General features: G+C 33.3%; 8 protein-coding genes, 1 long non-coding RNA gene and 4 other non-coding genes across 21 annotated transcripts; 5 read left to right on the forward strand and 8 right to left on the reverse strand.

The window, feature by feature from the left end:
• Positions 1 to 8,520: 8,520 nt before the first annotated feature.
• On the reverse strand, positions 8,521 to 9,896 carry LOC109151076. Its single transcript, XM_019298986.1, has 3 exons — positions 9,780 to 9,896; positions 9,412 to 9,597; positions 8,521 to 8,821 (listed from the first exon to the last, which is right to left on the reverse strand). The coding sequence occupies exons 1-3, from the start codon at positions 9,835 to 9,837 to the stop codon at positions 8,691 to 8,693; spliced, it is 375 nt and encodes a 124-aa protein (XP_019154531.1). The 5' UTR covers positions 9,838 to 9,896; the 3' UTR covers positions 8,521 to 8,690.
• A 4,763-nt stretch (positions 9,897 to 14,659) lies between these two features.
• LOC109151360 lies at positions 14,660 to 25,498 on the reverse strand. Of its 6 annotated transcripts, XM_019299341.1 has the most exons (20): positions 25,356 to 25,498; positions 25,129 to 25,197; positions 24,370 to 24,461; positions 23,417 to 23,564; positions 23,198 to 23,318; positions 22,649 to 22,737; positions 22,084 to 22,243; positions 21,869 to 22,010; positions 21,487 to 21,580; positions 18,567 to 18,707; positions 18,263 to 18,363; positions 18,032 to 18,145; positions 17,513 to 17,736; positions 17,089 to 17,147; positions 16,826 to 17,011; positions 16,621 to 16,744; positions 16,458 to 16,516; positions 16,171 to 16,313; positions 15,853 to 16,053; positions 14,660 to 15,184 (listed from the first exon to the last, which is right to left on the reverse strand). In XM_019299341.1, the coding sequence occupies exons 4-20, from the start codon at positions 23,487 to 23,489 to the stop codon at positions 14,879 to 14,881; spliced, it is 2,337 nt and encodes a 778-aa protein (XP_019154886.1). In that variant the 5' UTR covers positions 23,490 to 23,564; positions 24,370 to 24,461; positions 25,129 to 25,197; positions 25,356 to 25,498; the 3' UTR covers positions 14,660 to 14,878. The 6 variants fall into 6 exon arrangements, with proteins under 6 accessions (XP_019154886.1, XP_019154884.1, XP_019154888.1 ...); XM_019299339.1 differs by lacking the exon at positions 25,129 to 25,197; XM_019299343.1 differs by lacking the exons at positions 24,370 to 24,461; positions 25,129 to 25,197.
• Positions 25,499 to 29,791: 4,293 nt separating this feature from the next.
• On the reverse strand, positions 29,792 to 30,417 carry LOC109151219. The gene is made up of 2 exons (XM_019299140.1): positions 30,384 to 30,417; positions 29,792 to 30,246 (listed from the first exon to the last, which is right to left on the reverse strand). The coding sequence occupies exons 1-2, from the start codon at positions 30,415 to 30,417 to the stop codon at positions 29,792 to 29,794; spliced, it is 489 nt and encodes a 162-aa protein (XP_019154685.1).
• Positions 30,418 to 35,043: 4,626 nt separating this feature from the next.
• Positions 35,044 to 35,991, forward strand: LOC109151361 (40S ribosomal protein S27-2). Its single transcript, XM_019299346.1, has 4 exons — positions 35,044 to 35,151; positions 35,247 to 35,348; positions 35,487 to 35,515; positions 35,639 to 35,991. Exons 1-4 carry the CDS (start codon positions 35,149 to 35,151, stop codon positions 35,763 to 35,765), a joined length of 261 nt encoding a protein of 86 aa, XP_019154891.1. The 5' UTR covers positions 35,044 to 35,148; the 3' UTR covers positions 35,766 to 35,991.
• Positions 35,992 to 50,596: 14,605 nt separating this feature from the next.
• TRNAD-GUC lies at positions 50,597 to 50,668 on the reverse strand. Its single transcript has one exon. It is a non-coding gene; the product is annotated as a tRNA-Asp (tRNA).
• An 86-nt stretch (positions 50,669 to 50,754) lies between these two features.
• On the reverse strand, positions 50,755 to 50,826 carry TRNAD-GUC. The gene has a single exon. It is a non-coding gene; the product is annotated as a tRNA-Asp (tRNA).
• Positions 50,827 to 61,472: 10,646 nt separating this feature from the next.
• TRNAF-GAA lies at positions 61,473 to 61,545 on the reverse strand. The gene has a single exon. It is a non-coding gene; the product is annotated as a tRNA-Phe (tRNA).
• A 9,313-nt stretch (positions 61,546 to 70,858) lies between these two features.
• LOC109151321 (probable LRR receptor-like serine/threonine-protein kinase At5g10290) lies at positions 70,859 to 80,001 on the forward strand. Of its 2 annotated transcripts, XM_019299280.1 has the most exons (13): positions 70,859 to 71,014; positions 74,831 to 74,991; positions 75,838 to 75,970; positions 76,112 to 76,183; positions 76,506 to 76,649; positions 76,743 to 76,814; positions 76,970 to 77,035; positions 77,164 to 77,228; positions 77,512 to 77,655; positions 77,793 to 78,134; positions 78,339 to 78,733; positions 79,457 to 79,796; positions 79,901 to 80,001. In XM_019299280.1, exons 2-12 carry the CDS (start codon positions 74,925 to 74,927, stop codon positions 79,769 to 79,771), a joined length of 1,815 nt encoding a protein of 604 aa, XP_019154825.1. In that variant the 5' UTR covers positions 70,859 to 71,014; positions 74,831 to 74,924; the 3' UTR covers positions 79,772 to 79,796; positions 79,901 to 80,001. The 2 variants fall into 2 exon arrangements, with proteins under 2 accessions (XP_019154825.1, XP_019154824.1); XM_019299279.1 differs by having other exon boundaries at positions 79,457 to 79,953.
• Positions 80,002 to 89,693: 9,692 nt separating this feature from the next.
• LOC109151247 lies at positions 89,694 to 91,509 on the forward strand. The gene is made up of 4 exons (XR_002049271.1): positions 89,694 to 89,785; positions 89,936 to 90,077; positions 90,587 to 90,885; positions 90,977 to 91,509. It is a non-coding gene; the product is annotated as an uncharacterized LOC109151247 (long non-coding RNA).
• Positions 91,510 to 94,897: 3,388 nt separating this feature from the next.
• LOC109151121 (phospho-2-dehydro-3-deoxyheptonate aldolase 2, chloroplastic-like) lies at positions 94,898 to 99,208 on the forward strand. The gene is made up of 4 exons (XM_019299041.1): positions 94,898 to 95,579; positions 96,088 to 96,365; positions 97,387 to 97,909; positions 98,820 to 99,208. The coding sequence occupies exons 1-4, from the start codon at positions 95,130 to 95,132 to the stop codon at positions 99,066 to 99,068; spliced, it is 1,500 nt and encodes a 499-aa protein (XP_019154586.1). The 5' UTR covers positions 94,898 to 95,129; the 3' UTR covers positions 99,069 to 99,208.
• Positions 99,209 to 105,375: 6,167 nt separating this feature from the next.
• Positions 105,376 to 105,447, reverse strand: TRNAW-CCA. Its single transcript has one exon. It is a non-coding gene; the product is annotated as a tRNA-Trp (tRNA).
• A 2,378-nt stretch (positions 105,448 to 107,825) lies between these two features.
• Positions 107,826 to 111,468, forward strand: LOC109151395 (UDP-galactose transporter 2-like). Of its 2 annotated transcripts, none has more exons than XM_019299407.1 (6): positions 107,826 to 108,130; positions 108,722 to 108,963; positions 109,632 to 109,816; positions 109,904 to 110,104; positions 110,321 to 110,482; positions 110,893 to 111,468. In XM_019299407.1, the coding sequence occupies exons 2-6, from the start codon at positions 108,834 to 108,836 to the stop codon at positions 111,211 to 111,213; spliced, it is 999 nt and encodes a 332-aa protein (XP_019154952.1). In that variant the 5' UTR covers positions 107,826 to 108,130; positions 108,722 to 108,833; the 3' UTR covers positions 111,214 to 111,468. The 2 variants fall into 2 exon arrangements, with proteins under 2 accessions (XP_019154952.1, XP_019154953.1); XM_019299408.1 differs by lacking the exon at positions 107,826 to 108,130 and adding an exon at positions 108,220 to 108,239.
• Positions 111,469 to 113,521: 2,053 nt separating this feature from the next.
• LOC109151291 (protein GIGANTEA-like) lies at positions 113,522 to 129,224 on the reverse strand. Of its 2 annotated transcripts, none has more exons than XM_019299223.1 (15): positions 129,017 to 129,224; positions 128,021 to 128,111; positions 125,821 to 125,892; positions 125,661 to 125,715; positions 125,393 to 125,535; positions 124,963 to 125,234; positions 122,686 to 122,741; positions 121,871 to 122,111; positions 121,586 to 121,736; positions 118,474 to 118,683; positions 116,872 to 118,401; positions 115,662 to 115,730; positions 115,094 to 115,312; positions 114,853 to 114,945; positions 113,522 to 114,163 (listed from the first exon to the last, which is right to left on the reverse strand). In XM_019299223.1, the coding sequence occupies exons 2-15, from the start codon at positions 128,105 to 128,107 to the stop codon at positions 113,861 to 113,863; spliced, it is 3,501 nt and encodes a 1,166-aa protein (XP_019154768.1). In that variant the 5' UTR covers positions 128,108 to 128,111; positions 129,017 to 129,224; the 3' UTR covers positions 113,522 to 113,860. The 2 variants fall into 2 exon arrangements, with proteins under 2 accessions (XP_019154768.1, XP_019154767.1); XM_019299222.1 differs by having other exon boundaries at positions 128,021 to 128,264; positions 129,017 to 129,038.
• Between the last annotated feature and the right edge of the window lie 5,033 nt (positions 129,225 to 134,257).

Raw genomic sequence — 134,257 nt, forward strand, 5'->3', positions numbered from 1 at the left:
TTAGTTGTGTAAATGTGGTTACCCATCGTTTTCCTTGTTCAAAGACCATGTTTTTTTCCTCCATTTTTCCTTTTTAGTTTGTTCTCTTTCCGCCGACAACAATGTTTCTCCGTCATCCTATTAGGGGAGGGCAATATATGTCACGTTTTGAAAATTGAGGGACAACATTTACACCACTAATAATTCTCAATTAGCAAATTTGAGAGAGGCATAAATTACAATTTTTCCTATATGTGTCTACAGTTAACTGATTATGTTTCCGTAAATAAATTGAAAGTACATAATCTGTTAATTGCAGACACATAATATATTGTTAACATATTATGTGTTTATAATTAACATATTATGTGTCTATGACTTTATAGACACACAATTTATTTACTGAAGGTACATAATATATTACATGCACACACGTAATTTGACAAATATTTCGGATTAGGACCCACAATGTAAAATAGACACTGATACGTGATATAATTTGCCACAATACTAATTTTTAAAGTAAAATTTATTGTCATATAATTATGTTTAACTTTTTCCATCTCTTTAATATTTTAATATTTTACATATTTTTTATAATTTATAATTAATTAATTTGATGACAAATTGATAAAATAACATGTTGTCCTTTAGTCTTTAGATAAGGTGTACTGGATTCACACTCACCGATCTCTTTAGCAGCCAACAAGTGGGGTGTGCACTCACCAATCTCTTTAGCATCCAACAAGTGGGGTGTGCATATATATTTAAGATTTTCTTTTAATTTCTTTTTCGACTGGCAATAAGATAATATATATGTATTATATATTTTTATTTTAATAATTAATTAATTATTTTGATTCCAATTCTTATTTACGTACTATCAAACAAAATGATTCATTCTACTCAAACATATATTATCATTACTAAATATTTCATTCCAATTTCGATATTTGAACTAAACACAACCTATATAAGTGATGGACAAAAATTGCTTTTGTTTTTGTTGCCATGAAAGACATTCTTTTTCGAGGCCACTTAGCTTATTGTATATTATATTATTGGCTTTCTTCAAGCAATAAAGACTATAAGTTGGCCATTGGTTGGAAGCCGTTGTAGTTGAAAAGTTAGGATGTTTTTAATATAGAATTGACGGTCAAAACTAAGGATGGAAATCTTAAGAGACGTACTGTTTTGTATTATTAATGGGTTCAAGTCGATAATCATACTAGAAAATAATATCTTGGTATATATGCGTGTTGATGAGAAATATAAAGCAGCAGCAGCGTGTTATATCAGAGAATAAAGATCAATCAAGTTGATGGTCGCAATTTATTGTGTGAACTGGTTCAAATAGTTATGTGGACTATAAATGCAATATACATTTTTAATATATTAAAAGTACGTTATTTATGTACTAAATGTACGTTATTTGATAATATATAAAAAAAAAATTATATACTTTCAAATAATGTGTTTTACGTATACAAATAATGTACTTTAAATATATTTAAAATGTACTTTTTATTTATGGTTTATACAAATGTGTAGACCATGGTCTACAGAATAATGATTGGTTGATCGAGCTACTTGAATCATTGAGCTTTGTGAGTTGGACATGACATAATGCTAGAAAAATATGTGGCCCAAACCACTTCTACAACATAACTTCCACGTACTGCATATATGCATCGCAAATTATGTTGTGAAAACGTGTTCACCAGGCGCATGGTGAACACAGGGATAGATTTATAATTTTTATACTGTAGATTCATAATTTTTTTTTTTTGAAAACGTAGATTCAAAATTTTATTTTTCATTTGTTGTTACAGATATTATGAATCTACAATATGGAAATTATGAATATAATCTACAGTCAAGGACGGAGCTAGGAATTCCGTTGGGGGGGGGGGGGGGGGGGGGGGCGAAGAAGCAGGGACTGATCCAAAAAAAAATCCAGTGAAGGCGAAATGTTAAATAAAAAGATATAATTTGAAAAAAAAAAAATTATAAGAAATATAGGTATAAATATTGCTGAATATGAGCAAAAAATAAAACCCATCGAAACTTTATAAAAATATTCATAACAAAATATGAAACATAATTAATTTGATAAAATAATAAAATAATTTGAATAAAAAACACATTATAAATTACACATCTTATTATTAATATAAAGAATGTTATATATGTGTATTAAAAAAAAAAAAAAAAAAAAAAAAAAAAAAAAAAAAAAACTTGATTGTGTTGAAGTCAAAAAAATTGTGTAAATATGTTGATGCCAAGATTTGAACCCATAACCTTTATAATAATTATAACCAAACATATGTTTTACCAACTAATCTAACTCACTTCTTATTAACATTCATCTGTTTTTTATACTAATACTAAAACTTGTACTAAAGGTTAAGTATGGGATGGGAGTAGGGTGAGGGGGGCAGCCCCCCCCCCCCCCCCCCTTTGGCTCCGTCCTTGTCTACAGTATAAATATAGAAATTATAAATTTACAGTACATAAATTATGAATCTACAATATAAAAATTATGAATCTACAGTATAAAAATTATGAATCTACAGCTTAGAAATTATGAATCTATCCGTTAACAACAAATGAAAAACAAAATTATGAATCTACGTTTTCAAAAAAAAAATATTACGAATCTACAGTATAAAAATTACAGATCTACTCATGTGTTTATCATGGCATGGTGAACACGTTTCCACAACATAATTATTGTATATGCATATCCTATATTCGCATGTTTTGCTATTTTTCCTCTTTGATTATAGTATAAATAGGACCTTTGTAATTGTTTCTTAATTACATCATCAATTCATTTCTTCTATTTTAAGATTTTTTTTATATTTATTATATTATATATCTTGTACTCCGTAATATTTATTACATTGCTAGTTAATTACTATTGTAATTTGACCTATCAACTAGCTCAGTTCTCGCGTGATTTTTGCACGGTACTGCTTCGTAATTATATGTATATGAGTATATAGAATAGATAAGTAAAAGCTAAGGGAGATGAAGAACACAATGTATAGAACACAATTTCATAAGGCCATCTTTTTATTAAGCCTTCACCCTCAATTTATAGGGATCATTACAACCTTTCACATACTCATCATAATTCATGTAATAAGTAAAGGCTAAGGAAAGGTCTCAAGTTTAATGGCCATAATAATAACATATTTATAACACTTCCACTTGGCCATTAAATAACTATACTCATGCCTCGTTAAAAACCTCGATAGAAAATTAAACCCAGTGGAAAAAATCTAGACGAGGAAAAGAGTACACCAAGTATGTCAAATCATGTGTTGCACCGGTTGCCTCATTCAAAACCTTAGCCTAAGAAAACTCAGTGGGAAAAAACTTAGCTAATGAAAAGAGTACAACCATAAACCTTCCGGGCATAATCTTCAAGATTTCAAGGGTCTTTAGGACTATCCACTCAAGTGCACCAACATCGGTTGCCTCATTAAAAACCTTAGCGTAAGAAAACCCTGTGGGGAAAAACTTAGCTAAGGGAAAAAGAGTACAACCATATGCTTTCGGAGCATAATCTTCAGGATTTCAAAAGCCTTCTAGATTGTCCATTCCAGTGCAGTTAGGGGTTGTCGCTCCTCCTGAAGATAACAATCTTCTAAGCCCACGCATCCCAATTTTATGAACATATTACTCAAAAGTGGATGTAGGCAGAAATTTAGTGAGCATATCTGCAAGATTGTTCATTGGGACAAACTTTCTCAACAAGAATTTTATCACTCTTCTGGAGTTCATGTGTGTAGAAGGACTTAGGTGCAATATGTTTTGTAAGGTTCCCCTTAACAAACCTATTACTTGCTTGTGCAACACAATCTTATTTGTCCTCATATGGGACATTGGGAGGGTAAAATATAGCATAACCAGTTTGGGACTTGTTATCATAGGGATCAAATAAAACAGCCAGTACCCAAGTAGCCCATCAAAACCACATATATATTGGTTTCTCACATAAACGTCAAAATCTTTATATCTGGAAAATGCTGGAGGATATGTTAAACACAATTCTAATATTTCATTGTAGAGGGAGCACTAAACGTTGCTAGCAATTTCATCGCAAATTCAATATCAGGCCTAATGCGACTATAGAACTTCTAGTTCTATAATAGTGCTCCAATAACAATGAAGTAATGGACTTCCAGTCCCTAAATATCTTCATCATCATCTTCGAGTCTAAATGGTCCTTTATCTACTTCAAGAGATTATTGGACAACTGTTTGTGTGATAAGTAAATAATACTTATCCATATAAACCATCTTCAAGACATTTTTCAAGTAGGCTAACTGGTGTATAAAACTTCTTCAAGGAGAAGCTCGATCTTCAAGTTGAGACAATACTTGGATTTCCAAGTCTTTTATTTCAAAACCCCGTCTTTCGGCATGAGCTGATATCACCAAGCGCTCTATATGTTTCAATGATATTTAAACCATCAATATCGACTGAGATGATAAATAACTCCATTAGAAATTCGTTAACGAACACATAATGGTACATATTATTTGCATATTCCTTCTTCGGCAGGAAAACACTCAGTCAATAATATTCAAGTCATACAAAGACTTTAGTAGTTTAATGATACACGTTGCGATTTTCACTTTCCTCATTTCGAAAGTGTTGAATCCATCGGGGATTTACATCAAAAGTTAATTAGACATCTAAATTTTTTAAATTATAATTAAACACTCAAACATGTTATTTTTGATTAAATAAGTCAAATTTATCGATAACCAATAAATTACCGGTAAAATTACACTATTGTCTATATTTTTTGTCGTTGACAGGAGAAATTTTACCAAGAAACATCACCATCAACCAAATGGTAGCCTTCTCCCGCGAAAGCGACCTTCACTAGTCGCCTTCGCCGGAGAAGGCGACAAGAAAAAGGTCGCCCTTCTCCGAAGACGACGACCATAAATGGTCATTCTCAGAGAAGGTGATCAAAAATTCTACAAGAGAAGATGATTAGAAGTGGTTGTGGTTGGAGATTCGTCGAATATTTTGTTGCAATAAAAGTGACTGCCTATAACAGATTTGTAATTAGTTGATGAATTTATTTGTATGAAAATAACATATTTAAACTTTTAATTGTATTTTTTAAAAGTTTAAATGTCTAATTGATTTTTGATGTAAAATTTAGAGATTTATATGATCCTTTTCCCTTTTATTTATAATAATGTTTTGAATTTGATTTAAGTTAATAAATTTCTCTTTCTATCTTTATTAGAAAGATAAAAAAGAAAAAAAAAATATGAAATATATAGAGCCATTGATGACAGGTGTCCGCCATTATCGTCGTTTTCCATACCGAAGTACGAAACCAACACGCAAGCTCTACACGTAGCCGCCAGTGTCCACCAAAAAATATTATTTTTGGCACTTAACCTTATCCATAAACTTCATATTTCTATTAAATGTATAGAATTCCTTTTTTTTTTTTTTTTTTTTTGAGTTGTCGTAAGAAACATTGTACAAACAGTTATTTAAAAAATATTTCGCAATTAAATTTATTATAGTGATGAGATCAGAAACTGTCGAGGTTGGATCAAAGTTGAGATTTAAAAAAAAAAAATGTATTTCGTATGTACTTGGTGGAGTCGGTGCACTGGAAAAGATGAACTCCTGTACTCACTTCACATGCATTCTTTGCATTTGCTGCAGTAACATGCACCCAACTTTCATCGGAAAATACTATGGCGGTGTTTGGTAAAATAATTAGCCTATCAACTAATTTTAATTTATTTGACTATTATTAATTGTTTGATTTGGTTAAAAAATTAATATAAGTATTTGATTAATTAGCTTTTTGTAATTTTAAAATGTTAAAATTTAAAAGCTACTCAAAACAGTTTTTTTTCAATTAACTTTTAAAAAAAAAAAGAAATTATACCAAACAGCTATCAACTAACAGCTAATTTATCAAACACTTTTCTACAATCAGCTAATATTATCTTATATCCTCTAATTAACACAATCAGCTAACAACTGACATCTATCAACTAACAGTCATTCACTAAATAGGGTCTAAATGTACTTTTATTTTTTACTCTAACTTTTATTCTCGCATACAAAATTTCGATATAGATACTTTTATTAGTGTCCATTATATCATAGGGTAAAATTTAAAGAATATAATTATTTAAGAGTCCGTAGAGTAGAATTCAACTTTCCCCATCACATTAATTGATTCTTACATTGTTTATGGGAAAACGACAGAACAGTCGGTGGTGGGGTTGGGTTTCCGTTGGACTGTAATGGTTGGGTCAAAATTGCCAGCAAAATGATGCCTCACTAATAATTATACCTTGATGTATACTTGATTGTTACACTTAATTATTATTACTCTGCATTATTTTAAAACATTTAATTTTCATCTTAAAATATACACTGCGTATAAGAAATCTTCATTTCCTCTGATCAATTTTATCGCACCCTCACCCTGTCGTTAGAACAAAATTTACAGATTGACTTTTGAATCATTGAACTAAGTCTCGCAGACCAAAAGTCACGCGCTTTACCACTGAGCTAAGACGACTTCTTTAACACTTAATTTTAATTGTTCGTATAAATATATTTAATATAATTATTTGTAGTTTAAATTTATAATTTACCCTATTTGATAGCTTGAAAAGTTCAAACTTTATTGAAGGTGTGAAAATTATTTTCTTGTTTAGTATAATATTTGATTTAGTAAAGTTCGGATTAATAGGAATACAATTACATGATATCAAGGGAAATAAATCCTACCTCTATAATTGAGATTTTTTTTCTCATGTGACTGAAAATCAACCAAATTTATTCAATTACGTATTTATCGTTTTCGGCGTCATGTTAAAAGTTTCTCATCAATATAAGAAATTTATCTCTTCCATCATTATTTATTTAAAAAAATTTACATACATATACCTAGTCAATATTCTTGACTAGTTTTGTATCTAAAATTCTAAAATATAATCCTCAATAACGTAAAATGATGCTTGTTTATTCTTTTTTAATTGCATTTATTATATTTTGATAGAATTTTCATGTGTTGTTTGTGCTCAGATTCATTGCATCCATGTACGTGTGTGTATATATATAAATTGTCAATTATTTATTATATATATTTTTAATATTTGTATATAGTAAGGATGTATTAGAGATTTAAGAAAAAAAATCATATAAAGTTTAAACAAATCAAACAATTTAATTAATTTTCAAGATAATCTAATTCTTATATTTTCAAGGTAACACCAAACATATTAATTAATTTCCGGTCCAAAGTTATTTCTATTAACTAAATTCTTTGGAATATTTTTCACAGAATTTAAATGATGGAAAAGTACCAAACGCGCTCCCTAACAGAACTAAGTGTTTGAACGGATGCGCTCATGTGAGAATGAATGCTTAGGAGAGCAATGAAATCGCGAATAGTTATGCTGTGCAACCGAATGTACCATGCACATGGTGCGTACGGTTCAAAACGACGTCGTTTTGATTAAAAACGCGCGTCCCACTTTAAAAAAAAAAAATCAGGTTCGACTCTCAGCAATAGCATTATTGTGGATATATAGTTATGAAATTGTGGATATATAGTTATGAAATTGTGGTTATATAGTTATGAATTTATGGATATTTAGTTCATTCATTGTGGATATTTAGTTCAATCATATATTGTGGATATTTAGTTCATTCATTGTGGATTTTTACTTCATTCATTCATTCATTGTGAATTTTTACTTCATTCATTCATTCATTGTGGATTTTTACTTCATTCATTCATTCATTGTGGATTTTTACTTCATTCATTCAATGTGGATATATAGTTATGAAATTGTGGATATATAGTTATGAAATTGTGGTTATATAGTTATGAATTTCTGGATATATAAAAATGTTATTGCCGGGAATCGAACCTGATTTTTTCTTTAAGTGGGACGCGCGTTTTTTTTTAACCAAAACGACGCCGTTTTGCAACCGTATGCACCTTGCAAGGTGCATTCAGTTGCACAGCATAATTTGCGTGAAATCGCAATCCCCATTTGTCTAGATCTAACAGATCAGATGTAATTTTTTTAAAAAACAAATGCGGTGATATTTTGTAAATAACTCAAAGTTTGGTACAAGTAACATGTGTTAAAAGTACAAGTAACGGGTGATAGTCTGCAAGTAAAATCACTTAAAAGTGTAACCATTTTTATTTAATAGTGCAAGTAATTTATCTTTTTACATTGGTACATCCAATGATAATGTTATGTGCACTTAATATTATTGTTCAGTATATATTATATTGTTACACTTCGAATACATGCATTTTACTTGCATTTAGATGCACTCTATAAAACTGTTACTTGCACTTTTAATACAATTTACTTACACTCCAAAAGTTTAAATTATTTACAAAAAAATCACCACGTTTTTTCTTTAAAAAAATAAAATTGAATTGTTAATTATAACTTTAATAATACATCATATCATTAATAAAATGAAAGGCAGGGAGAATTCTTTGAGTTGGATTAAGGATTAAAGTTAAAAGGATTTTATTATGAGACGATTTTACATATAAGCACGTAGAGGTGCAAACGCTCTCTTAAAGGCCAAAATAAAATTAAAGCAATTCGTCTCCTGAGGTGATTATTGTGGCGGTGGGGAAATATAGTAACAGATGAGATGAGATGAGATCAAGCACAATAGCCGTCTAAAATAATTTTCTCACAACCGGCCGTTGCTGGACAGTCCCGACAATCTGCGTCAGTTTCACACTTCCCACAACCAAGGATCGCCTTGCTCTTCTTCGTTTCCGATGCCAGAACTGCACAAAACCACATTGCTCTTAATCACAATTGCATTTAACTCACTAATTTAGTAGATAATACTTAAAAAAAAGAGACTGTCACTCTGAAAGTGTTTTTAAATCAAGTCGAAAGTCTTGTTCCTACCACTTTTAGTATTCGAAAAAATCTTTGTTGCTATTTCCGTCCACTTTTTTATTTTCGACTTGATTTAAGATCACTTTCAGGTGGTTGAAAATTTTGTAATTTCCAATAGTAATTGGACATCGTCATTTCTTGTCTGTTGAGTTACTGAATTTTCATAATTTACATTCTCTCATATGCTCTTTAGAGAAAAAAAGAACCCACAATCAAAATAATTCTAACTAAGATGACTAAAGATACAAACTTGACCATAAGAGTTCGAATCCTAAACAACTAGACTAATAATTTACTTCTTTGTTGTCCTTTACCAACTAAAGTCACACAGCAGAACTATATAGTGCATACTAGTAGATTTCTCATTTCATCCAAGGTAGTACACAATCATATCATACCAAAAGAGATTACTTTATAAAAAAAGAAAGTGAAAAACAGAAAGTAAAATTAGAATTAACCAAGCAAGAATTACCCAGAGTGGAACCAAATCCAACACAATGACCCATTTCAGATCCAGAGATTTTGTTGATGCAGAAATTGGTAGAGTAAACGCTGTTGGCTTTGCAGTCATCATGGGACTTGCAAAGTTGTCCAGTCATGAACAACTGCTTCTTGTTTGGTCCTACAGATATTTGTGCCATCAAACTTGATGGCAACACTGCAACGTGTATATATAAAGCTCACTTAGCTTATTATTGTTGAGACAAAATTATGTGTATTACAAATACTGGCAGTATATATACTAGATATGCAATTATGCATCTGTATGCGTTTGTACTATAGAGAGAGAAAGAGGGAGAGATAAAGAGAAGCAAAGAGTGAGAGAGAGAGAGAACTGACAAGATGCAACCATGAAAAGCAATAGGAAGCAAGCTGGCTTGATTGAAACTCTCTCCATTATCTCTTGTTGTTTACCTTGAATCTAGTACTTTGTAGCTATGAATCATTTGCAGACTGTAATATATATAGAGAGGGAGCCATAATAAACAATTATACAATTATACAATTATCAATGGGAAAATGACATTTTTCTTTAATTATTCATGTATCTACTTCAATTATTTTAAAAACTAGAACAATCAAATAATAATATTCACTACCAAGCACCTTGTATTGCAACTGGATTGGACTCCCATATGGGATGCTGTAAGTTTGAGCCTCAGTCGAAGCGTTATTGATTCTTTGTGCTTCAGTAGTTTGAGAAAGTAGTAATGACTTTTTGTACTTATAAATTTAAAATAAAATATATTAATATGGATGTCATTCAAAAGATCTTTTTTTTAAGGATCATTCAAAAGATCTTAATTAGAACTTTTTAATGATATATTTTTCATACGTTAGTTGTATTTTTACAAAAAGAAAAAGAGACAAATAAACTCAAGTTAAAATTAACATAAAATTATCATATGAAGGAAAGGTGTAATTAATTTTAATTTTAAATGACATTTTTGTCTAAATAATTGATATTACAAAAATGTCCCTAAATTTTGATGGGAAAAACCTTTCCATGCACTTCTATTATTATTATTATTATTATTATTATTATTATTATTATTATTGATATATATATATATATGTGTGTGTGTGTGTGTGTGTGTGTGTGTGTGATTTTTCTCCTTATAAGTTAAATGAAAATTTGTACCCTTAAAATAAGGGCAAAATAGGTTTTAGGGCAAATTACACTACTGAAAATCAAGTAATTTTCGACATGTGGGTTGAACAGGAAGAAGCTAGTCAATACAGAGGCAGGATTTGTTGGTGCGAGGAGGCCAATCACAATTTGAGAAAGAATAATAAAATACATTAATATCCATTTAACATATTCTAAAATCATCATTATATTACAAATTTACTAAAATTTAGAATGTCTCTCTTGCATATCACGAAAATCATCTATAATTGAATCTATACTAAATTGTTTTGCAATTTGTTTTTCAATGTATACTAACAAACAATCATTAAGAAATTCATCTTCCATCTTGTTACTAAGACCATCTCCAACCATTGTACCAAATTCTGCACCAAAAAAAAATATTCTCAGCATATTCTTACACCAAATTTTTTCCATCTCCAACCCATTACACCAAATTCTGTACCAAATTTTATTCCTACACCCCTCATGAAGTTTATATTTATACTTTTATTCTTTTAACAAAACTAATAGTTGTAATTTAATAAATTAGACTTTAATTATATTTTATGTAATTTTATTTTTAATTAAATTATATTTAATATTAGTTTTGTTTTAATCGTCTTCTTGATAAGATATTTGAAATGATATAATTTAATTTTAATAATATACAATAAGGCGTGATTGGCTTAAAAATACACAATTACAAATTCATACAAAGAGAGCTCGTCAACCACTTAGAGGAGAAGAATCAAGCAGTCAGTTTACTCAATATTTTAATCATTTCGGAGGAAATGATGCTGGCCTAGGAGATTATTGAATTAAGTATGTTTAGAGTAGTTTTAATTAAGTTTTATGTGTTTGTTTTAAATTAAGTATGTTTAAAGTAGTGTTAATTAGACTTTATGTGTGTGCTTTAAATTAAGTATGTAATTTGCTTTAATTTTGTTATAATTGAGCTTTATGTGTTTTCATTTTTAATTAATCTATGTTCAATATTAGACTTGTTTTAATCGTCTTGATGAGATCTTTCAAATGATATAATTTATTTTTAATAATATAAAATTTATATTTAACAATATAAATTTTATATTTAACAATTTAACAAAATATACAAATATATTAAAACAAAAACAAAACAAAAAAGGAATTAAAAGAAAAGGAGAGGTCAAAAAAAAAAAAAAGAGAGAGAGATTTGGCGCAAGGTGAACAGTGCTGCGCCAAATATGGCGCAGCACTGTTCACCTAGCGCCATTTTTTTTAGTGAAATGGCGAGAAGATTGAAGCTGAAAAACGCCAAATTTTCCTCCAATTTGGTGCTTTGGCGCACGGTTGGAGATGGTCTAAGTGTAGTCTTTACTATATTCATGGCAGAAAAAGATCGTTCTGTAGTAGCTGTAGATATTGTAAGTGTGAGAATGAGAGTTACTACTCTGAACACATAAGGATATATGTTTGATTTTCTAGTTTTCACCAACCATTGACATAGATCAGAAATACTTTCTAGTGTTCTGAAATTAGGAAGTTGTTGCACATGTTCAAAATGTTCAAGTTGCGTTCTTAATTGTAAAATCTCATAATCTTCAAAGTCTCGAGGGTAAAACTTCTGACCACTTTGGTCGGGAAATTTGGACCAGCCCGACTATTCTCTTGGCCATTTTTTTCGACGGCTTTAGAAAAGTGTTCGCTATTTCTGACCACTTTTTTCAATAGTCGGAAATAGTGAGGAGAATTTTTCTGGATACTCAAATTGGTCGGAAAAGAGGTTGGAACAGGCGTTTCCGACCTAATTAAGGCGATTTCTGACCACTTTTTTCAGCAATGTCTCTACCAACTTGCAAACGCCATTAATTATGAATGATGTACACATCTCTTTCAGATCTAATGATGAACTGAGAATAATTAACTACATTGCTTTATCATCAAACCTATTGCTCAACTCTTTCAACTGAGAATCAATCACGGCATTAAAAATATCAAATTTGTAATGATGCTCAATTGTTAACTCATATTGTTGATGCCTAGTTATGTTCTACGTACAACATCTGGTAGCTCTATGGGTCCATAATGAATGATTCCATGGGGACCAGGGGCGGAGGCACATTGTTAGTGTAGGGGGCTTTGCCACCCCCCCCCCCCCCCCCCCCCCCCAAAAAAAAAAAAAATTAGTAATACTAATATCGGTGGAGCTGTGGAAGATTTAGAATTAACTGGGCGTCTTGGGCCCTTGGCCCCTCTTCCTCAAAAAAACATTAATAGTATATTATTATTTTTTTAGCCTTCTTCACCAAAGTATCAATCGTTATGTCGTGGAACCGTGTCCATCTTGCAAGGTAGACACGGTTCTATGTTCATAATTACTGAATTATATGTTCATAATTATAAACTTTATATTCATCATTATTGAACTTTATATTCACAATTACAGAACTCTATGTTCATAATTACTGAATTATATGTTCATAATTATAAAGCTATATTTCATAATTTTTGAACTTCATATTCACAATTATTGAATCTATATATTCATAATTACAAAATTATGTGTTCATAATTATGTTCACAACTATATGTTCATAATTTTTGAACTATATATTCATAATAATGAACAGTTTTACTATTGATTGCAATGCATCTTGTGTCATCTACTAAGTTGCTTATTCAAAATTTAAGAGATAGTGGATGTGATGAATTAATTGCAAGTGTGAAGTCTTTTTGTGAAACTGTCAACATAATTGTGCCGAATTTTGATACTCAATATATTGCAAGAAGAGGAGGTCTAGGCATCAACAAGATGAATTAACAATTGGGCATCATTGCAAATTTGATACTTTTAATGCGGTAATTCATTCTCAGTTACAAGAGTTGAGCAATAGGTTTGATGATAAAAATTATTCTCAGTTCATCGTTAGATCCAAAAGAGATGCGTATATCATTCAGAATTGATGACGTTTGCAAGTTAGTAGAGAAGTTTTACCATCAAGTTAGGAGTTAATTATTTTCAGTTCATCGTTATTCTCTCTCAAATTAATATTGGCCCCCTCTGCACCAACAAATCCTGGCTCCGCCCTTGATGGGGACCGAGGCCCTAGGAAGTGGCATTGCCAAACCCTTCTACCAACTAGTTAATTCAATTGTGAAAACGATGAAGCTAGGAATGCAAATCATTTTCGACAATAGTATGGTTGTTGTTGTCCCCTTGATACTACAAAACGGCCTTGTGATTGTTTTTACTAATGTTTTTGCGATTGTTCAAGAAGATATATCATATATATGAAGCTCATAGCCAAAAACCCAATATTTCAATTCCAGTATATGGTGTCTATGATGATAGCATGTGCTCTATAGTCTTTTTTTTTTTTTTTTTTCTTTTCAGGTGACGCGGAGATTCGAACTCATGACCTTTGACATAGAATTGACTCTTATATCAAATTAAAACATGTGTTTCATCTTAACTAAAAGTTTGAGCTGATAGTTAATGGAATTGCACATTTATGTTTATATATTATATGCTCAACAATCAACATATGTTAAGTAAGTAGGAGCTCTTTGATTCCTATCTAATCAAGCATGTTTCGAATTCTTGACACATAAAGAGCTCTATTTATATTGGTGACCTATGACATCATGATGGCAAGCCTCCAATGTAGCACTCTTTTGGTGAAGTGGTAGCGAAATTGATCTCTACTAGTGACAATGCCCAACCCTTGGGATCAATTTCCCAACTAATAAAGCTACCTTATAACTCTATCATACATAAATTCATATAAACCTATAATCTCACATTTGTATTAATTAAGTAGAGTATAATGACTAGTAGAATTGAGAGGCTAACTAGTTCTTATCCTTCAATTTATTGGGGAGGATGATAAAATTGACGAAAGAAAATTTGCATAAATGTTCTTTTAGTTTCAGGTTAAAATCCTCACGAAATTAGACAAATTTATTATCTAATTTACTAAAATTGCAACAACTTTACAAATTTAAAGGGTGAGATTTGCAACTTTATTTACAATTTTTGACAATAGAAGACCAAGAGAATCATATTCAAACAAATTAACCAAAATTGCATTTTTCACAATATAAAATCTGAATCAATGAATCGAATGTATTCAATGTATAATACTATAATTTCAATCAGCAGACAGCAGTTCTCTGAAAATTCTCTTTTTCAATAAAACTCCAACTATACCATAAAACTTCTTGAAGTATGAGAGGTAAGATCAAAGTCCACTACAATAAACCAAAATTTTTACAACAATATAGAAATACAAGGATGATAAAAGTAATATATTTTGCCTGTAAGAAACTATGGGTTCAAAAGAGAAACACTAACATCTATAGAAGAATCAGTTATGATAATTTCTTTGGAATTATCTTCTGATGTTGGGTGGTTTGGGCACTCAAACTTGAGCCTCACTTGTAAAGGTCGAGTTACAATGAGGCCTTCCAAATCTCTTTTTGATGCCAACAGATATGAAACGAGCAAATCTTTGCTTACCCTTCTAGTGGGGTCCAAACTATCCGCTATCTTGGCAGCCTTCTGCTCCCGACTATCCATGCCGGAATCTGCAGTCTTCCTCAGTTTCAAATACAGCGCAGCAGAGATAATGACCTAAAAGGAAACATTATTAGATAATTATATGGATGGTACTGTTTGTTTATGAAGTGGTTTCAATCATCTTCCAATCGAAAATGACCAAATACCAATTTTGGTCGACAGTTTTGGTCCACATATTTAATTTCTACCAATTTTCATCCATGACTATTGTTTTAGTGCCAAAATTCATAACACCGGTCACCCATCCGTTTAAGATATGCCGAAATATGACATTATTAAGGGTATTTTCGCCATTTCCAAATTAAGATCCCAATTTGAGCATTAATATAAGGATTTAAGGCCTAACATCAATCCCAATTCACAATTCTTCTCCTCAAATTAAGATAGGATGCGGAGAACTGCGAATTGGGATCGAATCTGAGCGCTTAAATCTCATTATTCATGCTCAAATTGGGATCTTAAGTTGAAAATGACGAAAATACCCTTAATAATTTTAGATTTCGGTATGTCTTAAACGAATAAGTGACCAGCGTGATGAATTTTGGCAATAAAACAATAGTCGTGGATGAAAATTGGTACTAAAACAATAGTCGTGGATGAAAATTGGTGGGAGTTAAACATATGGACTAAAACTGTCATTTTGCTAATACTCGTGGGACCAAAATTGGTATTTGCTCAATCGAAAATGGAGGAAACATGCATTATGGTTGTGGGACCACTACCTCACTTGTACCAGGACTGGTGTTGATGCAGCAATCAGTGAGAACTTTCCCTTCTGGCACAACTTCCGAAGGACTTGAGCTAAGCAGTTCTACGCTCGATTCAGTTGAGCTGTGTACTTCTTTGTTTGATTCTACTTCCAATTCCGATTCCCAGAAGGTTCGGTGGTCAAGTTCATCGTACCATTGTTGGGCAGCGCATACCTGTGCATATGACCATTAATCATTATCTACATAGAGCTAACAAAAACCTCAATAAGAGAGGTATATCGAATTAATGCACGAAAATGATAATACAGAGATTATCTGAGAATATGAAACCTTTTCAGAAGTGGAAACTTTCTCTGCTTCAGAGACTACTGTTGCTGCTCCTCTAACTTGGCGCCATATGCAACTTTCATTCAAGGGCTCCACCAGCTCAAATGACTTGGGTATGTCGATACTCAATTTTATGTCAACTTTACCTAAATATACAGCCAAAGTATAAGCCTAAAACTGATACATCAAAGTGGAAATTATGAGCATGATATCAAGAAGCGCATTAATGTTACAGTAGAAAAAATGTGAGTTGTAATAACATAAAAAGAGAAATCATAGGAAGTAAAAACCTGGCAGCAAGTTAAAAAGTTCAGCATGATCAACATGAAGTCCTGATAGTGCATCTTTACTGCAATTCAACATACAAATTTTAAAAACAGATATGCAATAGAATAATAAGATAATCATACAAGGGAAAGGAAAAAAAAAAAAGGCCAAGGATGCTAAACTTACGTAGCATATACTCGCTCCATAGGAAATGAGAACCAATAAGGAAGGCCAAGGATGCTAAAATTTGAGAACTGGAAGGGTGATAAAGTCCCAGATTTGCTATTGAACTTTAATACCTCCTGACCAACTTCAAAGACAACCTTATCAAACAACCAATCTACCATATGCAAATAACAAACTCATATTCACTTAGAATCCTTGTTTCTACCTGTATTACAAATGATTATATCATCTTGAAAAGTAGCAATGGAAGATATGAGATCAGCATATGGAATTCCCTCCAATGAGCAATCAGTATGCGTTAGCTGCTTCAACAAATCATTTGGTATTTGTTTAAGAATATTTGACTTCTCCAGAATAAGATGCCCACATTTCTCCAATATATTCGAGAATCCTTCAGTGTATAGAAAGTAGTTGATGATATAGTAACAAGCAACAAGAAATAAAGTGCCTTGGCAGTGGCTTCCATACCTTCCACAATTTCTTGGAGAGCCCCTGAGGCCAAGTCCAGGATCCATAAGGTCTGCAAGCTACAAATAAATTAATAAATGATAGTTAGCAAAATGATCCCAGTTTTATAAGCTATACTGTCACTCAACAACCTAGCAGGTCACTCATCCTTTCTTGAGTCAAAGAGGGTAAAGATCTCATGTTTATACTGTTTTTTTCCCAGGCACTCAACACAACCAAAACAACTCCTTCTCACAACTTGAATGATTTCAGAAAGAGGATGTAATGAAAAAGTAATTAGCAAGGTTAGCTTGAAAGACCCACACGCAAAGTGTTAAATAGGTGAAATAGTCCCACAAAATTACTGATATAGTGTTTTGTTTAAGTTCTAGGGAAGCTAATGGGAATGAAGCTCTGAGACCATGGTAAAGATGCTAGGTCTTACTTGCGATTAAGAACAAAGAGATCATTTTGGCATTTTGAAATATGCCAAGGGAATAGCAATGTTTTTGGAGGAAATTCATCAGATTTAGCCTCTATATCCTTCCTGCTCCAAAGCTTGCCAAAAATCCAGCTCCATAAACTATTGGAATCCTTATTTGAGTTCGTTGCTGGATACAATGTATCTAGAATTCTCCTCTCCATATCAGCTCTCCTGATGGCATGGTTCTTTCACACCAAGAGTAGAGTTTAGCAAAAATAAATACTGAATACTAGTATGAGAACTGAAGTCAAAAGAAAATTGAACAAGGGGCAAAACAGGAAGGAAAAAGGAAAAAGGTAAAGAGATATAAATATGTGTATTCATGACAACAAAAACATAACTGCACCTTTGCAGTAAAAGATTTAGTAGACATAAATAAGGGCAGTTAAGACCAGAAGATTGACCTGACATGCCAAATACTGAACTAGCACTCTTTTGTTGATAGAAAATAAAAACTCTGAAGAGCTTTCATGCATGTACCTCTGAGTCAGCAATGTACAAGCAATTGTCAGCAGCATGATAAAACGAAGCTGCAGGGCGCATTAACTTCGCATTTTCAAAGTCTCCATCTTCAAAACCAGGAGAGGAACCAATCTGAATTAAATAACAATATTTCTATTAGACTATTTCTCTTATTCAGTTATGATAATTTTGTAACATTTATTGATTAATAATAATATAGTTTAACAAGTCTGCAAGTGAAATGCATACAGAGTCTAGAATTTCTCCATTAGCATCAAATACAATGATCCGATGGTGATTACTGTCAGAAACGAAAACGCGATTTCCTTTCTCATCAACTGAAACACAACCTACAAGGAGAGCAATACAAAAGATTTTTTCTTTTCCTTTTGTTCAAGTAAAAGACAATATTAAGACAGATTACACCAAGCCTAAATAGATAATAAATTATTTGTAGTTTACGTTGTAGTTGTCAATGTTTTAGCCATTAGATCCCTATGGTTCTTCATGCCATTGGGGAAACGAAATTACAGGGACCCAGAGAAATCTATACCTGGAAAATAAAGAAATAAATTTCGCAAGGGAAAGCAGAGATATGGCTCCTTGAATACTTCAAGTGGTTTTTCCCAAGGACTATTCATATTATGCATGAAATTAGCGGTCTTCCTATCCTGAACTTTCAAATCCTTGATGACTGTTGAAGTGAAGCAAAAAAAAAAAAAAAAAAAAGAGAGAGAAAAGAGAGCTTATCAATACAATCATATAGATGGAAAGAAAAGAGGGTTTATCAATACAATTATATAGATGGAAAGAAAAGAGGGTTTATCAATACAATCATATAGATGGAAAGAATCATTGGAATTCATTGAAACGCAATACTAAACAAGGCAAAGTGGGACAGTGATGCTTTCTAGGGTTGTGGACTTGTGGTTACTCTCACAGGAATACATCAGTAATCCAAAGACGTTTCAATGAGTCCTATTTTATTACTATTAGACAGTTTAGTAAGTTAGAGATTATTAGAAAGTTATTTAGTTTATTAGTTCAGTTTTACTCATACAATGAGTTTCAGAATCTTTGTATTTTAGTAATTGAATTAGTTTGGGAATCCTTGTATTGCCCTATCAATGGAAAAACTAGTAATAATAACACCAAGCCAAAATATAACCTCCTCTTGGAAATCAGGGTGTTTTGGATATCAAGCAAACCAAACTTTATTTTTCAGCAATTGTTCTTTTCATCGTGTGACGTGAGACCATAACATTGGCTCTATTGCCAGCGATCACTCTTCACATATGACGGTTTCCAAAGAGGACTTTCACGACCTTTTCGAGACAGTTAAGGAGCTAAAATAGGTCATCACAACCTACATCCAAAATCAAGACACCACCCCCATAGTCCCATACTCCCATCCACCTTCATCCTCCGCCATCCAACCAACCACGGGTGATGCCACACCTCGCACTATTGATGCTTTTGTTTTGCAGTCCTCAGTATACCCAAATGGAATTTTCCTACTTTCTCGGGGGCATGGAGGACCCTCTCATCTGGCTCCATCGCTGAGAATCATACTTTTGCAATGCCGACACACAGATTCATGCCAAAGTTGAATTGGCAACCTTCAATGTGACTAGGGAAACTCAACTTTGGTACTACCAAATCTTGTGGGACAAACCACAGATAACATGGGGAATTTTAAAGACTACTATCAATTGTGTTTTGGTCTTCCTTGAAGCAATTATCCCTTGGGGAAATTAGTGAATCTGAAGCAACGATCTCGGGACGTTGATAAATACATCTCAGACTTCCAACGATTACTTGCCTAAGCAGATTCAGTAAGAGTAGATCAACAAGTTGATTTGTTCATAGCAGGATTAGATGTGCTTTGCATTGACATGGAGTTGTACCTCGCCTCATTTATAATTATAACTAAAAGAAAGTTTTACGTAATATATGCATGATGCATCAGAATAATATGTAAATAAATAAATACTCCATAATCAATACCATATTTAGCTCCTCAAGCACAGTGGTATTTCCACAATTAATACAACTTGACAAAACAAAATTAGCAACTACAGTGATATTTCCACATTTTATCCTCACATAAGGTGATCAGTTAAATATAACAGTAAACTACACATACCACAAAACTCGAGGGTAAATATGACATTTCACAAGAATTACAACTACTTTTGATCTCTCAACTATAGTGATATTTCCACATTTAATCTTGGACTATCAATTTGATTAGATTTGTTCCAATGGTTTGCATTTTTGTCAAATCCGGACAGAAAATGTCAAATGTCACCCATGAGTCTAGAGAAGGCTAGAAGCCTAGAATAACAATGAACCATCTTTCTGCTTCTATAGTGAAATCTAAGAGGTCATTCATACAATCACCACTGATGTGATAGAGACTAGAGCAAAAGCCACCATCTCTGTTGAGAAATACTATGAGTGCCCATTCCACATTGCAACGGATCTGGAAGTCCCGTGTAGTAAGCTATTTCCCATAGTCCGAACACAATATTCCAGTGTGCCAAAGATGATTCCTATTTCAGTGACCTCTCAGTTTCCACCATGGAAGCACAATAGTGCTTCATAATTTTCATGGCCAAAGTTTGCAATATGTAAAAAATGGATTTTAAGTTCTTAGGATATTAATAGATCTTTCACTTCGCAAAGCCTATAAGATATCTATAGAACTAACATATACATATCCATATGTTTAGAAGTAGGGGTGACCCAAAATCTGAGAAAGAATTACAAATTTAAATCCAGCACCTGAATCCAAAGTTACAAAATGATTTGATTCATCCTGGAACTAAAATTCAGCAAAACCCCAAAATATATGCATATATGTACACATCACACAGACTTCCTACTGACTCTCTTGGTTCTTGGTTCCTGGTTCCATAACCTACTATCTTGTTACAGCTATTTAATGTCAAAATTACTTCTAGAAGTAATATTTTATAATCTCTTTATCATACTACTACTGAAAAGATCATTGGATAATAAAATCTGACTATTGTCAATATTTCAGGTTTCTCACTGGGTGAGATACAAAAAGATCCATAAATTAATGTATAAGACTATAAGTTCCCAGAATTAGGTAGATTGGCTCTTCTGAGCTGTACTAATATTTTATATCTGAATGGTTCTACATTTTTCTGTTGTAGCTTATCAGTTTATGTACTTAAACTGTCAGTTTCTTTCTATCAAACCACCAAATTCAGATTTCATCAACCTGAAACAAAAATTCCTCAAACCAATGAACTTAATTTTTGGTTCGGCTTTTGGATTTGCCAAAATTTTCAGGCAACTAAAATATTTCTTAATTAGTTTTAAACTGATGTCTACCCTACTAGTAAAATACCATAGCATCTTGTTTGATGGACCAACTAGATTAAAATAGTGAAAACTTGTTTGAATATATAGCAAGGTAAAAATAAACAATTTTGGCATACCATCGTCAAGAATCATGGAATCCACTTCCTTCCCTTGGTAGATTATAGGACTCTTAAGGCCCCTGAAAATGATGCAACATGTCCCACCGGTAATCTAAAATTGGAATATAAAAAATTGAATAAAATGGAAGTTAAAAAGGACATCAAATACTTATCTAAATTAAGCAGATGAAAGATTCAAGACAATCTTAAAAAGAACAACTAATCTTGAGTATAAGTTGACATGGATCAAACCAATTCTACAACCTCACTAGTATTGACTCACAATATTATAAAGTATGGTCTTTTAACGGAAAATTATATCCAAAATCCCTCCTTTGAAATATCACATGTTGATTATGTGTTTGCAATTTTTGGCTCAAAGTGATGATATGCAACAAACCTTAGGAAAATTCTTGTTAGACAACAAAATAGGAAAGGTTATGTATTCCTTCATCACTCTTCGGAGCAAATGTGTGTAATCATCTTTAGAGAGAAGGGGAGATGTGCTATATTGATATCCCATTACTGGAAGGAAAGGATACCTGCAATTTCAAAAGGCTCAAATCAATTGAGAATATTATTAAAGAAGCCAATACAAAGTCAAGGGCATATTACCTCTGCTGAAGTAATTTGACTTTATCAAGCATGATAAAAAGGTCATGCTGTGACAAAGAGGAACCTTGAAAGAATTCAGCTACAAGAACTAAAGTAATGCCTTCTTTCTTAAAGAAATTCTTTTTCAACGCAATTCCGTTTAACCAACAATGAGAAGGGCCTGTACATTCGAGTAGAAGTGTAAAAAAGAAAGTTGTGGAAGATGGGGTGATCTGGCTTGTACACTCTATTGATTGTCAAATTCAGAATAGATAAAACTTTTTCAAGATTCAGTAACCATGAAAGCAATATCAACTATTTCAAAAAGTGGCAATGTCATTAAGGTATACTGAAAGATTCTCAGATACATCATGCACAATTATCACATGAGGGGTCTTGATCATAACAATGGCTCTCATAACTCAGTCCACAATGATGCAGCCTGGTTAATGGCAATATGAACACATAGCACAACTTGTGAAAGGGCCTATATAATTGCTGAAAAGAGATATCTAATGATGCAACTTTATCAAATATACGCTTAATACATTATTGTTGGGAATCGTGTTCAGAGAATTTATTTCACCTTCATGCTTGTTAATAGTAGATTGGATGAAGGACAATAAATCATGTTGCGGAAGAGACTCTTGTTTTGATTTTGATATAGTTGAATACCTGAAAGAGAGACAAGTTAGAAATGCAACAGCATCAAAAACAAAAGATGACTAAAATGCAATGCATTCTATCTACATATAGGAATTACTTCTATATACTTTGAAAACTGCAAGCAATTATTGTGTCAGAGATGTGTAAAGATAAACCAAACAGAAGAATTGGATCATAGAATTGAATATCTTAGACAAATAAAGGAATCTCTGCTCCAACTTTTCGAGAGAAAAGGTACTAGTTAGTACACATATATAGCCATGAGAGGATGGATCCCTGTAAGCCAAAAAATTCTCATTTCTTCTCCAATTCAAACTGAAACACTATTGATTCCTGGACATTACTATCTTTCTCCACTAAATGAACACGAGTACACGACTCATATAGAATCAAAATTAATGGCCATGGCATCATAAAACAATAAGGAAAAAATGAAATTCTAGAAGCAGTAAAAATGAAAAAATTTTACCTACGATAATCACAGCTTTTGTAATCATGTTTTTCAATGCTTCCAATGGATTTCTGAAGTGATGAGCTCAAACACAATGGAACTAAACTTCCAGCTCCTCCAAGAAGCTGATAACTTTTCCCTGATATGAATGAACAGTTCCATTGGAAAAATAACAAAAAATGTTTATTTATTAAAGATTGGAAATAATGTTCATCAAAATTTAGCATTGGTGTTTACCTGCATGATTTAGAGGTAAGAGTCTATGAATTTCTTTCAAGCAATGAAGTCTTAGAGCCACTGGTATTCCCATTTTATTAATATGGGTTTAACACCAAAATAGCTCCTTTAAAAAAGAAAAAGGGCCCCTATTAAGAACTGGATCTTGCTGTATTAAGAGATAAGAGAAAAGAAAGATTAATATGCTGCCTCAGAAAGACAATACATCTATCAGCATCATAGGTTACACAAGAATGTCAATTGAAGAAACAAGTTGGCATAACAAAAATCCAGCAGCTGCACCATGTTTCAGATATGAGTTCCAAAATTGAGAACCATAAAGGACCATGCATGATAAAACAGTTTCAAAGTGCAAATCATACACATCTTTTGACAGAAAAGTACCATAAAAATCCAAAAATTATCCAAATGAAATTAAAACAGGCAAAATTTAAAAGTTAAAACAGATCTGAGCATGTTGAAATAAAATCTACACTTCAAATAATGTGTCCTCAAAAAGCTTTTTTTATATTTAAAATACAAAAAGTACAAAAATACATGTTTAATTGTACTGATAATTCAAGCAAAACTGTTTGAAAAACATGTTTGGTTGACAAAGGCCTCGGCCACAAATTATTGGATTCTATTTTGCTTGCTTTTCTGTGTTTTTGTCCTGATTAGGGGTGGGCATTTCGGTCTTCCATTCGGTTTTTTTCAATTCCGGTACGGTTTCGGTTTGTTCAGTTTTGAAAAAACGAAACCATTTGGTTTAACATTGTAGTTCGATTCAGTTTCGGTTCGGACTTCAGTTTGGTTTGCGAATACCAACAAGATTTTAATTCATATCTCAAGTCAATAATTTTCTATTATATATGTTCTTATAACAATAGTCAATAGAGGCAGCTTATTTATCCTACATTCCTACTCATTAATTGAATCATCCTACCAAGACAATAATTTCAATGAACCACTACCTATTGAGTCTGCAAATAACTTTGTAAGCATTGAGTTTCCATATGGACCACTGTCCTTCTTTGAAGTCAATGAATTTAAAACATCTCTTAATCTGCATGTTCAGCATCAAAGTAGTGAGTGCATAGCCAAGAATAGACAGCAGGTTGAATAAATGAATGTTTTCCACTAAAGATGTAGTGGAAAATAGTCAAATACTACATTTTGCACATTGAGTGGAAATTTTCAGACTCATTGGTTAAGAGTTTAAATCAATTATTCAGCTTTTGACAAGCAATATACATAACAGGAAAAAATGGATAATCCAATTGAGCAACTAAAATTGTAAAACTTTGTGGTCAATAACTAGTGCTAATAATTAATTAATAGTCAATAGTAGTCCAATCAAAAGCAGAATGCAGGATATCCCACTGGGTTTCTTGAATCATTTTTTGAATAATGGCAATGAGCATTCTGAACTCTGAAGCTTCTCCTTGTGATAAAATCAGTAAATCTCATATGCATAGAGGTAGCAACACATACTTTCAGTATGAAACTAAAATTGCAAAGCAGCAATTCTAATTTGTTTTTAAAGATGTATAGTGCAAAATTTCCAACAAAACAAAGCAGTTGATTATCTCACAATAAAGGGAACAGCCTTAAAGGACATTGCAAATCCAATGGATGATAAACTGGTTTTTAAGTTAAAACTTACTAATATAATATAAATAATTGTACACCAACATCCAAAGATACACATATAAAGCAATATTTCAAAGTACATTGTATGGAGAACAGAATCAACACTTCAACTGTTCAATCATCAATGTTCAACAGAATCATCACTTCAACTGTTCAAGCCAAAAAAAAAAAAAAAAAAAAAAAAAAATCAAAAATCAAGTTCAAGGCTTCAAGCAATCAAGCCAGAAATCAAGGTTCAAATGTTCAACGGTACAACCAGAAATCAATGTTCAAGCCATAAATCAAGGAGAGGAGACCGGAGGAGTACCTTGGCTTCGTGGACAGGAGAGGAGATGGAGGACTGGTCTCTGGTCCGGCAAGGCGAGGCATGAGATGGAAGGCTGTTCTTTGGTCTCTAGTCCGGCGAGGCGGCGACGAGCAAGATTATTACTCCTAGACCCTCCATCCCATTTTGTTTGTTTGTATAATTAAATTAGGGAAAATGGCCACTTCAGTCCCGAGTTATAATGATAGTGATGACTTATGATCGTATTTATTTTTAGTCTCTCAGTTATAAGTGAAGTGGTGCATTTGGTTTGGATAAAATTGACGAAAAATTTTAAAAATATTTAAAAGTGTAGGTATAAAGTAAAAAATTCACATTTTATTCACTTTCTTATATTGAAACCACTTTTACAACATATTTAAACTTTCCACCATTCTATTTCAAGGTTTATTTAATTCCAAAAGCAATTCAATAATCTTCGTATGACTTGTTAGTAACTTGAGTCTCGTATGAGGAACATGTGACTCAGTACAAACAACAGAACACTTGATCATTGCCTTCAAGCATGTAAAACACACCATCATAAAAGTTTCTGATTTCACTTACTAAATATAATGGTAATCAAACCATAACTTTTGAAATACAAGAAGATATCTGATAATTGCATAATTGTTCATATTTATACCCCATGTCTATCCCATATTTAGGCTTGTTTTGCTTATAAAGTGTCACAATGTTGTTCAAAATGATCTTTATTTTGCTCATTTGATCCATTATGCACAATTCATTATCTTTGAGTAGAAATGAAGGATTTTAGATCATGTTGGATGCATTTGGAGTCAAGGGGAGCCAAGGTGAAGCTAAGGAGATGGATGCAACACTTCCAAAGGAGCCAAAGAGCTAGTGATTTTTCAATGGTGTTGATCATATGGACAAATTAAACCAAGGCAAAAGTGGAACAAGTGTCAACAAGCTGAAATTCTCGCACGGATTGGCCACTGTTCTGTTTTCAGGCCATATCTCGGTCTAAAAGTATCCAAATTAAGTGATTCTTGTTCCATTGGAAAGAATACTCAAAGGGCTACAATTCTTATAAAATACATCAAAGCCTAAAAAGGAAGCCACATGTGTCAAAATTGTCCTTGAAGTTGAAGTTTCAAACTTACAATCCAAAACTGGCCACTGTTTGGATTTTGGATCATATCTCGGCCTAGGAATGCCCACATGAAGTAATTCTTGCTCCATTGGAAAGAATACTCGAAGGGATACAACTTTCATGAATACCATAGTTTCAAATTCTGACATTTTGAAGGACAAAAAATACGGCCAAGTGCATGGCCGTGTATGTGGCCGTGTAATTTCTGTGCAAATTCCAGTGTGCACTGCCTTTTTGGACACGGCTAGGGACATGGCCATGTCGCTGGCCGTGTCACCTACGCTCTGCTTTATTTATGCATGAATTTTGTCATTTTTAACTTGGTTTTGACTCTTGTTAGAACCCTAGACACTCTCATTTACTTCCCTTCATATTTTTAGGTTAGATTAGGTTTAGATTTATGTTTCTTAACACTTTTGAAGCTTGTAATCTTGGATTTGGAGCTTGGATTTCAACATTTCAAGATTGTTCTTCCATTTTCAATACATAAGTTTTTATTCCTTTTATCTCTTTATTTTGCAAGATTTATGTTTATTACTTGTGTTCTTGTGTTCTTTATGCTATTTAATCATGAGTAGGTAGTTTATGGACTTGAGTTAGGGTTGTATTATCTATCTTGATGCTTGATTTGTGATTTGTGCAAAAAGGGGAAGAACTCTAACCTAGGGTTCTTGAGTTTATGAAGAATTTGTGTTTGTATATTGTTAATGCTTGGTGTACAACATTCATTGGCATGTTTTTGAGGATTCTTGGCCTCAATGAGAGTTGGATCAAGATTTCAAGACACTCCTTGCATAAACCCGATTTTTCCTATGAAAATTGGGGAAATTAGGGCTTTTAGATGTTTTGTGTTCTTAAAGAACTTAGAGTTGATTCACCACGAAAGTGGGCAATTCCTTGTTCTAATCATTGTTAATTTGCTCACGTGAGTGACTTATAGACTAGGATTCATACGTGCATCCCCTTTATTCCTTGGTTGTATGATTTTCCCCAATCCTTAGGTTGTGCTATGCATCTAGAAGATAATGTTCCCTAACTTGAGTCATATTCCTTTATTTTGTGTTTATCTTTGTGTATATATGTTAGTTTTACCATTTTCTTAAACTTTTAGTTTGCTTAGTTTCTTGTTGATTTCCTTATGCTAGTGCCTAGTTTATTGTGATTGCATATTGTGTGTCATATCCCACAATCCCCTGAGGACGACATTACACAACTGTACACTCACACCATCACTCATTTTTGCTACATATCAATATCAAAGTTCTCAGATATTTTTATGACGAATTCACCAAGGAAGTAACTTGAGATTTTTATTACATAAAATACTTATGTAAGCTCTGCAGTAACTTAATCAAGAATCGTATATCCTAACAATATATGAAAATTATTATATATATATATATATATATATATATATATATATATATATATATATATATATATATATATATATATATATATATATATATATATACCCATCACCTCCTCTGTCTTCTTAAAAACCAGAATAATTAATGAGGAACATAAGACTCAGTTATGAAAATTATAAAAACTTTTGTAACTTCTAAAACGATTATTGACTGTTGCATATGAAAAAAAAAAATTACACACTAAAAATCTCAATTTATTCCGTTGGTGAATTTATCATAAAAGCAACATGAGAAATTTGACATCATTTTGTAAATCAAAAGTTCTGGTTTGATTACCTTTGTTGCTTAGTAAAGAAAATTGAAATTTAAAAATTAATAGAATAGTGTGTTTCACACGTCTTAAGACAATGATCAAGTGTTTATTTGTTTGTGCTAAGTCTTAAGTTTGTTATACGAGAGTCAGGTTCTTAACAAGTCATATTAAAGTTAATAAAATGCTTTTAGAATTGAACAATCTTGAAATAAGAGGCTAAGAAGTGAAAAATAATGTCGTAAAAGTAGTTTTGATATAAGAAGGATAATAAAATGTGAAGGGACTAAAAATATATACGGTCATAACTCAGGGACTGAGTTGAAACTTGGGTATACCTCAAGGACCAAAGATGCAATTTTCCCATTAGATTATTATCTTATTTTTAATTCAATATTTTATAACTATTTTCACACGCGTTTGCGCGAATGATTTAATGCCCAATGTTTATAATTAAATAAATATTTCTTTAAAAAATTAAATATTTGAAAGTATATCAATGCAAGATTATATATTAGAAATTCATACATAAGTAATTTAATGTCAAATTTGTTTATTTAAATATGTAACTCATAGTATATGAATACAATGTAATATAGGAGATTCATTATAATTGTTACTAAACTTTTTTTAAATAGTAGTCAAGTATTTTTGTTGCAAAGGGTTATAATATATTTAATGAATGCACATATATACAAGATCAATGAATGAATCAACGGTACCCGTCTTTTTGGTGTTTTACTACGTATTCATTTAGGAATTTATATAAAGTAGTAAAAACTTTAAAATTTTAATTAATTATAATGTAACCCAAAGATATTGGACGATTGGTAAACAAGACAGTTTCGCTGGCTCACTGCTTGCCATCTACGGATGGACAATCTTAATTTTTAAATTGGAGCCTTAATGCTCCTTTTATAGGAGCCTCAATGCTACCATGCCATTTTTCACACCGATGTGGAAAAAGTGGAAAAACTAAGAGGAGCCGAACGTTCGGCTTCCCATATATCTTATTTTTAAAAATTTTATTTCTTTTATTAAATTATTATTTTTTAAACAATTATTAGTATTATTATTGGGGTTCGAACCTAAAACATTTCTTATTGAAATCAATGAGTAAGTTAACGGTGAACTAACAGAAATTAATGGAGAAGATAATATTTAACGAGAAAGTTAACAAATAATCAAATAATTAAGGATAAATTAGGAAATCACAAGGAAAATTAAAATATGATCAATCTGAACCATTCATTTGATTAAAAAATTTGGCAGTCATTTTTCTACCCATTATAGACCTAGGCTCTTAGTATAGTAGAAGTAGATACTGTTTAATATCTACTAGGAAAATACTATGCTCTCATTTTTTACTCCCACAACCATAATTTTGATATAGAAAGTATTGGGACTTACATGAAAAAAGTAGCTTGTCAATGTCTGTCATATCGTGATTAAAATTTAAGGAGTAAGATTTAGGAGTTCATGTAGTAGAACTTTATCTACTAATCTACAAATCTACATGGTTTTGTCCAAAACCTCAAAACAATGTATGTGCGTCATTAGTGCTTCGTCCTATATTATCAATTTGCTTTTGATTATCAGCAAGGTCACAGCCTTACGATATATTGGACTTGAAATCTTCATTCTAAGAGAACAGTATAGCAAATTTGGAATGCGTCGTACTACCTCCCGGCAAGAATAAAGATGTTTTTCCACTCGAAGCAACGTTCATAACAATATTACTGCGATTCCTTATCTTTGCCGATAACGTTCTCCACACGAACGTCTTGCCTGTTCCTTCATAATCATACACAAAGAATAATCCACCTCCATTGAAATCTATATCATTCATCACAGAGTCGTAGACATTCATTTGCTTGGCGGTCAATTGTGTTACTAACGATTCATGCGCTGTTTTCAACGATTCCTTGTCATACACCAATTCTTCGCCTAACAACATGTTTCCAATCAAACTCATGCTACTTTCTTCAGGATTTGGCATTTCTGAAAAGTGCTTCAGCCTCTTCTCCCACAAAGATAACAACTTCTCCAACTCCACAATAGCAAAATGTTTCTTATCCGAATTCGATAACACCAACTCTTAAAAAGGAAAAAAAAAAAACAAAGAAATCGACAAATTAGTTTATTTAGAAATAATGATAAGCAAATAACAAAGTCGAATAAATATATGGGAGCTCGATATACCTAGATTATGTATGAGATGTCTACGTTGAAACCATGCATCCTCGACAAGAAATTTCCAAACGGCATTCCACACTACCTCTGGCCTACCTAGATTATATTTCTTTTAATTTTTTTATAATAAATTTTTTTTTTTTATAAATAAAACATTATAGACATCTAATTCTAAATTAATTAAATGCATATGTATTATTTTTTGTTGTAGTTGTTAGAAAAAATAGCATAAAATGACATTTTAAGTAGCTATTTTGTGGTACAAATATCAATGGGGTCCACTTTCAATTTGGATCGAGTCAAAGTGGATTCGGGTTCTTCGTATTGAGACGAAGAGATTGATATAATGGGTGAATAATATAATAGAGGGTAAATAAGGAAAATCATTAAAAAAAATACTAAAATCAAAATAATATGAACCATTCATTTTAAGAAACAAATACTACCGACATTTTTTTGTTCCAGTTAAAGGCCTAACATTATTGTCTCTTATTAGATTTGTAGATAGAAATAATATGAACCATTCATTTTAATAAACAACTGACATTTTTTTGTTCTAGTTATAAGGGCCTACCATTATTGGCTCTTATTAGATTTGTATGTGTTGTATACTAGTTTTTTACGCGCATTGCGCGATTGGGATAATGCCCAATGTTTTTCCTAAATAAGTATTTTAAAGTATATCAAAGCAAGATTATATTAGAATTGTTAATGCATAGATAATTGAATGTTGAATTTTCCTATTTGATTTTACAAATGCAAGATAATATAGTCAAGATTGATTATAATTGTCAATAAAATAATTATATGGGTATGGTTGAAACCAAATACGGGACATAAGGAAGAGCAAATAAAAATTAAAGCATAAAATATTAAATATATACTAATATTGTTTGAAGAGATTTTGTGGTTAGAGTTCTATTAATACTTTAATATTAGAATTAGATTAATGTTGTAGTTATAATTCTATATTATACTTTAATATTAGAATTAGACTAACGATGAATTAATGTACTTAATGGAAAAAATAATGGATCGGATAATCATATAATTAAGGATAAATTAGGAAATCTAACGGATCAGATGATCATATAATTAAGGATAAATTAGGAAATCTCAATAAAAAATTAAAATTTGAACAATCTGAACTATTTATTTGATTTAATAATTTGACGGTCATTTTTTCTTCCCAATGTTTATAATTAAATAAATATTTGAAAGTATATCAATGCAAAATTATATATGAGAAGTTCAACATGAGTAATTTAATGTCTAATTTGTTTATTTAAATATTTTATTCATAGTATATGAATAAAATATAATATAGGAGATTCATTATAATTGTTACTGAACTTTTTTTAAATAGTAACCAAGTATTTTTGTTGCAAAGGGTTCTAATATATTTAATGAATGCACATATATACAAGATCAATGAATGAATCAACGATACCAGTCCTTTAGGTGTTTTTCTAAGTGTTTATTTAGTTCAACCATTATTGTTGAATAAATTATTATGGATAAAAAAATTCCTAATTTAAGGAATTTAGATGTAGTAAAAATTTAAAATTTTTAATTATAATGTAACCCAAAGATATTGGACGATTGATAAATATGATGTAACCCAAAGATCAAAATGCTAAAGAAAGTGTTTTAGTTATTCAACAGTTTGAAGCAACAATTTGTTCCAAACCCGTGAAAATAAAAAAATTACAATTTACAATATTTTCACTTAGGGTTTTTTTAGAATGATTTCCCTAAAACACGTCTATATTTAAAAAAAAATTATTATTAAAATTATTATTATTATTATTATTATTATTATTATTATTATTAAACTTATTAAAATTATGATTATTATTATTATTATTATTATCATTGTTATTATTATTATCATTATTATTATTATTATACCCTTGCTCATTTTAAATGTTAATTTAAACAGCTAATTTTTTCAAATATCTTTTTACCAACCGTTAATATAATTCGCTGGTCAAATCTGCTAACGCTAACCGCTAACTGCTGATTGCCAAACAAGGACATTGCGAGGTAGTTTTTCAATTCAATTTGTTGTGTGATTTGAATACTCTCTTTGTCAACAAATCTCTCATTCCCCTCCAGTAGTTAATATGATTGACTCTATTAATTTAAATTTTTTAAAATTTTTTCATGGTATTAATAAAATACTTGATAAATAAATATATAGCATTATTTTGTATTATAACTTTGATATTTAATTAAAAAATAGTGCACAAAAAAGATAATAGACAATGTAGTGAATATAATCAATTGATGAATTTGAATGTAAATAATTTTTACATTGGAGAAAAATAAAGACAATATAACTAATGAAATTATTTCTCTTAATTAATTTGTTGATAATGAATAATTTTTTTTGTAGGGACAATGTAGCGAATAGCGAATATAATCAATTGATGAATTTGAATTTTGAATGTAACGAATTTTTATATTGGAGGAAAATAAAGATGATATAACTAATGAAATTATTTCTCTTATTTAATTTATTGATAATAAATAATTTTTTTGAATAAAGGCATTGTATAGTAGACACATAATTCTAAATTAAAGAAATACATATGTATTTTTTTTGTGGTAACTACTAAATTATTATTTAATAATATCTACTATACTAATAAGAGCCCAAGAGAGTTAGGCCTATAATGGGTAGAAAAAATGGCGGTCAAATTTTTAAATTAAATTAATGGCTCAGATTGATTAGATTTTAATTTTACATTGAGATTTCCTAATTTATCCTTAATGAATATGATTATCCGTTAACTTTTCCGTTAAATATTATCTTTTCCGTTAGTTTCTGTCAATTCACTGTTAACTTACTCATTGATTTTAATAAGAAAGGTCTCAGGTTCGAATCCCATCCCAATCAAATTAAAGTTGACATAATTAGTACTCTATTTTACTCTTATTAAATTATTAATAAATTAAATTAATAATTTAGTAGCTACAACAAAAAAAATGCATATGCATTTCTTTAATTTAGAATTATGTGTGTACAATGTCTTTATTCAAAAAAAAATTATTCATTATCAATAAATTAAATAAGAGAAATAATTTCATTAGTTATATTGTCTTTAAATTAAAGTGAGAACTAACTCGTAATGTCCTTGTTTGACAATCGGCAGTTAGTGGTTAGCGTTAGTGGATTATATTAGCGAATTTGACTAATAAATTATATCAATGGTTGGTAAAAAGATATTTGAAAAAATTAGTTGTTTAGATTAACATGTAAAATGACTTAAGGATATACATATATTTAATAATAATAATAATAATAATAATAATAATAATAATAATAATAATAATAATAATAATAATAATAATAATAATAATAATAATTGTTTTAAAAATAAATAAAAAAATAGAATTAAGCCAATCATATTAACTACTTGGGGGCATTCAAAAAAAAAATATTAACTACTTGGGGGGATTTATTGACAAAAAAGAGTATTTAAATCACACAACAAATTGAAGTGGGAAACTATCTCGCAATGTCCTTGTTTGACAATCAGCAGCTCTTCAATATTAGTATATATTTAATATTTTATGCCATAATTTTTATTTGCTATCCCTTATGTCCCGTATTTAGTTTCAACCATACCTATACAATTATTTTATTGACAATTATAATCAATCTTGACTATATTATCTTGCATTTGTAAACTTAGAATTGCATATTTAAATACGCAAATTTAACATTCGATTATCTATGCATGAACAATTTCAATATAATCTTGCATTGATATACTTTAAAATACTTATTAAAAAAAAATTGGGCATTATCTCAATCGCAACTAGTAATATAATAAGAGTAAAATAGAGTACTAATTATGCGAACTTTGATTGAGATGAGGTTCGAACCTAAGATCTTTCTTATTGAAATCAATAAGTTAACGGTGAACTAATAGAAATTAACAGAAAAGATAATATTTAACAAAAAAGTTAACGGATAATCATATTCATTAATGATAAATTAGGAAATCTCAAAGAAAAATTAAAATCTGATCAATCTGAGCCATTCATTTGATTAAAAAATTTGACCGTCATTTTTTCTACCCATTATAGGCCTAACTCTCTTGGGCTCTTATTAGTATATAATAATAGATAATAGATGTATTGTAGATATAGAATATATAGATTAGTCAATATTCATAATATAGACATATTATTTTATATTCAATTGACTCATAATTTAAATTATGAAAAGAATATACATTGATATTTTGTAATTACGTCCATAATGCAATATGGAAAGAATCAATGGACACAGTAATACATAATTGAAATTATTAACTCATAATTAAAATTATGGAAAGAATATACATTGATATTTTGTACTTACGTCCATATTGCAACACAAAATATTATGAATTATACATAGACTAATTATATACACACGGATATTACATAAATGCTCTTAAGTTTTGAGGAAAAACTTGGCTAGGAGGATTTTACTTTTAATTAATTATTATATATAGAATAATATAGATATAGATATATTAATATTAATTAATTAATTAATTAATAGATAGATTTTAAAATGCTAGTATGTGTAATGTGTGTATAACTGATCCAATTAAAATTTGGGCTTTATCTACTGATTTTGATGAAGATCCAACCCAATACTTTTAACATTAAGCCCAATATGCTCCACCCAAAGTCCCAAACCCTAGCTTTATAAATTCTAGTTTCAATGTTTAACGCAGCTGTTCAGGCATTCTTCCGAGTCTCCATCTCTTCTTTCGTTTCAGAGTTCCGGTTTTCTTTCACGAAATGGTGAATTTTCTCGCAACTTGATTGGTTTTGTTTTGTTCTGGCATTTGATTTATGTATAATCATACTAATTTATATGAATGTGTGGATAATTGCAGGTTCTCCCAAACGATATCGATTTGTTGAACCCTCCTGCTGAGCTCGAGAAGAAAAAGCACAAACTCAAGCGCCTCGTGCAGTCTCCCAATTCTTTCTTCATGGTATGTTCTCTCTTACTGTAGGATTGGTTCTCTGTTTTGTTAGCTTAAGTTTGTTCAGTATTGTTAAATGTTTGCTTTGCTTTGTTTGTGTTTTGATTTTGATTTGATTTTCCTTTTGTGATTGTGGTTTTCTTGTAGGATGTCAAGTGTCAAGGTTGCTTCAATATGTGAGTAATATGATTATGATTTTTTGTTGTTGTATTATTGTATGAAATCATTCTTGAAATTTTATAGTTTAGTTACTTTAATGGTGATTACAAAATGAAATTGAATTGATCCGATATGTACAGAACCACTGTGTTTAGCCACTCTCAGACTGTTGTGGTGTGCGGGAACTGCCAGACAGTATTGTGCCAGCCGACTGGTGGGCGTGCCAGACTCACGGAGGGATGCTCTTTCAGGAGGAAGGGTGACTAAAGGCTTGATATTGTCTCTTTTTTTGTTTGAAGTTTGATATATTCCTAAAATTTTGAATTTTAATGTGTAGTTTATGTTGAGACTTGAGTTTTAGATAAACGCTGTTATAAAATTATGTGTTTGACAAATTATGTTTTTGAATGATAGATTCTGTTTCGTCTAGCAATGTGTGGCTCTATTTTATTTGGAGTTAATATATATTGTGATTGCCATTATGTCTCTGTAATTGTTGATGCATTTATGAAATTCTGGCCAAAGCTATGTTGATTCTTGTGTGAAATTATTCAATCTTTATGAAATTCTGGCCAAAGCTATGTTGATTCTTGAGTGAAATTATTCAATCTGTCTTTCTATATACTGCAAAAGATGCTGTTGAACTTTGGTCATTACAAATATCTTGAGATTTGCAGCTTATTCTTGAGTTCTGTTTTCATTCTATCTTTCAAGACAAGAACATGGTCTCTGCTCCCGAATATAAAATGCACATTAACTCACTACTCTTGACCGCTATGTCAAGAACGTGTGTTCCTCGTAATATGCACATGCAGTCACCGGTTTTGAGTACACATTGCTACTTACAATGTATGTTTTGTTGCATTTTTTGTCATGGCTCTATTATAATTTGTTTGAAGATGATGCATGCTGTTGATATGAATGATTTTTAATTGCCATTTGTGATAATTATTAGAAAATGCAGATGTTGTCAGGTAGGCACTCTGATTTCTCATATCTGTGCCGCCATCAATTTGAGCAATGCTTTGCTATCTTTAGTTTTTGGGATGATGAGCGAAACTTTAGGACCCTTTCGAGTGCGAGTACCTGCCTTGTGACCTTAGCAGGCAAAGGATCACAAGAAAGTAAATCACCCTAGGTTACCTATAATTGACTGGATCAAACTAGGGTCCAAGATTTGAACTTGTGACCTTGCTTGTCATCTTGGTTAGGGTTACCCTCATCTTTAGTTTTCTTTCCCCTACAAATTGTGTCATCTGCATATAGCTTTGGAGCAGCCAGGCTCACCCTGCTCTTACTGGACAAACTTAGCATTCTTTGTGGAACAAAACAATAAATTTCACTGATATGTTCGTTCACCTTGTCTACTATCATGTTTATTGAAAAGCCTTTACTAGCATCTTCTTGCTTCCACTTTCTTATTTGGCTCTTTATTTGTTTTCTTCTTTGATCTTTATGTGTTTTGTTCCTCTGTTCTTTTTTGATGCCTTAAATGGAGAAATCTTGTGAAACTAACTATTATATTTTGTGAAATTCCCTCCCACTTCCTCCAATCTTGTAAAGCTATTAATAAAACTAATATTCTATCTTGTAACTCATTACTTAATTAAGTCTAGCAAGTCATTAAAGCAACTTAGCTATTTACTTGCCAGTCATTAATGCTTCACTGTTTCAATAGAACCCAAAAAATGCCTAAAATTACATATGGCCAATTTATCAAATAGGCGTTCAAATTATACTCAACAATAATTTGTTTCCTAAGCTGCAGCAAGTTGAAACATAAATTGCAGAGTTAAAGTCAGACAGTAATACAAATCTAATTACACCCAACAGATACACCTAATTGATTGGATTCCTTACTCTAGCAGATGCAAATTGTTTAGCAACAGTCTATTTACAAAAGATTCAAAACCAAAATACCTTATTATTTTTATTTTTATTTTTGTTATTTATACAATACAGTGTGAAGTGTATTTTTATTTTTGTTATTTATAGTGTGATTTTATTATTTTATATGTTTGTAACCGTATTAAACAAAATGCCTAGTTCAACTCTAAGAATGCAAGCTAAGATCAACTAGGTCTTTATTAAGAACTGTTAGGAGTTTGATTAAGAACTGTTCTTCCTCCTTTTTCTCACACTAAACAATACTTTATTCACTTCATTTTGTTGCTTGTTTTTCGCAAAAGACATAGTGGTTAAGCCTGTTCATTGAAAAAAAGATTTAAGAACAATTGAATTCACGTGAAAACAAGATTCAAGAACAATTGAAAAATTGGTATATACCCTGAGAGATCAGGTTACTCACCCTGTCAATATTTGTGTGAGGTGTGGATGCTTTTTGATCGTATTTTTTGGGATTTTTGATCATCTTCTTGGGCATATTCTTAGTTATTGTGTTAGGTGTGTAGATTTTTAGATTTTCTTATATGCTTTTAAGGTTGTTGTAGATTTTTTTATGCTTTTAAGGTTGTTGATGCCAATCACTCTATCCTACTAGAGTATAATGTTTCAGTACAGAAGAATGAAAAGAAAGAGACAAGAAAACAGAGGAAAAGAAATAATAGATGATGTTTATGTGTGCTTATAGTCACCTGAAGTCATAATTTTTGAGGTTTTTTTTTAGTGGCTATAGGATTTAATGAGTTTTGTTGGTGAAGTACTCCATACTGGTCTATGTTGTATTCTCCGTCACTCTGTAGAATTGTGTCAAAAACTTATCGGAAAAATTATTGTGAACTGTAGATCTACACTGTTAGCCGCACATCAATTCTCTCATGATCATAAAATGCTTACGAAGGCTAGGAGAGAATGAGGATGTAATCCTTATGCTAAAGTAAAACAATCAAACACCTCTCCCCGATGCAGAGATTTTGAAAGACAAGAAAGTGATGGTAAAAGAGAAAGTGATAGTAAATGATTGAAGAAACTGGAAATCTTCCAAGGTAGAGTAAGTAAGAGAGTGTTAGGCATATACAAGTTTTTGTAATTCGAATGAAAATAGTTCTAATATTACATTATTTTAGTTTTAGATTTAGGATTTTGATTGTAAATAGTTTTGAATTAAGAAAGTGAAACCTAGTGCTATAATCACATTATTAATACTTTTTTCTTTTGTATCTAATTATTGTCACTAATTAAACTAACACATTGACAAGTTTAATAATATTTATGGGGTAACTAATCAAATTATAAAAAATTGTGTTTGGTAAAATAAAAAATTTGGTTTTACTTAATGACTCAACTAATGTTTTAAATTCGAATGGAAATATATGCTATAAATTTTGACGAGAAGTGTATTTTAATTTGAAAAATTGTACCTTCAAATTTACTTGTATTTAATCAAATCATAAGTGTCAAAAGGATTTTAGAAGCAGCAAAGTTTTTAGGAAATTACTTATAAGCAACGAAGATTTTGGAAGCAAAAAAAGATTTTTGAAGATTTTCTATAATAAGCAAGAAAGGTTATGAGAATATTTTGAAAGTCATCCACTAGCAATAAAGATTTGAAGCAGTTGAGTTTTCAAAAAATTAGAAGCAACAAAGGATTTTGAATTTGAAAACAAGTTTACATGCAACAAAGTTTTTGAGAAGAAATTATGTTGAAAACATAAATTTCAAATTTGAAACACAAGTTATAAAGAGTACAAATTTGGAAGGAGAACAAGTTATAAGAAGTACAAATTTAAAGCACAAGTTATAAAGAACACAAATTTGGAGCACAAATTATGAGTAAAGTTTTAAGAGCATGAATTGCAAAAACAAGGAATTAGCAGCAAGGGTTTGAAGCAGAAGTGAGTATACAATTGAAACTCTACCATATTCAAATTCTTACACAAGTTTCAAGAATGATACACATCAAATGGAAAAAGTTTTAAAAGTTAATAAAGCATGTTTTCTAAACCAAGTAGCAGGATCAAAATTTCAATACATCAAATCAAGCTACAACGGTCAAGATCATAGATAAAAAATTGTTATTCCAACGGAGACAATTTATATAAGGGCATGAAGACTTGAAGGGAAAAAAAAAGAGAGGAGACATAACAGAGCAGAAGTGATGCAACTATTCAAAAAAAAAAAAATCATTCTAAGTTCAAAGATATTCATATCATTCTTCATATGTATATTGCGTAAAAAAGGAGACTAATCTTTTAAGTCTCAAACGTTGGAAAGAAAATTCTTTCTTCCTTGTATCACAAATTCTCTACTAAGGGTAGATAGAGGAGAGGAACAAGGAGTTGTGAAATTCTAAGATTAGTGCTGGCTTTGCGACCAAAGCACTAAGTCTTATTCATTATTGTATCTTGTACCAAAGTGGTAGATATAGTGATCAATTCTTTCTGGAGATAGGAGTAGAAAGATTACATACACATTCGAACAACTATAAAAATTCTTGGCCATTATTTTACTTTGAGCTTTACTTTTTTGCATGCTTTTAACTTTCACAATCATTTTAAGTTTTCAAGCACGTACTATACATCACATAAAATTATTCCGTTGTGCATAAACTAAGGCTTGAACCCACACCCTTCCATATGGGAGTACAACCCGAATACTATTAGACCACAAGGTCTTGACACTTTTTTTTTTTTTTTTTTTTTTTTTTTTTTTTTTTTTTTTTTTTTTTTTTTTTTTTGTATCTAGCTTACTTAGAGTTAAATTTGAAAAAGTTTAAAAAGTCTATTCAACTCTAGGCTTTTTACCACCCAACCGAGATCAACAAGGACGGAGCCAAAGGGGGAAGTGAGGGGGGGGGGGGGGGGGGGCAGCTGTCCCCCTCACCCCACCCCCACTCCATATATAATCTTTGTATGTATATATGTATATATAGTACAAGATTTAGTAGTAGTATAAAAAACTATTAAATGTCAACAAGAAATGAGTTAGATTAGTCGGTAGAACACATGTTTGGCAATAGTAAAGGTTAAGGATTTTGAATCCTTGGCATTAACATAGTTTTATAGTTTTTTTTTTTTTTTTTTTTTTTTTTTTTTTTTTTGACTCTTCCCCTATAGCTTCAACACAGTCACATTTTTAATAGTTTTTTTAATATTTAATACACACACAAAACATTTATAATGTGTTTTCTATTCAAATTATTTTATCAAATTAATTATGTTTCATATTTTGTTAAGGATTTCGTATCCTTGGCATCAACATAGTTTTATAGTTTTTTTTGCCTCCTCTCCTATGGCTTCAACACAGTCACCTTTTTAATAGCTTTTTAAATATTTAATACACACACACACACTTATAATGTATTTTCTATTCAAATTATTTTATCAAATTAATTATGTTTTATATTTTGTTATGATATTTTTATAAAGTTTCGATGTGTTTTATTTTTCGCCCATATCCAACAATATTTACAACTATATTTCTTAGGTAATTTATTTATTTATTTTTTAAATTATCTTTTTGTTTTAATGTTTCGCCTTTATTGGAAAAAATTTCTGAATCCGTCCCTACTTCTTCTCCCCCTTCAATCGAATTTCTGGCTCCGTTCCTGGAGATCAATATAATATTATTATAGCTTTAATTTCTTATATAGATATATAAAAATAGACAATGACTCAATTCTAAAATTAATAGAAAATCAATGTGATTGTCACTTTCTTAATATATATATCCTTTTAAAAGTAGTTCCATAAGAATTCTTGGCTGCAACTTTCTGCCTGTCTCAACCACCTCACACATTGGGAAGTTCCTCATCACGTACCTTAGCTTGGAGATGCTGCAAAACATAATTGCTAAGATAGATGTACATCAATTCTCATCTTAATCCTCCTCTGATCTATTTTGATCTTGGATTTGCATCTTCTTCTATCATTTCTCAATTGATCAGTGAAGCATGGCAATTGTACGTGCCTAATAATATAATGCCACACCATCATATCCGTGTAATGCAAACGGTTGATCCATTCATCAACCTCGGTGGCTCTCTTCGTCTTCCAACTATATATTACGGAGTATGATTTTTCACATTTGGTCATCGTCTTTTAATTTGGACGAATTAATTAAATCCTTTTTCACCAATAATCCTTCGGTCACATCATCGTGACGTTAATTTGATGTCAAGTTAAGGGGTATATTTATCTTTTCGTAGCGTCTCCTCAATCCTCCCCGTCTGCAAAAATGAAAGGTTAATATTAATTAGCTTTCTTCAATAATATTCTTGTTAAACGAGTTAAACCAGCAAGTTACTCAATGTTTTACATGTTTTTGATTTGGTAAAAAAAGGTCACCGGAATTAATTCATAACGTATTGTTACATAGTTGAGTTTGCATTACAGAAGATGAGTTTACTAGTATTAAATTTTTTGAATGGGTATGAAATTATTGAATCGTTTGGTATTGGCATCACAGATGGGAAGAATATTCAATATTTATGGGAGAGAATGGAGGGGCAGAAATCAATCTTCAGTGTGTCACGATCATCGATAATCGGACGGTCCGGCGTGACGGTAGAGTTGTACCACACTCAAAGCGAAAAGTACCAGATCGAAGGGTGCTTTAATTTGCGCAACTAAAGATGGAAATGAAGATGATCAAGACACACAACCTAAGAAAAAATGAGGATACCCCTTAATTTCAAGTCAAATTAACATTGACTTAATAGAAGAACCTTTGGTGGAAAAATTTTAATAGTCAAGATTTAATTCGTCCAAATTAAAAGATAAGGATCAAATGTAAAAAATCATGATATATAATCGGAGGACTTTTGTTGGAGTGGAGAAGATTGAGAAATCTTGGAATGCAGAGTGAGTGAGGGAGCGCATATATAAGTTTTGGTAATTCGAATCCAATTTGAAGGGAAAAGGGTTCAGAAAGTGTCAAAGTTTGTAAGTGATAAATGATAATGCATGATCATCTAGCATTGTAATTAAGAAAATAATGGTAAAAATTATTTTAGTTTTGAAATTAAGAAAGTGAAGTAATATAAACCTAGTGCTAATCAAATTACTAATCTAAATTCTCACTATATATATATATATATATATATATATATATATATATATATTCATATACTTATTATTTTAACAGTTATATTGGCCCGTCGCTAACTGGTCAAAAGTTATAAAACAAACATTATTAGTATTAGTATTACTATTATTAGTTTTATAAATTATGTTTTATAAGGATATATGTTAAGTATTTTTTACTAGAAGTTCGTAATATTATTGTTAGTATTTTTTTTTTACTTGAAGTTTTTTTTTTTTTTTAATACTATTTTGTACTATTTCATATAAATAGTTTTGTTTGAAAATACTATTTAATATCATTTAGGTTATTGACATATAACGCCCAACTCTAATATTGATAGCAATAATGAAATTGAGAAGGTTGTTGGGGGAGAAGAATAAGTAGTTGAGGAATTTGAAGCAGAGTTTTATGAAACCATTGAACATTTATTGGCGACATATGATTGAAGCAAAGAATGAGAGAACCCTCTCATTTTCATCTCTAACTTTCCTTTCACGTGGTAAACTCCTTTGGTAAGTTTCTGGTAGATCCACCAACGTGGAACTTGCCTTTCATGGACGATGTGGCCGGAGCGTCGCCGTCAGCCACCCAACCGGTGGTGGAAGGTGAGGCACGAAGGGTCGTCCACACAGGTAAGAGAGTGAAGATCATTAAGCGTTCTTTTGCGGAAACTGCAGCAACCCACCCCATGCTAGACGACGATCCCATGGCGGAAGTGACAGATGATGACTGGCTGGGTGAAGGCTTTGTGGTAGAACCGGACAAAGAAATGGAGGATATGAGGGATGGAATCCCAATTGCCAAATTTCCCAAAGCCTTCCGAGAAGAACTGGTGAAACCTTGATCAAGGCTCTTATAATCAAGTATCTAGGGAAGCCGTCGGCCTTCCCGCTTCTGAAACAAAGATTGATCAAACTGTGGAACATTAACGAGAAGGTGGAGATGATAGACATCAGCTTCAGTCACTACATCATCCGCTTTAACGTAGCTGCTGAATACAGGCACGTCCTCCACGATGGTCCATGGAAACTGTTTGGTTGCTATGTGATCCCTCAGAGATGGAGGCCAAACTTTGATCCCCAGACTGCTAAGATGGAGAAGATGACTGTGTGGGTTCGTCTACCGGGATTATCAGCGGAATACTACCGCAATGATGCAGTCAAGAATATCTTGATTCATGTGGGAAATCCGATCAAGCTAGACAGATGCACATCGGGCGTGGATCGTGGGCTCGATGATATGGGTTCTCGATCGAGTCCAGAAGGTAGAGTTTGAAGGTCTGCACACCATATGCTTCACATGTGGTGAAGTAGGCCATGTCTCTAATCTTTGCAAGGTTAACAAACCACCGGAGTAGAATACCCCGGCCACCAACCCCGCGTCGGAGATGAATGTCGATGATATGGGTACGACGAACGAAGGGGAACCTCCGATGGCGGCTCCGATTAAGAAGTATGGCCCTTGGATGATCGTGTCTTATAAGGACAATAAATCCAGAAAGGATAATCGTAACTCAGTAAAACTGACGATACCTAAAGCCAAAACTAAAGAGACGACAAAGAAAGGCAAAAGGGTAGTGGTTGACGCTGAACCGGAGTCCAGCAAAATGGCATCCACGCGGGGGAAAACCAAACCGGCATCTCCACCGGTTAACAAGGTAAGTCCACCAGACCTTACTGCTTTGAAGGTCAGTAATGGTTTTTCTGTTTTGCAGGAAATTGGTGACTTGCATGATGCACCTATTTTTCTGGAAGGGGTATCTAAAGGGAAGCAGAAACCCACGAGAAAACCTCATAAAAATAAAATAGGCAAAGTCTCAAACACGGTCGACGAACCAAGGCATTCGTCAGCCGTGACCGGGAACCAGACAGCTCAACATCCTACCGCGAGCTCTAATGGTGACTTTGTCTTTGGAAGGATACAGCAACTCACGTCTAACGCCAACAGTTTGGTGAAGTCGAAGAAAGGGGGGCAGGTCACCGTGGCCAATTCGGAGACGCTCAAGGAAGGCGATATCCTAACTTCCTTGCCCCCCTCAACCATCTCAATGATGACCGTTTCTTGGAATTGTCGGGGTGTTGGGAGCAAGGAGACGATCCGCCATGCTAAAGTGGTCATTGACAAACAAAACGTGGGGGCTTTCTGTTTTCTTGAAACCAAGACGAACAAAGCTGACAATCTTCTCAAAGCGCTCAGTAAGTGGGGCTTTAATTATTCTTTCATGGTTAACCCGCTTGGTTTTGCAGGCGGTCTTTTACTAGTTTGGAACAAAAATCTTCTCAACTTAGAGGTGGTTGGAAGTAACTCCCAGACGATTCATTGCAAAATGTCGGAGGGAGGGACCTCTTTCACATACCATTCCTTCGCGTATGTCAGGCCAAATCTGAGGGTTAAGGAGCTTTTCTGGAAGGACTGTAAAACCTTTGGTGATTCCTTGCTGGGCCGTGGATCATACAGGAGGACTTCAATGATATTGGGAATATGAATGAGCACTGGGGGAGGAGTGATCATGTTAATATCCATAACATGAACAGGTTCTGCGAAGCTTTTGAGAGTTGTGGTCTCATTCAGGTGAACTCCATAGGGCCGTCTTTCACTTGGTGTAGACATATTGGGGGTCGGATGGTCACCAGAAGGAAACTCGACCGCATCTTCTGGAATATAGAAGCCCAAGAGGCGTTCCCGGAAGCTAAGGCCAAAGTCCTTCCTAGAACTCACTCAGACCACCACCCCATCGCGTTCATTAGCAACGCGGGTCGGGCCCCGGAAAGAAACAATCGACCCTACCGCTTCGAAGCAGCTTGGCTTACCCACGATGATTACAAAGACATTTGGAAAAAAGCCTGGAATAACAGGGTTGGTAATGTGGTGGATGCTATCTAAGAAGTTACTAGGCTTAGCAAACAATGGAATGAAGAGGTGTTTGGAAACATTTTCAAACGAAAGCGGCATCTTCAAGCCAGATTACAGGGCATCCATTACTTGGCTTGGTACCACTCCCGGGGTCTCCAAGTTCTAGAAAAGAAACTAAAGGAAGATCTTAACAAAACCCTGGCCCAAGAAGAACTGCTTTGGTTCCAAAAATCCAGGAAATCCTGGATTAAAGACGGGGATAAAAATACCCCCTTCTACCACCGGTCCACTATCATTCGACGAAGCAGAGGAAGGATTAGATCCCTCAAGATTAACGACGAATAGAATTCCGATGGTAAGACTCTCAAAGACCATGTCCTACATTTCTTTTCTAATATTTTTTGCAGAGCAAACCAAGAGGAGACCTTACCGGCGACCCATTACGGTAAGAGGCTCGATCCGGGAGAAGCCGAGAATTTAGTCGTCCAGCTGAGTTAGATGAAGTGAAAGCGGAAGTCTTCGGTATGAAAAGGATGGGAAGTCCGGGCCTTGACGGCATCCAGGCAGCGTTCTATCAAGACTTCTGGCATGAGGTAGGATGCTCTATAACAAATATGGTGAACGAGGCCCTTATCTCGGCCACGGTCCCGGCCAGCTTGTTGGAAGATTTCATCACGTTGATTCCTAAAAACGATAATCCGGAAACCGCTGCGAATTTCCGTCCTATCACGCTCCTCAATGTCATGTTCAAAATTGTGTCGAAAGTTATTGTCAACAGATTAAGACCACTTATGGACAAGTTGATCGGCCCTCACCAGAACAGTTTTTTATCGAGAAGATCTACTTTAGACAACATCATTCTTACCTAAGAGATTGTCCACAACATCAACCAAAGAAAAGGTATAAAGGGTGCTCTTGTGATGAAAGTTGATCTCCATAAAGCCTATGATAGCATAAACTGGACATTCTTGGAAATGGTGCTCGTGGATTTTGGGTTCCCGAGTCGCCTAATCAAGCTTATTCTCTTCACGCTCAAAGAAAGTGATATCAAGGTTCTATGGAATGGGGAAAAGTTTCCTCCATTCCAACCAGGGAGGGGCCTAAGGCAAGGGGACCCTTTAGCTTCCTACTTGTTTAACTTAGCCATGGAAAAGTTGTCTTACATGGTGCAGCATGAGGTCAACAGGAAACATTGGAAACCCATACACATCTCAAGAGGAGGAGTTGGGGTCTCGCATATGTTCTTTGCAGACGACCTTATGCTCTTTGGAGAGGCATCCGAGGAACAAATTCACACTACCATGGACTGCTTACACGATTTCTCCCGGTGGTCAGGTTTACACATTAATCTCTCTAAATCCTTGATTTTCTGTTCTTCTAACACGCCTTGCAGGGTCAAAAGGAGGTTGGGATCCATCTCGGGTATTCCGGTTACTGAAAGCCTAGGGAAGTACCTCGACATGCCCATCCTACAAAAGAGAGTTACCAAGAGGAATTTTTCCTATATTTTGGATAATATGAGGAAAAAACTGACGAAATGGAAAGCCGAAATGTTAACTGTCGCTGGCAGACATGTTCTAGTTCAGTCCGCCCTCGCCATTATCCCGGTCTACTCGATGCAAACCATGGCCCTCCCCGCAGGTACGTGCAACGAAATTGACAAAATTTGCAGGGATTTCTTGTGGGGCTCCAACGATACAAAAAGGAAAATTCACCCGGTCAATTGGAAGGAGGTTTGTACACTACGAGCAGCGGGGGGTCTGGGCCTCAGAATGGCGGTGGACTTCAACTTGGCCCTCCTAGCGAAGCTAGCTTGGCAATTGATCAACAACTCAAACAAGCTGTGGGTCACAGCTCTGAAGCATAAATACGTCCACAACGATAATTTCTTCACCTCGGGCGTTCCGAAGAAAGCATCGTGGAGCTGGCGGAGTATTATCTAGGGGAGAACCATTATCGAAACCGGGGCAAGATGGTGAGTAAGGAATGGGGAATCCCTAGACTTCTGGTCAGATTGGTGGACTAATGACAAACCTTTGGGGCTGGAATCATCGATAGACATACCGGAAAGTTCCTACAACAAGCGGGTAGCCGACTTCATAACAGAGGATAGAAACTGGGATTTGGAGGCTTTGGAAGAAGCTCTGCCTGCAAACCTCATCAACAAAGTGCGCGCCATTCCTCTTCCAGTCAATGAAACCACGTCAGACAGACTCACCTGGCCAGGCTCCACTTCAGGTACATTCACCGTTAAATCTGCTTATAATTTGATTGCAGGTACTAAGACGGAGGACAACACATGGGAATGGATCTGGAAAGCGAAATGTGCTGAGAAAATAAAGACAAAGACGGAATCTCCAGGAGGACGCCAACTGCCTGAGATGCGAGAATGAGGAAGAAACGACAAACCACATCCTCTGCGAGTGCGACTTCGCTTCTTAGTGCTGGGATCACGTCCAGAACATGGGAGGGGTGGCCTCACACATGTTTGCACCGTTCTGCCATTGGTTCGAGAATAATGCTCAAAGCGCGAAGTTGATGCCGGATGGCATTCCTTGGAGTACAATGTTCATTTATACCCTTTGGCTTATTTGGAAAGCGAGAAATGACTTCATCTTCAACAATAAGACAGGTGAGCCGCACCAGGTGGCTATTCTGGCTCACAAGTTGGCGAAGGAAGCCAAAGAGAACCTCACGTTGCATGGGGAAACGTCGAATGGCCTTGGAAATGGATCACGTGGTTGCCACCGCAACAAGGATGGTGGAAACTTAATACGGACGGAGCAAGGAAACGCAACCCTGATATGGCTAGTGCAGGGGGTCTAATTCGAGACGAGAGAGGTATTTGGGTTAAGGGTTTTGCTATCAAGATTGGTACTACTGATAGCTTCTCGGCTGAACTGTGAGGCCTAAGGGAGGGTCTTCAGATTAGTCTGAGAATGGGGCTCGATAAGGTTTGGGTGGAGTGGACTCGGCGGTCACTATAGCTATCATGAACAGAAGAGAGCGGTCCGAGACCATGGTGGCTTTAGTCAAAGACTGCCTCGACCTTGCATCTATGTTTCATAACATATGGTTCACCCACATCGAAAGGGAAGGTAATAAATGTGCAGACTGGCTAGCGAACTTGACCGAGCTATTGTCGGCTGACTTATGTAACCCACCCTACTTAAGGGTTAGATAAAGCTCTCGTTGAGGGCTTCAATTTCACAAAAAAAAAAAAGAGTTAATGCCATTTTTGGTTCTAGACTTATTAGGGCATTGACACTTTTCATCCTCTATAATAAAAATTGTCAATTTGTAGCCACGCTTATTGGTCGTTGGACACTTTTAGTCATCCGTTACAAGTGCCGTTATTTGACCGTGAAATTGAAGGGTATTGATGTCTTTTTATGTCTTCTTCTCCAAATCTTGACAATATCCAACCAAAGCTCCTATTCTTATCCATCCCGTTCAATCTCACAAGTACGTGAACTATTTCATTCAGGGCAGCACAGAGATCCATTGCATCGAATGGTGGAGCTTCACCTCCTCATTCGACGTGGGCCCCAAATCCCCGGGGTCGCCGTCGCCGCCAATCACCAGCCTGATGAACCCCGCGACGAACTCCGTAACATCGCCGCCGTCGGAGAATGGCGAACAAGGTTTCCAAAGACTCGAAGAACCCTATTCGAAGTAAATATTTAACTAATTCGAAGTGTTTCGTATGAAATTTGAAGCAATTGCTATCTGATTTGAAGACCCACACCAATCAACCGAGTCCCACTTAAGCATTTCATCGAACACCTTTCTCCCATACTCAACCCCACCGCTACAGCAACAATATATATGAACCAGAGTGTTCAAAACATTTCTATCATCACCGAACCCCAACTTCACCACTAATCCATGCACCGTTTCGCCTAGCCTCAAGTCTCCAATGCCAGCACATGCCTTAAGAACAAAAGGGTAGGTAAACTTATTAGGCAAAACACCATGATGAAACCAGAGGTGATTGGTTCAATTGTGTCCAGATCTCCCTTCTTTGGTTCCAAAGTGGTGGCGTAAACGGTGCTGATGGCCGCTGCTGCTCGTGGACGAGGGAGAGAAAGACAGAGCGAAGACCAAAGGTGTTGGATCTCTTTCTGATTTGTTTCTGACAATCACAATATGCCCATGCCCATCGTCGCTGCTCGCCGGAATAACATCATCATCAATCTCGCCGGTTAAGCTTATTCACTTATGCTACTCTCGCTTCCACAGCACGCCAACCGACTGTTGCTCTTCACCGCTTCAATTGGATCTCCTTATTGCTGCCGTTGTTCACAGTCGCAACCGCCACATCTGCCACCGACTGCCATCGCCAGAGAACACCTCCACTTCCACTACTACCACCGCCGCAACCGCTACAGCTGCTATCTTCAAACGCCTTGGAACATGTTCTTCTTGTCGACAACAACTTAATGAAGGAATGAAAGGATTAGAAGAATGATTAGAAAGCTGCAACTGCACAAATCGAAAAAAAAAAGATTAGAAGAAGGAGTCATAAAAAGACAGAATTGCCCTTCATTTTCACAGTCAACAGACAATTGAAATGACGGAGGATTAAAAGTGTCCAACGATCAATAAGTGTGGCTACAAATTGGCAATTTTTATTATGAAGGACGAAAACTATCCAACGCCTAATAAGTCTATGACCAAAAATGACATTAACTCAAAAAAAAAAAAAATTTTTTTGAACATTTATTGGCAACATTAATTGTATTATTAGTTCAACAAACATTTTTATTGGTTATATCATTTAGTAAAATTTGAATGATATTGTCTTTATGTATAATAATACACTCTATTTTTGTGGCAATCAATTTTTTCATTTTTATTTTTGCAATGCATTAATTTATTTATGATTTATAAAAAAATATATTATATATTATAAAAGTTTTTGTAAGAAAATTATAAATAATGTATTAATAAAAATTATAAAATGTTTGTAAGGGTATAATCAATTTAGAATTTTAATGACTTTTGCAGAGTTTTTTAAAGTTTATAAATATTTTCATACAAACTTTTATAAAATCATACAAAATATTTTATGAAACTCATCTAAAATATATCAAAGTTTATAAATATTTGCATACAAACTTTTATAAAATCATACAAAATTTATGAAAGTTTAAAATATTTTATGAAACTCATCTAAAATATATCACTTAAAAGTCTTTGACCAATCAAGAGAAGCGCTGAAATGGAATACATAAAATCTACAGAAGCAAGCCGAAAAACGCCGTTGCCGGGGATCGAACCCGGGTCACCCGCGTGACAGGCGGGAATACTCACCACTATACTACAACGACATTGTCGATTATGTGAACTTCAGAATTCTTATTATTTAAACGGAATGCCAGGCGCTAAACAACATGAAGTGGCAAAACTTTTAACGCGCCGTTGCCGGGGATCGAACCCGGGTCACCCGCGTGACAGGCGGGAATACTTACCACTATACTACAACGACATTATTGTTGATGTAAACTCCATAATTTATCTAGTTGAGGGGCTAAACAGCACAATCAGAACGTCTTGGCTATGGATTTGCAAAGTGGCTACCAGGCTTCACCTTTGCTTTTGAACAAATACACATACTAGGTCAAATTACCTATGAGGTCCCTGTATTATAGTCAATAAAATTTATAATTTTGTTGGAACTACATACACCATAAATCGGATATAGAGGTACAAAACGTGAATAGAAAAATAGTAGTATTATTGCACGGGGCGCTAGATCTAAAAGAGTGCATACAAAGTCTGAGCTACTAGAAATCGAAACTTGGTGTATGAGTTGAAGGTTAGGAACCTATATCACTAGCCCAGGGGGGATTAAGTGATTCTAAGGGATGATTTCTAAAAGGAGACAAGACACCCTATTTATATTGTTGAAGAACTCACGGATGGTTGACAAATGTAAAGCATCAGGCAACCTTCATTCTTGGTCACACATGTGTCCTCCACTACTTTGCTTCAAGCGCACTTCCCATGCATAAGTGGAGTATATCCCGCCCTTTAGTAAACAAGATCTTGAGTGGCTTGGCGGCTGTGTTGTTAATCCATAAGTTATAGGTTTGAATTTTGTTGGCTATACTTTTTTTAATATTTCGTTCAATGTTTCCTTCACACCTCATCAATAAAAATGGACACCCTACTTGGGTCAACACTTTCCCAATAAAATGCTTTCCCCTCTCCCTCCCCCCGGGATCCCATGTCCTCATAAAAACTAATAATACAACATTTATTACCACATCTTGTTTGTATCAATTTGTAATCGCATATATACACCGCTATGGATTAATTAAAGTTGTTTCATATATATTTCATTCAATTCATTTAAAAATGAGTTCTCATTAATTAGTTATGTCTCAACACAAACTTCACATTTGTGATTAACATTAATTTGGAATGTATGAATATGGTCAATGTTAACTAATATACACACAAAATAAAATTAACATGACCTAGTTGTAGGTAATGAATAGGAATTTATAATTTTATAAAAATAATCCCAACCGCAAATTAGTACGAAACTAGTAGGTTCGAATTTATGTATACAAAATAAATAAAAACGAAAAGAGGATTTTATAAATTAGAATAAACACCCAAAGATCAAGAAAAGGAGGAAAAAAAAAAGGAGAAATTCGAGTCGTGTGTACTCATACTCTCCTTAAAATCGATTCACTACCTCCCGATGGTGCTAGGTGTGTTGGGTTGCACTAGTGCCAATGTACCATTCTTCCTAGTTAGATCTAACCATGATTACCTTAGTCACCACAGTTGAGATGATGATTTTGTACTCATTCTGATTACCTTCTACAACGTTGACTTGAGAAGTCTTGTTCTTATTCTTTGGAACCTTGCAATCAAATAACTTGTGGCGCATTTTGCCACAAATGAAGCAAAAATATTTTTCCTAAATCCTATTTTATAGAATTCCAAAATATTTATTTTCACTTTTCCAAATTTTTTCGAAAATGGTGTATTAATTAAATATTTTAACTCGAGTTTTTAAATCAATTCAACACCAAGAAATATCCTATTTTGAAAATCCTAAGTTTCGGGTACATTTATGTACCAAGTTTTGACCCAAAAAGTCAATCTGAGTGAAACCTAAGAGGAACCTGTGAAACCTGAACCAAGTGTTTTAATTAGAAACTATCTTTTAGAAAATCTATTTTTGACCCCAAGTTGTCTAAAATCATTTTTTAAGACCATGGTCTATGTTATAAGATGGACCCTGAAGACCTCTATAAGCCAAGCAATTGTCTGAGATTTTTGTGAGCAAGTCAGATTACCCTTCTACCCTTCAACCAATCATTTTCAACCTAGGGTTTTGAACCCTATTTAAACAACACTATTCTATTGATTTCTCTGATCCCCTCTTTTGCCTCTCCACTCCCAAACTCTCAGCCTTGTAGAAGAAGAAGAACACAGTAAGTGATTTTGGCTTTCATCTCATCCATCCATTTTCATCTCATCTCCTAGGTTATCCATCTTTACCTTCAATCTCTAAGTTCTTTCCCTTAAGCTTTGTGTATATCTTTGTTGTTTGAGGATAATAGGTGGTGCAGGAAGTAATATCTGAGTTAGAGAGGAAAGGGGGATCCACACAAGAGGAGGCAACACACAAGGTATAAATCACGGATTCCCAAACTAAGTTTTGCTCTGTTAAATGCTAGAATTGTGAGATAGATGTTGAGAAATGCTAGATAATATTTGTTGATGAGCTATTTGTGTGTTGTTGATGATCTATGATTGATTTATTGAGGTCTGAATGTGTATATTATTGATCTGAGATGTTTTCAGGTGAAGAAGAGGGCTCTGGTGCACACTGTCTGTGCACCAGAAGACCTCACGGATCTAGCCAACGGACCTAGGCAAGGCCCGCTGGCTAGACCCGTGGAGAGACGGACCGTGAGAATAGATCCTAGGAGGATCCGTTGCCCAGGGCCGCTGCTTAGCGGGGCTTCACAAGCCCCGTCACCAAGCTACGCCAGGCCAAAGTTTATAATGGCGGGGCCCTCTGTGGCTCAGCTATGTGTTGTTCGGATCATGATTCGTGGGCCCTTGAGGCTCGGACACTCGAGCTCGTTACAACGCGCTAGTAGAAGTTATTTTCGTCTGATTTGGAGTTACAAAGCATGTTTAACAGTTAGAAGATTTGAAGAATGAATGCTCTGTGTTGTTCTGTGAACTTGAGTCAGTGAAGAAATTTTGTAGCATTTGAGTTTATAAATTGTTGAGAAGCATGTTTAATACTTAATAGTATTTGATGAGAAGATTTGCTAAGTTGTTGAGATTTTGGAATGAAACAATGCATATTTTCCATATTTACAGTGAATGAGTTTTAGCACATTTCAAGGTTTATGCATTAAAGGCTCTAAGTTAAGCCTAAGTTCTATTTCAAAAACCTATATCTATTTTGGAAAATCACTACCTTTTTGCATTAAGAAGATTGCATGATAAATTTATTTCTAAAATGTGAGAAAGAGAAGTTGTTTGAGATTTATGTGCATTGAGAAGCTTGCATATTATAGAGTTTATTTGCATGAGAAAAGAAATTGCATGAGATATATATGTATCTATTTATGTGAGGCAAACGTTGTTTTTGGAGGACCGTTAGGACTATGTCCCTTCGGAAGAAAAGAGAAAGAAAGAAATTATGAAGAAGGAAAGAAACGGTCACAGATGATCGACAGATATTTTAGAAGTAACTTGGTCGATATTTCCGAGTTGCTAGGTTGGATACTACCCGCCGGGCTTGGAATCCTGGTTAGGGAGTGTGCACACTGAAAGTACGATACCTGATTCCACAGAGAAAGAAAGAAAGAAAGAAAGAAAGATTAAGAACCACGAGTACTGATTATGTGGGCGAGTTGAGTATTAAGACAGCTAGATTGCCGAGCCCGGATAGGTCCATTCACGATTCGTGAAGTTCCTACCTCCCCCACGAGTTTGAGGTTCCGTTGATACGGATGTGGCGGTTGCAAGAGATGCACCGTTGGCTAGGACTTCGCTACGGCGGAGTACCTGCCTCGCATAAAGAGAAAGATTGAGAAAGAAGAGAAAAGAGAATCATGAGAAAGATTGAGAAAGAAGAGAGAAAGCATGTAAGAAAGAAGAGAAAAGCGAGTTAAGTGACTCAACAAAAAGAAAGAAAGAAAGCAAGAAAGAAGAAAGAAGAGAAAGGTGAGTTAACAGAAACCTCCACAGAAAATGTTCTTTTTATATAAAGAGCGAGAGTATATCTATATTTAAAGCATTATGTCATATCTTGTTGCATGACTTAGCATGAGTTGCATTTAGAGCATTTTGAGAAGTACAGTTTTCATTGTTATTTAAGAGTTGGCATGATAGCATGATCTTGTTTGTTGAGTTTTAAGTTATCTCTTATCTATCAGTTGAGTATGAGTATTGCATAATGAACTATGTTTAGAGATAACTGTTTGAAGCATGAGAATGTGTTAAAGTTGAGTATTTGAGGAAAGCATGATTATATGAAGTATAGGTTGCAAGCATATAGAAGTGTTTATGAGTATATACTGTGATTGTTGATTAAGTGTTGTAAGTGGTTATATTCATACTTGAGATTGCGTGTGAATGCCAAATGTTTTTCAAATCTATATCTATATTACTTTACAGGGTTGAGTGGTTTTATACTTAGCATTAATTTGCTAACGAGTTTATTTTCCTACTTGTTTTTATAACCCCTTTCAGGTGGACCCAGTATTTGAGAGCGCACGTGGTAGTTAGTGCGTAGTTTGAAGTGGTAGATACTAGAGTAGTTTCTACCTTATTTAAACTGTTGTTAGTTGTTGTTTAAACTGATCTTTTGTGGTGCGTGGACACTGGTGTTTGTTCCCCAAGTTTATGATGTTTGTAGAGCTTGACTTTAGTTGGTTAACTATTTTTGTAGCATGTGCAGTCACCGTGAGTGATGGCTGTGGCGGTAACACCCTTAGTGATCTTTTGAATGATTTTAGTTATCTAACCCTTGTTTATTTATCTTGTTTAAGCGTAATTATTTGGTATTTAGATTTTAGAAAAAGGGGGTGTTACATGTGTATGGCAATATGGCATTGCTTAAATATTTATGCACACGATACTATCTTTTGGTGGTAAATAATTTTGATATTTAAGTATTTTCATTTTGAATTTAGATAGTGTGTACATTACTTTTTTTATGATATAAGATGTATTGATAACAGGTAAAACAAAATTATAGCAAGATCAAAATAAAAAAAAATAATTTATATAAATTTAGATTTTCCTGTCAATCTGATTACAAATTCCGGCCAACCTGTTGGTCACAATTTTCGTCCAACGGTTCAAAGTTGGACGGAAATTTTCATTTTAAAATGTGGGTTACCATCCGGATTTTCCGTCCAACGGGTCAAAGTTAGTCATAATTATTGATCAACCTGTTGGTCGAAATTTCTGTCCAACAGGTCAAAGTTGGACGAAAGTTTCCATCCTAAAATAGTGGATTGCCATCCAGAATTTCCATCCAACGGGTCAAAGTTGGACGGAAATTCCCATCCTAAAAATGGTGGGTTACCATCCGAATTTTTTGTCCAACTTTGACCTGTTGGACGTAAATTCCGACCGACATTTGATGTTGGACGGAATTATCGGTCATTTTTTTGAGGTCTCATTTTAGACGGAAACCCGTTTTCCGATCAATAACCCCCATTTTCCGTCCAACTTTAAGTTGGACGGAAATAGCAGGATTTTCAGCCGTGAGTAGATGGAGTATGGGTTATCACACATAAAAGATGATTTGTTTTGATGGTTTCAATTGTCTTGGTTTAGGTGTGGTACTTTTGAGTAAGAAAGGGAAAACATTTCTAATTTGAAATCTATACCTAGCTAGCATATATAACACAATCCATTGGAAATATCCTAGGTGGCAAATGGGTTATCATAGATAAATCATTGGGTATGGAGCAGCCTTAAATCTTCAGGTCAACTATTCCACCCAAAAAAGGTGTCTACAATTCGGCGATGAGATTAGTCATTGTGTCCGACGGTGAAAATCCTAGATACACCAAAAAAATAGATAAATGATTTTTTGATCATTTATAGTTGTTTGAACTAGTTGTTATAGTTTTGAGTTAGAAGGGTAAACCATTTTCAAATTGAATTTTATACCTAGCTAGTGTATATAACACAATTCGCCGAAAATACGTTTGGTGGTAGATTGGTGATCTTGGATAAATGATCCATTTTTATGGTTTAAAGTTGTTAAGTTTAGGTGTGGTATCTTTGAGTAAGAAGGTAAAACCATTTTAAAATCAATTTTATTCCAAGATAACACATTGATAGCCGATTCCCCCCCCCCCCCCCCTCTCCCCCCCCCCCTCAGTTAGGCAAGTGCACCTACCGTTTTTTAATATAGAAAGTTGTTTTTTAGTATAGAAAGTTGAGTAACGAGTGTTGTATCCCACAGAGACTACGAATACTAGTATAAGTTGCTTGATACTAGTACTCGTAGTCTCTGTGGGATACAACACTCGTTACTCAACTTTCTATACTAAAAAAACACTTTCTATATATATATATATATATATATATATATATATATAGCCTAAATATTGGTGAGGGATCAAATAAAAATGAAAATGAAAGACTAATCAATACCCAAGCCAAACAAAGAAAATCAAGCAAAATTGGGGAAGACAACCAATAATTATAGAGTAAAATCCACTTTTGGTCCTACATTTATTGTTCAATTGGACACATTTTGCCCGATTTTATTAAATTTGTCACATTTTGTCCAGACTTTTTAAAAGGTGGACACTTTTGGTCCACGGTCTAAATGCTCTTCAATCTCACAGAAGCTTAACGTCAATTTAGACGTTGGACCAAAAGTGTCCACCTTTTAAAAAGTCTGGACAAAATGTGACAAATTTAATAAAAGTGGGCAAAATGTATCCAATGCACAATAAGTGTAAGACCAAAAGTGAATTTTACTCATAATTATAGGTTACTTGAATCTATGAATTCCCCTTGGACATCATTAGTCATAATACATAAACAGTAACAACAATTGTATATTAATGATACCGCGAGGCCTCCTAATTTATGTTAATATTTTTCTCAAGAGTATTAACAACGTAACTAATTTCCATGTTGATTAATCAGAATCTCTTTTGAATCAAAAACCTCAAAGATTGCATTAAAGATTTGTGAGTTCTATTGAATGATTTGACTGGAACACTAAGTATTGATGTCATCCTTTCTCTAGGTTGCAATCCACTCATTCCAATGATGTGGGATCTACACATACAAAGTATATTGATAAGTATTTATTTGTTCATATTTTTTCCTCTTTCCAGTTTTCATGAGAATAGGACTAAATTGTGTTATTTTGCAAGGAGTTTGGGTAGGAAAGCTTTGGAGCCAAAGAGGAGAAAATTAAGAGAATTTTGGAGCAAAAACAAGCCTTGAAGACTACCTCTAGCTGTGTCACACCACACCACCACGCAGTAGCGCATTACGTGAAGCGCCATTTCTAGTATGCAAAGCTCTGCTGGTCATGCCATCTCCCATGCCGTGAAGCACCACGTGAAGCCGATGTCCAGTGTTCAATTATCTGCTGACCACGAGCTCCATCATGCAACTGGAAGACTCGTGGCACTGCCTTCACCATGTCGTAATCTGCTATGTGGCATCAATCTCTAGTAGCTAATGCATTCTTTTCAAGCACAAAGCCACACAGTAATGCCCCCATGAAGATTGTTCCAGCTGATAATTGCATATTGTCATGCATAGTGTCATGCCATGACACCGGGCGTGACACCCTCTTCCAGTGCACCTCTCTTTCTGTCGTCACAAGGCTCGTTACCTCATGACAAGCCTCGCGACATGGAACCTCTGAGTATATGCAAATCTCTTTCTCATCTCCGTGGATTTTGTCCCCAACTCAAATCCTAAGTGGATGAGTTTGTTTTCTCTCGTTTTTTCTATTATCAATCTAGAATATATTAGGCTAGATTTAAGGTTCTTTATTGCCTTTGGAGTTTGTATTGAAGATTCAACTCTTGGATTCTAAGATTTCATCTTCATTTGTCACTATAGAAGTTTTCTTTCCTTATCTCTTTTCTTATGCAATGTTTATGATTTACATTTGTGTTCTCCCTTTATTTATGCTTATAATGTGTGAGTAATTAGCTTTTGGACTTGAGTTAGGGTTGGATGGTCTACCTTGATGATTTATTTGTGATTATTGAATAATGGGTAGAATTCTAACCTAGGGTTCTTGAGTTTATGAAGAATTTGTGTTTGTATCTTGTTAATGTTTGGTGTACAACATTCATTAGCATGTTTTTGGAGGAATTTTGGCTACCACGTAAGTTGAGTCAAGATTCTGAGTCACTCCTTGCATAAATCTTATTTCTTCCTATGAAAATAGGAGAAATTGAGGGCTTTAGATGCTTTGTGTGCTTGATGAACTTGGAATTGATTCACCACGAGAGTGGGGCAATTCCTTGTTTATTTGCTCATGGAAGTGTCTTTAGACTAGGATACCTCAGTGCATCCCCTCGATTCCTTGGTTATTTGTTATTCTGAATCCCATAGGTTGTTGACGCATCTAGTAGATAATGCTCTCTAGCTTGTGTCCCATTTATTTATTTCATGTTTATATCTTGTTAATATGTGTTTGTGCTATCTTGTTTAATTATCATATCGTTGCCTTAAACTTGTTGTTTGCTTAGCTTCTTGTTAATTTCCATATGCTAGTGCCTAGTTGATTGTGATTGCATATTACGTGTCATAACCCCCAATCCCGAGAAAATGACAAAACACCCAAGCTTCCCCTAGCTACACATAAAAAATTGACGACGTTGCCAAGGATTGGAAATTTTGTAGTTCAATGCAGATAGTAGTTCGATCATATCTCTTTCATATGAAGTCAAATTGAGGTGATTTAAGTGTCCCTGGAAAGCTACGAAAGCCCTCTACAACTTTTATGTTCAAATATTTCAAATACCCTGCCCATAACATGAAGAAAAATGTGGAAAGAAATCACTACGCGTGACAGTTTTCTAGAATCTATTTGAGCAACGTTTTTAACTCTTTTGGAGGAATTTTTCAACCCTAGACTTCAGGAAACATTCCAAGACACATTTGGGGGCTTCAATCTCTCTTTGAAAGACATCTTTACATCTTGGGGAAGTTTGGAATCAATATTTCTTCACCGATTAAAGGGTTTTTTTTTTTTGTTTTTTTTTTCTATATTCTTCGTTTCTTTTATCATTTCTTTAATTTCTTTTGTGTTTGCCTCCATATTAAGAGGCTAAACGCTTTAGTACTTGGATTTATGCTGAACCCTAAATTGAGACCATGTTCTTAATTGTTTCTTGCTAATTTATGAAGGTTTATCCTTAGATCGAATTGTGTTTCTTGATTGTTCTTGAATCAATAATTCCATGCTTATTAGATTGTTGATTGGTGCATGATATTTGAGATAGCGATATCCTTAGTTCATGTAGATCCCACACAATTGGAAGAAGTGAAATGCAACCATAGAGATAGGATTATACCAATCCTCTGTGTTTGAGTCAAATCGTTCAGTAGAACTCACAAATCTTTAATTCAATCCTTAAGGAAGATTTTGGTTCAAAAGGGATTTTGGTTAATCAACCTAGGATTAGTTGTTAATACTCTTGAAAAGATGTTAGCATAAATTAGGAGGTCTCGTGGTTTTAGGTATAAATAATTATTATTAGCATGTTTAATTATGGTCAATGATGGATATCATAGGGAATCCATAGATCCAAGTACCCTTTTCTCATTAATTGATTTTCTCAAACTTGCTTGGCTTTTTCCCTTGCCCTAACTTTTCATCTATTGCTTTATTTATTTATTTTCCATTTTTCCAAAACTCTATTACACATTTTACCAAATGCTACATAATAAAACAACTTATAGTCCCTGTGGAATACGACACTCGCTACTCAATCCTCTATACTAAAAAACGATAGGTGCACTTGCCTAATCGATTTTATATAGTTACAATTCGAGTATCATGTAACAACAACAATTAGAAAAAGTTTTTACTGTATTCTATATATGTTTATTGTCCAAACAAAGAAATTTTTTGAGTATGACACCAAAAAAGATTTCAAAGATTAAATTTTTAGATTTATGCGTAAATATTATACTGAAAAAATTTAGAATAAATGCATTAAATTTTTTTATTAAAATTAAATTGTGTTAATGATTGAGAAATAAAACATGAGGAGTAAAATATAATAAAAAAATAATAATTTAGACATACATTTGCAGTAACGAATAGAAAATCAAATGGTCTAAAGTGGTGAATATTCTTATTACAAATAATAAGAATGTCATTACAAAATTACAATTTTATCCTTTTGATTTTAAGTTTTATAAAACTTCTATTAATTAAGTTTTAAGAGTTTCATCTAGTTCCTAAAAAAAAAAAAGAGTTTCATCTAGTAATGGTTTTAAAAAGCCACTAACTCGCTAAGATAACAATTAATGAATAAAAAGTGAATTTGGAAGAACCAAAAATGCCATTTTTATCTAAGTTTTAATAGTTCGATCCATTTATGTGTTTAAAAAAAACCAACAAAGTAATAAATGAAAGATGAAAAGTTGCGAGAAAAATTCAATGATTGAATCAACAATTATTAAATAATTTAAGAACTAAAAATGTCAATTTTTATTTTTTATTTTTAATTTTGATATATCTTCACTCCTTGATGTTACAATATAAAAATAAATTTAATTACTTTTAGACTCGTAATATAAGTTTTACTTAACCTGACAAGATAAAAGCGAATGTTCATTATGAATTATATTGATGACCAATATAAGACTAGTACAAAAATATTCAAATAGTTTTCTCCATCATAATTCCGTATCAAGAATTTGAGTTGTACAAAGGCAAAAAATAAAAAATGGCGGTAGTTTGAGAATAGGAAGATGACAGATATTTGTATGTTTTTACAAATTATGTTAAGACTATAGTGTTTGTAAACGATAATTGTTGATTCCTTCTTATGTAAACGCTAATTGTTAATTCCAAAAAAGTTTAAGAATTTGCAATGGTTGCGCGTCGAAACAACAAACAAAGACTTTTCTTGCGGTGATCGTGGATCGAACACGAGACCTTCAGATCTTCAGTCTGACGCTCTCCCAACTGAGCTATCCCCGCATTTTGACTGTTATTCGGTTTTAATATTTATTTTCTATTGTACATTTGAACATTCGAAATAAAAAAAACTAGGATAATTACACATTTACACTGATAAAAGAATGTGAAACAAAACTCATTTGTTGTTATTTATTATATAGTTATAGTTATTAATATGCAAATAAGTTTGATGGTTTTGTTGGAACCGGGTCCACCATAAACTCGGTATGAAAGTATAGAATAGGGGTAGGAAAATAGTAGTATTGTAGGGGTAGGAAAATAGTAGTATTGTTGCTCAGGGCGCTAAACCTAAAAGAGTGTGTACAAAGGCTAAAGTATCAATCCAAAATGGCGGCCCAAATAACATAGACAATGGCTCGAAGAATGGGCCAAGAATAATTATATGTTTTCAATTTATTTACAAGTACATAATCTTTTAACAATCATTATTCCCCATGGACCATTTTGTGTGAACTATAAATAAAAAGTACATTTTTAATATATTAAAAATACATTATTTGTTTACATAAAGTGTATTATTTAAAAGTACATAACTTTTTTTTATATATATTATCAAATAATGTACATTTAGTACATAAATAATGTACTTTTAGTATATACTAAAAGTATCATGATCTACACACCTATGTAGATCATAATCCACACAATAATTTTGTCATCGCCTAACTACATACACATAATTTGAATATTATTTTAAACCATCATTCACAATACAATATCAACCTAGTCTATGGTATAATTTGCCTAACTTTTGTGATTAATAACATGCATCATTGAAAGGGATGCAAATAGCAATATGGCGTGGCACAAGCACAACCATGCTAGATTTTTATTCTATTTTTTGAGAAGATTTTTATTCTATTTTATTTTATTTATTTCTCAAAGCTTTGCAAAAATATACTCGTAACATTTGTCCCCCAAAACAGCTTTTGTGTCCTTATTTTGACTTTTTGTTATTTTAAATATTATTATTATATTATGTTTTGGGTGAGTTGGAATTGTGAAAATAAAAAATAATACAAATTGCAATTTCATAATATCAAACATGATCCACTTGTAAAGAATTATTTCAAAAAGAAAAATGTTATTTTCCCCTTTAGAATATTTCTGCTCAAATTTTCTTTTTATGATGTGACTTTTATTTATTGAATATTTTAAATTGTCTAATTTATTAATTAAAAAATAAATTTAATTACTAATTAAATGATATCACAAGAGGAGAAATATATAAGGGATATGTATTTATGTAGATATGTAGCTTTGCTCTTTCAAAATACGGATAGCCTAAAATATTTTCGAGATTTTAGGCAGCAAAATGGGACATTTCTACTACCATTCCATTTTTGTTATCAAAGTCAAAAGATATTTAATCATTGAAAATTGGTTCACGGCTAACTACTGGCTACTGCTGCCTTCAATTGACTAGTCATCCTATTTTTTATCTTTCACCCATTGGATCCATAACCCCACTCACTACAGAATGCAAAGATTAAATAGTGACTTAAATTTTATTCAAAAAGTTAATTAGGTATTTTAATTTTAAAAGGTGTAACTAAATTTATTAATATGTTATTTTGATGTATTAATGCTTAAAAATTGATTAGTAGTCAGTAATAACTGATTAATAGAGTTACGATAACGCTCCAATTATTTTCGACGATATTTCGACTAATTCCGGAGACTAATACCAGCGATTGCCGAACAGTCACCGGTCACCTTCTCTGGTATGAGAAGGCGACCGAGTTGGTCTCCTTCTTTTGCTAGAGAAGGTGATCGACAACTGTTTGGCAGTCGATGGGAGTTAGTTCCCATAGTTGGTCGGAGTGTCGCCGGAGTTGACATGAGTGTCACCGGAACTCTAGTGACTAGCTATTACATATCATTAATCGGATTTTGAGCTTTTATGCACTAAAATAACATGTTGAAGGGTTTAATTACATTTTTAAAAGTTCAGAAGCCTAATTGATTTTTCTAATAAAGTTTAGGAGTCTATTTGACCATTTTATCTTACGAAATTACAAATTTACAACACAATTATTTCATAAGCAATACTAAACTATATTATATTATAGTCAAATCCTGCTCTAATTAGTTTTTTTTTTTTTTTAATATGTTACAATTTTTTAAAATTTTCAATAAAATCAAGACAGGTAAAGTGTGTAAAACTTATTGTGAATAAACTAATATGGTGTTTGGTTCACGAAATGAAAATATATGTAGCTTTCGGTTAGGGAAATTTATATCTTATTATTAGGTTTGATACCTTTTGTTTGCCTATTATTGAATTTAAATCTTTTAATAATCATAAAACTCATTACCCTTCTCATTTCTTACTTTTAATTTGAACAATAGAATAAAAAATGAAGAAAAAAAAGGTCATTGTACCATGCACATAATATGAGCTAGACTTTAGGAATCATATCCGCGAGTGCTTCCTGATCAAGAACCATTGTCCCTCAATCTCTATGCTACTCAAGATTCGTTAACCAGTCGACACACTTGTTCCCTTCCCTTAGCATGTGAGAGAATCTCACAGGGCCAACCCCGCCGGCTCCCGCCCAATCAAGCTTTTGCAGTCCAGAACCACGACCTCATCATCGTTATGCCCCTCCCCTTCATCTGTCAAGACTCTAATGACTGCCTTCGAGTCCATCTCAATCACCAAGTTACCAAAACCTCTATCCTTGACCAACCATAACCCTTCTCTAAACTTCTAATAGTATTTTATACATGTTACGGAAAATGTTGAGAACAAAATCATAATGGTTGTCTGTTTATTAAATGTTTAGATGATGATACATTGCTCTGAGAGGAAGATAATATCACAATTGTTTTTTTTTTTTTTTTCAAATTGTAATGTCTTGCGTGATGTAGTCAATAGTCATGCTGCAGCAATCACGTTTGGCATTGAATTGAATTATAATAAGTAAAAATGTGCGATAATAATGCCGGGGGATCCTTTCAAATTGGATCATAGAATACTCAATACTAGAAGGTGATAGACCCACCGCCAGCACATTTGACCACACCCTATATTTCATTAATATCTCTGCTGACTTTTCTTGACCTTATCATAATCATCATCATCATCCTCCATTTTTAAATAATCTCTTTTTCCCCAATATTTAATTTCATTTTTAGAGTATCAACCTAACTTTATTTTAATTACTAATAGTTTACAAGGCGGTTTTTTAAAATTTGATAAATAAATTATATTTACTGTAATTTTTTTTTGATATGTACTAACTCTATTAGATTATAGTGACATAGAGTCAATAACGCCACTAAGGCTCAATCTCATGACCTCTCACATAAGAGAGGTCACTACATGTCATCTAAGCACAAAGTGTTTGTCTTTTGATATGTACTTTAAATTACTCAGAATGGAATCAATCAATTTACAAATAATTAATAAATATAGATTTTTATAGTCTTTATAGACAAGTTATGTTAAGAGGTGAATTGAAATTAGGAGGAAAATTTTAAAGTAATATGTGTGTATATAAAATTAGAATAAGTATATAGAGTAATAGTTAAACGCCTTGTGGTCGAGCAGTATAGTTGTGACCCCTCAAATGAGAGGTCTAAGGTTCGTACCTCAGTGTGCCCGAAGAAGAAGACACGCTATAATCAAATGAGAGAGGTCAAACTTCAATTTTAGGTTTAAAAATAGAGGGGTAATTTTGTCTCAAAGTTATTTTTTTTTTTCCTAAAATCCATGAAATTGAAATACCAAGGGGGGTTCCATGAAAATAAGGGAATTTCAATTCCCTCAAACCAAACTACTAATGAATTTGTTTGTCTTTAGAATTATGTGGGAATGAAATTGTAATTCCCTACAACCAAACGCCTCGTCAAGGGGAGAAGATTACCAGACAATTACATGTTTGGCAAGCATAAAGCTGAAAATCTAGTAGCTAATTTTTGAAATAAAACTGCAGGAGTATATTAATGAACTAGCAAAGAAATAGAGTCAGGAGGGACAGAGTCTCTAGATACAAAATTTAAAGAACAACGCAAAAACAAAGACATAGACGCCCTACATTGGTCAACAATCATCCCAACATAGGAACGAATGGTCAAATTCCTTGAGCGAACACAACTACTCAATTCCCAATAGTCAGTGAGGAGATCTACGGATAACACATTTTGGTCCTTGAGCCATGATAGAACTTCCTTACAAGTCAATGATTCTGCCATGAGCGGTGAGAAGCAACTCGAGAGCTTACCATTGCATGCCGCCACGAAAGCGCCACTGTGAGATAGCAAAACAGCCCCGAATGCGGCTTCTCTCGTGAGCGACTTGTACCCTGCATCGAAGAAGCAACGCAGCCGAAACGCAGGCATCGATTTGGCGATAGCGGTTGGCGGTGATGGAGCTTGCAAATGAACTTGGCGATAAGCCTACAACGAGGAAATAGCCGCACTCCATGTATTCTTGGGCCGAGGCAACGTAAGCTCCCACACGATACGATTTCTTGCGCGCCAAAGGTGATAGAGGACGGCAACCACCAGTCCCATTTGCCCCTTTGTCATAGAAAACATCACATTCTTGAGCCATATTGTAACATCCCGTGTTACGGCCTCTAACCCAAACTAATTATTTAATTACTTACCCTTAAAAGAGAATTCAATTCCCTTAATTAATTAAGAAGGGTCCACCATTGATCATGGACCCTTATCCCTAAACCAAACCCTTAGTCCTATAAGGAATAGAAAAAGTAAATCCCTACCATTCAGACCGAAGTTAGGACTCTTAGATATATATAAGGACATAGGAGGCACCTAGAATTCACACCACAATAGATTCCACCACACAAGAATTCCCAAGAATTCCCCTATCACCAAACGTAGGAGAAATCACGAAGAGGAGATCTTAGAGAAAGAACCTTAGTAGCCAAGGATTCTAATTAAGGCTAAGAGGTAACCCATGTCTCAACAAAACCTATTTTCCTTGCTATAATCTTCTTCTTTGGCTCCTTTGATATGCAATTCGATGCTTGTGTCTTGATAAGGCTTTTATGATGATTATGAGATAATCTTGATGTTTATGAGATGATCTTGATATTTATGTGTTGATCTTGATGCTTATGTGATAATCTTGAGGTTCTTAATTTTAAGATAAATTATGATCTTGTGCTTTAAATATGACTAGAGCCCTAGGGTTAAATCGTGGATTTTGTATTGTGATATTCTTGATATGTTTGGGCAGGATTTTGCATCATCGGGTATTGAGTCTTGGCATGTTTAGAAGTCGTGTTAGGATGTATTTAATGTGATTCTTGGTTTTAATCCATTACTTGATTACGTGGCGTCGTCGTTTGTGTTTAAATGTGTTTAGACATGGTTTCGGGTTTCACGAGCGATCCCGGGACCGAATTATTACATGAGAGTCAGTGGGGGGTAGGTGGGGGCAGGGGTACCCACCACCTACCCGCTGCCCCATGAGGCCGCCTGGCAGCGGGCAGCCGGCGGGCAGGCGTCTGCCCGCCGGGCACCCGTTGCCTCGTGATGTGCTGCCGTCGGGTGGCACAATACAAAATCCCGCCGGCCACCCGCTGGAATTCTAGTGTGGAATGTGGTGGTTTTTCCCGTTTGATGTTTCCCCGTGTCCCGTGGTGTCCCATTGGACCCCGTTTGTCGCATTTAAGTCTAGTTTGATGTATCGGGTACCATTCGTAGGATAAAAGAGTCTTGTGTATTGCATGCTAGTCGAATTGGTATCCCGTTGGCCTAGGATGAAGATGCATGAACCCTTAGGCGTATCTCTAGTAATGTGGTTGACCACGCATAAGTTATATATGTATGATTTCCCCAATTCCCCCTCCTTATGTGTTAATGTGGGTTGCATGTGCTTGGCTATGTGTTATTTGTGCATGATACCCCAATTGGTTGCGATCAATTGGCTATACAGGCAGTTGGATGGGTTGAGAACCATCGGCTGTTAACCCGGCCGGTTGCGATCGGACGGGTATATAAATATATATAGGGCTGTGGTCCATAATCTGGTTGCGATCAGATATACATACTTTTCGGGCTACGGTCCACCGTTTGGTTGCGATCAAACGTTATAAATGAGCTGCGATTCATCGATTGGTTGCGATCAATCCCCTTGTGCTTCGGTACAAGGCAGGGTGCTTCGGGCCGTGTTAGAGCTATATGCGCTAACCCTCATGTATGGCATGCGATTGGTCCTGCGGCACCACCAAATGTGTTTATGTGTTTGAGATAATGATTGAATACTGATACTATTGATATGAAATAGTCTTGTGACCTTAGGGTGTATGCTAGTATCTTTATGTGCATGGTTATATCTGATGAATGCGTCTACCCTTGCTTGATTTAGTCTATTCTCGATTTTAAATTAGAGTTTCATAAGTATATATGTATTCCGGCTTTAAAATGGTTTTTCTTATATATATCTACCTATATTGTATTTAACGCGTTGGAGTGGGTTACCAGCATTATTCGCTGAACAGATATATTTGGCTTTCAGGCACAGATGAGTAGCTCCGGAGCGCGCTAGTTGGACCCATGGCTTAGCTAGTTTAGTTCTTTTATCGGCCTGCATGCCATGATGATGTACTTGGCATTGATTTGAGGATTTCTGCTGTTTAGATAGTTTAGCCTGTGCATCTGAGTTCTCCAGCTCAGATGTGGCATAGCACCCCAACAATTATGTTTAGTTATGCTCTGTTTGGGATTTAATGATAGAATTGCCTTTATTTCATAAGCGTTAAAAAGTTTTAAAATTTAGGAGTGTTACACATATAGCAAAAGTATCTCCAGTAATATTTGTGATGGGCAAAGAAGACTCATGCCAAACAAGTCTAGCATAATCACATGAAACAAGTGCATGCATAACATTTTCAGGATCATGACCACACATAGGGCACAAGGGATTCACTTCAACTCTCTTTAAAAGCAAATTTATAGTAGTATGGAGGATATGACTCAGAGCTCTCCATAAGAAAGTCCTCCATTTTAATAAGCTAACTAATTGAAATTAAAGTGTTTTGTAAAATTAATTGTTGAATTAGCTTATAAGTGTAAAAAGACATAAAATGATAAATTAAGATATTATGCTTTTGTTTAATGAAGGGTATATAGTGTCATTTTTGTATATTAATAAAGATTAAAAAAAAAAAAAAGGTTAACAGTCATAAACTTATTTTGAAACACTACTTGAGGTAGCAGTTTCAAAATAATCTATTATTTTAAACTCCGATTCCCATGTTTTACTAAATAGAGCTTATAGCTTATTTGTAACTTAAAATAAGTTATAAGTTATAAAATAAGCTCTATCAAATACATCTTACATCAATCTGAGTACAAATAACTTTTGAGCAAATACCAATTTTAGTCCCTCGAGTATTAGCAAAATGACAGTTTTGGTCCACATATTTAATTTATACCAATTTTCATCCATGACTATTGTTTTAGTACCAATTTTCATCCACGACTATTATTTTAGTGCCAAAATTCATCACGCCGGTCACACATTCGTTTAAGACATGCCGAAATATGAAATTATTGAGGGTATTTTCATCCTTTTCAAATTAAAATCTCAATTTGAGCATGAATAAAGCGATTTAAGCCCTAAGATTTATCCCAATTCACAATTCTCCTCCTCAAATTAAGGTAGGATGAGGAGAATAACTACTATTTGGAATCGATCTTATGGCTTAAATCACTTTATTCATGCTCAAATTGGAATCTTAAATTGAAAATGACGAAAATGACCTTAAAAATTTTAGATTTCGACATGTCTTAAATGGAGGAGTGGTCGGCGTGATGAATTTTGGTACTAAAATAATAGTTGTGGATGAAAATTGGTACTAAAACAATAGTCGTGGATGAAAATTAGTAGAAATTAAACATGTGGACTAAAATCGTCATTTTTTTAATACTCATGGGACCAAAATTGATATTTGCTCAATAACTTTTGCTAGAGCATGAGCCAATTGATTTGCTAATTTATATTAGGTGTGATGGTGGTAGGATTTAATATTGAAGGCATCAAATAATGGGCAATGACAATTATTATTGTGCGTTGAATGGAATTTCGCCAACCACTTTTACTATATTATATGTAATTTATGCCAACATCTTAATACCGTGAGCATTCATGTTGTTTCGGCTCCTTGTTTTTTTTTTCTTTTTTTCTTTTTTAATAACGAGAAAAATTAACAATCAGTATTTGAATGTGTGTACATGATTTTAAGAAAAGATAAGGATAATAGTTCATCCTTTGAATTTACAGACATGTTAGTAGCTTACTTATATTTTTAAAAACATAATACTCCGTAGATAATTTATCAGTAACCAATGAAAAAAAAAGTTTTATTTTCTAGACTACAAAGTACCAAGTGAAGACTATATATGTAGTCTTTTGATCTTGGATTAAATAAAAAAAACACTCTTTGAATTTCATCAAATATTGTAATATGGTTCAATTTTTTTGTATTTCAAGTATTCAACTACGAATTGCCCACTAACAAAAAGTATTATCAAATGTAATGACATGAGCACCTCAACACTTTTTATATTTCAACTACCAACTGCCACCAACAAAAATATTACTCCGAATATAGATATGATAACTATATATAGATAAGAAAAGAAAAAATATTTTTTGAATTTTCAACGACATGATAACTATATATAGATAAGAAAAAAAATATTTTTTGAACTTTTAGAAACCTGAGTGTGTTTGGAAACTCGTGAAATGATTTTTGAAAATTATTTTCTAAGTTTCTAGTGTTTGGATGTGTCTGGAAAATCAAGTCAATGGAAATAAAAATGTTTTCTTGAAAATGATTTAATTTTCAAAAAATAGTTTTTAAAAGTCATTTTTCTCCTTTCCAAGTCAGACTCTTAATCTCATATTTTCATCCGGAAAATGCTATATATACTCTCATTTTCTTCTCATACACACAAAATCTTGATGTAGACACTTGTATTGGAACTCACTTAAAAAAGAATAGCTTATCAGATCCTCTCATATTAGAGAATAAAATTGAGGGAGTAAGATTTGGAACTTGGAAGTAGTAGAAATCTTTTCATCCCATCTTCCTAGAAACACTTTAACCTCGGCATTTTCCCAAATGGGTCCAAAATCACTTTCGTCTCCAACAGGCAACAGTCAAACCCGTACTAACTGTAAAAAACACGAAATGATGATTGCTCAATCTCAGGCCAATATATCGCGAGAAAAACGGGCACCGGTGGGGGCCAACCTCCAGTCTTTGACCAGCCACCACTGGACAGAATGGCTTCTAGGCGTAGGGGGTAGCGGACTGTCTGTTCTCTGTAATTCAATAATTGCAGAGAAATAAAAGCTTCTTTTAAGTTTCCCATGAACACAAATCCAATATTTACAGCGGATCAATTATAGGAGAAGGCACAGAGCTCAGAAGCTTCCTTTTAGATTTGCTGCTTTCATTCCCACTATACAAATTTCTTTAAGGTACTGCTTCTTCTTCTTCTTCTTCTTCTTCTTCCTCATCAATATTCAATTTTTAGTTCTGGAATCACTAAAAGCTCATACTGGATACGTGGTCTTGTATAAATGTATTAATTGAAGTGGGGGCTTTAGTATGCGAGGGCTGAGCTAAAATCTAATCTTGATTTGATTGGATGTAGAGGTTTTGATTTTTTTCTTTTTAAGGGTTAATGGGTTGAAAGCTGAGTTGGGTTTGCTCGGATTTGTGCTTTTGCTATGTATTTGGTGTTTTCTTGTAATAAGTCAGGAGGTTGATTGTAACAGTGACACTAATGAATTTTGAATCTTTAATTTGAGAGGAAATCTTGTTATTAAGTAGTATACTTAGTTATTGTCTATGCTAGTTCTTTATTAATGGGAAACTTGTCAAATGAGCCTACTGCTTTACCTCACAAAAGCTATATTCATGGTGATTTCTTGATTCTAACAGTTCACTGATGTCTGTGTATTGGCTTAGCACATAGGATAGCATTTCAAAAAGTAAAAGTCTTTCTTAATGTGATATTGTGATGTAAAAAGGAGTTAAAGCCTTTAAGATTAATACACCTGGAGAAATTTATATGCGTTTCAAATGACATCCTTGTTGATTAATTGGATGTTCACAATTTGAGGATGTAAACCAGCTGACCCGTGATCGAATTGAAGAAGTGATGCCAACCTTGTTATGATCAATTCTTGGTGGTTTAGAAAGTTCTTCTTCAAGAATTTAATCAACATTGTATATTGGTAGCTAACCAACATATTGTGGGTTGTCTGTAACCTCTTCCAATTGCTTAAACAAATGAATCAATAGTTGATTTCAACAAATTCACCTAATGAGACAAGTTTAACTAAACAGAAAAATATAAAGAAGTCACAAACTATGGTTAATTACAACAAATACTATTATACAAATCCAAAATTACCTACTGAAATGTCAAAAGTGGTTAGCCTTAGTTGCCTCCATATGTGCCACTGCCTACCATGTGCTTTGAGAGACAGAGAGAGATTTGAGATGGCATATATATACGTTTGTGGGGTGGGGGGTTCTACCCCAGGTTATCTTTGTCGAATATCTCCACCCTTGTGTTATGTTCCTGGGCAAACGCACACGTCACAGGGCGATTAGGATTATTGGGGGTTGTTTGTAGGTTGTCTATGTTGAGAGATAAATTAAAGGGATTAGGGAACAAGGATAATAGGAATGTTTTGAGAGTTTTCCCACCTCTGATTTTAACTTAACTTCTTTCTTGCTTGTCCCTTTTATTAGAATGAAAATCCCCTTTATATAATAGGGTTACAAAGACTAAATAAAACATAACAAGGAAAGGAGAATCATTAAAGCTTACCATAATTATTCGCTATCTCTTAAGGGAAATAAATCAATTTTAATAGTAAGGATAATAAATCAATTCTAAAAATAAAGATATTTTAGAATCAATTTTCTTAATCATATCACCTTGTTTGTTGTATAAAAAGTTTTGAGATGTCAAGGGGTATAAGCTATACATTTTTTTTTCCACTTAAATATTGTGGTGTAAATTTTATGTATTTAGTTATTTTTTAGAAAATGTCTTTCTCCCATTTCTAATATAAGTTTTGGTACTAGGCAAATTCTCCTATGAGACCGTCTCACACTCCCACGGGTCTCAATCCGTGAGACGGGTCGGGTCATGAGAATTTGGGTCTTATGTATATAAGCTTAGTAATGTTATGTTATTACTTTATTCCTTGCAGAATGTGTATTAGATTTATGCTATAAAGTACTACATTTATATTATAAAGTATTATATACAAGGCTTAAAGTATTGATTATGGCCCTGTTTGGTAAAATAGTCAGCCTATCAGCCAATTTTGGCTTATTTGACCACTATTAATTGTTTGATTTAGTTAAAAAATCGATATAAATGTTTGGTTAATTAGCTTTTTGTAACTCCAAAATGCTAAAATTCAAAAAGCTGCTCAAAACAACTTTTTCAATTAGCTTTTTGAGAATAGTTATACCCTTTAATTAATCCAATCAGCTAACAGTCATTTACCAAACAGGGCCTATATCTGCAATTTTGTTATGTTATTACTCCCTCTGTCCCATTTTGCTTGTCATGTTTACTATTCATTGGTCAAACCAACTGTTTCTTCATTGTTTATTTTCTTTAGTAATTTTTAATTATTTTTAAATTTGATTTCTTTTTCTTTGGGTTTAATAGTACTTTTAATGTAGTTTCTAAATATATAAGTTTTATATACTAATACTAAACTTAATATTATGAAAAATTGAATTAAAATTAATTTCAGTCAAGCCTCGTGAACTGAACTAGACAAATAAAATGGGATGGAGGGAGTAATTTATTTCTTGCAAACTATCTATTACAATCTTGTTATAAAGTATTACATTTATGCTATAAAGTATTATATATAAGGCTTAAGTAATGATTATATCTACAAAGTATATATTATATATAAGGCTTAAAGTAATGATTGTATCTGCAATTCTGCTATGTTATTACTTCATGCAAATTGTCTATTAGGTTTTGTTTTAAAGTACTACTTCCTCCGTCCAATTTTATGTGTCTGGTTCGGTTAACAAAGTTTGTCTGAAATTATTTTTAGTTCAATTTTTAATAATATTAAGTTTAATATTAGTATATAAAATTTATATATTTAGAAACTATATTAAAAGTATTATTAAACACATAAAATCAAATTGAAAGATAAATTAAAAAATACCAAAGAAAATAAGCAAAGAAGAAATAATTGGTTTGACTAATGAGTAATGACTAGTAAATATGACAGGTAAAATGGGACAAATAGAGTACATTTATGCTATAAAGTATTATATATAAGGCTTAAAGTTTTGATTGTGAAGTACTACATTTATGATATAAAGTATTATATATAAGACAAAGTATTTATATCTGCAATTCTGTTATGACCCATTTTTAGTAAATCCGATCCATCTCACGGATTGAGACCCATGAAACGGTCTCACAAGAGACTAGCTCTTGATACTATTAAAACATATTGCAGACTAAAAGTTTAAATTGTTAATAAGGATATAGATTTATTATTTTATGTTTATCCTCAATATATGTATGTATCAATATCCCATGCAATACATGAGATGAAATACAAGCATCTCAAACAACTAAGTTCTTAAAATGCAAACTAGAAAACAAAAAGAGTACCATAACCTGAGGGTTGTGTTTGAATTTAATGGATCTTTTAAAAAATATTTTTGCCGTTTCCAGTGTCCAACTATGTTATCTTTGCTTCTTAGTCGTGCGCATGCTGGGATTTAGGGGACTATTTTCAATTCATTTACTTTTTCCTTTCTTTTTTTGGTTTGCGGGGGAGGGGTGGGGGGGGGGGGGGGGGAGGGGGTGTTTTTTATGCTTATCCTGCATGGAATTTGAAAATTAAGCACATAAATATGCAGTGGTAATATATGTGCCAGCTAGTACTATTTTGCAGATGGGAATTTGGTTGATAAACATTAACATAGCTAGTTTTCTTGTCCTTTACCCATGTGGAATGCATATCAATTTACTGAATCTGCCCTTTTTCTTGAGCGTTAACATGCCATCTTATTCATACTAATTAATTTGACTGAGAACTTATCTTTTGTGACAACTTATGGCATACCTAATCTCATTGTTTCTTTTGCGGAATGCATGGCAATGAATTGTTAATCTTCCTTTTTTCTTGGGCAGTACTTTGCCATCTTGTACATTTTCATCCACTTTTCCAATTTCTTATATTTTGTGACAAATTTCCCATGCATCATTGATATATTTTTTGCAGTTTGTGTTCATTCATGCACTTTGGAAGATGGTGTCCTATGTTGCTTCAATAACTGGAAATTAGTATTAAAGCATCAAAAGCTGCTTCTTCAGAAATGGAGTTGCTCTATTCGGCACTAATTTTGGCATGTTTTTTCACTTTAGTGTCACCTGATGCCCAAGGTATCATGCTATTTTGATCTATTTTTTATGTGATCCGTTTAAGAAGTTGGTTCAAAATTTTATGTCCTGATTAGCCCAACTAATGTAGGGAACTTGCAAGTTCTGGTATTGTTACTCCATATCTCACTGATTCACTTTGATACCTTCTGATCTGGTATAAAATTGTTGCCTTTGTTTCTTGTTCTATGCCCTGTTGATAAACAAAGGGCTATGTCTGTCTATAGGGTTGTGTCTTTTATGAATAAGTGCTTAAATTAACAGTTATGTGTCTGTATATATATGTACTATGTTTCTTCATTAGAAACATAGAATTACAGTAATATATTGTAATCTTTCAGTATTATATACATTTTTTCATTCCTTTATTCTTCATCTCAGTTTTCACCTAACTGGCTGGTGGTTGTTATTCTCCACACGCTAGGCCTTTGGATCTTTCAAATTCAGCATGCCCCACATGCTGACATGCACCTTGCAAAATGAAATCCAGTCAAGTCTAGATTTCACCTGATAAATGCAATAGTATCACTAATATGCATAGAGAAAATTTATAATTTAGGTTTATTAATCTATCAGTGATATTAGTGATACTATTGCATTCAGTTTTCTATCTCAGTTGTACCTATTATTAATTAGAAGAAAATTGATGTACCATAGCCACACATCCAGGGACATAGGCTGCTATATGTGCAAATTGTTTTTTTATTATTATTATTATTTTTTTTGTGTGTGTTCTTGTTTGATTATCAAATAGTTCAAGGAGATAATTAATGAATTTATATTCATAAAAGAAAACAACAAAATCTACTTGTAGTGCTTTTTACACTATTGGTTCGCCCTTTATTTTAGGAGATGCACTGTATGCATTGAAGGGGTCACTAAATGCATCAAGTGGTCAGCTCCCAGATTGGAATGAGAATCAAGTTAATCCGTGCACTTGGTCCAAAATTACATGTGATGATAGTTACAATGTCATCATGGTGTAAGTGACATTGTGATACTAATATACTATACTTCTTTTATTTATGTTCATACACATGTTAATAACTTTATATAATCTCTTCCATCTTAAAATGTTTGTTCCATATATGTTAAACTGACAAACTTTCATGGTGGTTTGCAGGTCATTGTCTAATATGAGATTTTCTGGCACTTTATCTCCAAAAATAGGAGCTTTGAAGACACTGAATACACTGTATGTGCTTGGAACCAAAAGTGTTTAATTGCATGCAACGTAATTTGGTTTCTTGTGCATTTTATTGACCTCGTGTCCCTCGTACTATTTATGTTATTACATAGAAATTTGTTTATGGCATTTCCAATCCTGGGCATGCTGCTGTTTAGTATCAGCAAATCTTTCGTGTGGGGTTCTGATCCGGTGTTATAAATACCCGACTACTTAAAAAATGAATTTATCTTGTTGATTAGTTAACCTTGTGAAAATCTTAATTCTTACTTTCCTTTGAGTATCAGTTCCCTATCGAGTGGTTTATAGATCACATCTATTTATTATGTAGTTCATTGCAAGGAAATGGCATAACTGGTAAGATTCCTGAAGAAGTTGGAAATTTGACAAACTTGACAATGTTGGACCTGGACCATAACCAATTATCTGGAGAAATACCACCTTCCCTTGGCAATCTCAAGAAGCTCCAGTTCTTGTAAGCAATACTATATATACATCCTTTAAGCTTTTACATGCATTAATGCTATTTCTTGTATGGACACTTAACTGTATGTGTTCCTACAAGCAGGTTCTTGAGTCAGAACAATCTCACTGGGACAATCCCCCAATCTCTTTCAAGCCTCCCAAGTTTAATTAACCTGTGAGTTATTTATCTTGTTTGACATTTAATTACAATGAGAATCATTTGTTGTAATGAGCAACTGTACGTTTATTACATAAGAATTCTTGAATTACTTATGAACCAACCTGTAATGGGCAATTGTTTACTTGGCTTTCTTGAGATGGTTTTTGCAGGCAGCTCGATTCAAATGGTCTTACTGGCCAAATACCTGAGCGTTTATTTGAAGTCCCCAAATACAAGTACGCCATTATAATCATTTTTTTGGGATAGTTAAATAATTAAAATCTGCTTGTCAACATGAACTTAGCCAGCCTCTTCTTTTCATGTTCTTAATGCTCATATTGAAAACTTGGTTTCTTTGTTCTAGTTTTACAGGTAACCATTTGAACTGTGGCTTCAATTCCAGCCATCAATGTGAATCTGACAGTGGAGGTAATTAAAATTGTAATGCATTTATATTTCCAGATAAGTAGCTTTATGGACGTCCATACTATAGAAATTAGCTCTGGTATCCCTATACAAAAAAAGCATTGTGTACAGTTCTGATTCTTGTAGAGGAAACCTATACATTGAAAGGAGGCGAACCTATACATTACATTACATTACTTGTAAATCTATATTTCTCTTGTTAAAGCTTCAAGCATATAGAAGGAAAACATTCATTCATATGCACAGTGTCTGTCCTTTCTGTGATGATCTTGCTTTATCTTGGCAGGTGCTCCAAGTAAATCAAAGACTGGAATGGTTGTTGGTATTGTTGTTGGATTTTCGGGTTTTGTTCTTATTGTAGGTTTGCTGCTATTTTTCTTCAGAGGCCGACATAAAGGCTACAGGCGCGAGGTCTTCGTAGATGTTGCAGGTTTGTGTCAATTCTGTCTTGTTCATTGAATTAGCGTAGCATCTTTTTATTCTTGATTTGAAAAATTGATCAGTATTATAAACTTTGATAAAATTTCCTTCCTTTTTTCCTGATGGTTTCTGGGTTTGAATGTTCAGGAGAAGTTGACCGGCGAATTGAATTTGGTCAATTAAAAAGATTTTTATGGACAGAATTGCAAATTGCTACAGACAACTTCAGTGAAAAGAATGTCCTTGGACAGGGAGGTTTTGGGAAGGTTTACAAAGGAGTGTTCCCTGATAATACAAAGATTGCTGTTAAACGATTAACGGACTATGAGAGTCCCGGTGGAGATGCTGCATTCCACCGTGAAGTTGAGATGATAAGTGTGGCTGTTCACAGGAATCTCTTACGGCTTATTGGCTTTTGTACCACACCAACAGAGCGCCTTCTGGTATACCCCTTTATGCAGAATTTAAGTGTTGCCTATCGTTTACGAGGTATTATTCTTATTTATTCATATTAATTATAAATTGTTTGTTATCTGTTATTCATTGACAGTTTTGTTATCCTAGATTTTGATTACTAGTTAGATATTTGAACTAACAATCTCTAAGAAAATGATGGTTACGTTATTCATGAAGTAAATGGGAAAACATATATTTCATTTGATCTGATAAGCTCTGATCTGGATACAATTTCAGAACTTAAACCTGGGGAGGCTGTTCTGGATTGGCCTACAAGAAAGCGTGTGGCATTGGGTACCGCACGTGGACTTGAGTACTTGCATGAACATTGTAATCCAAAAATTATTCACCGTGATGTTAAGGCTGCGAATGTGTTATTAGATGAAGATTTTGAAGCTGTTGTTGGTGATTTTGGGTTGGCGAAGTTGGTAGATGTTAGAAAAACCAATGTTACCACTCAAGTACGCGGTACAATGGGCCATATAGCTCCTGAATACTTGTCTACCGGGAAATCATCAGAAAAGACGGATGTTTTTGGCTATGGAATCATGCTTCTAGAGCTTGTAACTGGTCAACGTGCAATAGACTTCTCTCGCCTTGAAGAAGAAGACGACGTGTTATTGCTTGATCATGTAAGTTGGCAATGTTATTCACTCTTTCCGTCTTTCGTTTCTTGTTGCAAGACAAAAGAATTGTGCTTTTACTCAACCATACTTGGCGTGATTTATTGAGAAACCGGAAGGGAAATAGGCCGCACACACATCTTAGTTTAAATATGTAATAATTGTTGTATTGACACTTAGTTGTACCTACCGGTTGGTTCTATCCAATCCTCTATCCATATTGCCTGCTTTCAGAAATGAACTTAGAGGGGTAATCCCAGTTAAGGATATAGACTTGTAACTATAAGGTCACGAGTTTGAATCTCAGCCTTCTTGGTTTGAGCCAGTCAGCTATGGGCAATCTAGGCTGGTTTACCTCCTTGTGGTCCTTTGCCGGCTAGGGTTACAAGGCAGGGCGGTCAGCTATGGGCAATTTAAGCTGGTTTACCTCCTTGTGGTCTTTGCTGGCTAGGGTTACAAGGCAGGGCGGTCAGCTATGGGCAATCTAGGCTGGTTTACCTCCTTGTGGTCCTTTGCCGGTTAGGGTTACAAGGCAGTGCGATCAGCTATGGGTAATCTAGGCTGGTTTACCTTCTTGTAGTCCTTTGCCGGTTAGGGTTACAAGGCAGGATTTACCCAGTACACACTCTTGGGTAGTGGCTTAGTTTGTATAACTAGTGTTATCTGTCTCTTCTTCTTCTTCTTCTTCTTCTAGTAACAGTTGATGAAATACATGCATTTTTCATCTCACAGGTCAAGAAACTGCAAAGAGAGAAGAGGCTACATGCAATTGTAGACCGCAACCTAAACAAGAACTACAACATCCTAGAAGTAGAGATGATGATTCAGGTTGCGCTGCTGTGCACCCAGGCATCACCTGAAGAACGTCCGGCAATGTCAGTGGTAGTAAGAATGTTGGAAGGGGAGGGGCTTGCTGAGAGGTGGGAAGAGTGGCAACATGTTGAGGTAACCCGTAGGCAAGAATATGAGCGGCTGCAGAGACGATTTGATTGGGGCGAAGATTCGATATATAACCAGGATGCCATTGAGTTGTCTGGTGGAAGATGACATTGGGAGAAAACTCCAACCAAGTGTACAATTCCTTGTATTAAGTTTTGCCATTGTAGTGTATTTTCAATTAAATAGTGTGTAGTAGTTGTTTCTTACCTTCTTCACTCATGTTAATCTTGTTACAAGGTGGAACCGTCCACTCAGCCGCCCCCACCCAGGCTGACAGTTTGTGGAGGTATGGAGGTACAAATCATGGTGGGGTAAATTATGGTGATTCAACTGACTAACAGAGGTTAGACTTTAATTCACTGCTCACAAGGAACTTCTTTCATTTTGAGAGGTTACTCTCACACTGTCGCTGGTGAGACTCGATCCTTGATTTCATGTGACAAATTTCATCTCTGCAACCAGTTGATCCAGTTGTTTGGTCGGCATGTATGGATTTTTGTTCACGAGTGAATGCCCTGGAATTGAAAATCTTTGTATATCACTTATAGTGTATTTTTCAATTAAATAGTGTGTAGTTGTTTCTTAACATTTTTTTTTTTTTTGGTGGTTGGTAATCTGCAATACCCATTTTCTCTTTACACTATTTCACTGTCAAATGTCAATTCTTTCTGTGCCCAATTTTGGTGTTGAGTATAGAAATGATCTCTGTTGTTTCAATATCTGTATGATTTTATTATGAAATCCATGATTAGTTCAAGAGCCCAAACTTTAGTTAGGGGGTGTATTCAATCACGACTTTCATAGACTTTTAAAGACTTCATGAACTTTAAAAGTTTAGAGGTATTCAATTCAAATTTTTAGGGAGTCTTTAAAAGTCAGGAGGTATTCAATCAAGAATTCAATTCAAATTTTTAGGGAGTCTTTAAAAGTCAGGAGGTATTCAATCAAGATTTTTAAAGAGTCTTTAAAAGTCGGGTGGTATTCGATTAAAACTTTTAAAGAGTCTTTAAAAGTCATGCGGTATTCAAAAAGTTATGAACTTTTATAGACTTTTTAATTTTAGGACTTTTGTAGACTTTTTCTTCTCAAATATTAATAGTTGAAATCCAACCATCAAACCCAAGATTTCAAAATTTTCTTTCTACCAACGAATGTTTTCTCTCTCTATTTAACATCTATTATTTTTATATCCCTATTTAAACTTTATAAACCTTACACCTAAATTCAATAAATTATTTTTTCTTCATTATCCTATATTTTTTCATACCTGAACTCTACTAATTTTTTCTCTCTTCTAAACTTTACCATCTTCCTCTCAAAATTAGAATAATATTATTTTTACTTCATTATTGCTTGTTTATTTTGATTTTTTTTTTCTATCAACTTTCCCCCCTAACTTCTAAACTTTTTCTATGAATTTTCTACCATAACTTCTAAACTTTATCTAATTCTTCCTAAATACATGAACAAAAATAAAATTTTCATATATCAACGTCAAATTTTTACTATATGATTCATAATATACATATAAATACTTATAAATTTTGATTTTTATTCTTTTTATGTTTATATTCGTAATATTTTTTTTTCTTTTTTAACAACATGTTAGTACGAATAGCGAACTACTATTTGCAACAACAATTTGGGGCTGCAAACAGTAATAATATATAAGTAATTAGCATATAAGTCTCACCATGCTATGGATAAAAGTAATAATGTTGAGAATGTTGATGTGAGTGACAAAAACTATATAATAAGAAGAATTTTATGATATATTATAACATGTTTGTTAAAAAAATTATAAATGATAAGAATCGAAATCATTGAAAGTTTGTAATGGTGTATTCAATTTAGAATTTCAATGACTTTTGTAGACTTTTTTAACTAAAAAAAGTTGATAAAAGTTTATGAATGTTTTTTGTATAGACTTTTAAAGAGTCTTGCAATGTTTTAAAAAGTTTGAATGACTCTATGAAAGTCAATCAAAGTTTATTAAAATCTATCATTTTAATTAAAAGCCTTTAAAAGTCTACAAAAATCATGATTGAATACACCCCCTTAGTCCTGCGGAACGATGCGAGTTGGTTCATAAAAGTGGGAATCAAACTTATTTTATTTTCTTTTTCTTTTCCGATAGAAATATAGAATATATGCTCAGAGTAATAATAATAATAATAATAATAATAATAATAATAATAATAATAATAATAATAATAATAATAAACCGACAATAATTTGTTACAAAAACAATAGATACGTGATCATCGCGATCACATGACCAGAATTTTGAAAATTTAATATTGAGAAAATTATAATTTATTTCCCTCCATAATATGTCAATTATCAATGTCATTCATGAATTATTAATGGTGTAAATGTTGTCACTCAAATTTTAAAACGGTACATATATTACACCTCTCGTAGTGTAATACATCTGGTGTCTTCTGAGTATAGTGGTTTTGACAAGTTTAGCCCAAAACTTTCAAGTCTTTGCAAGAGGACCACGACTAGTTGAATTTCAAAAGTTGAAGGACTATGTGTGGTTAACTTGGACCACAAATGGTAATAATTTAAAAGTCGAAGGACCACACGTGGACAACTTACAAGTTTAGGACTAAATGTAGCAAAATCACTATACTCAGAGGACCCCAAAAGGCATTAACTCATATCTAGATTAATTACCAAAATAATTATTAAACAATTATTATTAGGCAATTATATTAATACTAGTTTTTTACGCGCATTGCGCGATTGGGATAATGCCCAATGTTTTTTTTTTTAAATAAGTACTTTAAAGTATATTAATGCAGGATTATATTGAAATTGTTCATGCATAGATAATTGAAGGTTGAATTTGCGTATTTAAATAGGTAATTCTTCTCCAAAAGGTTGAGTCCCCAACCCCAAGGGCTCCCCACACTCCGACCTGACAGAGCATTGTGAGAAGTTGTAAATCACGGTGACTCAATGGTTCAGCAGACAGGGCCAAATGCTGATACGCACAAGGAAGCTGCCCACTTTGGACATAATTCCCGCACTGCCGCCGCCGAGGTTTAAACCTTGGTCTCTTCTCCCAAATACTACCCACTAAACCATTGAGCTAAGCCCGTGCGGGTTAAATATGTAATTCTAAGTTTACAAATGCAAGATAATATAGTCAAGATTGATTATAATTGTCAATAAAATAATTGTATAGGTATGGTTGAAACCAAATATGGGACATAAGGGAGAACAAATAAAAATTAGGACATAAAATATTAAATATATACTAATATTGTTTGAGGAGATTCTGACATTAGGATTTGTGGTTAAGTTCTATTAAGACTTTAATATTAGAATTAGATTAATGGTGTAGTTATAATTCTATATTAGACTTTAATATTAGAATTAGACTAACGGTGAATTAACGGAAAAGTTAAATGGATAATCATATAATTAAGGATAAATTATAAAATCTTAAAAGAAAAAAATTGAAACCTGAACAATATGAACCATTCATTGATTTAATAATTTGGCGGTCATTTTTTTCTACCCAATGTTAATAATTAAATAAATTCGCTGGTCAAATCCGTTAGTATAATCCGCTAACGCTAACCGCTAACTACTGATTGTCAAACAAGGACATTGCGAGGTAGTTCTCACTTCAATTTGTTGTGTGATTTGAATACTCTCTTTGTCACAAAATCTCTCAAGTAGTTAATATGGTTGGCTTTATTAATTATATTTTTTTAATTTTTTCATGGTATTAATAAAATACTTGGTAAATAAATATATAGCATTATTTTGTATTATAACTTTGATATTTAATTAGAAAAATAGTGCACAAAAAAAGATAATAGATAATGTAGTGAATATAATCAATTGATGAAATTGAATGTAAAAATTTTTACATTTGAGAAAAATAAAGACAATATAACTAATGAAAATATTTCTTTTAATTAATTTATTGAAAATAATTAATAATTTTTTTTTCACTGAATAAAGACATTGTAAGGATAATGTAGCGAATATAATCAATTAATAAATTTGAATATAAAGAATTTTTATATTGAAGAAAAATAAAGACAATATAACTAATAAAATTATTTCTCTTATTTAATTTATTGATAATGAATAATTTTTTGTTTTGAATAAAGGCATTGTGGACACATAATTCTAAATTAAAGAAATGCATATGTATTATTTTTTGTTGTAACTACTAAATTATTATTTATATAATTTAATAAGAGTAAAATAGAATACTAATTATGCCAACTTTGATTAGGATGAGGTTCGAACCTAAGACCTTTTTTTTTTTTATTGAAATCAATGAGTAAGTTAACGATGAACTAACGGCAATTCTTAAAATTTTAACAGAATTAGTAACGGTGTGTGGGTATTTTAGGACATTTTAGTGTAAAATTTAAATCTGATCAATCTTTTAATCAATCTGAGCCATTCATTTGATTAAAATCTGTGACCGCCATTTTTTCTACCCATTATAGGCCTAACTCTCTTGGACTCTTATTAGTATACTAGTTTTTTACGCGCATTGCGCGATTGGGATAATGCCCAATGTTTTTTTTTTTTTTTTTAAATAAGTACTTTAAAGTATATTAAGGCATGATTATATTGAAATTGTTCATGCATAGATAATTGAAGGTTGAATTTGCGTATTTAAATAGGTAATTCTTCTCCCAAAGGTTGAGTCCCCAACCCCAAGGGCCCCCCACACTCCGATCCGACAGAGCATTGTGGGAAGTTGTAAATCACGGTGACTCAATGGTTCAGCAGACAGGGCCAAATACTGATACGCACAAGGAATCTGCCCACTTTGGACATAATTCCCGCACTGCCGATGCCCAGGTTCAAACCTTGGTCTCTTCTCCCAAATACTACCCACTAAACCATTGAGCTAAGCCCGTGCGGGTTAAATAGGTAATTCTAAGTTTACAAATGCAAGATAATATAGTCAAGATTGATTATAATTGTCAATAAAATAATTGTATAGGTATATGGTTGAAACCAAATACGGGACATAAAGGAAAACAAATAAAAATTAGGGCATAAAATATTAAATATATACTAATATTGTTTGAGGAGATTCCGACATTAGGATTTGTGGTTAAGTTCTATTAAGACTTTAATATTAGAATTAGATTAATGGTGTAGTTATAATTCTATATTAGACTTTAATATTAGAATTAGACTAACGGTGAATTAAGGGAAAAGTTAAATAGATAATCATATAATTAAGGATAAATTATAAAATCTTAAAAGAAAAAAATTAAAACCTGAACAATATGAACCATTCATTTGATTTAATAATTTGGCGGTCATTTTTCTACCCAATGTTAATAATTAAATAGATTCGTTGGTAAAATCCGCTAGTATAATCCGCTAACGCTAATCGCTAACTGCTGATTGTCAAACAAGGACATTGCGAAGTAGTTCTCACTTCAAATTGTTGTGTGATTTGAATACTCTCTTTGTCACAAAATCTCTCAAGTAGTTAATATGGTTGGCTTTATTAATTATATTTTTTTTAATTTTTTCATGGTATTAATAAAATACTTGGTAAATAAATATATAGTATTACCAGGACTATGTGGTCCAATGGTATCCGGGTTGGACTTCCATGTGGAAGGTTGTGAGTTCGAGCCTCAGTGGAGGCGTTATTAGCTCTTTGTGTTTCAGTAGGTTGAGAAAGTATATGAACAGATACTACAATGTAATAGAGCTAGTAGCATTCAAAAAAAAATATATATATATATATATATAGTATTATTTTGTATTATAACTTTGATATTTAATTAGAAAAATAGTGCACAAAAAAGATAATAGATAATGTAGTGAATATAATCAATTGATGAAATTGAATGTAAAAATTTTTACATTTGAGAAAAATAAAGACAATATAACTAATGAAAATATTTCTTTTAATTAATTTATTGAAAATAATTAATAATTTTTTTTTTCACTGAATAAAGACATTGTAAGGATAATGTAGCGAATATAATCAATTAATAAATTTGAATATAAAGAATTTTTATATTGAAGAAAAATAAAGACAATATAACTAATAAAATTATTTCTCTTATTTAATTTATTGATAATGAATAATTTTTTGTTTTGAATAAAGGCATTGTGGACACATAATTCTAAATTAAAGAAATGCATATGTATTATTTTTTGTTGTAACTACTAAATTATTATTTATATAATTTAATAAGAGTAAAATAGAGTACTAATTATGCCAACTTTGATTAGGATGAGGTTCGAACCTAAGACCTTTTTTTTTTTTATTGAAATCAATGAGTAAGTTAACGATGAACTAACGGCAATTCTTAAAATTTTAACAGAATTAGTAACGGTGTGTGGGTATTTTAGGAAATTTTAGTGTAAAATTTAAATCTGATCAATCTTTTAATCAATCTGAGCCATACATTTGATTAAAATCTGTGACCGCCATTTTTTCTACCCATTATAGGCCTAACACTCTTGGGCTCTTATTAGTAGAGTAAAATAGAGTACTAATTATGCCAACTTTGATTGGGATGAGGTTCGAACCTAAGACCTTTTTTTATTGAATCAATGAGTAAGTTAACGGTGAACTAACGGCAATTCTTAAAATTTTAACGGAATTAGTAACGGTGTGTGGGTATTTTAGGAAATTTTAGTGTAAAATTTAAATCTGATCAATCTTTTAATCAATCTGAGCCATACATTTGATTAAAATCTGTGACTGCCATTTTTTCTACCCATTATAGGCCTAACTCTCTTGGGCTCTTATTAGTATAGTAGATATATAGTAGATCTGTGCAATTATACTTTTATATCTTAAGTATATTCTTTTTCATCATATCGCCTTTAATTTTTTTATTTTCTTTCCTCAATATCTCAATGAATTAATTGTAATCATTATAAAAACAAGAGTTAATACCCAAAATGGTCCCTCGACTATGTCATAATTACCAATTTGGTCCTCAACTACCATTCTTATCCAATTAAGTCCTCAACTATGTAACTTTTACTCAATTAAGTCTTCAACTATACAATTCTTACCCAATTTAGTCCTCAACTATACAATTCTTATCCAATTTAGTCCTCTGTATCAATTTGACTGTTTGTTGACTGTCAAAAGTCGGGATAAAATTATAATTTTACAAGATTTCTCCTTCCTCTCCATTTAGCAGCGCCAAACCATGCAGCAATACACTCCGATCAGGTTTCGATCGTCAAAAAATCGTTGGAAATCAAATTCATGGGCTATCCGATGCATAACCACTACTTCGATACTGACAGGTTTAGAACCCAACCGGAGCTTATTGCTACATGGTTTGGCGCTGCTAAATGAGGAGGAAGGAGAAAACTTGTAAAATTACAACTTTATTTCCACTTTTGACAGTCAACAAACAGTCAAATTGACAAAGGACTAAATTGGGTAAAAATTGTATAGTTGAGGACTTAATTGGGTAAGAATGATAGTCGAGGACCAAATTGGTAATTACGATATAGTCGAGGGACTATTTTGGGTATTAACTCTAAAAACAATCCAATGACCCATGTTTAAAGATAATTGAGCAAATACCAATTTTGGTCCCATAAGTATTAGCAAAATGACAATTTTGGTCCACATATTTAATTCATACCAATTTTCATCCACGACTATTGTTTTAGTACCAATTTTCATCCACAACTATTATTTTAGTGCCAAAATTCATCACGCCGGTCACCCATTCGTTTAAGACATGTCGAAATATGAAACCATTAAGGGTAGTTTCGTGCTTTTCAAATTAGGATTCCTATTTGAGCATGAATAAAGGGATTTAAGCCCTAAGATTTATCCCAATCCACAGTTTTCCTCCTCAAATTAAGGTAGAATGAGGAGGAGAACTATGAATTGCGATCGATCTTAGGGCTTAAATTCATTTATTTATGCTCAAATTGGAATCTTAAGTTGAAAATGATGAAAATGCCCTTAAAAGTTTTAGATTTCGGGATGTCTTAAGTAGATGGGTAACCGACGTGATGAATTTTGGTATTAAAATAATAGTCGTTGATTAAAATTGGTACTAAAACAGTAGTCGTGGATTAAAATTGGTAGGAATTAAACATGTGGATCAAAATCGTCATTTTGCTAATACTCGTGGGACTAAAATTGGTATTTGCTCAAGATAATTATACTAATATTCGTATAGTTATTAGCTTAATTAATATAATAATTATTAGTCAAGTATACTAATATTTGTGTAATTAATTCCTTAATTATCAAATAATTGTTAGATAATTATACTAATATTATGCAATTATACATTAACTAGTAATTCACCCGTGTGATGCACGGGAAAAAATTATGTTATTATGAATAGAAAAACTAAAATATTTTAAATTATTTAATATAGTAATATTTTTGAGCTTCCATTCGTCAAGTATTTATTATTTGTATAGAATACAAATTACAATTAAAATTATAATTATAATTTTATATGGTTAATATAATCTCTAATTATGTGCATATTCAAATAAACTTATAGAGACCAGGACTATGTGGTCTAATGGTATCCGGGGTGGACTTCCAAGTGGAAGGTTGTGATTTCGAGCCTCAGTGGAGGCGTTATTGGCTCTTCGTGTTTCAGTAGGTTGTGTGCATACTACAATGTAATAGAGCTAGTAGCATTCAAAAAAATAAAATAAAATAAAATAAACTTATAGAGAGAATTTACATAATTACATTGATTTATTCTTAATTGTATTTCATCTATATTATAATTTTCACAATACGAATAATAACTAAGATAATTACATTTGGAAAGCAAATTTCAAATTTTGTATGTGTAAATTTAAACTCTAATTGAACACATTTTTTATATGATTATATAATATATAGCTATTTTATTTTTCAAAAGTATATTTTTTATATGATTATATAATATATAGCTATTTTATTTTTTAAATGTTGTGCATTTTTTTTTTATAATAAAGGATGTTGTGGCATTAATTGTAACATTAATTATTTCCCAAACCATATAACTTTATTATATAAAGTATAAGAATGATAATTATTTACTTGAAATCAAATAAGGTTGAATCACATATTAGCGGGATTGAGGATCGGGTCACATGGTTTAAACCTTGTACAATTGTACTTCAATTCATATTTATTTCCTAATATGTATTATTTATGGTCCACGTATCAGTTTTTAATGCGGTTTTATCTTTGATCATCGCATAAAGTAGTAAATAAGTCTTAAACAACATATAGAAATTAAATGTTTAAATTCGTATCAAACGTTAATCATTTTATATTTATTAATTAAATTACTTGAAATCAAATAAGGTCGAATCACATATTAGCAGGATTGAGGATCGGGTCACAGGGTTTAAACCTTGTACAGCTGTACTTCAATTCATCTATATTTCGTAATACGTATTATTTATGATCCACGTATCAGTTTTTAATATGATTTTATCTTTGACCATCGCATAAAGTAGTAAATAAGTCTTAAACAACATATAGAAATGAAATGTTTAAATTCATAGCAAACGTTAATCATTTTATATTTATTAATTAAATTACTTGAAATCAAATAAGGTTGAATCACATATTAGCGGGATTGAGAATCAGGTCATAGGGTTTAAACCTTTTACAATTGTGCATCAATTCATATTTATTTCTTAATACGTATTATTTATGGTCCACGTATCAATTTTTAATACGATTTTATCTTTGACCATCGCATAAAGTAGTAAATAAGTCTTAAACAACATGTACAAATTAAGTTTTTAAATTTGTAGCGAACATTAATCATTTTAATTTTATTAATTAAATTACTTGTAATTAAATAAGTTGAATCACATATTGGCGGGATTAGGGATCGAGTCACAAGGTTTAAACCTTGTACAGATGTACTTCAATTCATATTTATTTCCTAATATATACTCTATATTATTTATGGTCCACATTAGTTTTTAATATGATTTTATCTTTGACCATTGAATTTGTTGTTTCATCGGTTTAGATCTTGTAGTTGCTTCTCACTCCCGGAATTGCATTGCCAGCTGCTCTTTTCCAATCTCCCTCCTTTAATAGGCCGCCTTCTTTTCAATCCTGTTTCTCAATCCAAGACTCTCAGTCTGCAAGTATAATATTATAATGAATTATGTCATCGAATATTTTTTTTCCAACAGATAAATTAATCCAGAATATTTGCTAGCTTGTCTTTCTAACTAGATTTCTTTTTTATATTAGAGATTTATTATTGTTATTTATTGCTTGGTTTTTTATATTAGAAAGTTTGGGCATGAAAGAGTGTGGCACAGGTGGTGAACTCTAGCGAAGCTCCGGTCAGATCTGTCTACTGCCGGCGAGTTCACTCCAAAGACGGAGTCACCAAAATCATCAGTTGGATCGTGCCCATCACCACGTTTCAGGGTAAGTCCTTTCTAAAGATTTCTATATGTATTTAGCTATGTTTTTACCCTATTTGTTGGTATCTCTGGTTGGATTTATGGATCTATATGTGTGGATAGATAGATCTAAATCTGTTATCTGTGCATATTTGTTCCATGAACTTATTGTAGATCTTGTTTTTATTTAGTATGTAGATGTATTTAGAGTAAAGTAATACTAGAGAAATTATTGATTGAAGAATATGCAATGGTGGTTATCATTATGCTTATCACCGAAACTGCTACATTGATGTTTCTTTATAAAACTCAAGTTAATTGTTTTTTATGCTTTGCTTATGCCTCCCCTTGTCAATTGAAATATTCTATCAAACAAATTAGGATGATCATATTACAGAAGACCTTGTTGAAGTAATATTTGTCATTACTACTACTTGTTGCCTAAATAGGCATTAGCAAAAGAATCTTCTAAAAAAATGAAAAATGTGGTATGATATGCTTAGTTATGAACTGAATAAATTTGCATTTGCTTAGATGAATAACGTCACAGAAACCAATGATGATGAGGCAAAATGGCCCGATACGACCGTTGTACAATTTTTGAGTAGGTGCTATAGATGGAACACATGTCTCATCTTGGGTACCTGCATCAAAGCAAAGCACATTTCGAGGTAGAAAAGGAGGAATGTTGACCCAAAATGTCATGGCGGTTTGCTCGCATGACATGATGTTTACATTCGTACATGCGGGTTGGGAAGGAAGTGCGAATGATTCTCGCATATTCTTAGATGCAATTTCAAAGCCTGGAAGTGATTTTCCTATGCCACCCGAAGGTAAGAGTATTCGAATAGCTTATTAATTTCAATAATTAAGTTAGTGTAATTTAGTACTTCTTTAAGTATATTCTTTTTCTCAATTGAATAGGTTATTACTACGTTGTTGATGGTACGTGGTTACCCAAATGCACCCGGTTTGTTGACACCATACCGCGGGGAGCGTTATCACTTGAATGACTTTCGTGGACAAGGGCGGATACGAAATAAGCAAGCCCTATTTAATTGTCGATATTCATCATTGCGGAATGTGATTGAGCGGTGTTTTGGACTTTTAAAGGCAAGATTTCCCATTCTAAAGTCCATTAATGGTTACCCATCGATTAGACAAAGACAAATTCCTCTTGCATGTTGTGCATTTATAATTTCATTCGGTTGGAAGATAGGGATGATCAATTAGGTATGATGTATGGAGCGCAAGACATGGTTTTGGATTATGGTGGAAGTAGTAGTGATGGTAGAAATGATACCATACAATTAGATATGAATCAACAAGACCAAATGCTACAATTGCGTGAGGACATTGCAAATGCACTTTGGGCAAATTATAATCATTAATGGTGTACTCAATTTTATTTGTAATATTTTGTAATCACATTTTGTCACGAAACAACTTATTTTAAATTATTGCAATTAATATGTTTTCTAATGACATTTTAATTTGTCACGAAATAACATATATATATATATATATATATATATATATATATATATATATATATATATATATATATATATATATATATATATATATATATATATATATATGCTAATAAGAGCTCAAGAGAGTTAGGCCTATAATGGGTAGAAAAAATGGCGGTCAAATTTTTAATCAAATGAATGGCTCATATTGATCATATTTTAATTTATCCTTAATGAATATGATTTTCCGTTAACTTTTCCGTTAAATATTATCTTTCCGTTAATTTCTGTTAGTTTACCGTTAACTTACTCATTGATTTCAATAACAAAGGTTTTAGGTTCGAACCTCGTCCCAATCAAAGTTGGCATAATTAGTACTCTATTTTACTCTTATTAAATTATAAATTATTATAATAATTTAGTAGCTACAACAAAAAATAATACATATGTATTTCTTTAATTTAGAATTATGTGTCTACAATGCATTTATTCAAAAAAAAAATTATTCATTATCAATAAATTAAATAAGAGAAATAATTTCATTAGTTTTATTGTCTTTATTTTTCTCCAATATAAAAATTCTTTCCATTCAAAATTCAAATTCATCAATTGATTATATTGGCTAAATTGTCCCTATAATGTCTTTATTAAAAAAAAATTATTCATTATCAATAAATTAATTAAGAGAAATAATTTCATTAGTTATATTGTCTTTATTTTTCCCCAATGTACAAATTTTTTACATTCAAATTCATCAATTGATTATATTCAGTACATTGTCTACTATTTTTTTGTGCACTATTTTTTAATTAAATATCAAAGTTATAATACAAAATAATGATATATATTTATTTACTAAGTATTTTATTAATACCATGAAAAAATTTAAAAAATTTAAATTAATAAAGTCAATCATATTAACTACTTGGTGGATTTGTTGACAAAGAGAATATTCAAATCACACAACAAATTGAAGTGAGAAACTACCTCGCAATGTCCTTGTTTGACAATCAGCCGTTAGCGGTTAGGGTTAGCGGATTTGACCAGCAAATTATATCAACTGTTGGTAAAAAGATATTTTAAAAAATTAGCTATTTAAATTAACATTTAAAATGACATAAGGGTATACATATGATAATAATAATAATAATAATAATAATAATAATAATAATAATAATAATAATAATAATAATAATAATAATAATAATAATAATAATAATAATAATAATAATAATAATAATAATAATAATAGTAATAATAATTGTTTTAATAATAAAATTTTTAAAAAATATAGATGCTTTTTGAGGAAATCATTCTTAAAAACGCTAAGTGAAAATATTGTAAATTGCAATGTTTGTATTTTCAGTGATTTGGAACAAATTGTTGCTTCAAACTGTTGAATAATATTGTAAATTGCAATGTTTGTATTTTCAGTGATTTGGAACAAATTGTTGCTTCAAACTGTTGAATAATCAAAACACTTTCTTTAGCATTTTGATCTTTGGGTTACATCATATTTTCCAATCGTCCAATATTTTTGGGTTACATTATAATTAAAATTTTTAAATTTTTACTACATCTAAAGTCCTTAAATTAGAAATTTTTTATCCATAATAATTTATTCAACAATAATGGTTGAACTAAATGAACACTGAGCAAAACACCTAAAGGACGGGTACCGTTGATTCATTCATTGATTTTGTATATATGTGCATTCATTAAATATATTAGAAACCTTTGCAACAAAAATACTTGGTTACTATTTAATATTTTTTTAGTAATATAATGAATCTCCTATATTACATTGTATTCATATACTATGAATTACATATTTAAATAAACAAATTAGACATTAAATTACTTATGTTGAACTTTTCATATATAATCTTGCATTGATATACTTTCAAATATTTATTTAATTATAAATATTGGGTAGAAAAAATAACGGTCAAATTATTAAATCAAATGAATAGTTCAGATTTTAATCCTACCGCTGGAATCTCCTCAAAAATATTAGTATATATTTAATATTTATGCTTTAATTTTTATTTGCTCTCCCTTATGTCCCGTATTTGGTTTCAACAATACCCATACAATTATTTTATTGACAATTATAATCAATCTTGACTATGTTATCTTGCATTTGTAAACTTAGAATTATCAACTTAAATACGCAAATTCAACATTCAATTATCTATGCATGAACAATTTCAATATAATCTTCCCTTGATATACTTTAAAATACTTATTTAAGAAAAACATTGGGGCATTATCCCAATCGCGCAATGCGCGTAAAAAACTAGTATATATATATATATATATATATATGGAAGGGTTCAGGTGCGGGTATAGCTTCCCGTGCGGTTGTGCGTTTAGATCTAAGCTGTTGATCAAATTTAGATCAACGGCTCAAATCAGTAAAAATTAAAAAAAAAAAAAAAAAAAAAAAAAAAACGCGTGTCGGGAAGAAGATAGCGCCTACACAGCGTCTACACAAATGATAGCGTCTACACAAATGATAGCGTCTGCACAACCTCACGCACATTAAGTACAAATCCCACACACATTAAGCACAAACCCCACGCACTTTAAATATTAACTCACAGATTTTAAGTTTCAACAACTATTGACATTAAGCACAACCTCACGCACATTAAGTACAAACCCCACACACATTAAGCACAACCTCACGCACATTAAGCACAAACCCCACGCACTTTAATATATTAACTCACAGATTTTAAGTTTCAACAACTATTGACATTAAGCACAACCTCACGCACATTAAGTACAAACCCCACGCACTTTAATATATTAACTCACAGATTTTAAGTTTCAACAACTATTGACATTAAGCACAACCTCACGCACATTAAGTACAAACTCCACACACATTAAGCACAACCTCATGCACATTAAACACAAACCCCACGCATATTAATCACAGATTCGCTCACCTTAATTTTGACCTACATGCAAAAATTACAAAATTGCCACCACGTTTTTTTTTTTTTTTAAATTTTGACAATTTTGAACGTTGATTTAAGCGAGATGAATAGTCCAGATTAAATCGCACAATCTCACCTGGTCACTCTAACCGCACCAGAACCTAATTATATATATATATATATATATATATATATATATATATATATATATATATATATATATATAGTACATTTTTAATTTAGTAAATGGAGAATGAATTTTGAAAATAAGTACAAATAAACAAGTTGTCAATTTCAATTTTCAAAAATAGAGAATAATTTTCTGTCAATAAACGGGCCCTGATAGTATTTCTCATTTTCTCATGTGCTAATAATTAAATATTAGACCATCCCGCCAAAGCGTAGAAAGTAGAAACACTGAAACTACTCTATTCTTCTGTCTCCTCTGCCACCTAACTTTCTCCTGGTTTTGCCACCTACCTTCAAAAACTCTGTCTGCGCTCCAACAACTCTTCATTCATTCCATTCAGTCATGATTCATGAATTCTGCCCATCTTGTGTTTGTATAAAATCCAATGCGAAACGCAAATCAATCTTCACACCTCTCCCCATAATTAAACATCTCATTCTCTTTCTCTCATTTTCCTGCTAAGAATGGCGGCTGTATCCAACATTTCCCTGTTCCATTCCCAACCCCTCCGCCTCCCTCCTCTGCCCCAGCGCCGCCGTATCCACTCCATCTCCGCAGCGCAGGCGGCGGGCACCAAGGCTCCTGCAGCGCCGGCGGCGAAACCGGGGAAGTGGAGTGTGGAGAGCTGGAAGAGCAAGAAGGCGCTGCAGCTGCCGGAATACCCGGACGCGGGCGAGCTGGAGGGCGTGCTCCGGACGCTGGAATCAAATCCCCCGCTGGTGTTCGCCGGGGAGGCGAGGAGCTTAGAGGAGAAGCTTGGGGAGGCCGCGTTTGGCAGAGCTTTCCTCTTGCAAGGCGGGGATTGCGCCGAGAGCTTCAAGGAGTTCAATGCCGTCAATATTCGCGATACTTTCAGGGTCCTTCTTCAAATGGGCGTTGTTCTTATGTTTGGCGGTCAGATGCCTGTCATCAAGGTACGTAACCAAACCCTAGCTATTTCCTGATGAATCAGTATATATATATATATATATATATATATATATATATATATATATATGTATGCATGCAGTAGGCGCTTAGGCGGAATCTAGGCGGGCGTCCAAAAAACAGTGATTGACTTGCAGTTTGACAATTTAAATGATGTTGTGGCGTCCAAAAAACAGTGACTGACTTGCAGTTTGACAATTTAAATGATGTTGTTATATATATAATGAAAAAAATTAGCAAGCGGAGCTGATCGGGTTAACCTGATCGAAATAGATGAGTTAACTTGGCTAAGTTAGACGCTAGACGGCCAAGTGAACCGAGTTAGGTGCTAGGCGGCCGATCGCCTTGGCGGGCGCCTAGAGGAGAAATTGCCACGGTCAAGGGGCACCTCAGGATCTAGGCAGAAGCCTAGCGGGGATCTAGGCAGGCGCCTAGCCCTATTTTTGCAATAGTGTTTATATATATATGTTGAAGTTGGAATATGGATGTGAGTAGGTGGGGAGAATGGCGGGTCAGTTCGCAAAACCAAGATCGGATCCGTTTGAAGAGAAGGATGGAGTGAAGCTGCCGAGTTACAAGGGAGACAATATCAATGGCGATTCATTTGATGAGAAATCAAGAACTCCAGACCCCCAGAGGCTCATAAGGGCTTACATGCAATCTGCTGCCACCCTTAACCTTCTCAGGTCCTTCGCTACTGGAGGTTATGCTGCAATGCAGAGGGTGACTGGATGGAATCTTGATTTTGTGGAGCACAGTGAGCAGGGAGATAGGTAACCCCCCTTCCTCATTATAAAGTAAACTTGTACCCGGGCTTAGTGTAATTGGTTCGTCAGTTGTAGCGTGGGGGTTCAAACTTTTGGGTTGAAATAGGAAACAATTAGAAATTAAAGACAAAAATTGGAAACTTTTAAAAAATCGACAACATCAGACAAAATTTATTTGGGACATGCATTTCTTATTATGTCCGCGTTTGAACTAAAAAAAAATTTCTCTGAAATTAACAAAAGACGCAAGTGGTATACTTGCCTCTTAGGTATTATACAAGAGACGCAAGTGACACTTGCGTCTCTGGTCCGTATACACCATGTTGGTGAAACGCAAGTGAAAAATGCATTTCAGCCAAGACTTCAAACTATTTCCACACATTTGTTGTCCCATTTTTCGGTGTGGCAGATGTGGAGTCACTTCAAACAGTAGAACGCACGTCAGATTGTTGAACTTGCATCTTACTAGAGACTTCGTCAGACTGTTGAACTTGCATCTTACTAGAGACGTAAGTTTGACCGACAGTATTAGGCTGCTGAGGGTGAGAGGTGCAAGTGGAAGTTGTGTTTCTCGTACAATAGGAGAAACACATTTTCCATTTGCATTTCACCAATATGGTGCATACGGGCCAGAGACGCAAGTGCCACTTAAGTCTCTTGTATAATACCTAAGCACTTGCGTCTCTTGTATAATACCTAAGAGGCAAGTGGTACTTGTGTCTTTTGTTAATTTCAAGGGAAAAAAATTTAGTTCAAACGCATGTGCCCCTTACAAGAAAAACATATCCCAAATGAATTTTTCTTAATGTTGTCTACTTTTTAAAAGTTTTTCAATTGTCATCAATTTTTAATTGTTTCTCATTTCAGTCTTTGACCTCAAACTTCTTAGGGTATGATCAGTGATCTGATTGTGCCGGCTTAAGATTAGCCCAGCAAAATTGGGAACACCTCCCAAGTATAAAATTAAATAAAGTTGGGGATTATTTATGAGTTTTTAATATATCTCTCCTCCTGTTACACTACACAGGTATGAAGAACTAGCTCACAGGGTTGATGAAGCCTTGGGCTTCATGTCTGCAGCAGGGCTGACTCTAGATCACCCTCTCATGGCCTCCACGGAATTCTGGACATCCCACGAGTGCTTGTTGCTACCTTACGAGCAAGCGCTTACCAGACTGGACTCAACTTCCGGCCACTACTACGACTGCTCAGCTCACATGGTTTGGGTTGGGGAGCGTACTCGGCAGCTAGATGGCGCTCATGTTGAGTTTCTGAGAGGAGTTGCCAATCCGCTGGGCATAAAGGTTAGCCAAAAGATGGACCCGAATGAGCTGGTTAATCTGATTGAGATCCTCAATCCGAATAACAAGCCTGGGAGAATCACGGTGATAGTGAGAATGGGCGCGGAGAATATGAGAGTGAAGCTTCCGCATCTCATCAACGCTACACGCAGAGCTGGGCAGATCGTGACTTGGGTGTGTGACCCAATGCATGGAAACACCATCAAGGCGCCGTGCGGACTCAAAACACGCCCTTTTGATGCAATATTGGTATGCCAAATGCTTTTGTGTTATTGTATCCTAATCCCCTATATAGTGTTTGTTGTATATATTGTCACCGGCATAGAGTCCAACGCAGCACACAGCGCCTGCGCGGCGTTTCGGGACCCTTCATATCCTGCGGACCAGCCTTACCCTCATACGTGTCATATTAGTTTGTCTTGCTAGGGCTCATCAGGGCCAGCAATAGCTCCTGACCAGTCGTGCCCTTCAATCATTATTGTGTGGACCATATTTTGTCTACGGTAAAATAATATACATTCAGTACAAACTGAATGTACATTCAGTACAAAAATAATGTACATTGTACCATATTTGTACATTCAGTACAAATATAGTAGACAAAATATGGTCAGCAATAGCTCCTGGCCAGTTGTATCCTTTAATCATTATTGTGTAGACCATATTTTGTGTACTATAAAATAATGTACATTCAGTACAAAAATAATGTACATTGTATTCAGGGGAGGTACATTATATTATTTTTGTTTTGAGTGTACATTATACTGTATAATGTACATTCAGTACAAATATAATGTACATTTAGCATATTAAAAATGTACTTTTTGTTATGGCCCACATAACATTGCGTGGACCATGGTCCACACAATAATTCATTAATTTGCCTTGTGCCCTTCAAATTGCATCGGTCCCCCGTTGTGTCCTTTGAGTCACATCGGTCCCCTTCATAGTCTAGCGATAGGTTCTCCAAACTTAATCGGGTCGACATGCCTAATTCAGCCAGACCTTAACGTCTAAGGCAGAACAACCCTTAACGCTATTAATGCCCCTTTATCCATTTGACATGCTAACTAGTTGGACATTTCATGTTTTGGGTCTTAATACGGTCACGAAAAACAGTCCGTGTCAATATACTTACTTGATTGGTATGGCATGGCAGGCTGAGGTTCGAGCTTTCTTTGATGTTCACGACCAAGAAGGGAGCCATGCGGGAGGCATTCATTTGGAAATGACAGGCCAAAATGTGACAGAGTGCATCGGTGGTTCACGAACTGTGACTTTCGACGATTTGAGCTCTCGCTACCACACCCATTGCGATCCAAGACTCAATGCATCTCAGTCCCTCGACCTTTCCTTCATTGTAGCTGAGCGGCTAAGGAAAAAGAGGATGCTTTCTCAACGCTTATAACACAACCAAAAATAATACTCTTTAGTATTTCAGCACCCAATGATTCGAAAATGTGATGAATGTCTAAATAAATAAAGTCACGCCTTCCCTACGGTTGTTAATGTTAACTCCGGAACCTTGATGGCACAAACTTCTTATAATTGGTAATTCCTAATAAGCTTTAGTCAAGTACTAATATCATTAACGAGTATTATATTGCTTATGCATGTGGAAAGTGAAGAAAAAACCACAAATCAACTGGATTGGGCAACACTTTCATTAACAATCTGTAAGTGTTCAGAAGAGAACTTGATTTCCAACTTTTTTGTTTATCATGGCTACAAAAATATTTCATTCCACTTTAAATAAAAGTTAGAGAAAATGTTAGAGAAAGGAAACATAAATTACCTACGAATAAATTAAACCAAGAAACCAGAAATTTAATTACCAAAATCCATTAACCAAAATAACACTGGCATAGAGCAACCCGTACATACAACCAAGATACAATAGTCTCCCCCACATTCTCCTAACCAGCCACTCCTATCCCCTTGATAGAAGAACACCAGCCAAAAGGATCCTTTACAAGAAGCTTGGAGCAGGCAATTGTCCAGGGTGGAGGAGAAAAGGTGGCATAAACCACAGAGAAGCTATACTTTCAATCAATAGCATTTTGTTATATTGTTACTAAAAGAATACTAGTAATTCCAGATTATATACTTGTTGCATTTTGGATTAACTATGATGGATATATTGTAAATAAGACTCGGTGCGGATCGACCCCGAAAGAAACTGGACCCAATTAGCTCTGGGGCCGAGCCCAGCCTCCAAAGTTGTTTTCACCTCCAAGAGCCACCTGTGGTTCAACCATTGGTTCATCCTCACACACAGGTTAAGGTGCCGATTGAGGGCACTCCTCAGCTCGGGCTTGAATAGTTTCTGATGCACATTCGAGACGCTCCTCAACTCGACCAAGTCCAAATCCTCCAACTTCAATCTCAAACACTTCTCTATTTTTAAGTAGCTTTGTAGTCCACCCGATAAATGATGGAATCTTCATAGGAAGTAGGAACAGTCCGGGTGTAGACTACAACACGGTTAACATACAAAACCTGAAAACAAATGCAATATGCCAGTTTTATAATCCTTTATCTATTAAATTCTTCATAAAATGTATGTATTTTGAGCCTTACTGTCCACTAAAAAACTTTTTTTTTACTCTTCGCCCAACATAGCTGAGAATCCATCAAACTGCGGAGAACATAATTGCACCAATTCAACTGCTTGATTTGGAATACATATACTACATGGTGAAAAATATATGGCCTAACATAACCATTCTAAGGGATATCTATAAACAGAGAACAGACTAAGACAATAAAAGGTCTTTGAAACCAAACACCACCGTCAACGCAAGATATCATGGCATTAATAATATCCCCGTAGCTAATACCCTGTGGTGCTCTCCCAACCAAAACTTTCTCTTCCTCCAACAGATCAGTATTATGTGACCTTGTCCACTTGGTGATCTCTAAATTTCCTCTTGGAAATCCTAAAACCAATTCGACATCTACTCCGATCCAGTTATATATGCACAACCCAGTTCTATTAGCAAGATACAATGTACTGTTTCTAGGGTTATAATTTTCAACAAGGCAATAACCCAATCTTTCTGCAATTGTTAGATGCAATAGGCTCTGAAATCCCATCTCTATGACAGCAACCTTTTGTGTGGCATTCATATCCCGTAGAGCATAGAAAAAATGGTGTGATGATGCCCTTGATCGTAAAGTTGGGTAATTACTACGCTTCTTCCATGATGTTTCACTCGCAAAGGTGCTACATCCAAAGAAGCCGCCACATTACTAGGGCCCACTCCACCCTCATCATTCCGAGCTCTTTTTCTAGATTTTTTGTACACTACTAACTGCTTTGACCGGATTTCATCCAGCTTTTGCGGAGGATTTTCAACTAACATAAAGAAAAAAAAAAAACACAAAAACAAAATATTACATTACATATTAGGTACAATAAATGAAAAGATAGAAAAATGCACTCACTTGAAGAAACAAAAGTGTGCACTGGAAGGGAAACAATGTGTACTGGAATGAACTACCATGTGCTCTGGCAGATACAACAATATGCATTGAAAGGTAGAACAATATGCTCTGGCAAGCAAAACAATGTGCACTTCAAAGACAAAACATATGCTATAGAAGAAACAAACTAATGCACACAAATAAAAAACTAAGCATTCAAATTATGCATCGGAAGAAAAGAAAATGTGCACTGTATAAGAAGAAAATGTGCTATGTATGGCAAAACAATGTGCAATAGAATGATAGAAAATAACCAGTACAAATTTTGCTCTCAAAAGGCAAAAAATAATGTACTCAACTATGAATTGAACATTCTACACTCACTATAACATCCGGAAATTATTAAAATCACAAAAACTAAAATGATCAGAAGCTAAAACATTTGGAAATTACGATCATAAACAAATATCAAAACATTAAGAATATGCAAGACTTTAAAAATATATTTTAAATTTAAATTTACAAAAGTTACGATAATTTAAAACAAAAATGGAGTTTACCTTGTTTATCCGAAGAACGTTCTTGCACTCGCGATACATCCTTAACAGACACCATTGTTTTCGCTATTGTTGTTTATAGATGAGCAATAGATTCTGTCAAGCCTTGGTCGTCTTCGCCTGAGATTTGCTTGCTCAAGAAATTACGCAAAATGTGTCGCTGTAGTGGAGAGAATGGAGAAGCGGGAAGGTTTGTGGTGAGACTATTGACGTTTTTGCCCACGAACGTTAACATAATACCAAAAACTTCAACCGCCTGATGCTGCGCGAAAATTAAATCCAACGGCTGAAACCAGCCATAATAATTAAATCGATCCAATGGCTTAGATTGCTGCTCATTTTTAACCTATGGAACTAATTTCACATGATCTAATACATACATACTTATATATATATATATATATATATATATATATATATATATAGGGAAAATGGCACTTTCTCTCCCTGTGTTATATACTTATAGCACTTTTTCCCCTTAAATTATTTAAGTGGCAGTTTTTCCCCCTGATATATTAAATGGACATATTTACCCTTAAAATAAATATTTCATTTATTTTTCTTCTCCAACAAATTATAACCACAATTTGAAAAAATAAAATGCATTAATTGTTGAATTTTTTGAATACTTTAAAAATAAATAAATAAAAATTAAAATAAAGTTTGAACCAACAGTTCAAATTGGATCCGAAATCATGAACCGACGATTCAAAATAGAAACCAAATCGCGATTATATATACTTATATGTAGAGTCAATATAAATGCGAAAAAAAAAAAACATACACTATTTGCAAATATTATAATTCTAATTTTAAGCTATCGCTAGTAGTTGTTCTGATTTGAATCTCCGATTCACGGTTCAGGAGCCATTTTTTTTCCAGCTGATGATTTTAATAAACGGAAACCCAAATATTGGGTTATGTTATGAATTATAACCGAAATTTTTTTATTTGATTGCTATAGTGTTCGGTTCAGTTCGAACCGAACCGTGGTCATCCCTACGTATAAGCTATAATTTGTTGAAGAAGATAAATAAATAAAATATTTATTTTAAGGGTAGAAATGTCCATTTAATATTATAAAGGGGGAAAACTGCCACTTTTATAATAATTGAGAGGACAAATGTGGATGCATGAATAACTCAGGGGGAAAAAGTGCTATAAACATATAACACAGGGAGAAAAAGTGCCATTTTCCCATATATATATATATATATATATATATATATATATATATATATATATATATATATATATAAACATAATTAAAATATTGAGTGTCATTCTAAATAAACTAAAGAAAATAAATTAAACGAAAAAAAAAAAAAAAAAAAAAAAACTTGACCTATATTTGTTTTAAAAAAAATGCAAGAAAACGATTTTTAAGGTTCTTTATTTGTAATCTTTGATGATCAACTTTGAATGCTATGTATATAGTCTGGCTAATTAATTGACCAAAGTTCATGTTAAATTTTATATTGTATTTGTTTAATATACTCAATCATATTTGTTGTTTCTAGACTTTTTGGGAAGCCTACCGGGGTTCCAACACAACTGGAAAAGTTGGTGAATCACCGGAAAATATGGGAGATCTAGTACATTGTTCGTCGGAAAGTAGTGTGTATCTTTAGAAAGCTTGGCCCTTTGTACAATGCCTTGATACGGTATATATAGGGGTTCGAGTGAGAGCAGGACTCGGACTCAACGGACTACAATTAATGACTAATTATATATGGGTATTAAATGTCTTCAATGATGTTCTAATTACTTTTACATTTATTTTTCTCCCACGCTCTTGTCTTCCAACTGTCCATTGTCTCCTCTTTATTCAGGGTATTGAATGATTCCTTAACGGTCTTCCAAGGACTCTTCCTTATTCGTTCACCTGATGCCAACTCCCTACGCCACTCGATCTCGGACGTCTACTTGCTAAGTCACTGGGACAACTCGGCTACTTATTTAGAGGGGAAGCCTCATCTTCTTCTCCGACGGTGATCTCTGTCACCGGCCGTCACTGGTTGACCAACCAGGGTGGCTGTCTGATCTCCTCGATCCATATCCCATCAATATTCATAGTATATATTCAACAATTATGCCAACTCTGATTGGGATGGGTTTGTACGTAAGACCTTTCTTATGAAAATCAATGAGTAAGCTAAGAATAATAAATTGTTAGCGGAATATTCCGTTACTAAAGTTTACACCGACATAATGTAGGGGTATTTAGTAAAAGTAAATGATATAATAAAGGGTAAAGTAGGAAAAATATTAAAATAAAAATAATATGATCATTTATTTCAACAAACAATGGGACCAACATTTTTTACTTCCCGTAATAGGTCTAACTTTATTACTCTTATTAGATAAGTAGATTTGTTAGAGAAGGAAAAAAATAAATGAAATACTTATTTTTAAAGAAAAATATTCATGGCAATGACCTTGTGGTCTAGTGACACGAAGTGGCTCTCCCAAATGGAAAGTCATGGGTTCGTGCCCCATTGGGGACGATATTGACTCTTTGTGCTTCAGTAGGTTGAAAAAAACGGGCGGAGCTATAGTGGGGGTAGCTGCCTCCCCTCCCCCACCCCCACCAATTCTTCTATGGCTTAATCATAGTTTTTATGGCATTTTACTAATTATTATTAATAGTGAGCCTATAGCTTCAACCATGGTTACACTAGCAGGAACAAATAAAAATTCTTCTATGGCTTAATCATAGTTTTTATGGCATTTTACTAACTATTATTAATAGTGAGCCTATTGCTTCAACCATGGTTACACTAGGCGGGATAATGAAAAAAAGATTAGCATGGCCGAGTCGACTGGGTCAAATCGGCTAACTCGACCGAAATGGACGAGTTAACTCAGCCGAGTAAGGCGCTAGGCGGCGGCCTAGTCAGCTAAGTTAGGTGCTAGACGGCCGATTGCCTAGGCGGGCGCCTAGGGGGGGAATCGCCACGGTCTAGGGGCACCTAGCGCCTAGGCGGGTGCCTAGACCGATTTTTGCAACAGTGACTTCAACACATAACATTATTTTATATTAATAATGAGATGTGTAATTTATAATGTATTTTGTATTCTAACTATTTTATCAAATTAATTATGTTTCATATTTTGTTATGAATATTTTTATAAAGTTTTGATATGTTTTATTTTTTACTCATATCCAATAATATTTATGGCTATACTTCTTAAGTGTTTCATTTTTTTTCAAACTATCTCTTTTGTTGTAATGTTCCGCCCCCACTGGACAAAAATTCTACCTCCGCCCCGGGGTATAAGCTTATAATTCATTTGAAAAAGTTTTCATTTTTCCAATAAATAAATCATCATTTTGGTCCCTCAGTTATTTCTCAACTATCAATGTAGTCCCTAATTTTGATTTTTATCCAATTTGATCATCAAATTGTTTAAAATTTCGTCAATTAAACATTTTCAGTGACAAAAATGGTGATTTTCACATTTTTAAATTTTTGTCATTTTGATCTCAAAAAGGATTTAATTGGTAAAATTTAAACAATTCAAAAATTAAATTAATTAAAATTGAAAATTATGAATTACATTAACAATTAAAAAACAATTGATGGACCAAAATGTTAATTTCCCCATAAAAAAAATACTCCGCCGTAACAAACAGAATTTGTTGTGACGGTGAACAGAGAAAGGATAAAGCCTCGTAGACGAGCTACAACTTTTGCAAATTGCATTTGCAATCACAATAGCTAAAGGATTTGAACCCGACGTGAATCGAACACGCAACCTTCTGATCTGGAGTCAGACGCGCTACCATTGCGCCACGGATCCGATAGTGGTAAACCTTACTGTACATCGTATTAGACCGTTTTAAATATAAGTGCTTGATACTTGTTTTCTTTAATTAGAATTAATGCTACTTTCATATTCATTTTCAATAATTAACAAACAAATAAAATAAAGTAAAATAATTAATTAATGACTAAAGGTGCAACTTAGTGTAAATGATGACAAAATAAGTAAACTTAGGAAAACTAAAAAGAAAAAAGAATATGTTGAAACTTAGCATGTAGGTAGGGGTGCGAATGAAAGAAATATAGAGTATTATGACTCCAATGCCACCCCCCTGTACCCGCTATCAATATGAAAAAGAAGATTTAGAAGTATAACATTTTGGTCTAGTGACACCAAATTACTTTTTCATAGGGGAGGTTGTGGGTTTGAGCCTCAGTAGATGCTATATTCAAAACTGGTTTTGCTTGCTTGATTAACCCGCACTGTCCAGCCATAAGTAGGGAGCGGGTGCATGACTATTGCAACCTGCCAAGAGCTGGGATTTTTAGCCCACTGCGCATGGGCTGCAGGTTTTGCCCCCGATCTATTAATAAAAGAAATTATAACTTAATCCCTTATCAACCTAAACATGATAGCTCCAAACTTCCACTACCTCTACGCCATGCGAACACGCTCTTGATGTGAGTCGTTCAACGCCAAATAATAAAACTAAACTAACCTATAGACATGGCAAGTTCATGTCAGATCCACAAGGAGTTTTGAGTTAACTACTATTTCATAGGTAAATTTTTCTCTTAACAAATAGATTATTTTAATTAAAACATAAATAGAATAGAACAGAATAAATTATAGGAAGATACTACTCATATTCCCAACTTTTACTCCCTCTCACCAAATTTTAATGTTGGGACATTTACTTACCCACAAGATGGATGAAGATAACTTATCATTCTTTGTCACCTCATGGACTAAATAGGAAATGCATGTAGTAAAACTCTAAATTAAATTCAAGAATAAATCAACCAGAAAACTAGTATCAAGAATTATAATATAAATGAAAGTTTCCAACTCCAAGTATTAACTCTAACTAATACTTTCACACACACACACACACACAAAAAGAATCTAACTAATTTGACATGATAATTGACACAAAAGATATTTATTCATCACAATAATTGACGTAGATTAACCGTGAACGCGCATTAATCTCTAACTCACTTAATTTATTTAAAGGTGACCAACGCCGTCAATTAAAACTAATTGATAGCCTAAAAATAAAATTTTTAAATTTATTTAAATAATTTTAAATAAAATAAAATTTTAAAAAATAAAAACAAAAATTCAACCAATCCTCTTTCATCTCAGCGGGAGACGAAGAATTTGTTTTCGTCTACGGGGCGGGGATGAAGGCAGGAAGGAGGTTTGGATTTTTTGTTTTGTAATTTTATTTTATTTAAAATTATTTAAATAAGTGCAAAAAATTAATTTTTAATAAGGTAACTGCTATGTTAGTAGGAAAGACTGGATAAACATGTAGTAAGATTCAATTGTATGATTTTGTGTTGTTCAAGAATCTAATTGTAATTTTTCACGTAATTTGATAGTCCATTTGACCATTATTCTAAAGAAAAAATTAAATGTATCAAGATATTGGTCTAGTGAAATTGATAATTTGATATAGTCTGGCGAAATTATTTATTTATTTATTTTTATTTTTTTACGAATCAGAGTGACAAAGGGCTGAATCTCAGAGGATCGTGACAGCAATAATACTGAAAATCTATGCTGAAGCCTTAGGAGGAATTCCACCAGATTACAATTAGGCCATCGAATTAAAAAAACAATGCAATTGGGTCCGTGAACAACACAAAATCATGCAATTAGGTTCAAAATGATCTGTTTACCTGAAAGAACTATTGCTGATTTTAAAATTGATTTTTAAAATAATTTTAAATAAAATAATTAATAAAAAAATTACCCGAGACGAAGGTTTCTTCATCTCCCGCCATGGAGACGATGAGACCATCGTCTCCATGCCCAAAGAGACGAAGCCTTCGTCTCCATGGCCATAGAGACAAAGATCGTAGTTTAGGTTTTTTTTTTTTTTAAATTATTTTATTTAAAATTATTTTTAAAATCGGTAACTGCTCTTTGAGATAAAACATGTCATTTTGAATATAATTGCATGATTATGTGTTGTTCTGGGACTCAATTGCATTATTTTTTAGTTTGATGTTTTAATTGCATAGTAATTTTTTGTATTGTTTTTTAGTTTGATGTTTTAATTGCATAGTAATTTGTATGCAGTTGAGTGACCTATTTGATGTTCGCAAAAAAAATTTAGATACCACATTGGTTGAAGAAAGAATAAAGGGGAGTGGGCATACAACTACACAAGTTTAAGCTGAGTTCTCTCTTGTTTCCTTTATCGGGTCAAACCCTAACACGTTATTCTTCCCTTCCCCATTTTCATTCCTTTTCACGTCGTATATTCATTTACGTATCCGTATATATACGCCCACACAATTTCTGCACACATTCATATACGTACAACACACACAACCTTCCAACTGTGCTTTGGACAGAGAAAGCGAGATAAAGAGAGAGAAAGAGAGAGAGAGAGAGACAGAGAGAGAGAGAGAGAGGGATGGTGCTGTGAAGATCTAAATTCTTCACTTTCTGGGAGGTCTCTTTCATTCTCGTTAATTACCAAACGGTACATCTCCCAATTCTACATACTATATGCATCTTTCGAGGCATTTGAATATTTCCACATTTGCAATGCGTGTGTATATATGTTGTTTGTTTCGTGGAGGATATTTCTGGTATGTTGTTTATGGTTAGATCTATTGGAAAATTTGGTGAATTGGTTGTGATCTGAGTTAGGGATTTAGATCTGGTAATGTAACAGTGAAATTCTGCTCAAATTTGGAGAATTTTAAATTTTCTCATACCATGATGTGAGATTGTTTGGATCTGTCAAGTGATCGATGAAATTATTGTACTTTTGGTTAGTTTACGTTGAATTTTAGTAGTTTGTAGTTCATCATTTCATTAATTTGTAGGTTGTGTTTGACCTTTAAATCTTAAATTTTCAGTCTCTTATGGAGCATAGTTTCTTTTACTAGCATTTCAAAGTATTAGTTTAATGTAAAATTTCTGTTTTGGTTGCTGTGATTTTTTCTTCAACTTGTTTATTATGGTTTATGTGGATAGTAGATGGTAGGCTTAATTTAATGTTATTATGAACTTGAAATTTATGGATAACTTTGCCTGATTTGCTCATGTTTTTAATGATCTTTTGTAGGGAGTTTGAGTGGGAAAGTTAAGAAAAGATCCTTGTTTGAGCACATAAATGTGAAAATCTGTATGGTATTTGAGGAGTAAAAGACTGAGGGATTGTACAGAAATAAAGGAAAATGGCTCCTGCAAACAAGGCTGAGAAGAAGGCTTCAATTGATGCAGCTGCATGGATGTTCAATGTGGTCACTTCTGTTGGAATTATAATTGTCAATAAGGCATTAATGGCTACATATGGCTTCAGCTTTGGTAAATTTCTCATCTCTGACTTCCCCTTTCTTGTACTAAATTATATTCTTCATGTGTAATGTGAGACTTCATTTATAGATAACAAAACATTTTCTATGCTTTTGTTTTAAATTAGGAATCCAACATCAAAAGTTAAAATAATCAGAAACAGCTGAAAGACCTGGAGTAACTTATAGATTGTTATTGTTCTGGTATAACATAATTTGCTATCCTTCTGAGCTACAGTATTTGGGTTCCATTTAGAAAAACTCATTTGATGAATTTGTATTTCCTATGCGGTTTGATCATAAGCAGCTGACCATCATGCAGAATGAGTAAATCAAGAGTTGTTTGTCCAAAGTCCAAAGATATCCTCTGCTTTCACACTACAGGAGAGGAAGAGAGTTTTGCATTCCTGCTTTTCTTTTTCTCATGTATTGTGTGTTTATGGGGTGGATTGATTTCTTTGCTATGACCATGTTATCTAAAAGACAGAAAAAAACATAAAATATGTAAAATTTGCAAATTAATAATTGAGACTTTTTTCCTGGCAGTGACTGAATACTGAATTTTTATAATTAGCATTTTAGTTTTCACAATATTATTTTTTCCTAGTCGTGAGAGTTTCACTATTAAACATTCTTTTCATTATCTTTTGTTCTAGCTTTTGATTACAACAATTCTTGCAGCTACAACATTGACTGGTATGCATTTTGCTACAACCACCTTGATGACGGGTGTTCTTAGATGGCTTGGATACATCCAAACTTCCCACCTACCCATTGCAGACCTTCTGAAATTTGTGCTATTTGCAAACTTCTCTATAGTTGGGATGAATGTCAGTTTGATGTGGAATTCAGTAGGCTTCTACCAGGTAATCCTCTGTATATAAAATTCCTCTTGGAATTTTAGTTTTTGGAGTTCAAATATTTTTAACCTCTGGGATCTGGATCACTATCAGATTGCAAAGTTGAGCATGATCCCTGTATCCTGCTTGCTGGAAGTTGTATTTGACAAGATTCGATATTCAAGAGACACAAAGCTCAGCATTTCTTTGGTACTATTAGGTGTTGCTGTCTGCACAGTTACTGATGTGAGTGTTAATACCAAAGGGTTCATTGCAGCCTTTATTGCTGTATGGAGTACTGCTCTGCAACAGTATGTAAGTTGCTTCTGCCTGATATTTCTTATAAGGACATAGAGCTGGGTTTAACAATAGGGGATAGATATTCTGTGCATACATTAAGACTCAAATTTATTTTCATGCTTTTCTAGTGCCTTCAAAGAAGCCTCCTGATTTTATGAAACATTTACTCTGTATTTCATTTCAAGTCAAATATTTGAAAGGAATTTAACAATTCTCAATATATCTATGCAGTATGTTCATTTCCTTCAAAGGAAATATTCTCTAAGTTCTTTCAATCTGCTGGGACATACTGCACCAGCTCAAGCTGGAACTTTGCTGATAGTAGGCCCTTTTCTGGATTATTGGTTAACAACCAAGAGGATTGACCAGTATAATTTTACCTTTCCATCCATGGTAAGTATATATTCTGTATATTTGCTCAGTATCTTATTATGTGCTCAACATAGTCCATAAGTATTCCTGTGCTTGTCACTGTTTGTGACCTTGCTACCAGTGTGTGTGTGTGTGTAGATATAACCTGTGGTTCTGCAAAGGACACATTTTCTGCCGCCCTTTTGCACTTTAGATTCACTTTAAGAAACTTGGCAGTTGGCACACTTCAGCATGTTAATTGTTTGATTTTTGGACTCTACACAAGGGACCTACTAACCTACTTTCAAATATGAGAACAATGGTAGTCATCCCTATTTTTGAGATGCATTCATTCTCTGTGCTCTCTGAGTCTCTTCTAAACAATGATTAAGTCTATCAATGCGCCCCAACTTGTGATGTCTGACTTTTTTTTTCCTGAACTTCTTGTGCAGGTGTTCCTAATCCTTTCGTGCACAATTGCAATAGGCACCAATTTGAGTCAGTTTATATGCATTGGCAGATTCACTGCTGTCTCATTCCAAGTGCTTGGGCATATGAAAACCATCCTAGTTTTGATACTGGGATTTTTGTTTTTCGGGAAAGAGGGTCTCAATTCGCAAGTGGTGATTGGCATGATCATCGCAGTTTTGGGAATGGTGTGGTATGGCAATGCCTCGTCTAAGCCTGGTGGGAAGGAGCGCCGTAGCCATTCAATGTCAAAGAACAGCCAACAAAAGCATTTGGAATCTTCTGATCCCGATGATAAGGTTTAAGAATTTGTAGCTGAGAACAATACACCTTATACCAGGACATTTTAGTTGTCTGACTCTAGGTATGCCTACCAACTCAATTAAGTTAAAAGCCTTTTGAATTTTGTAATTCCTATATCTATTCTTCTTGTTATTTACTACTCCCCTTTGGAAGGGGGGTTCAGACTATGTTATAGGACTTAGTGTTATCCTAATTTCTCCATTTTTGATTTGATCAATCATCATAATTTATAAAGATCGATTTGTGCACTTTTATTCTTCATTGTTATTGAATAGATTACACAAGATCTGAGATGCAGTTGAGCAATTTGCCTTTTTTTTTTTTTTTCTCCATTTTCAATTTTGTCCTGAAGTTTGAAAGAATAACAATGTGGTTTCAAAAAAAAAAAAAAAACAATGTGATTTTTTGTTGTTGTTGGGGGTACATTTGATGGAATGGGAAATCTAGTTTTACTATTAGGAAAATGGTCAAATACACCCTTGAACTTTAAACTAAAATACAATTAGTTCCATGAACTTTTGAAAGGTGCAATTAAGCACACTAACATGTCATTTTAAGTATTGAACCCCAAAAATAGGTTAGTGACCTGTAATAGCAGGTTGCTAGGGATCCAGCGATGTTTTTACTATTTTCAGGAAAAAAATTGACGACCAACGAACAATCGATGGTAGACCTTCTTCAGGCGACCCCACCGGAGAAGGCAACCAGTTGGTCGCCTTTGCCTTCTCCCGGCGACCCACTGAAGAAGGCAACCAGCCAGCGCCGAGAGGTGTCCAACAAAAAAGTGAGCACGAAAAGTTAATAAAATGACGAAAATTGCAACGCCAATGATAGCTTAAGAGCGAAAAGTGAGCACCACCATTAATTATGGACAAATTCTATAATTATCCTATAAGTCTATAACATTTAGAGATGAAAAGTGCAATTTTCTCAAAAAAAAATAAAAAATAAAAAAAATGCATGTCTTTGGACAAAAGAGTAATGTATATTGTGTGTACCATAAATAGAGCATTTCTTTGCTTCATCACCTATATATTACATAAACACTTTTTCACTATTAGTGCATACATAAATATATTCCTTTTAGAGAAATGCTACCGTGTGTATGTAAACATGGCGTTTATCCAAAAAAAAAAAAAAAAAAAAAAAAAAGAGAAATGTATTTGTATTTTTTTTTTCTTTTTTAATACATCATCCACTAATTCAATATATTCACCACTATGAAACTAATCTAAATTTGACTCGAAAGCAGATCTGCAAAATTTCACTGTTTTTATTTTATTTTATTTTATTATTATTATTATTATTATTTTTTTATTAAATTTTGTGAGGCTATTGATGAGAAGGGGTTAAGGACGTGTAGATTTGTGTAGTAACAAGTAACGGGTAAATTTTTTTTGTGGACCACCAATGTATATGTTTAATATATTAAAAGCACATTATTTGTGTATTGAATGTACATTATTTGATAGTATACAAAATAATGTACTTTTAGTACTCAAATAATATACTTTACGTACACAAATAATATACTTTTAGTATATTAAAAATGTTCTTTTTATTTATGGTCCACACAACTATGTGGACCATGATCCATGGAATAATGATTGCAAGTAACAACCCATTATCGTATGGAAAAATTAATAGGCAAATTATACCGTGCACCGGGACGCATAATGCATTGTGTGCGCTGGTAAAAGACGACATCGTTTTGTACATTTTTGCGTGTCTGCTGTTAACTCCTTAAAAAAAATTTCATGTTTCGAATGTACAGAATTATACAATAGAATACACAAAATTTTATACCTGAAAACACAGAATTTTATAACTGAAAATTCTATGTTTCGAATGTACAGAATTATATAATAGAATGCATAGAATTTTATACCTAAAAACACAATTTTATAACTGAAAACACAGAATTTTATAACGGAAAATTCCAATGTTTCGAATGTTCAGAATTATATAATAAAATGCACAGAATTTTATACCTGAAAATACAAAACTTATCAAAACGACGTCGTTTTGGGAGACGCAGAACGCACAGTATAACGATTGAAAATCAATGTGGCTAGTACTTTACTCAATTGAGTCAGCCCAATGCAAACAAAAATTAATGAGTATGGTACGGGTTTACAAGTGCCTTTTATAGTCAGAATCTACTCAGAACATCTCGTGGTTTAACCAAAAAATAAAGTAACAACACCATTATTTCTTTTAATTCAATGAACCATGAAGTAGAATAGAAGAGGATAGCATGATTCAAACGCAGAAATTCTAAAGACTGGAATTAGTGGAAGATGACAGAGGTTAAACAATCCAAGCAAGCAGAACCAACCACTCAAGTTTCTGTCAAATTTGTAAAGCATCAAACATCTATTTCTTGATTATGCTATGGTGGTTTAGGTTATACATACATACCATACCATACCATAGGGGCACTGATTCAATGCATAACTTACTATGTCAAAGTTTGCAGTATATACCAATCACTCACTGGAAAAGCAACATTTAGTTTGGATTCAGTTTCTGCATCCACCAAACGAATTGGTAATGCATTCGTTCTATTCTTTTGATTCGGTGAAGAAAGGTTTTTCGGAGAAGTTGAGTAAGAAACCACCTAATAACACCCAAAATGATGAACCAACTTCACACAGATATAGTGCAGCCTAACTCCTTAGCAGCAGTATCAAGAAATTCTGCAGACATCCCATTTGCAAGCTGGCTATGAGCTTCGCAATTCAAGCACCTCTCGATGTCGGCTTGCCAGTCAATAGTGCCTCCTACGTTCAAGCACTGATATGCAGGACCATGGATGCCGTTCATATTCACTGGTTTGGCTCTCGATTTTATTGAACCGGAATGCAGAATTGCACGAAGAACTGATATGCTAAGAGCACGGACATGAGCACTTGGATGAGAAAGACAGCGAACTGTGGCTGGTATACGACACTGCAAGGTGACTCAAGTGTTACTCATTTGTTCATATATTCAACATTTCAACTTTAAACTAAGCACGCGCCACAATATGTACAAAACATTTCCAGAAAATTTTTCAACTTCTCATTTTTGTTCCAAGCTGTTAGAAGTAAATAAAGTATGGATATGAAGGGCCAAGGCATATGAAAAGCCAAAGGGATATGAAGGGCCAAGGCATATGAAAAGCCAAAGGGATGTGAAGGGCCATGGATAGTAAAGTAGGGATGCGAAGGGTCTTCTACATTGTGTTTAGCATATATATATATATATATATATATATATATATATATATATATATATATATATATATATATATATATATATATATATATATATATATATGGCAGTGTGTGTAGTTAAGGAAGAAGTAAGAAATAATAGAGAGTTCTATTTCTTAACCCTAACTGGCAAAGGACAACAAGGAAGTAAAACAGCCTAGGTTATCCATAGCTGACCGGCTCAAACCAAGGGGGCAAGGATTTGAACTCGTGACCTTGTGGTTACAAGTGTGAATCTCTTGCCATCTTGGCTAGGGGTTACCCTTTTTCTTTTTCCCCTATTATTACAGAATATAGACACATTTTATTAATTATTCAACTTCAAATAACAATGGTTGGCATCAAAAGAATGTATAGACTATAGAGGCTGAAAAAATTTATCACCTTCAAAAGGTTTGAGAGGCCATCTGCAACTGCCAATCCAGATTCTCCCCACTCGAGCACTGGTTGAACTGCTCTAGCTGTCACTTCGAGAAGCTGCTCAATAATTTTCATGTCCAACAATGTAAGCATATAGCATGATGGACAACCCAATATTATTGTATGATAGATTTAAGATGTCAATATGCCAGGGCAAATATGAATTATATGCGGGTAGGTACGTCATTTCACCAGAAACAATTACCTCCAGTTGAGGTAAGGTGCATGCTTCACCATCAACAAGCATTCCATCGGTGGCCCGTAAAAGAAGGTCAGATGCACTAGCCAGAATTACAAGGGATTCTGGGGTATCATGATTTCTCATCAATTCTGCAATCAACTTCACGATGCGTTGGTTGATTCTCCACATCTTCTGACCGAAATCATCATCTTTAGCAATCCAGGGCTGGAATTCCCTCTCCGCCTGACAAGTAAACAAAGCAAGTAAAGTGACTAAACAAATCAAGTTATAAACATTCACACCATATTAGAAAAACAATCATTGCCAACACATTTTAATAACACAATCTAGTGAATGATGATTCCAGTACAAACAACTGATCTTATATCCATAAACATAGATATTAAGACATTTTCAATATATGAACATGGGCATGCAGGTTTGTATATAGAGATATCGGCATACATGTTCTATATATAGATATACATAGACAAGCATCCGTACTGTGTGGAGTTGAGAAAAAGAAAACAAATTGTACATTAGTCAATAAAAAGAAAAGTTCCAGTAAGTTCAAATAGAACGAAATCTGGACCTGAAGAACGACAGCCGTTGCAGCTTTTGCAGGTGAGGCTAACACAACATTGTATAGTGCATCAACTACCTGCAGTTAGAGGAAACTGTCAAAAAAGTGTGAAGCACATAAATGAACCTTTATTTCATATAAGAACTAAGAAGGCTGACAGTATAGCTCTTAATTGATTAACACTAACATCTGCTGTGAAAGCAGATAGCACAAGTAGCATTCCTTTACAAGTGGGATAATTGTGGATTTTAATAAACTTGAAACGGTTATCATCAAAAAAGAATGCAATTAGACAAGTGTGCATATAATTCTGTTCTTATCAAAGACGACTATAAAGAATGAACCTAAATAATATTTGGCCATTCTCCTCATTCTGATTTCCACCAAGTTTTTGAACCAATATATATATATATATATATATATATATATATATATATATATATATATATATATATATATATATATATATATATAGGTTTAATGAGGTGGAATTTCCAAAAGACCAGAATGTATAAACAATTCAACAGACAAGCACTAAAAGGCATTGATGATTGAATGTCATGCAGCAGAATTCAGCCTTGAAAATGGAGAGAAAAAACAAAAAACAAAAAAAAAAAAACAAAAAACAAAAAACAAAAAAAAAGGTCCAATTGCAATAAATTTGCAAGAAGTAGTTTTATTATGTTTCAGTTCTATGCTAGTCATTAAATAGATATTTTCACTTCTCTGACAAGATACTTTTGGTTGTAGAAAGGCCATTTCATAGCTCTGATTACGGAATTTATTGCAATAGAATCATTTTTTATAAAATTTTGTATTGGTGCAATAGAAACGATTTTCTGCTTAGATAAAAACCATTCAACATTGCACAAATAATTTACCACTCAGCTAAATTAAATAATTCCATGTTCTTCCCTTGCTGCCTTTAATCTTTTTCTACATGAAATAAGGAAAATCGCCTTTTTCTACTTACCTCATAGCATATATAGTTAAATCTGTAGAGGAGGCTATATTGGAATTTTACCAATAAAAAAATATGAATATAATCTAAATTTTGAATTCACCATATACCATTCTTAATCTATTTAGCTTGACCATGTCAAGAAACAATGTATTTATCTGTAATCAAGTATCTAACATTTTGTAAGGTATGTTGGTTATAACTGGATGATTGCTACTGAAAATAAAAACTGTCACAGTTATGTCATTCGACTATTACCTGTCTCCATCCCTGCTGGGCAGATGTGCTTTCTGCACTAGGCTGTATTTCAGGTGATGCAATCAACTTATGCCAAAGCAAGGAAACAACAGAAAAACAAAGTTCTTGTTTCTCTACAAGAACTGACTTTAGAAGATCTTGTGCATGAAAATTAAATCCCACATTCCTGTCCATTGTCAGAAAGTTGGCCAAATCTAAAGCATCTATTGGGAAACTTGCAACCGCTTTACCCGTGGTTCCCCTGGCAACCTCAGTTGATTGTGAAGTGTCACATATAATTAATGTTTTAGGATCAGACGAACCTTCACATTGATGGGGTGATGGCTGCTCTGGTTTTAAGCAGTTACAGCTGGTACATTTATTTCGTTTCCTCCCATGAAAGCAGGTGGGAATTTCCCTTGGCACTGGTGCATGCATTAAGTGTGCTTCCAATGGTTCGGCCTTGTTGACAATTGATGCAACTACTTTGCTGTGAATATCAATGAGGTTATAAAGTGAAGATGCCCTAGAGTGAATTTCATCATCCCATTTACACCGTATCAAGATGGACAGTGCACGCATGCAAGCCTTTGACCGTCGAAAAAGATCAGAAACGTGAGCTGCAACCATAGCTGCTGCAACTATCTGATTTGAACTGTAACTACATGAGGTTCCAACAGAAGATGGCTTCAAAGAGAAAAGTGCCTCTAGAATTGCTAGTATCCTGCGAGTATGGCAGACTGCAGAGTGAATCCCATTCTTCAACTCAATGGATGATACATTGGAAAGGTTAGCTGTGGCATCCACATTCTTAGCACCGAATGAAAAACTCCCTCTTGCAATCAAAGGGAAAAGCTGAAGTTCCCAAGAAAGAGCACAAACAGCAGCAAGAACATAAGAATCAAATGCTGCCACTGGTCCTTGTTTTTTAGGTTTCTCACTTTCAATTTCTTTTCGCTTCGCAGTGGTTGTTGGTATGTCTCCACTGACTTCACTAACTGCCAGAGAATCTTCACCTTTAGGCCTCTTGCTTCCATTGTGTTTTGCTTCATGACTGACACATACAGTTAACACAATGAAAAGAAGGCGAGAGGCAAGCTCAACAGAAGCGCATGACTCTACAAATAGCGAGTGGACCATTGTTCGCAATTCTGCCACAGCAAGATTTTTGGAGGCAGAGCCAAAAACAAATCTTGTCTTTTTAATTTCTTCTCTGGATGACTCAGGTGGGAATGTTCTCTGAAGAATTGCTTCAACAGTAGCAACAAATATTTTCATGAGGCAGGTTTCAGATGGACTCCTACGAGGAAGATACTCAAGGACCTTAAGCAGAGGTATATATAAATTCCATGACAAGATAGGAGGTTGCAAAGGGGTTGCCACCATAATTTCAGGAAGATCAACAGCAGAGGAGCTTAAAGGAATCAAACCATAAGCAGCTTCCCAAATGGTACATATTCTCCATTCAACCTCAGGGCCATGTGCACAGAGCATTGATGCAATCCCTTGGGCAGTAGCTTCAACTGTAGCTTCAGCTGCTGGCACTTCTCTCTAGAGAATGACGTGTTTTAGATATCACTAGAGTACCTCTAGATTAAATCCAAGCAATAAGGCAAGCATTACCTGTTTTTTATCACATGAAATGTATCCACCCAAGGGTTCATGTTGGACTTCCACTCCTTCCACTTGCCCCAATGGTGGGAAAAGCAAAGCAGGTTGCGAAAGTATTCGAAAAAGCAAAGCAGCCGCAGCATCTGCAGCAATGCCAGCTCTCATAGACATTGCAATTCCAATAGCACGCAAGAAATGCAATTGCATCCAATTTCGAGGAAGCTTCACCAAGTGGATAAGGATTAGGACTTAAGTTAATTGAAAGCATTAGATTATCAATAGCATCCCTTTAAAAAAATGTTCTCAAGGAATCAAGTTAATAGCACTTTTATGATAAATTTTTACAAAATAAATATAAGATAAATCTTAAAATCAGATTTATAAGCTTCTCTAAGAGTGAAAGAGGCATGGTGTCCGTCCTATGATGAAATTGTGTTAAAAGAATAAATGAACTATGTAACATCATTACAGGAAGATAAAAAAACATAAGTTTATAAAATCAAGACAAAAATGCATAGAGAGTTGCTACTCAGACTTCCAATTGTCTGAAAGCAAAGCTAACTTGTTGCAATTGATATTGAAACATTGCAGTTCACTCTCTACCTTTTTTTGTTAAACTAAAAGCATAATTATTCTATGTGAGGTTCATAGCATCCATAAAGCCAATTCAGGCATTATGATTTTTTTTTTTTAAAGTGTGAAACCCAATAGCAAAGATTAACACATAAAAGGTGTTGCTCCTTCGGTCACAACTACACATATAGCCAATGGTTAAAGTGCCCGGATTCTACACTCTACTGTTCATGTTCGAAGCGGTGATCAATTGGAAGATTTGTTTACAAAAGGTCTTAGTAGGGCCAGGGTTGAGTATATCTGTAATAAGCTGGGCATGATTGACATCTATGCTCCAGCTTGAGGGGGAGTGTTAGAGAAATAAGGGGTAGTTAGAGATAGTTAGAGTTTCTCTCCTATCCTAGTGTTTCTTCTTTTCAAATTCTGTGGTTAGCACTTAGTTAGCTTGTGTATATATATAGGGTCTTCCTGTACAGCAAGATATGAAATACACACTGCGTTAGTCTACCTTTCTACATTTAACATCTTGGGACAGCAAGAAGCAAGGTGTTGTAGCCAAATCAAGTGTTGAAGCCAAGTATCATGCTACAACTCTAGCCACATGATTTTCTATGTTTGAAGCACTTACTTCAAGAATTACAATATCATGATAGTGCACAAATGACATTGATATGAGATAATTAGGCCGTTATGTATATTGCCTCAATCCAGTATATTGTGAGAGGACCAAACAAATAGAAGTTGATTGCCATTTCGTCAAGGAAAAACCATGTCTAGATGCATTACTACTGTTAAGAGTCCCACACTGAAAGTATAAGAGAGAACATATGGATTCAATCTTTTAGTGTGGTTTGGCTCATGTGCATTATAGCCCAGTTGAGTGACCTTGGTCCAATCAACTGGTAGATATTTTTACTAAGTCTTAGAGATAATAGGACAGGGTATATTTGTATGATTTATATGCTCCAACTCAGGGGGAATTTGAAAATTAAATTCTAACCGTAGATTCTAGTAGTGAGCTTAACAACTTGTGTCTTGTGTGTATATAAATATAGGAACTTATGTATAGCACACGGAAATAATAATAAAAACCTCTATTCTTCCACAAATCAAAACCTTGTGAAACTCATATAGATCAAATGTTAGATTAATAACAGGTGAATGAGAGCCATTAGAAAATCCAGAAAGATAAAAAAGGCTAGTTGGGAAGCTCAACCGCCTCAGTATCACTTGATTGGATATTGCTTTTTCTATAATAGTACATTAATCTATGGATGCTCCTATGCTGGCTGTGTCAGAAGCAGCAGAGAATTGTAAAGAAAAATGCACTAGGAAAGGATATCCGGTATGCTAATCTCGAATATACAGGTATTGAAGCAATCTCTGATGTTGATTGGGCTAATTCATTGAATGATAGAAGACTTTTTCTTTTTTTTAATTATCAAACACATAATTTCATCATTCATATCGTACTCGACTACTTGTTATCTTTTCTTATTGACATTCATTGAACTATGGTTGGTTGAAATAATTTCATACCAAGTGACAGAAGATTGACTACGGTATATTGTGTGTTTGTGGAAGGAAAATCTCATGGAAAAGCAAGAAGCAGAGTGTGGCTACAAGGTCTAACGTGAAATACGAATATTCTATTCTGACCCCAAACAACTTGTGAACTAGTATGGATACACAACTCACTAAGGGAGATAGGTATTAAGACATGTGAGCCACTTAACCTATGGTGTGGTGTAATAATCGGGTTGCTATTCATATTTTCAACATTCCAGTTTTCCATGAATGAACAAAAGTTACAAAACATATTGACATGGAATGCCATTTTATATGAGAAAATATTAAGTTGGACTGATTTCTACATTTTTTTGGGTGGGGAGGGGGGGGGGGTGGGGGGTGGGGGTACATTTGATGAGGAAATTGACTGAAATGGGTACATAAGTACATTACACCATGGAGAGACAAAAATAAGCAACTTTTCAAACTTGGACCAAAAAAGGTAAAACTCATTTAGGATTTGAGTTTCTCACAAGAAACTCAAGTCCCAGTGTCCCACTTGAGTTTCTTTAATTTCTGAAATTTATTTTTTTTCTCGCAAATACATACGACTTGCGTTTGTCAAAAAAAATATACTAGACACACAAGTCGTACTTGCATTTCTAGTTCGTAGAAATACAAACAAGAAACTCAAGTACAACTTGTGTTTCTCGTATTATACAAGAAACACATGTCATACTTGCGTGTCTCAATTCCGGCGACAAGAGAAACTCAAGTCACACTTGAGTTTCTCTAATTTGTATACCTTTATGTATATATAAATAGAGCATTGTACAGTTGTACATATATTTTCTAGACACAAATATATAAATAATCCTTTTCTATCATTTGATGTAACAGTTAAAAAGCAAGCTAATGGTTTAATGACAAGACTCCAGCAACCAGCGCCAAATAAGAATATAGATTAACAGAAATTTGCAGCCCAAAATTTTGTAGGCTCACATTTTGCTCAAATAATTTGGTACAAGAAGATACAACTTACCCGCAATCCAGATGCATAATCTTCTGCTGCTCGAAGAAGTTCCACTAGTTGTACAGCAGCATCAAGTGCATCAGGAGCCCATGAAGGTGGAGCTTCTAAAAGTCCAAGCAGAAGCCTTTGAGTGGCACTTGGACTTGCAATTGCATAGTATCTAAACGAGAAAATTAAGACACAGATGATCTTTTTATAAGGTGTAGAAATTTGTCTCAATTTCCCATTGCATATTTGGAAAGAGTGACTTAGATTCCATTTATGCTGGTTTTAGAGCGTGTATCAGAGACTTACCGATGAAATAATCGTGCATATGGCTCCAGAGCTGGAAGCCCTGCAACAAGATGCTCATCCATAGGCGTTGTCGGGGGTGGCAGCAGCAGTGCAGGAACAGCAATCGCAGTTAAGGTAGCAGTCTCATAACGAGCAACTTCCTCATCACAAACACTTAATATAACACCAGCACCATTAGCAACGGCCCACCTTGGAGTTGAAGGTATTAGTTGTGGATGCTTTCCAGACCCACGGGAAGAAGCTAAGACACAAAATTAAGTCAATTTTAAGTTTCCCTCAGAAATACAGTTAATTCAATAAATTGCCTTATGGGTTGAAAAATTATAAACTATTAAAACAAGTTATGAACAAGTATAAACAATTAAAACTATTAATCAACTAGTAATGTTTTCAGAAGTTTAAAGCACTTTACAATTTTGTTTGTTGGTGAAATGTATATGTTGTCTCGCTACTCTTAGAACATAGTGAAATCCTTGGTACAAATTGGGTCTACAAGTAGGATTTGAATAATAAAGATTTTTCTTTTTCCTCTATTAAGGTGAACATAGTAAAGTTATCAAGACATTTAGAGCTTTATATATGAAGACATACAAGAAGCAAGTATTAACGTTACAACATTTTGGTAAATGGTCCAAGTTTATCCAATTGGATGGAGTGGATGGGTGGCCCAACTTGGTTCAAAGGAAAGTTAGATGGTAATTAAGATTAGCTGGATGAATGGTAGAAGTGTAACAAGATTTTGTGTGATCACAAAATTTCCATTAGTTGAATCTAGAGGCTTAATTGCAAAGGTTTTCTAGAAAAAGTGCACATACCAGTTGAAGGTGGCTTGAGTTCTCCAGCAGCATACTTTCCCATAACACCACTACACCTGTTGAGCATAAAAAGACCATCAATACAGTACCTTATGTCACCTAGTCATTAACCATCAGTATATATTTTCAATGAATTAATTATGTTGCCAATGAGGAATTTAATTTTTTACTACCACTTTACTAAACGAACATTCTTAAAATTCTCAGTCAAAAGACACCAAAGCAAACACTAGTTAAGGTATATTACCATTGCAAAAGGAAATAATTAAGAAGCTAGTATATTAAAATACAGGAAATAATTAACTTGTTTATCCATCCATAAATCCTAAAATTTTATATAAAAATGAGAAACCAAAGATCATCAACACAAAAGCTCTCCTTGCCATACGTTTAGATATGACTTCTATTAATTGCTCTCACAAATGGCTTGATTCCCCAAACAGCATTTTACTTTAGTGAGCACACGGGTACTACTAAGTGAGTAAAATGCAGATTTCTTATACCATTCCCCTTAAACTTTTTAAACCAGAAAGGCAAATGCATTCCTTCCATCCATCCATTCCACAAAACTTCATAAATATTTTAAGGTCCACAACAATTCCAAATAGCCTAGTAAACAACTCCCAAGTTGAAACAGAAATGTTAAGGTTATTGAACTATTCAGTTCATATCAACTCATGTGTTAAACTCCATTTAAGATGGAAGAAATATCCACTATTAAAAGGAATTAAAAACACAAGACAAACTGTCTAAAGCTATAAGATATGAATATGAAACTTTCCTAGGTCTTGATAATAATAATAATAATAATAATAATAATAATAATAACAATAATAATAATATTATTATTATTATTATTTAATAATAATAATAATAATAACAATAACAACACTAGGACTATGTGGTCTAATGGTACCCGGGTTGGACTTCTATTTGGAAGGTTGTGAGTTCGAGCCTCAGTGGAGGCGGCGTTATTAGCTCTTTGTGTTTCAGTAGGTTGAGAAAGTATATGAACAGATACTACAATGTAATACAACAATAATAATACGGAGTAATAATTAAGTATCCAGAACTTGTAATATAAACTTTATTGTTGCAAGTGTTGGCATGCACACAGTGAGGGTAAATATTTTACATTTTCTTTTTTAGGTCAGGTATTCTTTTACTTTTCTTGTGTATCTTACACTTCACAGTTTAGTTTTATGCTAAGCTAAGTTTTGTTCTAAAGGTAACAATTAATACGCATAAATATACATATATGTAAAGGTAAATTAGAAAGTTGTGCTCATATTTAAAAAATAAAAATCAAGTGATATTTTGAATGAGAGTACCAAATATCATTTTTTTTTTTCTGTGTTCATTTTTCCATTATCTTTTGTTTTGCAATCAAACATAGTTTTAGCTGCCTTTTTCACAACATGACAATTTTCTATGAAAAATATGTCCATAATTGGGCCTTAACATACATACATACATATGTATGTATAAACATACACACACACATGCAAAAAAGGCAAGCTTTCACGAAGTCTAATCAACTTATATGTAAATTAATAGTTTTATAAATCAAGAGGCATGCTAAATCTTCCTTAGATGACACAAAATTAGACATAAAGACCCAAGCTCATTTGAGAAAATATAACTTGACCCTTCAATATACTCTGAGAAGGAAACTTTATAGCCGACCACCTTGCCAAATTAGCACGACATCAATGCATTTCAGAAGGGTAGTTCCAAGTCTCTAGGCTGCTTATGAAGGCATGTGGACTGTTTCAACTCAATAAAATGAGTGTCCCTCATCTTTTGTCTAGATAACCTTCTAGACTGTTTTAGTATTAGAGTTTGCTGTAATTATTAGGGAGGAGTCCTTATTTATGATTTCTAAGCATGTGATCTTCACAAAGGACTCAAGAGGTAAAGCTTATTATCCCCCTCCTGTTTTTTTTTTTTTTTTTTTTAAATTAATTTCTTGGTAATGAAATTTTCCTATGGGTATTAACATTCATATTATAGTAATCAATTAATTATTACATACACAACCAAAGTGGATGTCAGGTGCAAAATTAGAGTATACTTTCTCTGTGCTTTAGGCTTTTATATATATATATATATATATATATTTATAGATATTGGATAACTAAAGCATTTCATCACAAATCCAAGATACATACATTCTAAGACTCAAAAGTCAAATAGTAGTTCTTCATCAACATAGCATATCGGGGTATTTCATGTATAGAAAAGAATGAATTTTCATGCAAGGACCATTGTACTTACCACCGGAAGTAGTCACTTCTAATACCTAGAGGTGCTGCCAGCAATATATCAGTAATCCATGGAGACAACAGCCTCAGTGGTTTCCTCTCATGTTGCGGAGACAACAAACTAGGGCCCCCATCAGCAGATTTACTTGTTGAAGCATGGCTGCCACTGTTACTTCTATCTGCTTCACTATCTTGCTTTTCAACTTTGTAAACCGGGCGGTTATAGTGGGTTAATATACGTAAAATTTCTCCACAAGCAAGAGCCCATTGTTCAGAAAGTTCATTCTGCATGCATGGGTTTGCAATTAGTCTCAAGACTCTTCTTCAGTAAATTATCAGAACATATGTAATGTTCTCTTTAGAATGATGGCAAACATATCATGTAAATAACATATACTGAAATCAACAACAAAGTTAAGAATTGTGTTAAAGAATCTGAATACCTGACTGTTTGGACAGACCAATGAAATGAAAGAGGCAAAAGGTGGACTATTTTTATCATACTCCAATGTACCATCAATGATACATGAGATAATTGGATGAATAACAGCATGCCCATGCTCTGGATGATGGAGGAGAAATGTTGCTGGAAATTGAAATTGATTAGAAAAAATATTCAAGCTGCACCAAATATGCAGAAGCAGAAAAGCTAATTTAAATGCAGAGAAATAATAGATTATATTATAAGTAGAAGGAGAGAATCACTAATACCCAAAACATCATCAAAAAGTCGGTTTTCTTTGGATGGGTAGCGATTTCGGATCAGCTGCCAAAAAATATACACATCCAGTAATTAATATTTATTGGAAACACCAACAAACATAGCATTTTCCAGACAGTAATTCCAGAAGCCAAAGTATAGACCAAATACCTCAGCTATATCTTCAGGAAAATGTTCTGATGTAAACTGACCAAAATACTCAACATAGGCAGTAATTTGATCCTGAAAACAGAATGGATTAAGATTTCTATGAATAGAACTCATAAAATATAGATAAGTTAAAATAAAATGACATTTTTTTAACTCAACAATGTAAATAGATGTAAGAAAGTACACCACCACTATGGCAAGATTAAAATTTTTGAAATAGTTAATAGGAATCTCTAGTCCAAGTAGGAGTACATTTGGTTTTCTATTCCTAGTAGGAGTGGGCTTAGCACAATGTTCCTATAGAGATATAGAATCTCTATATAGTTCAATATACAAAACACAGAGATACAATCTATTGCAATCTATTACTATTAATGCAATCATCTATTCTCTCTTTCTTTGGTTTCTCACATATTTTACTTTTTCATAATTGGGTGGGTGGTGGCTATTTGTCACCCGCCAGCCTTTCAATCCCTCAATTTCAACTAGTTTAGAGTCAAAGCTAGAATGAAATATATATAAAATGAGGAATTGTTATACTGTTTAGATGCAGTATTTTCCCATTACTAAAGAGGCATAGTAACAGCTTAGATTAGAGTTTTCAATTTTGTTGTTTTCAACTTTAATTATAAGTTAGAAAATTAACTTACATCAAATGTTTAAGACCTCAACTCATTTTTTAGGCTCTCCATTCAAATCAAATTTGGCCTATCACATAGTTGTGAGTTGCATAATCCAGAAAATAATAACTTAAATCAAATTGCTGTTTTTATACTGGCTAATGACAGAACTGTAATAATATATAGAAATCAGTTATCACTTAAAAGGCAAGATAGATTTACATGTTTTGTTGAAAGCAGCACCTGCCATAGGTTCAAACATAGACCACAAGGTCAACAATCTTGTGCTCTACCAACTTGTGCCCTACCAAGTTGGATTGGAGCTGGCTGTAACTCTATAATGTCAGTGTGTGAATCTAAGTGAAATACCATGTAATCTTCTTGAAAACAATCCCACTGGTGAGAACCTCAATAATGCAATACGGTATATCTCATCTAAAATGCCTTTCATTGTCATGAATTTATGGGTTGGCATTTAGCTCTGAACAAGCAAATTGGACATCTTGTCTAGTTCAATGCACTAGGGCTTGAATTACAGGTGTCTTAAATAAATGATAGAAATTCTTGCACACATATTCGTGAAGATACTTTATATCCTCAAATATGGTACAGAAATCATAAATCAAGATCTAAATGGGATGGCATGATGGTAATATGGTATCAGGTTATGATTAAGTAAAATCTATACAGCTGGAGAAATACGTGAAATTCAGCTCTCCATATAGTCATTTAGCAATAACATCTTAGAAATGGATCACAGTTAAACAAAATGTTTCGTACTTATACTGACCCAAACGCAGAAAAATTAAACTTGGCCACTGTAAAATTTAGTTAAATACAATGTTGATCAAAAATAACAAAGCCTTCATATCATAAGGCAGACCCTTTCATTACTACTTTATTAAGGAGTTTTTTTTTTAAACCTTGAATTTCATATAGAAAAAACTTGGTTTGAAAAATTTGTTAACCTGAGGACAACTGATTCCTTAATTGGTTGGTTAAAATGGCTTCTTAAAAAAACTTTAAGGTACTGATATCGGTATAACTGAATTATTTATTATTCTTGAATAAGATAACAATGACAGGTCAGCTAAACTTTACAAAAAGAAAAAAAAAATGATAACAGTCAAAATGACTAAGAAGTTTACCAAGGGAACACCAGCACTGAACAACTAAATTTTCTTTCATTAACATGAACTCTGGAATGACTCCACTTTTGCTAAGCTTTGCACTTTAAGTCTTTAACTGATTTCTCACCTTAATGGTTTAAATAGATAATTAGATATGTTTACCAAAAGCCCCAAACTGTTTAGGAATATAAAAATACAGACACAAAAATGCCCTTGGAAGTACAAATGAAATAGCAATTCTACAAAGTTTTGCTTCAAGGAGAATTACATATTTCCTCTTGCAACATAAGCAGCAATATTGTTCATGCATCACGGACTCAGACAGAAGTTAGGATTTTGAGTCAAACAGAAACAAGTAAGAGCTTATACCAATAGCAGGCAACACACTTATACATGTTTGAGCCAGAAAAGATTATCAAAATCTTAGGCATATTAAGAAAAGTATCATACCTTCCGTTGCTGTGCATCCTGTGGAGGCGGCCAAAACAATGAAGAGAACTGAAGGCGATCAATCCACCTTTCACATGAAGCAGCCATATACCTATCGACCAGCCAAGAACTTTTACTATAAGAAAAGCATGGTGACAAGTAAAGCCTCAAAGCTCCACTTCTGTCCTCCAAATCACGGACCGATACTCAATAGATTGTAATTCAACATTTTCTAGATCTTCCAATGAGTTAATCACAGTGATTGCTACACCGAAAATAGTCATATAAAGTCAAAAACTTTAAAATTTTAAAGAATTTGCTAATTGGAATAGTGATGTTAAAATTTGGAAATATAGCACCAAGCTCTCCAGCAGTCCAGCACAGACAATTTTTTAAAGAGAAAAAATAATAATAACATAGGGAAAAAAAAAAAACATTGGCTAACATCAGAATCATATCCTTACCTTGACAAATATCCAATTGAAATAATTTCAAATGGAAATGAAATAAAAGGAAAAAAAAATTGTTCTTATTATTAAGGTGAAAAACAAAGAAACAATAATATCTCTAACGAAGAAACAGAACACATCTATTTTCAGCAATTCTAGATACCCCTAATACCCATTCATTAGTACAATAAAATGCATGTAAAACAATAATTAAAGATATAAAATCAAAAAGTCTAATCTCAATTTTTATAAAATATCATAAATATAATATTTTTTTTCTACATGAAACTTTTACAACCAAAAAATAAAAATAAATTTAACATGGAAATTCAACAAACTTCAAACAGATTCACTCGGGCAGGAGTCAGATGAACTTCTCAACGCTTTTAATCACTAGAAAAAGATGAATTAAAACTTTCCCATACCCTTTAATCGGTTTCATCATTTTCTCATCAACCCTTTTCCATACATGGCGACAGGAACAAAGGAAACTCCAAATCTTAACATTTCAAGGATTAAAAAAACTGTGTAAAATGACGCAAAAATTGGAGCAGGTGAAGAAGTGTACCTGATAAAATTGCAGGAGATTCGAGAAAAAGAAGTAATTGGTGCAAATTAGTGAATATTTTGGTTTCTTCTCAGGGCTGCAGTAACAGTAAATGCAAGATTTTGGTGGTAAATAAAATTTGGGTGGAGAGAGGTCGGAGAGAGAGAGAGAGAGAGAGAGAGAGAGAAAGGTAAACAGAGTAGAATGTAGAGAGAGATAGATACAGAGCAGAGAGGAGATCTTTAGCTGCGATCTCTCTCTTCCTACGATGCATACGTGGCATTGATATTTTCCTCAACAATAGCTCCATGACAAATGTCCCATCTATCTTTCATGTATCCATACATCCCTCTATCATGCCCATGCATACATACACTCATCACCTCTTTATTACATCACTTTTAACTTTAAATTCTAAATTTTAAAATTTATTAGAAAATACCAAATAACTCATTGGTCAAGCAGTATAACTATAGTTTTCTTAGATGGGAAGTCACATACACGAACTTTGTGGATTATTGACTTTTTGTGTTTTAATAGGTTGAGAAAGTATATATCACCATGTAGTCTCATGACATCCGGTTACCAGGGATGGAGCCACCTGCATGATGCAGGGGGCCCAGGCCCCCTCCCCCCACCAATTTTATTTTTAATAGTATGATGCTTATTTTGGTGTCATCCTTCCTCAAAATATTTGGCCCCTCCCAATCAATTTTGTAGGCTAAATTTCTATTTACTAGCCTTTTTACAATATCAATTCTTATATTCTTTCAGGAGTAACCTGGTCATTTTTTCAAATATCTTTGAAGCAATCATTTGATGAATTACTGGTATTGTATATTTTCATTTCTCTTCAAGCAGCATTCTCTGAATAATTGCATTAATGGCGGCTTCGGTCTTCCAAGTCAAAGAAGATGGTGATTACATAAACAAAGAATTAGCTAGATATATAAGATAGATATTAATTTGAAACAAAGAATTAATTAAGATTAGTTAAAGCATAATGTGATTATGTATATATCATGTGTATGCACAGTATTAAAAAGAAAATATTAGTCTGCTACTTGATTTTAGTAGATTTGTAATGTAAAAATGTATGTTGAAATATATTAAAGGAATATTAGTATATTTAATTATTCGCTCTTAAATCGTAATTGACCCCTTGCATCATCTAATCCTGACTCCGCCCCTACCGATTACCATTCTAAATGGATGAAAATTTTATTAGAAAATAAATTCGAAGCTGGTTACCATTCTGAATGGGTAAATTTTTTAAGTTGAAAATGTTTGAAAAAATATTAACAAATGATATTTTTTAAAGAATCAGAAGTATTTCAAAAAATACAAAGAATTTTTTTTTTTTTAATAGCATGTCTATTTTTAGTACTGTAGTAACTAAGAAGTTTAATCAATATTATTTTAAAATTAGTTTTTTTTTTTTTGCGTGCTTTGCGCGAATGGGATAATACACAATAATTATTTTTAAATAAGTATTTCAAAGTATATCAATGCAATATTATATAAGAGATGTTCATGCATAGGTAAATCAATGTTGAATTTGTTTATTTAAATCGGTAATTTCTACTATTATATATATACATATACATATATATATATATATATATATATATATATATATATATATATATATATATATATATATATATACACTAATAAGAGCCCAAGAGAGTTAGGCCTATAATGGGTAGAAAAAATGGCGGTCACAGATTTTAATCAAATGAATGGCTCAGATTGATTAAAAGATCGATAAGATTTAAATTTTACACTAAAATTTCCTAAAATACCCACACACCGTTACTAATTCCGTTAAAATTTTAAGAATTGCCGTTAGTTCACCGTTAACTTACTCATTGATTTCAGTAAAAAAAAAAAGGTCTTAGGTTCGAACCTCATCTCAAACAAAGTTGGCATAATTAGTACTCTATTTTAATCTTATTAAATTATATAAATAATAATTTAGTAGCTACAACAAAAAATTATATTCTTTAATTTAGAATTATGTGTCCACAATGCCTTTATTCAAAAAAAAAAAAATTATTCATTATCAATAAATTAAATAAGAGAAATAATTTTATTAGTTATATTGTCTTTATTTTTCTACAATATAAAAATTCTTTATATTCAAATTTATTAATTGATTATATTCGCTACATTGTCCTTACAATGTCTTATTTCAGTGAAAAAAATTATTCATTATCAATAAATTAATTAAGAGAAATATTTTCATTAGTTATATTGTCCTTATTTTTCTCAAATGTAAAAATTTTTACATTCAAATTCATCAATTGATTATATTCACTACATTGTCTATTATCTTTTTTGTGCACTATTTTTCTAATTAAATATCAAAGTTATAATACAAAATAATGTTATATATTTATTTACCAAGTATTTTATTAATACCATGAAAAAATTAAAAAAAGAGAAAATGACACTTTTTCCCCCTGAGTTACATACTTATAGCACTTTTTCCCCCTTAATTATTTAGGTAAGTACATTAGCCCCCTCAATTATTCTAAAAGTGGTGGTTTTTCCCCCTGATATATTAAATTGACATTTCTACCCTTAAAGTAAACATTTTATTTATTTTACTTATCCAACAAATTATTACTATACGTAGGGATGACCACCGTTCGGTTCAAACTGAACCGGACACTAAAGCAATCGAATTAAAAATTTTCGGTTATGATTCAGATCTATAACCCAACATTTGGATTTCAATTTATTAAAATTATGAATCAAACAAATTGGATCCTAAACGGCTGAACCGTGAACCGAGGGTTCCAGATCCGGTTCGCGATTTTGAACCGTCTTTATTTTAAATTTTTGTTTTTTATTTTAAAATAGTCTAAATTCAACAATAAATGTATTTTATTTTTTCAGTTCGGAACATGAACCGTCCGTTCCTGTTCGCGATTTTAATAAACTTTAAATATCGAGTTTCGATTTTAAATTGTAATTGGAATATTTCGATTTGGTTGCTATAGTGTTTGTTTGGTTTGGATCAAATTATGGTCATAATTTGTTGGAGAAGAAAAATAAATAAAATATTTATTTTAAATATTTATTTTAAGGGTAAATATGTCCATTTAACATTTCAGGGGGAAAAACAGCCACTTAAATAATTGAGGGGGGAAAAGTGCTATATGTATATAACTCAGGGGGGAAAAGTGTCATTTTCCCTTAAAAAAAATATAATTAATAAAGCCAACCATATTAACTACTTGAGAGATTTTGTGACAAAGAGAGTATTCAAATCACACAACAAATTGAAGTGAGAACTACCTTACAATGTCCTTGTTTGACAATCAGCAGTTAGCGGTTAGCGTTAGCGGATTATATTAGCGGATTTGACCAACGAATTTATTTAATTATTAACATTGGGTAGAAAAAATGACCGCCAAATTATTAAATCAAATGAATGGTTCAGATTGTTCAGGTTTTAATTTTTTTCTTTTAAGTTTTTCTAATTTATCCTTAATTATATGATTATCCATTTAACTTTTCCGTTAAATACCGTTAATTCACCGTTAGTCTAATTCTAATATTAAAGTCTAATATAGAATTATAACTACACCATCAATCTAATTCTAATATTAAAGTCTTAATAAAACTTAACCACAAATCCTAATGTCGAAATCTCCTCAAACAATATTAGTATATATTTAATATTTTATGCCATAATTTTTATTTGTTCTTCCTTATGTCCCGTATTTGGTTTCAACCATACCTATACAATTATTTTATTGACAATTATAATCAATCTTGACTATATTATCTTGCATTTGTAAACTTAAAATTACCTATTTAACCCGCACGGGCTTAGCTCAATGGTTAATTTAGTGGGCAGTATTTGGGAGAAGAGACCAAGGTTTGAACCTCGGCGGCGACAGTGCGGGAATTATGTCTAAAGTGGGCAGATTGCTTGTGCGCACCGACATTTGGTCCTGTCTGCTAAATCATTGAGTCACCGTGATTTACAACTTCCCACAATGCTCTGTCGGGTCGGAGTGTGGGGACCCTTGGGGTTGGGGACTCAACCTTTGGGAGAAGAATTACCTATTTAAATACGCAAATTCAACCTTCAATTATCTATGCATGAACAATTTCAATATAATCTTGCCTTAATATACTTTAAAGTACTTATTTAAAAAAAAAAAAAAACAAACATTGGGCATTATCCCAATCGCGCAATGCGCGTAAAAAACTAGTAAAGTATATTTTTTTTTTGAAAATAACTAGTAAAGTATATAAATGCAAAATAATATATGAGAGATTGATTATAAATGTCACTAAAATAAATGTTTGCAACTTTGTAATAACGTTAGTCTAATAAATACTTAGTTTAAAAGCGATAGTCTAAATAAATACTACTTTTGGTTTAAATTTTTTAATTCTTCTTAATACTCTTTTGGGTAGCATTGTCATTGTTTTCATCTTTAGTACATGTCTTTTATTTTTTAAAATTATTTTTTATTAGCAGTGTGTCATGTGCAATTGGGTTACTGGTGGTACCACATATACATCGTGCAATGAGATTATAGTGTAGGAAGCTTTAGATTTAACTTGTTGTGTATATGACTGGGATACTATGAAATCATTATCTTATAAACACATATTGATATTTGGTAGTGGTAATTTTTCTCATACATGTTTCATTTGTTGTGAGATGAGTATTGTAGGTTATCATATGAAAGTATTGAACAAAATATTAATATTTACTATATTTGTATAAAATACTTGGTAAATAAATATATATAACATATTTTATCTTATAACTTTGATATTTAATTACAAGATAATGTAAAAAGAAGACAATGGACAATGTAGTGAATAAATAAATTAATAAATTTGTAGGAAACCAGTCTTTGAATTGTAGAAATTAAAATAAAGATAATATAACTAATGAAATTATATCTCTTTTTAAATATTTTATAATGAATAAATTTTTTTAAATAAAGGCATTATAAACATCTAATCTAAATTAATTAAATGCATATGTATTATTTTTTGTTGCAGCTACTAATTTATTTAATTTAATAAGAGTAATAAAGTGGCGTACATATTTTTCATCAACAATAATGAAATCATTGATCTTTTTAATTTCCATTCATTGTTGAGACAAATTGTTTTGAGAGTTTGTCAATGACAATTGCTACAATTGTTGTCAATACATGATGATAATAAATAATTCAAAATATATGGTTACAGTATATATTGTTATAATGATATAGTAAAAAT

This window comes from Ipomoea nil, unplaced genomic scaffold (assembly GCF_001879475.1).
Source record: "Ipomoea nil cultivar Tokyo-kokei standard unplaced genomic scaffold, Asagao_1.1 scaffold2283, whole genome shotgun sequence".
In the NCBI taxonomy this organism is placed as follows: Eukaryota; Viridiplantae; Streptophyta; class Magnoliopsida; order Solanales; family Convolvulaceae; genus Ipomoea; species Ipomoea nil.

Excerpts from the sequence above, each read along its gene's own strand:
- LOC109151360 (XM_019299343.1), bottom strand. The coding sequence starts at position 23,489 with ATGGGAATACCAGTGGCTCTAAGACTTCATTGCTTGAAAGAAATTCAT. Across the intron at positions 18,708-21,486 it reads TTCCATGATTCTTGACGATG|TCATCAAGGATTTGAAAGTT; the intron begins GTATGCCAAAAT and ends TCACTTCAACAG. Across the intron at positions 16,745-16,825 it reads TATAATCATTTGTAATACAG|TTGGTCAGGAGGTATTAAAG; the intron begins GTAGAAACAAGG and ends TTGTCTTTGAAG.
- LOC109151321 (XM_019299280.1), top strand. The coding sequence starts at position 74,925 with ATGGAGTTGCTCTATTCGGCACTAATTTTGGCATGTTTTTTCACTTTA. Across the intron at positions 76,815-76,969 it reads CTCCCAAGTTTAATTAACCT|GCAGCTCGATTCAAATGGTC; the intron begins GTGAGTTATTTA and ends TGGTTTTTGCAG. Across the intron at positions 78,734-79,456 it reads ACGTGTTATTGCTTGATCAT|GTCAAGAAACTGCAAAGAGA; the intron begins GTAAGTTGGCAA and ends TTCATCTCACAG.
- LOC109151076 (XM_019298986.1), bottom strand. The coding sequence starts at position 9,837 with ATGGAGAGAGTTTCAATCAAGCCAGCTTGCTTCCTATTGCTTTTCATG. Across the intron at positions 9,598-9,779 it reads GCTTTTCATGGTTGCATCTT|TGTTGCCATCAAGTTTGATG; the intron begins GTCAGTTCTCTC and ends TACACGTTGCAG. Across the intron at positions 8,822-9,411 it reads TGGATTTGGTTCCACTCTGG|TTCTGGCATCGGAAACGAAG; the intron begins GTAATTCTTGCT and ends GGTTTTGTGCAG.
- LOC109151361 (XM_019299346.1), top strand. Across the intron at positions 35,349-35,486 it reads CTCCCAATTCTTTCTTCATG|GATGTCAAGTGTCAAGGTTG; the intron begins GTATGTTCTCTC and ends GTTTTCTTGTAG. Across the intron at positions 35,516-35,638 it reads TGTCAAGGTTGCTTCAATAT|AACCACTGTGTTTAGCCACT; the intron begins GTGAGTAATATG and ends CGATATGTACAG.
- LOC109151291 (XM_019299223.1), bottom strand. The coding sequence starts at position 128,107 with ATGGCTGCTTCATGTGAAAGGTGGATTGATCGCCTTCAGTTCTCTTCA. Across the intron at positions 125,235-125,392 it reads TGGTCTGTCCAAACAGTCAG|AATGAACTTTCTGAACAATG; the intron begins GTATTCAGATTC and ends CCATGCATGCAG. Across the intron at positions 114,946-115,093 it reads GCACCTTACCTCAACTGGAG|CTTCTCGAAGTGACAGCTAG; the intron begins GTAATTGTTTCT and ends ATTATTGAGCAG.
- LOC109151395 (XM_019299407.1), top strand. The coding sequence starts at position 108,834 with ATGGCTCCTGCAAACAAGGCTGAGAAGAAGGCTTCAATTGATGCAGCT. Across the intron at positions 110,105-110,320 it reads GTACTGCTCTGCAACAGTAT|TATGTTCATTTCCTTCAAAG; the intron begins GTAAGTTGCTTC and ends ATATCTATGCAG. Across the intron at positions 110,483-110,892 it reads ATTTTACCTTTCCATCCATG|GTGTTCCTAATCCTTTCGTG; the intron begins GTAAGTATATAT and ends CTTCTTGTGCAG.
- LOC109151219 (XM_019299140.1), bottom strand. The coding sequence starts at position 30,417 with ATGCCGTTTGGAAATTTCTTGTCGAGGATGCATG. Across the intron at positions 30,247-30,383 it reads TTTCTTGTCGAGGATGCATG|AGTTGGTGTTATCGAATTCG; the intron begins GTTTCAACGTAG and ends TTCCTTTTTAAG.
- LOC109151121 (XM_019299041.1), top strand. The coding sequence starts at position 95,130 with ATGGCGGCTGTATCCAACATTTCCCTGTTCCATTCCCAACCCCTCCGC. Across the intron at positions 95,580-96,087 it reads GTCAGATGCCTGTCATCAAG|GTGGGGAGAATGGCGGGTCA; the intron begins GTACGTAACCAA and ends GGATGTGAGTAG. Across the intron at positions 96,366-97,386 it reads CACAGTGAGCAGGGAGATAG|GTATGAAGAACTAGCTCACA; the intron begins GTAACCCCCCTT and ends TACACTACACAG.